This window comes from Platichthys flesus, chromosome 19, assembly GCF_949316205.1.
Source record: "Platichthys flesus chromosome 19, fPlaFle2.1, whole genome shotgun sequence".
NCBI lineage: Eukaryota > Metazoa > Chordata > Actinopteri > Pleuronectiformes > Pleuronectidae > Platichthys > Platichthys flesus.
Genome location: NC_084963.1, coordinates 12,814,504 through 12,936,399, shown reverse-complemented (window position 1 = coordinate 12,936,399; position 121,896 = coordinate 12,814,504). Strand labels below are relative to the sequence as shown.

Sequence of the window (121,896 nt, the reverse complement as noted above, 5' to 3'; positions counted from 1 at the left end):
TCCACTCCCTCATTGTCCTCCTTCTGTGAACTCCATATGTCCCTCTAGCGGCAGGTGTTGCGGTGTGACCTCTGACCCGACATGCAACTTTGGCGGGTGAGGGTGAAGTTGCATTGTTAACAGAGAGTCTCATAGTCTAGACTGTTTAGCCGCAGCATAAGAGAACACAATGAGATTTCTGATTAAGTTTTGAACCTATGATGGAAATTATTTTTACTCGTACAGACAGAAACACTTGTCTCATACCAGACACTTTTTAATAGACTGTCATTAGCATAATAGAAAATTTGAATTCCAGTGTTTTGTTTGCTAGAGTCATATTAAACATGTCAAAAATGTCAATTCAGTTGCAATTAGACGAGCTTTGACGGGTCGAACAATTCATTTATCAAAAAGATCCTCTCAGCTACATTTTCCTTCTCTGAGCTGGAAGCTGGCATTGGACATCCAAACAGTCACATGAGCAAAGACGACATTATCATCCCCGAAGCTATGAAACAAACAAAATAACTGTACACGAAAGTCATTAAATAATGCTCTATTTATTTAGTTTTAAAATAGTTTCTTTTGTTCTACAGACATATTTTCAAGGAAGTCAAGGACCTGCTGAAGCAACAAAATAAACAACCCTTTTTTGTTAATTTAAAATACTGAGCTTAAAACAAAAACAAAAAAACAACAGAAGAGCGAGGCTAAATTACTGGTAATGAGGGTAATATCAGACTTGAGGTTAAAATATGTGACCAAACATGCAATTTGCAACCCCAGTTGGGCATCACTGCCCTTTATTTTCTATACCAAACCTCTAAAGACATGGGCAACGTCTCACTAGCATCTCATAATAATCCTATAAGGAACAAGAGCAACATCGGTTTCGCAAGCAGAAGTGGTCTTTAAAAGAATCAACACTACAGTAGTAGCTGCATATAGTGGAAAAACAAAGCAACTGGCCAATGGAACAAACGGTATCTTGAATAAACTGCACCGACTTCAAAGTTAAAGTAAACTCAATTTAACCTGAATAAACTAGAGGCAATTTTCAGATTGGCAAACTGACAAAGTGAAAACATATTCCATTTAGACTTTGGTTTAGTTCCTTAGAATGAAGATTGTCCCTTTTCTGTGACAAGCGAACGTTAAAATAATGACTATAGTTCTCAAGCATCACTTATAAGAATGTAGATGTGCAATAAAATAAAATCAAGTGTTAAACAGTGTATGAAGTTGGATTTTTGATTAAAAAAAAAATTCTAATTAACCAGCATGGCTGCAGTACTGCATGAAGAGAAAAATAAGACCACAGGGAAAAGAGAGCAAGCAGGCCCTGAGCATTAGGGTAAGAACAGTTCATACACAAAAATGTCTCTTCTATAAACGCCGGACACACGTGGGCACAAACTCAACACCACCTCTACTGTTTTTTTTTTTATACGTGTGCTATATTCACATCTATTATTAAAATATTTATTGTTGAGATAGCAAAAAAATCCACTGCTTTATATTAGGTAAAAGAATAAGCTTTATACCATTCTAAAAAGAAAAATAGTGCACATTTCAAGGCATTCAGGCCATCTTGCTTTGCAGTATTCCATGGAAGATACATTTTCCTCAGTTGTTATAAAGGGGTCCCCAGAGGTTTAAAGGTGTTTGCATTCACTCAGAGTGGGCATGCAAACAGTGAAGTGCATCCAGTCAGCCCTGCAGTCATACAATCACTGAGAGCTAAACGTCGCTCTGTAGCAGAGACGTGGCGTCCAACGTAAAAATCTATCTCGGACCAGGAGATACAGACGTTCTATTGCCAAACACACACCATTGCCACATATTGTACTGCTGCAGTGGAAATGAGTCCTACCTTGTAGTGGGTCTGTGACAAATTTGCTTGTGTTGTGTCTCCCCATAGAGTGGGACCAGTGGTTTGATTTGTTATCACGAAGAAGGAAAGGGGAACTCTAACAGTAACGCAAATGAAAACTGTGAATTTAAAGCAAGAAACATTGAGTAATGTCATTATTAGCTTTTTGGTGGAGGTTTCACACTAGATGAGAAAATCTTCATAACTGCCCAGTCCATTAAAAATGAAGGTACAGCTAGCAGCGAGTTATCTTAGCTTAGCATAGACCTGTGAACCTCTGATGGTTGCTACCTACGGACGGAGCCGAGCTTTTCCCTGTGTTTCCAGTCTTAAGCTAAGCTAACCAGCTAGTGGCTGTATATTTCACAAAAAAAGATAGTTATTTAACTCATTTACATTCTTAGCAAGAAAATGAATGGAAATAATAATTTCCCAAAATGTCCAACCACTTCTTCAACACAAAGCAAAACCTAAACACTACTGGACTGATCATCAGAGTACAGGCTGTGCGATGCTGGGCACTATATAATAAAGCAAAGACATCAATGCAGATCTAAATATGAAACCAGTGGTGAGACTTTTGAAAACAAAAATGTACAACAGAAAGTGTACAAGCTGCCATTTTGTCTAGACCGCAGGTGACTGCAAATAAAAATGCAGAATCCATTCAGAAAAATATGCCGTTCAAGCGTCTGTCGGGAAACGGATCAACGGCAGCATCGTGATACCGACCTGCTTTCAAGCAGCAAGTTGAAGTTTTCTCTGTACAGCCTGCAAGCACACAACACAAAATTACTACCTACATCCGTTATAAAGGGGTAACTGAGGTATCAAATGAAGGGAGGATATTGCTATCATTAACAAATATATCACTCTTAACGTATGTTTCCACCTGCACTGAAAAAGCTGTGCCATTTATTAGAGCTAATTACATAGATGACAAGCCAGGGCCGGGGAATTACGTCAGCAGAATGGCTTTGATACAAATGATTGTTCAACATTAAGTTAAAAAACAAACAAACAGTGCTCTGGAGCTGATAGAGTTCACAAGCGGTTACAGGCGAGGCTGCAACTCTAGGAAGGATTTCAGCCGTAACATGGAGGCGAGGTGAGACGGGTGAGGATCGGGAGTGAGAGGGGGAAACAAGGAGTCTTCAGTGTACAAGTCGTCTAAAGAAGGTATTTGTGTCCGGTGTCCTCGTCGAGCGTGAGGTCCACCACTTCAGGAGGGGACACCCAGTTAGGCTGAGGGGAAACAGTAGTCCAGAGCTGGGGTTGATTTGTGCTGTTTAACTGCTCCACTGAACTCTCCTTCCAGGAGGACAGACTCTTAATCACACCTCCACACGGGTGGGCGCATCTGGAGTGATAAAAATGAATTATTTTTATAAACTGGCAGGGAAATATTGGATTTTCTACAACCGAGTATTAAGGCCATATGTCATAATTTTACAAGAATAAATTATAATTTTCATGCAGGCGACAGTTTGATCTTCTAATATTCCCCTGCAATATTTCACTTTGTTCTCAAAATCTCAAGATTTTTCCCAATGTAAGTGGCCCTAATACTCTGTTGTAATATTCAGTGTATAAAATGATAATACTTTCCCCCCTTCACGTCTTTACCTTGGTTTCTCTTGTACGCCGACTATTTCCACCTCGCTGTCAGAGGAAGCAATGTTAATCTGGCTCTTGCGTTGAGAACTCTTGTGCGACAGCCCTGCCTCCACGTGGCCTGAAACAAACAAAGAGGAACAGTCACACATTGTGGGGAGGGTTGGCAGCAGTAGGGAGCTTCAGGCCCTGCTGACACATGAAGACTGCAGCTGCTTTGACAGACCAGGATGAATCTGACACTTGTGTTTTGCGACGCTGACCGGATAGCATGGAGTGACTGACAAAACAGAAAATTGTGGACATTACATTCATGTTTCTAAAAAGCCAGCTAGCCGGCATTAAAAGGTCAATTCTTTTGGTCTTTTAATAGTCCCAAAATGCAAGCCATCAGTGTGGGATGCAGAGTGGCACGTTCAATGACGTCTTGTTGACATTAATAAGAAAGATTCCCCACTTCTGCGTGACACCTATGCCTCTAAAAGTCCTGTCTTCACTGAGAGGAGTGGAAAAGATCAGTGGAGATATACTGGGTTTGTAACTGACCTGAGATTGAGCTCAGAGCTCTTACACACCCAGAGTAAGCTGCCATACCCTGGCCTCTGTGTGTTTTTAGCTCATGCTTTATCACCGTAGGCCGGTCTGTCTCCACACTCATACTCTCCTGGTTAGAATCAGTGTCTGAAATATCATAGTGACCCACTACTGGAGGCCCGTCTGCGGGAAACAAAGAGAACACTTCATTATTCAAATCGTCCCCGGGACTAGTGGGACACTAAACGTCCATAGTCCCGCTAACTGCAGCATCGGATGTGTTTGTAAACAAGAAACAGCCTGTTCTACCAGATGCTAAGGTAAACCAGTAGAAGGATAACAGCACTCGATGGGCTGCAAAACACAAACAATTACATCTATGATAATTTCTTCAAGCCATGTGAGTGAGGCTTTTATAAGAGTGGATGTGTTTGCGGTGCATCATTAACCCCTTTGCAGCAGCACAGTCTTTTCTCTCCATTTATTGCTTTTAAAAGGAACAGCCATTCACATGAAACAACACCAGAATACAGTCATTACAAAACACTTTCAAAATAAATCTTACTCGGCGAGAGACACGTTGTGGGATAACAAAAGCCGACGAACAGAATAGAAGAACTGTGGAAGAGCAGGAACACAAATCTTTGTTCTACCCTGTCATAGGAGTCCCTGGGAGACACCCACACACAGCTACGCAGACTTGTGTGTGTGTGTGTGTGTGTGAGAGAGAGAGGCTATGAGAACACTGCCTATGAATAGCTGATTGGTAGCAGGGTTACCAGAGAAACCGAGCACATGGTAAAAGGTCATGTAATAAGGATAGAAAAAGGACTAATGTAAACCAGGATAGTCTCTTTGGTAAACAATGGACTGTCCTTAGTGTTGTTTATAATGCACACAGCTTGTGATGTATGCACGAGGCTCTCGTTACCGTGTTGATTTAAAGGTTATTTCAGTTGGGATAAATGCGAGACGGCAGTTGTTGGATCCATTTAAACGCAAAATGGCAAAAGTATGAAACAAAAAACACCAATATCCACACCATTTGAAACAAAACCATTCGGCCAAGAGAAAACAACTAAGTAGATAAAAATGTTCTGTCAGTAACAGTTTTATCAGCATAAGCACAGTTGCACACATGCTGCTGACGAAAACTAATTTGGCCTTGCACATTCTGTATACTAATATAGTCACATGCAAACAGGTGGGGATGCTGTAGGGTCTGTAAAATTGACAGTCAAGGGGCTACATATACACACATACAGAAAACACACTGTAACATCCTAACTATAAATATGATTAGGCCAAAGAGTCCATCAATGTCTGTGATGCTTCGATAGTGTTAGCTGTGTTAAGAACGCTATGGTCGTCAGCGAAAGTAGTTTGAGACGACTACTGAGAAGGAGTAACTCCGCCTCAAAGACCACAGGATCTGAACCGGAGAAGGCCACTTAATCACCCAGATCTTTTTTTTTTTTGTAAAACCAGTAAACATTGCCATGCACCACACTGCAGCTGTACTACTGCTGTGTATCTGTAAGTTTGATGCCTGGGCTTTTCGTTTTTAGGTTACAGTCCAGCTTCGGAACACGAGGTGCCTTGTGGAGACACAGGCCAAGCTGGCAGACCAGTGCAAATTAAAACAAAACAATTAACTTGGCAAATATAATACGTGAAAACTTGAGGCTCTTGTCATTGCAGCTAACAGCTACAACAAAAGGATTCCCATTCCTTGTCTGATGCCCATAAACTACACATAGGCTACTAAAAATAGCTGGGAATCATTCCTCCCTCACTAGTTTCCTGTTACTGCACACAGGCAGCGATAGCAGCAAATGTAACAGAAAGGCAAATATAAAAAAAATGTAAACAAGTCTAATCTAATTACATAATTTTAGAAAGCAAGAAATTGTGTGGGTAAGTATATTGCATTTATATTTATAGGCATATCTATGTGTAAATGTTTTGATGTTAATAAAGCTGTGCCACCAAAGTAAAGGGTGACATTAGATTTCTAAATTCCTGAAACATTTATGAGCAAAGTGCTTACATAATTCAGGAAAAACAATGCTAATGTAGGGTGCTGAACCTGATTTCTAAAGAAATTGTACTATGACGCTTAATCAATCTTTCCCAGCACAAGTTCAGAATGACAAGGCACATGCTATTAAGCAGCAGCACCCTAACTTGCACTGTCATGATGGCCGCCCCGGTGCTGTAATGCACAGTCCTGTATGGATGACGTATTCAGCGTGTGTGTTTATTTGTGTAGAGCTTTTAAACTAAAATCAAACAAGCTATACAATAAGCAATACAGTAAGAGCCCTGACTCGACAGTTCATCGAGATTTGCCCCGTGTCCATGTCACCGATGCTGCAGAAATCAAACAGGTGAGTTGAAGGATTGAATGAAAGTCAAATCTCACAGTGATTCAGTGCCGGCAGACACACTCAGGCCTCAGGTCTGCACAGTCATCTTCAAATAAGCAGCTCCAGCCGCTGATGATCATATATCTGTTGTTCGGTGACCTTGCATCATTTACCCATTGCCATGCTTTCTGTATGAACTAATTCTACACTTGGTAAGATCGTAGTGTGAAACTGCAAAGAGTGAAGAGGTGAAATCTAAATATTCAAGAGACCTGGGTCTGGAACAACTAGATTTCCATTCTGAGTGACCACTTCCGGTATGATGTTGTTGTTGTTTATAGGGGTGGGGGGGAGACTGTTGTCTCGCGCCGACATGTAGGCCGCCATAGTCTCTGCAGACTCAGATGATGGCAAAAAGGAACTGGGAGGGGACGGGCGTGCCCTCTGGGAGTGATGTTGCGGCCCCTCGTGGGCGTCACTTGAGCGTTTGGACGAGTCCGCGTCTGAGTCGAGGTGTGCAAGCTTTTCCATCCAGATGCGGAAGCGCTCCTCGGTCTGACGCTGCATCACGGCAAAGCGCGTCATGGCCTCCTCCAGCACGCTGCCGATGCCGTTCCTGTCCCACGAGCTGCTGTCCAGCAGCCCATGAATCTGGGCGCCCACTCTGGATCTCTCCGATGCACGTCTGAAGCCAGCTTTAAAGACATTGAGGCCAAGCCATAAGAAAATACAGTAGCACTTTCATGCTTCGGAGGTGGACTTTTGTATTAAAAAGAGAAAATGACAGTTTGTTTTTGGTTACGTGCAGATCGACTCTTTCATGCTGATGGACTACATCATGCAGTTGTAGCACTCAAATCTGTGTGCGGGATGTAAAAATGGTTGAAAACGTTTTATGTACAACGGATCCCTACAGTAAGGAACTGGATGTCTCAGGAGACATATTCAGGGACTGCAGTTTGAAAAGTGTGTTAACTGATGAGACTTTGAGGCAAACACACCCACTTAAGATTAATTCATTACAAGGACTATTATGTCAAAACAAGTGACCTAAATAATAATTCATTAAACAAACCGCTAACACTCACTTCAATCCTGAATTTAAAGTAACAGAAAAGCTGACAACTTGAACCAACCCAACAGGTTATGTTGTAAGGAACACAGGAAAAGATCAGCCTGAAGTTTGCATATTGACTTCTTCCACAACAGCAGCAATCATTAACCAAGCATCAGTTACTTACAGAATTCACGTCCGCAAGTGTCAGGAAACATTAGATTAACTGAGGGAACAATCACAGGACTGATGTGCGGGCAGACAATACTGTCAGCGTTTAATCCTATTACACACTTCTGTGACTGAGTTCAGTTTGCAGAACATCCATTTACTCTAACAGCTGTATATGCATTAATATGCTAGAGTCGCTGACAAAAGGGCTATACTAATTCTCAAAGGTGCTATGGAACTCTAAATAATGAGCCACCTGTTTACAAAAAGCTTTGTCGCCCCCTGTGAAGGCAGAGCGGAGAGTACGACAGACCTGAGGAATAGTTTAAAGCCACAGGCAGAGAGAGAGGGAGAAGCACAATAATACTAAATGCCAAGCAGCCTTGAGGTGACACAGACATTCACTGTACCTCTCTTAATAGAAACAATTATTAAAATCTTTTTAAATGGTCTATACACATGCTCTTAAAATGGCTGAGGTCTAAACTTTATGGTATGAGGTAACATTTTGAAAGCAAATAGAGTCTGAACAGTCGCTGCAGAGTCTTGCAACTCCGACCGACACAGTGAGATCATTCACCAGCGTCTATTGACAGCAAAGGCTGCGGATAAAAATGGCTCACTTGTTGAATAGCAGAACCCACAATACAGATTCGAGTAACACAGCTCTGTATTTATTATTCTATGGAGTTGAAAAATGACCACTAGTTTACCAAAGCATGCCAACGACAAGACAAAGTTCCAAACTAAATACATGTTGTACTACTACAAGTGACTGGGCATGGGCCCTTCTAGGGTGAATGAAGACAGATGATGAGTGAGAAAATAAGAAAAAAGACAATAAAACAAACAGACATAGCATTGCTAATACTGATCTGATATCATGAAGTATGAGCTATATGTGACTAGTCAGTTTGATTTGGGGTGCCAAATTTTAATTTGTTGGTTACGGTCTGTATTTGACTCTGATGGCAAATGATCTGTGATTTTTATACAGGGTTAGTCTGTGTCTTTTCATTACCATGTGAGAGTGTTTTAGGCAAGCTATCTAAGTAACTGCTGCTACTGCTATTCTAGACAATGATACTGTGATAATGTATTGTGTGTTGTGAACACTGGATGTTACCTGGAATATCTGTCTTGATTGTCTTGCTACCTCCTGAAGTGTCATCATCCTCATCGTCAGAGGTGCTGGTGCTGGAGTCACACGTGAGCTCGCTGTCACTTGTACTGCTGTCCTGCAGCAGGTTATACTTCTTCCGTGCTGCCGCCTCTCGTTTTTGCCTTAGCAAACGCATGCGCTCTTTGTGTTTCTGGCTCCGATGACCTTTCACTTTCCCTAGTTTGCCATTGGTTTGTTTTTCCTGTCCTCCTGCTGCTACCACATTGGACTGGCAACGATTCTTCTTTGCGGCCATGGCATTGGGAGGCATCTCGCTCTCGGAACGTGACCGCCGAGACTTCCTCCCCCCAGCCGTAGTGGCAGATGCTTGCTTTCTTCCTGCATGCCCAGAATCGTTTACAGCTTCCATGTTGCCCTCTTCATCTTCGCCTGCAGGAGGAGCAGCACCTTCTTCCCCTGAGGAGAGTGTATCTGAGTCAGCAAGGTGGCCGCTGGATGAGGGGGAGAGCATGCAGGGGTTTGAGGAGTCACTCTCATAGATATGATGGGAAACGGGCTTGTCGCTTTCTGTAGAGGCGTTCTGGGACTCCGGGGAGTCTCTGCGGAGCTCTTTCATCAGGCATGGCATGGAGAGGAGGCTCTGCTCACCCTCCGTATTCAAGGGGCTGTCTCCCTCTTTTTCCCCTGGTGGTGAGCTTGTACTGGTGGTGGTCTCCGTTTTCAGATGTTCGTCCTGGTCTTCCTGAACAGAAGCCGTGGCTGATTGTACTTCATCAAGGCACTCTGAGGGGCACTCAGCATCCACAAATTCCTCTGCCTTCTCTGTATCAGCCATCTTCATCCTAGTTGAGCCCAGAGCCCAAAGGTCCGACAAACATGGACCAATGTGCCTGGATAGGAGCTCACCTGCTGGAAGATAAAAATAATTCAGTGAAAATCAGTGCAACTTGATACATGTCAGGAAATGGAGGATAACTTACTGCATATTGTATTACAAGTCAGACTTTCAGTAAAGAATTGTTAGTCACACTGGACTGTCACCGTGGCTGTCTGCATTTGAGCGACTACTTCAAACATGTGTTGGATAAACCGCTGTAGACTAAAGGTCAAATATAGGATCTTTACCATTGCTTTGAATGTCAAAGTTTTGCTATATTTAGAGGGCAGTACTTACTAATGCATTGTTAAAATTATTAACTCATACATGTTCATATTCTCATCATCATAAACAATAAAAAGCCACAGAAATTAATATTTGGAACTAAATGATAAGATCTCCAATTCAACTATGTTGGCATCAGTGCACCGGTTTTCCTCGCCATTCAAATTCGTACATAACCACTGACTTTCACCATATTTGTACACTTTGTACTAAGTTGACATGTTGCAAAACTGTTGACTATTCCTAAGACCCATCAAATACTCACTTTAAATATGAGGTAACAATCTGGCCAGAAATTCCCATTTATCGATGTAGCTGGTGAACATTGACATTAGCTAATCTGAAGACTGGGTTTTGCTCTTACTTTAAATTTCAATCTTTTTTACGTCTCACTCAGTTAGAAAATGTTTTCACTAACATCTGTTAAACCTCCTCACGTGTGTGTCTACTGAGATGCATTTTAGTGCCTGGATGAATGTCTTTAGTTACTTGTGTCTGCGGCTAGCTGAGGCTAACACAGGCTCTGTTCTCCTACTTTAAGCTGCGTAGGGAAGCTAACCTCGGCCATAACCTTACACTCGCCAACTTGGCGAGGAGAAGACAAGTCATGGAAAAATATTCGGGTTGCGGGACAGCTGCCTTACCGGGTCCTATAAATGGAAGCGGTATCTATCCAGCCCGAGGTGTAACAGGCAGGATAATGTCAGCGGCTAACGATATCCGAAGCAACTTAGCATTTGACATCGGCTGCGCTAGTTGAAACTTACCGTGGCGTTACTTCTAATCTTCTTCTCCCCGCGTCAGACTTTTCCACATCTTTGGTAATTTGTGGCCTCTTGGATTTTCGCTGCATAAACGCCCCCGTGCAAAAATGCGATTCACTTCGGGGTAGCTTGGAAGAATTTGAAGGTGTTTTGGCGCAGTGCGCTCGCAGCTTTGCGAGCCCTGTTAGCGGCTAGCTGTGTGTTTATTTTAAAATGTCTCCATCGGCCGTTCACAAAGATACATGCGCCACTTCCGGCCTGCTGCTCGGGGCCGAGCGCCTCCTACGGTCAGAAAATGATAGTACAGACCGTGAAAATACTGCAGCACCAGTTTTGGTCAAACTTTGTACTTCACAAAAAATCCACAGGGATGGTCATATCAATGCGTTGGTACACTTTGATCAGGGATCAGAATACAAAATACCAAAACAGAAATGAAAGCTGAATACAAGCCGACTTATGTTAAGGGGTTTACTTATATATCAGAAATGTCTCCATTAATTTATAAAGACAGCCAATATAACACTTTTGAATGGATTTTATGCATCAGAGATAGAAATTCCACACCGGAGACAATTTCCTGGATAAGAGATTTGTTTTGTTGATGTTTAATGACAAGATACAATATGCACTGATGCTTTATAAAAGAGAATGCTCTGACCCAAAGGTAATTTTGGAAGAAATTAATCGATTTGATTATAAATAATTCCATTCATTAATTTAGTTGATGATCACTACCATTCCTTATAAAACAGAATACATGTGATTTTGAGGTTATTAAGATAGTTGGTACTGTGAGGTTCTATCTTGGATTTTTCTGACAGGTTACTTTCACCCACTGTCCTCTATTTCAACTTAACATGACAACAAACTATTTCATATTTTTAGGGCTGCCATCTACAGCTAAATTTCACTATCAATTTTCAATATAATGTCAAAAAGTATCGTGGGGGGGAAATAATCACTTCTTTCCAGAGCCTTTTAATATCCTATTTTGAATTTAAGTGCAAGAGCCGAAAACATATTCATTTATATTATATGAAAATTGAAAATAAGATAAAAATAAGTAGAGGTGCTTTATTTTTAGAAGTACTTCCGGGGCACTGTGACCTTTCTTTGGATCTACTTCCGTGTCCGCCATCCTTCTCTCTCGGCTCCGGGGGCAGCTCAGACTTCAGGATTCAGCCATGTTGTCAGTTCGCGTCGCAGCGGCTCTCGCCCGCGCTTTACCTCGACGGGCTGGATTTGTAAGCACCTCTAACTTCTTTATTCTTACATTTATGTTGACTTCATCCAGAAAAACGTCGCATTTATCTCCATTTAGCGTCATGGCGGTGCGGTGTCTTTGCACCGGAGGGCACCGGGCCCTTCAACACAGTGTTCAAGTTAGTAGATGACGGGCAGCAGCAGCAAAAAACCTCCTTACAGACAATGAAGAGCATCGTAAATAGAAACTAGACGTTGAAATGAATGTCTAGTCCTTGTATTGATCCTGTGAGACATTGTCAGTGAGTATGACGAGGCCCGAAGTACAGTAGTGAAGGTCAGGTTGAGCTCAGATCAGATGCCAGCTTCCACTGCTAATGCCTTTCACAGGCTAAATCTTGGCATCTACATATTTAACTTTAAGTAAGTTTTATAGACACTGTTAGCTAATATAGGTTTTATTTTCTACAATTAAACTACAATTCAATGTATTTGGAAGCTGCTCACCTCTACTCAATCAATGCGTGCCACTGTTCTGAAGTTGCGAAGTAATGAATTATTGAAAGGTCATAACAAAATGTATAAATCTACCTAATTTCAAACGCTGATTTTGTTACATATTGTATAAACTAGAATGGTACTCAATAGAGTGCATATCCTCTCCAAGGCCCACCAGTCTCCTTCAATTCAATCAAGCTGCTCCAAAGTTCTCTTACTGATAGTTATGTCTCTTAAATATGCCAGATTGTTTTCATCAATATCTCTATAATTTTTTTTAACGAAATTAACAAAAATGTCAAAACGTCCTATCCTGCAATGTTAAAGAAAGTGGGAGGGGGGAATATGCCATTCCATAATTGAATGGGTTCTTCTCTGAGCCAATATAAAATGCAAATTAAAACATACCATCCTTGGTAGAGGTAATGAAGCAAAGTATTGTTTGTTCTGGCCGCCATCTTTAGTTGTTTAGATGTATGCAACTTTAACAGCTTAACTGTTTTTTCACATTTCATACCCGTATTTTTACCAATACGATGTACCTAATAAATTGTACGTGTAGGAGTTGGATTCAGTTAGCTTAAAAATGTTGAAGTTATTTTACCTTAATAAAAATCTTTTCCTTTACTTCTTCCCATTGGCACACAGGTATCCAAGAACGTCGCTGCAGCATGTGTAGGTGCCAAGAGTCTACACACTACCCGCCCATGGCTGCAGAAAACAGGTATTTAAAAGAATCGTTTAATTACCTTGTTTAAAATGAATTTCATTTGATGATATATTAGCCATCAAGCGTTCTAAAAATATCAAGGGTAAGACTCATCTGTATCATGTGGAGTTTTCAAAGATAATGCTGAACATTCCTTATAGGCACTGCCGAGGTCTCATCCATTCTTGAGGAGAAGATACTGGGAGCTGACACCAGTTGTGATTTGGAAGAGACTGGTCGCGTGCTGTCCATCGGTGATGGTATTGCCAGAGTGTACGGTCTTAGGAATGTCCAGGCTGAGGAGATGGTGGAGTTCTCCTCTGGGCTCAAGGTAACATTGGTGTTATTCTTAGATACTGACCTCTGTATAGAATGGGCGGCTGCAGCTTCAATGTTTGGAAATATTTGATTCAAAAGCACCTGATTATATTCCCTTAACCTCCTTTTGTTCATAAAGTTTAAATTTACAGTACATGGCCACATCTGTTTAAATATACCTCCATAGAAGTATGTCACTATTCATCAAACTCTGTACATTTTGAGAATCAAATACAACCAACATGTTATCAGTAATTTAGCCATGTTAATGCAGGGGAGATTGATAACAACTGTTGTTTCCTCTGTTCCTCAGGGCATGTCTCTGAACTTGGAGCCCGACAACGTTGGTGTTGTGGTGTTCGGTAACGACAAACTGATCAAGGAGGGCGACGTTGTCAAGAGAACAGGCGCTATTGTAGACGTGCCCGTTGGTGTAGAGCTCCTGGGCCGTGTTGTCGACGCTCTGGGAAACGCCATCGATGGAAAGGTAACGACAGAATTCATTGTCAAGATGGGTCGTCTTTCGGTGTTCCTCACGTTCTTAAATTTCGAGTAATTATATTGGCATTCGGTAGACACACCCATTGCAGTTTAGCTATAAAATGTCAGAATTAGATGACAACCTCCGAGAAGGGAATTTTGCCACATATTAGAAATTTGTTGATCCCACTAAAACGCTGTCCCTCTTTTTCTTCACAGGGCCCCCTCGGCTCTAATGAACGTAGGCGTGTAGGTCTGAAGGCCCCTGGTATCATCCCCCGTATCTCTGTGAGGGAGCCCATGCAGACTGGTATCAAAGCAGTGGACAGTCTGGTGCCCATCGGCCGTGGACAGCGTGAACTCATCATTGGAGACAGGCAGACTGGGTATGATGATCTTTGCTCATAGTAAATAATGCAGCAATCTGAAAAACATAATAAAACGTAAACTTATTTCTTTCCACATCAAGAACCTACCTTTTTAAAGGAAATGCTGCATGACATTTAATGTGACTCAAAGCAGTTTAGCGTCATTCAGGGTTGCAGGGCAAGAATCAAGACACGATTCTTGATGCACTTATAGACTTAATGCTTTGAAATGGACAATATAATAGGTTTTTCAAGACAAAAGGCAAACATGGAGGCAAGTTTAAGTTAGTTTCAACTGAGGCCCATGTAACTTTTAGAGAATTTATACTAAGAATATCGGGCCCCTAAAGGATACACAATTAAAAAGCACCTGTGTACAACATGGATGTGTTTGTTCGGCGTTTCCACAGTGCTTAATCTCTTTATCTGTGCTGCAGAAAAACCGCCATCGCCATCGACACAATCATCAACCAGAAACGTTTCAACGATGGAACTGATGAGAAGAAGAAGCTGTATTGCATCTACGTCGCTATTGGCCAGAAGAGATCCACAGTGGCTCAGCTGGTGAAGAGGCTCACAGACGCCAAGGCCATGGAGTACACCATCGTGGTGTCTGCCACCGCCTCCGATGCCGCCCCACTGCAGTACCTGGCTCCCTACTCCGGCTGCTCCATGGGAGAGTACTTCAGGGACAACGGCAAGCACGCCCTGATCATCTATGATGATCTGTCCAAGCAGGTGATTGCTTGAAGGGTTTTTTTTGCAAATAAAATCATTTTCTGAAGGTTTAGGTTAGAGCTCAACTCAACCTTGTGCTATCTTCCTGCAGGCCGTCGCCTACCGTCAGATGTCTCTGCTGCTCCGTCGCCCCCCCGGTCGTGAGGCCTACCCAGGAGATGTCTTCTACCTGCATTCCCGTCTGCTGGAGAGAGCTGCCAAGATGAATGACAACTTCGGCGGCGGCTCCCTCACAGCCCTCCCTGTTATCGAGACACAGGCTGGCGACGTGTCAGCCTACATTCCAACCAATGTCATCTCCATCACAGACGGACAGGTGAGCGTGTGATTCACTGTCACACTTCATCACAAGAAGAAGCCTGAGCGGGTATTTAAACCATGTTTCTTCTCTCAGATCTTCTTGGAGACTGAGCTGTTCTATAAGGGTATCCGCCCAGCCATCAACGTCGGTCTGTCTGTGTCGCGTGTCGGGTCTGCTGCCCAGACCAAGGCCATGAAGCAGGTCAGACTCACTCGCACTCCCTCATCTCCCAGCTGAGATCAGTTATACTCTTTGATTCTGACTTGTTGATTCTGTCCGTCATCAGGTGGCCGGCACCATGAAGCTGGAGCTTGCCCAGTATCGTGAGGTGGCCGCCTTCGCTCAGTTTGGTTCTGACTTGGACGCTGCCACTCAGCAGCTTCTGAGCCGTGGTGTTCGTCTGACAGAGCTCCTGAAACAGGGGCAGTACTGTGAGTATTCGCTGTTCTTTTCAGGGCTTAAGATGAAGAATGAATACAGCCTAGAGTTGTCTTTAACTGTGTCGGTTTACCTTTTGTCTTTCAGGTCCCATGGCTATTGAAGAACAGGTCACGGTAATTTATGCTGGTGTGAGAGGATACCTGGATAAAATGGAGCCAAGCAAGATCACCAGGTTCGAGAGTACGTTCCTGCAGCACGTTCTGAGCCAGCACAAAGACCTGCTGGCAGCTATTAGGTAAGTTAAAGACCTTTTTGAAGGGGAAGCATGTGTGTGATTTTTGCCTTTTTGTAACTAATCTCTTCTTCGTTGCAGGACTGATGGCATGATCTCTGAGGCATCTGATACCAAGCTCAAGCAGATTGTCTTGACCTTCCTCTCCAGCTTTGAGTAAAGGGATGCTTTAATGGTCTGGTTGTTTTCATGTTTGCATAGTGCTGTCATTAATGGTTTCTGTGAACTTGAACTATAAAAAAAAAAAAGGCACTTGATCTTAAATGTACAGATATCTCCTAACAGAGAATAAAGTATTCCAACTAATTGACTTTATCGCCTCTTAATGATTGGTGGACTGTTGTTGGGTTACATATCTTCACTCCACAATTTGAAAGTCTCACTGATCATAAAATAACACAGTAAAGATACTGAACATAGCTGGGATACAGTGCACAGCTCCGTCTCTGAACTATGCTGCTTTTGAACAGAACAAATATAAAGCAGATGATGCACTGGTAGTTTACCGGCTGTCTTCCCCGGCAAACTTAAATACCAACACTGAAAACTTCCCACACGTCTTTCAAAAGCCAGCATGTTGACGCAGCACACTAGAACACTATTTTCATTATAAAATCTAAAGCTGCATAATTAACCAGTTTAAAACATGAGTCTCATTTCTTGAAATTTCACAAATGACACTATTCTCCTTCTGCCATTAAGTGGCAGTAATAATACTATCTCTAAATATCTCACAGTTCAGCACAACCCTGCTGTAGATTCTCAGCATCACCTTCACGAGTTATCTACTTGTGTTAGTTCATTCAGCGTTTAACCCACAAAAGCACAAACTAAATTACAGCGTCTCCCTCTGGTGATATCAGGAAATAATCCTCAAGTACTCTAAACATGTTTGAGAGATGAGGCAGTGAAACTGGGAATTATGGGCTGAACCTCATTTCCGTTTCCTGTAGTAGAAATTCTTTCTGCAAAGCTTATTATACAACAAACTTCATACACAGTAAAAAAATAAATCGGCCAACAAATTAGAATATAAATTTGTATTTATTAGAGTGAAAACATCAAACAATAGTGACTTTAAACATGTGAGTGATAATGAAATCTGGAGGTGACCGAACATTTGTCTTACAAAATAGTGACGATCTTTAACAATCGCTGAACTGAAAAGTGCACAGTAAACGTTTCACAGCAATTTAAGTAACAGTGCATAGTACATGATTCACAATTGATCAACTTTAGTGGCAGTGTGTTCAATAAATAAATAAATAAAATGTGAAGTGGTGTAACATCAGTGATAAGTGACAAACTAAATACAAATACATTAAATACAAATACATTAAATGTGTCTTTCCACAAAAATATGTAAATAAATTAAGTAAAATTAAATAAACTTTAAAACCATTGATGGTATCAGACCCAGTACTGTTTGGTGTGAACAGCCGGCCTGTGGTGCTTATGTTTGGGCACATTATTCTGCTTGACGTAGCAGGGGTCATAATAATCCCAATCCAAGGCTGAACCCAGCACACCGTTGGACAGGCCGTCACTGTCGGCTGACAAAATCCGCAGGGAGACACCTGAACGCAGATCATGAGTCACATAAAGCAGTTGTTTCATTAGAGCGGTCACAGGTACTGATTTAAAACCTGTGATTCCTCATGTGTCCCCTGTGGAGATCCTGTGCCGCTTCTCGTCAACATTCTACTCAACCACTGAAGATGGAATCACCTGCTGTACTTGCTTTGTCCAGTTGGACGCAGCATTAGTTACTGAGTCTTATTGAACAATGCCGGTGAACGTACCTGCACTTGCACCAAAGTCGCTGTCGAGTCCAGGACCCACAGCAGATGTGTTGAGGCAGGACGTCTCAGAGGGACGGCTGTTGTACTCGCACTCCATGTCTACTTTGTCAAACACGTACACTGCGGCCGCTGGATTCACATCAGTCAGCATCTCATAGGCACTGCTCCGATAAATAAAACCCACATGTTCTGTCTCCTGCTGTGAATGAAGCAGGAAAAATAACTAAGAAAGATGAATTCAAGAGCTGGAGCTTCAGTTTGATTAGACCACAGGGTTTAACATTTGTTGTCGAGTTTTTAGATCCTGTGGAAAGTCATTTTCTATTTGTTGGTAACCAGAAGTCTTATATAAAATGGTGACAATCCAAGCTTCATAATGGCTTATTGGACAAATTTGACAAAACACTAAGAGGATCTGTTGCACTAAAGAGAGGAGAGACTTAGAGTTTTAAAAATATTGGATCATTATTACTAGAAATCCATTGATTGTATCAAATATCGGACATTGAAAATTGGGACCTGTGCAAATAACATTTAACATTTATATCAAAACAAGCATGATCACCTGTCAGTTGTTTGACAAATGAAACGTAAATGTCAGACATGAGATATATACCGTAGAAAACATTTAAATGCATTATATTTTCCTATGTCTCACATCAACTGGTCTAGATATGTCTAATATGTGTGGACAACCAAATGAACACAAATCAATTTTGTGTTCATCTATAGCTCAGCTGGATAACTGTCCTGGGGCCCCAGATCTCCATCCTTAAGGGGCCCCCCGAAAACGTCCAACTGACAGGAATAGGGTCTAAAGAAGGGACTTCTTTTTTTATTATTGTCTTGAGGCCCTGAGGCAAAATCCAACACCTTCACTGTTTTGCCCATTTATATTTGCTAGGAGCAGATGTCTAAATTTGTGTTTAAACCAATCACAACTACAAGAGGTTACCAGGGGCCCTGCAGCTCATTTGTATTCATGCAGAAAAAGTAATGACGAAAATGTAAACCTGCCTGTGTCACATTGGGCCTTCACTGGTTCCCTTTAGATACTGACACTCACCATGGGAGAGTTTGGCGGAACAAGGTTGACTCTGGTTTCAGCCTCGGAGTCGCTGGACTGCGGTAGAAGCGGAGCGCTCCTGCACCAGCGGGCTTTGCCAACGCCGTGTGTCCGTGATCCGCAGGCCAGATCCAGTCTGGGGCAGAAACCTGCCGCGGGGGAAGTGGCCCTGATGGTGCTCGGCGCCCTCAGGGACCCCGAGCCGGTGGCGCCGTCCGGCCTCAGGAGCCGGATCCTCTGCTCCACCCCGGCCCTCTCCCTGGACGAGGCCCTGGACGAGGTGACAGGGTGCGGCAGGATGGGCTCCGACACGGACACGTAGACTCTCCTCCCGTCCTGCAGCGGGGGAAAGGGCGAGTCGGACGCCCTCCCGGCTCTGTGCAGGCCGGACTGCAGGAGCATCTCCTCCGCGTCCTCCCGCTTCTGTCTGCCGCCGCTGCCCTTCGACAGGATGAGGAACTTGTAGCCCAGGAAGAGGCAGTTGAGCAGCAGCAGGATGACCACGCAGGGGATGAGCAGAAGGACGACCAAAGTCAGGTTGGTCACTGGGTAACCTTCTGTCAGATTGGGTGGCGTGGTCGGACTTATGTGCGACATTTCATCCGAGGGGACATAGGGGGCTGGATTTTAGAGACACCCTGATCTCAGCTGAGGTTTCTGCTTGTCTCTCAATGCACAGGTGGATCGATGTGTCAATCAATGTGGACTTCTTTGACTTTGACACCAGCCGGGACTCTGTCTCCAGATGTGCCTTTGATCTTCTAGCCCCTTCCTCTTCATCATCATGGACTGATGCTGTCTGGGTTTTCAAAGCAGAGTCTCGATCTGACACTGTAGCAGCATGGGCTCAGATGGTAGCCACAGAAATTACACATCAACAGGTGTGTCCTATTATCGGCTGTTTGGTGTTGTGGTGGCACCGAGTGACCACTAGGTGGCAGCAGGGGCCCCAGCATCACTGCATCCGAGAGCTCTGCAGTGATGCCCGGCAGATCTCCATGCTCTGACTTGAGCTTTCTATGGGCTGCAACGTATAACAGTTGATTGTGGACTTGAAAGTGCAAAGGGGGCAGCTGTGGCTCAGGGGGTGGAGCGGGTTATCAACTATCCAGAGGGTTGATCCCAGTCTTCTTGGGCAACAGACTGAGTGATGATGGAATGAGCTCCCCATCGACATCCGGACAGCAGAACACTTACACATCTTCCTGCGCAAGCTAAAAGAATACCTCTTCCGACTATACCTTGAATACAAAAAAATACTAACATTTTTTTAAACTTGCAATTTAGTAGCACTTAAATGGCACTTACTTTTGTAGTTTTGCCTTATTTTTTGAAGAAATTGTACTTTCTTGATTCTTGTTGTTCTGGGTGTGTACCCTCGGGGTTGAATGCACTTATTGTAAGTCGCTTTGGATAAAAGCGTCAGCTAAATGAAATGTTGTGTAAATGTTATGTGATATGGGAGTGCTGCACTATAAAAATTAGGTTGAAAAAGAGCTTTGAGTGATCATCAATACCTTAAAATGCTGTATAAATTCAGAGCATTCCCCAAACTACAGAATTATCATTAAGTGAGAGTAGGAAACAGAAGTCAAATCCTTTTTTTTTTTTATTGATTTTTCATGCTTTCAACATATCTGGTAATAATACATCGTCAGCCGACTCCTTGCACAATATATACAAACATTTTCAAATAATTCAATAGAACATTTGACAGAGGAATCTCTCTTAGAGACAATGTATTTGCATTTTGCACACAAAGTAGATCTTTGCACACAAGTACATGTTGCTATTATAAGAAATCACTGCTAAAGATCAGTCATATGAACACCATATAACTATGATAAAAGTTGTTTTTTTCTTTTTCTCTGCACGTGTTTCTACCCCTCGGGTTTAAGGAAGTCTATACAGACTTGAATAGCACACTGATACCCTGCGATAGCTTTTGCAGGTATAACAGTAAAGAGAAGCTTTTCACTTCAAGAGAAAGGCTGTATTGAGTCAGTACGTCCTCAGATACCAAAGACCCCGTTCATCACTTGTGAACTCGCTGCTCATGTGGCCTCATATAGCTGTCGTGCATGAAGCCTAATACCTGCAGAGTCCTGTCTGAACTCACTTCATTGCCGCTTACCATGTCCAAACACAATAAGAGGTTGTGGTAGGTTGTGATACTTAGCACCTCGGGCAAGGCTGTGTTTGTGAATTGATAACAACATACACAAGCGGTGAAGCTGCGTCAACACCCCCCCCCCCCCGTGTTTGATGCCAAGCAGGCTAGCACTGGGCCAGGCTGTGCTTGATGATCTCGCGGGACTGCGGCGGGATCCGGTCGGGGAAGAGCACCTGGAACTCCACCACCAGGTCGCCGCGCTGGGACGGGCTCTTGGGCATTGGGAGACCCTCGCCCCTCAGCCGCCGGACGGCACCGGGTTTGATGACATCGCTGCACGGCAGAGGCATCATCCGCTTGTCCAGCGTGGGGACGTTGACTGTGCAGCCGCAGAGAGCCTGGACACACAACAGGAAGGAGTCGAAAAGTTAGCCATGTAGAGCAGGTAGATTTAGAGCAAGTTTCATAACGCTGTCTGAGTGGCCTCGCTATGACTGGAATGAAGTGGGCTGCACTCACACACACACAAAAAATCAATTAAATGCCTGATCTTTAAAGGTGTCAAGTTGCATAATGGATAAATATAGAGAGTCTGTCTTTGTGAAAGCCAACCATTTTTCGGTGTTACACAACAGACCGGTGCTACAGATGTTATAATCGCTGCTCTATTTACAGGCTGTGTGTGGGAGTTAAGTGCTTTGGTGACTGAGTGGAGCCACAGGAAGATGGAGGAGCTCTTTTGAAATGCCAGTCGAGGTGACTGCTACCCTGCTAATCTGTGTGTGGGTTGGAAGAAGTGAGAGCCAGAGAGGGAGCGAGCTAGTACAGGGAGAGGAGAGGAGTCTGCAGCACACACACACACAGTGGCTGAGAGTGTGAAGTGGGATTCGTGGGGGCAGTGAGCGCTGAGGCTAAATTTAGCTTTTTGCTCTCACTCTCTCCATAGGGGCTGATGAGGTAACGTAGGCGGTGGCAGCCTACTGCTGCTGTTCAGTTAGTGGGGGTCTGTAAGTCCCACTGCAGGCTCGGGGCTCGGATGCCCATAAGAGAATATATGTTATGTATTGAGTCTATATCTCAAAGTACCCGTATTTGGCAGAGATGGTCTGATTGACATTATTCAACAGTTACATAAAGACAAGAAGTGATGGATGGATTTGAGTTTATCTCTGAGTAGGTGTAAGTGGTGGACAAATTACTTTTCATATCTTCTTAATGTCTTTACCACTGTGGGTGTCAAACTCTAATCCCTGATGGACGAGAGCTGGATGTAAATGCAGGAAGCTCACCTCTTTGAGTGTGATCTTGGCCGTGTAGACTATGTTGGAGCCCTCCCTCTTGTACTGCGGGTGCTCCTTGTCCCTGAGAATGAAGGTGATGTCGGCAGGTGTGTTGTTTGGCGTCTCGTCCCCCTCCCTGGGGAAGGTGATCTTGGTCCCCGCCTTCCAGCCCTTCTTCACCACCACATTCAGCACCTTGTCCTCGGACCGCAAGCTGCGGCCGTCTGGGTTGAGGCGGCGGCGGGTGATCTTCACGTGCTTCGTGCAGCCTTGCATCACGTCGTCCAGGGTCACCTGCAGGTCGTGCACCACCGCGTCGCCCTGCAGGCGCCGCTGGCCCCTGCGCAGGCCGCCCTCGAAGCCACCGACGTGGCTGAAGGGGAACCGCCTGAACGGGTTGAAGAGGTCATCTTCGCCGTCCAAGTCTTTGCTGAAGAAGATGTCGAAGGATTCTGATCCGTGGAAGTTGGCGTGGGAATCGCCGTGGTAATTGCTACGGAAAACGTTGGTTTGGCCTGCCATGGACACTGACATTCCGTTTTTAAGACCTGGAAACACAGAGAAAACACAGTTAAATTTCTGTCTTTACATTTATCAGATTTTTAATTCGGATTATGCCAATTCTGACTGGATATTCAGGAAAACTCTTTGCTCCCTGAATAATTTACCAGCCCCTTAGCTGTTGATGCTGCACATGTTTAGCTGGTTTAATTGGGCTGGGAGTGTTTTAGCCATCCCACTGTATGTCACTATTCAGCCTTGATGATGGCAGCAGCATATGCTACAGTAATTAGCCAGATGGCGGCCATGCTTTAACCCATTTAACTCCAAACAGCGTCACATCTCACTCTCACCTTCTTCTCCAAACTGGTCATATATGCTCCTCTTCTTGGGGTCAGTCAGGATCTCGTAGGCCTCTGCGATCTCTTTGAACCTGTCCTCTGCGTCAGCCTCGCTGTTCTTGTCCGGGTGGAACTTGAGGGCCATCTTCCTGTAGGCCTTCCTGATCTCGTCGTCATTGGATTCAGGGGTGGCACCGAGGATCTTGTAGAAGTCCTTGCCCATGGGTTTGATGGACAGGCAGGGTGTGTCCTGCTCAGACTTGGTGCCTTCCTGCAGAAACAAGACCAGTCACACATGAGACAATGCCTAGAAGCTGGTCCGAGAATTGTGCACAAATTCTAAAATCTCACTTTTGGCAACCATGCATGGTCATCTCAAGTGAGCAACAATGAACATATAAATGAAAATATTTATGCCCTATAATACAGCACAGAAGGGCTGCACATCCTCCACATCACCTGCTGTGCAGCATTTATTAATATGCAGCGAAATCCTCTTCCCCTCTGCACAGACTCTTTCTGGGAGAACACCACCATATATGGGCTATATAAATATATATTCGCCTGTGATGCTTTATGCAAGTGCAGACAATCACATTCACTGGCTGGTGCAAAGCAAAACGTGACGAAAGGGGGTATAAGTCGCGTGAGGGGCAAAATACTTCCCCCAACGACAGAGATTCCCAGCAGCGATTGGCTGAGCTGGAATCAGCGACTGTTTGAATTTGAATGAACCCACACGGCAACAGAAAGATGCTGCTGGTCCAGCGAACCAACTAATGTAATATACCCAGAGTTAAGCTTAAATATCCTAAATGATATCTATAAAAGTTCAACAGGCTTTAAGAATGACGGAAAAAGTCGAATAAAAACTTAAAGAAATGTACTCACCGCTGAAGATGATGATCCTGAGCTGTCCCCCCTGTGCATGACTCGCACTTTGCACTTGACATTGACATTCTTGTTCTTCACGCCGAACTGAGTCCAGATGAGAACCATGATGTCTTTTAGTTTGGTTTGGTATGGATTGGTTAAGTTTGGCTGTGTGTCGCTGTCCACTGGCTCCGGTGCTGAAGTCTCTGCGCGCTCTTGCCTCTGCTCGGCTCTGTGATGAAGCTCGGCCGCGGCAGCTCCTTTTACTCTCCTCTCACACGCCCACGCACCGCGGACGAGCTTTCCCCGGGCCCGCCCATTTAGCACGAACGGCATGGGATGCCGGTGTCCTCACAGCCATTGGGCGCTGCCGGTGATGATCGAGCGGATGTTGCAGCCTCCTCGCTCCATGTGGAGAGTTAGCTTCCGGAGTTCTTGGAGGCAGAGAGCCAAGCCGACAGTCACGACTCAGACGGATGAGAACAGAACAACCAGACACGCAGAGGAAAAAAAAATCAACCATGCTGCTGCCCAGACAACCTCCAGACTGTCCCCTGCAGATAACTGATGGAGCCCCTGCTGCATATGTACTTTCCTGCTGGTGAGAGAACAGCCTGTCTCCTGTTGTAGTTATTTAAAGTCACTTATAATTTAAAAGTGACATATCTGTCTCAAGTAAACTCCACGTAAATAAGTCATGCACAAGTTGGATAAGATGAATATGTATGTTTTGATACAATACCATGAAGACTTGATGCTGTTCATTCAAACCCCTCCCCAATGGGTAGATCGAAAACGTAACTGTAAAACACTTTGAGTGGTCATCAAGACTAGAAAACTGCTAAACTCGCTCTGGGTCTCCCTCCCCAAACATATCAGAGACTGACTATTGGTTCAATGTTTTTCACCTATGTTAAGTGTCTTTGAGCTCTGTTAAAAGCACAATATAAATGCATATTTATCCATACATCCATTATCTAAAGCTTATCTTGTTAGGGTTGCAGGGAGATGTGGCCAATCCCAGATGACATTGGGCGAGAGGCAGGTACACTCTGGACAGGTTGCCAGCCAATCAAAGGACCGACAGACAAAGACAAGCAACCATTCAGGCTCACATTCGTACATAAGGTCAGTTTACAGTCTCCGTTTAACAAAACCCATGACAACATGCAACAGAAAAGCTGGGAACCTTCTTGCTCTGCGGCAATAGTCATAACCACTGAACCACCATGCCACCCATGTTTTCGTGAGTAGCAGTAGTATTTGCAGCAAAATGCACTTTAAGTATCAAAAGTACTCCTGCAGAAACAAAGTGTGACTTAGTCTGAGAATTTACCAGAAATATTGATATCTTGTGCAATTCATAATATTCCCCTATGAAATATAATTGAGTGGAAGTAGGAAGTAATTCAATTGTAAAGGCTGTTCTTTGCTGTTTCTATCAGTTCCCCATACATATAGAATCTGCCCTAAAGTTTCCCTCGATAACTATTTTAAATGTGTGCAGGTTTATTTCACATAGCTGAGATTAACAGTTCTGTTGTTTGAGTTTCCCTGAAAAGGTCAGAGTACTTTACAGAGACATTATTTACTGAACGGCTCTTGTAGCCATTAGATTGTGCAGGTGTTCGTATAAATGCCTCCACCCCCGTAGTTCTGCAGAAATAAAGAGCAACACACACACTGAATGCAAATCAATGCAAATGAGGCATCATAACAGACAGGCACGATAACAGCGGTGGAAGGAACAGGCTTCATGTTATGTAACTGGATGTGTTGTTCAAGTATCTTCTGCCTGTAAAAAAATCAAGATGTCAGGTCATAAACATTTTGATAATCTGCAGGATGATGAACGCTTCATCCCTCTAGTTTACTATGTGTATTTTATATGAGATCTTGATACATTTCGATTAATTCTGAAGATCCATATCAACTGTTTATCACCACATACACTAAGGTTCTACAAGCACAGTATAGTTAGGTTTGTTTTTCTCTTAATATGACAAAATACACCTTTATTTTCAACGTAAAAACAAAGTGGGACTATTCCGACCCTCCCCTGCTCTTCAAACAATCAAACACAGAAACATGATCTTGTTCTGACCCTGTGTGCAGTCCCTTACCAAGCCCATACTGAAGAAAATATGTGTGCCATGGCTTATGTTATATTCGAGTTAAATACAAACATTTAAAAGAAACTTCTTAAAATGTCCCACAGACCCACATTCTCCTGTCGACTTTAGAGCCATCATGAAAAAAAACAAAATGCAGCGATTCATCTACTTGAATGACAATCCCATTGAAGAAGAGTCTATTTTGAGATGACACTACATATACTACGAGATTACGACACAGATCCGACTGTGCAGCCGGCAGCGCAGCCATGGATATGGTGATCATTGTCACGGGGAGTGCACATACATGGCAGTGCTTCCTCCCGGTGATGCTCCGTGCATCCAATGGGGGATGGAGTTTCCAGAGGATTCTCCCTTCGTCTTACAGGAACTGGGAGACAAATTTGGTGTGAACATGTCGAGCCCGGAGCGTCATGCACCACAGAGCAGCTGCTGCATATACTATTCACAGATTGCACAGGACGGAGTGAATCAGAATCAGCCTCGTTCTTGGCGCTCATTCTTCTCCCTGCCCACGGCAACAGTCTGACTGTGTGTTCGGCCTGTTTCCTCCACACAGCCACACTCTCTCTCGCTCTCTCTCTCAGCGAAACCTGTCACTCTCACAGAGAATCGTGCTAATTAAAGCAGTAAACTGCACAGGCACTGTTCTCGTCAGGCGGTGCGAAGGAGGACAGCTCACATTCAGCCTCGTGTTATTATACTGTTGTTGGTTCAGGCTCCACTGGAAAACTACTTTCTGCTCTTTTGTTTGTCACCATGCCTGTTTATAAACGTCATGGTAACGTGCTTTATCTTTTTAACAATTAAATGTGTCATATAATCTCATTTATGGGTCGGGTGTTTGGTTGAATATGTTGTCTATCATAGTGATTGTGTATATGACTCATTACACATGATGGCCATTAATTCAACAGCGAGCGTGTCCCAGCTGTGTTCATCACCTTTTAGTGTCCCCTGGAAACACTTCTATTGTCATCTCTGCAATTTTAGAGTGTGTTTGTGCACTTGGTTGTGTCGGGAGAATTAGCCTGTGTTGTGAATATATGGTTGTGTTGTGAGTGTTAGCTTGTGTTTTGAGTATTGGTTGTGTTGTGTGAATTAGGTTGTGTTGTGAATATATGGTTGTGTTGTGCTTATTTGGTTGTATTGTGAGCTTTAGGTTGTGTTGTGAGTATTTGGTTGTGTTGTGAGTATTAGGTTGTGTTGTGAATATTTGGTTGTGTTGTGAGTATTTGGTTGTGTTGTGAATATATGGTTGTGTTGTGAGTGTTAGCTTGTGTTTTGAGTATTGGTTGTGTTGTGTGAATTAGGTTGTGTTGTGAATATATGGTTGTGTTGTGCTTATTTGGTTGTATTGTGAGCTTTAGGTTGTGTTGTGAGTATTTGGTTGTGTTGTGAGTATTAGGTTGTGTTGTGAATATTTGGTTGTGTTGTGAGTATTTGGTTGTGTTGTGAATATTTGGTTGTGTTGTGAATATTTGGTTGTGTTGTGAGTATTTGGTTGTGTTGTGAGTGTTTGGTTGTGTTGTGAGTATTTGGTTGTGTTGTAAGTGTTCTGTTGTGTAGTAACTGTTTGGATATGTACTGAGTGTTTGGTTGTGTTGTGAGTATTTGGTTGTGTTGTGAGTATTCGGTTGGGGTGTGTGTTTTGTTGTGTTGTGAGTATTAGGTTGTGCTGTGAATATTTGGTTGTGTTGTTAGTATTTGGTTGTGTCGTGAGTGTTTGGTTGTGTTGTGAATATTTTGTTGTGTTGTAAGTGTTCTGTTGTGTAGTAATTGTTTGGTTGTGTTGAGAGTGTTTGGTTGTGTTGTGAGAATTCAGTTGTGTTGTGGGTTTGGTTGTGTGGTGAGTATTAGGTTATGTTGTGAATATTTGGTTGTGTGGTCTGTATTTGGTTGTGTTGTGAGTATTTGGTTGTATTTTATTTTGTGAGTATTTATATTTGCAGCACATTTTCTATTTGCTGGGAAGTCGATTTCCACATTTGCATGTGTTTCCTTAGGTTGTAATATATAAAATAAATAAGTTCAGGTCTCATCATCTCTTCCCATTTTCCAAACGTGTGGATTTTTAGCCAAGTTAGCAGCTTGTCTCTGGATTAAAGTGTTACTCTGTTGGTTAGTTCATCCACTACAGAAATATCATTATAACACTGAATCCTATTTACTTTTATAGCTCCCCAACCTTTCATCTAATATCTCACCACACCACTGAAAATATCCCAGTGAGAACACACTGTAAGTTGTCAGAGTGATGAAGAGACAAGTTGGCAGGTTGTCTCAGAGACATCGAGGATACATGAGAGGAGGAGGCGTTGCTGTGGCTGAGACACTCGTGAAGATGCTGATAATTAACCTCAAAGTCCCTCGAGCTGGTCTCTAATATTTCAGACGCTTATAATACTTTGTTCCTGTAATTTAACATAATGTATGGTAGGCCAGGGTTAGGGGTCGGAACTCAAACCATTTTCTGATGCCTCCCTCCAAATAAATATATATATATGGTTAGACTAAAATCATTATTGTACGAGCCGACCAGTGACTTGAACTAACAACTGCTGGTTGACTACTGAAATCTTGGCTGAGGCTAAGAATCTCGAAGTGAATACCAAATTCACTAGATAGATACAGAGGACACTAGATGGGTGCTGAGAGTGAGCAAAACTCTATCAAGGCAAATGGTCTATCTCGCCATATAAAGAAATTGATAAAAAAACAGATCCACCTCAATCCACCCTTCGTGTTAAGCCCCAAACCTTCATAAAATGTCAGAAATAAGCAGCAAACTGTTAATATTACTGTTTTTAATAAATGCATTTTGTCACTGATAGAGGATTATTCACAGTATCATAAGATTTATCAGACAATATGTTTATAGACACTAGATCTACTTCACATGTTCTTGTCTCCTTGCTGCTGCCTTTACCTTCCTTCCCTTGAACCTCTTATTCCATAGTTATATAATTCTCTAGCCACTGTCTTATGAGATTAGCTGTTCCTTCCAACAGGCTCATGAATGGACATACAGAGGCACTGCTAAACCAATGTTTAGTTTTCTCTCTGTATTTATACCAGGGTGCAGGACTGTGTGTTGAGGTTTATCCCTCGCAGCTTCAGCCTCATCTCTCTCTCTCTCCTCTGTTGTGTTCAGCAGGAGCTGTGCTCGCTGCCTGCAGGGGACTCTGGAAGGTGACTCACACAGTTAAGAGCACTCAGCCCCGGCACAGGGGATATGACACCAACCTCATCTCACCCCGTCCCACTTCCAACACCTAACCGGTCCTTCCAAGGTCGCCGGCTGAGGCAGCGTTGTGTAAAAGGCCACGCTCACGGATGTCAGCTTAACCTACAGGCTGCAGTAGTTAAGAGGAAATAAATTGTGGCAGAGTTGAGGAAAGTTTCCCTCTGTAGCTGAATAGCAAATAGAAAAACTGTTGGATATGAGTAGGTGCTGGGCTGAAATGAAGGGCAGGAAGAAATGCACATTAGATGTTTAAGAAAAAAGAAAACCCTGTCATAACAAGTCATATTTTATCGCCCGAGAAGAACATTTGTTGTTCGCGGCCCCTTGTCTAGCGCCCTCCCCTCCGATGTACCAAATCTCCCACACATGTCTGGGAGTGTGACTGTCTCTTATCTGTTATATTGGCTAGACTTGTGTCGTGGTGGGCCAGATACACAGACAGGCAGATGGCACTAGAGACATGGAGATGTACTCATAAATGTAAATATACGGTAGGTCTAGACACAGACTATAGACAGACCTCAGTGTGTTTAATCAGCTGGCATCTCAGGAGTTTTGGAGAGCTTAGAAAATCTCCTTGTGTGAGGGGTTTAGGGACAAAGGGTGTCCTTAAAAACTAGAGAATGAGAGGAAAGGTAGATGACCTCAAAGGAATTAAAATAAAACGATTAATTGAGCAAGAGAGACAGCGAGAATGTAAAAGAGCCATGAAGATGAGCGATGGGAGGAAAACAGCAGGACAGATTGGAGTACAGAAAGCAGAGGTGTGTGATGCCAGGCAGAGAAGAGGGTGTTATTTTGCTAAGGGGAGCACATTATTAAATCTCCCCCCCCAGCTCACTGTCGGCACTGATGAAGAGCCCTGCTGCATTTTAAATCATTTCCCAGCAATCACCACAATCCTTCTGTGGAGGAAGGAAACACCGTTTACAGCTTTTACCGACTAATGTTTGCGCTATAGCTGCCGTTATAGCTTCACATTTAACATTATATATTTTATTTCTAACAAAGCTAATAATACATGCATTTGGTTTAAACTGCTCAGTGCTTTCTGGCAGGTTAGGAGTAGATTTTCTCTGTATGCACTGTGGTTTCTGGCTTTTCCTTGGAAAATGCTGCCCTCTGCTGGGTAGAAAAGATAAAAATGCATGCTAGAAAACAAATCATCAGCCATTTCATATAACCACTGTTGTGTAAGAGACGAAATGCCAAATATGAACATCAACATAATACCCCAACAATTACATCTTCATAGAGGAGCATTTCAGGACAAAAGAGCGCCTCCTCCAATCACACAGATCCTCTCTCCTCTACCGACTGGAAATCTGTCCCTGTGTTCTCCTTCGGCGGGGCCTTCTCCTCCTCTTCTTCTTGGCCGCTGCCCTGCTCACTGCGCCGAACTCCCTCTGAGGCTTTAAGTCGTCTCCGGTTGCGCCGATTCTCCTCCGGGTAGGAGACCACAGACAGAGGCAGCCTGCAGATGGCCGGGATCTCGGAGGAAACGAGGAGGAAGATGAGGGTGGACAGGCAGAAAGGCCACGTGCAGGCGGGTAATGCGAGCTGAGAGGGTAGAACGTCGAGGGAGAGCAGAGTGTGACACATGATATGAGAGACATCTGGATTTTCAGATGATGCTTATAGACTTATGGGAACAAAGATTGATTCGTACCACAGACATCAGTCTTGAGCTCGCCGAGGTCATGTATGCCGAGAAAAGTGCTGGAAAGAACAATTTCACAGTTTTTATGGAAAACATTTTGTGTGAGACATATGAAGACAGTGATCGTTTTGTTAATCTCACCGCATACTACAGCCAGTAAATGGGTTTGCCACGTTATAACATAGAAGACGCCTCCAACAGCGATACAGGACAGAGCGCTGTTATATCCCCACAGCCCTGAGTAAATATCCCGGAGAGGAGCAGCCAGAGCAAGGCCTGCACCACACATCAGAGGAGAACAGTATCAACAGCAAACAACTGCTCAAAACAAACAATTGTGTCAACACACACAAAGTATGAAGCATTGTTCGTTAAAACATGGCATGGTTCATTCACCATAATTCAATGGTGCCCTTTGAGGAGCCACAGCTCCCAGTGCAGCCTCAGAAGACATGATGCATATTTATATGCAAATGAGTCTTTTTACCCGTCAACACGCCAGCAGCCGAGCCCAACATGGCATGAAGACAGATAGTCGGTGAGGAGAGCAGCAGGCCCAGAAGGATAACGCCTCCTGTCCAGGGACCGTCGCAGCCGTACACCTGGCCAACGCCAACTGGCACCGACAGGAATAGCTGCGAATGAAAAGCTTCAGTTTTCTGACATTGCAAACAATTAGAACCGGTTGGTAATTGAGATGTCATATGCGGGGGAAATAGACACGGCAGTCATTTAGATTTGAAGAGCTAGAGGTGTGATTCCTGTTAAACCTGAATGATGTCGAGGCTTTCAGTGGAGCCATTACGGGGCTGCTGAGGGTTATGTGGCTGGATATCCACCTAGAATAAAAGGAAAGAAGTTTTAATTTGCATCCAAACAATGTAAATGTACATTCTTGTGTGTAGCAGGGCTTGGAAATACCTGTGGAAAGTAGGGATGATTGGCTCCTGTAGCTGCCATATGTAGACACACCAAAATATTAAAGGGCAGGGTGAATATTGGGAGGTCCCATTTGCTGGCAACTGTGGACAAGGCACTGGACACCACTGGGCTATGGACAGAGACCAGTAGATATGTTATTTGTGGGAGGAGAGTGTTATTCTTCAGATTTACATTAAGGGCAGAGTTCTATGGAACATTTTTAACTGAAATGGCAGCCGGACAGAACTTACCTCCGGCCCAACATTCTCCTCAGGAAACCACATTTGAATTCATTAGAACCAATTTTTTATTTTGGTGTGCACCAAATGGCACCCACCCAGAAAGATCTGCTCCCTAAACATGGGGGTGAAGTGGGGGTCATAGTGGTGAGTAGATGTTTAGTGAATTATCATTTTGGGGTGAACTATCCCTTTAAGGGGATTGTTGGGCCTCAATGGAGAAATTGTCAGTCTTGTTTCAAAAATAATTCCAAGTGGTAAGTCTGCCCCTGGTTATCCAAGTCAACTTCACATGTGCCATGTGGAATCATAAAGACTCATAGGTCAGTCAGGGATTTGAATCAGACTCCTGGCCCTCAGCAAGCCGCTGCTTTTGTGTCTTTCCTGTTTAGTGTGTGCAAATGTCAAATGTGTGCAATCAGAAGAATCAGATCATCGTCTGAAGAGAAGTCTCACCACAGCATGGACATGAACATGTTTGGCAGTAGAAGCCACCAGTACCAGTTTCCTCTGGCAGAGAAAACAGCCATCAGCATGCCGACCAGAGCTCCGTTGTAGCCGTACAAACCTGCTGATATGGCCTCCCTGGGGAGAGAGCGACAGATGTACCCGACACAAGCGCAAGACACACTTTAATTAGAAACACACTGTGAAAGCTAAAGAAAGCGTAGCCTCGGGGAGAGAGGTGTCATGCTGGGAAGGAAATTATCTTTTTTTTTGCCCTGGGATTAAGTCAAATAAGGATAAGGAGATGACACCTGTTCTGTCCCAGAAAGATGGCAGACGCGGTGGAGACGAGGGTCCCCAGCAGACTGTTCAGAGCCCACCAGGGGGTCTGCAGGAAGAGGCCGGCCGTGATGAGGAGACCGCTCAGAGGGTTGTTGACGAACATGACCTGGGCCATGCCTCGTAACATCCAGTCCAGTAGCTGGATCATCACATTCTGTCCTGTAGTAGATGATAGTGATGTCATTTTAATTAAGTTTCGAGCTCAAATGTCAAATTTTAGGTTGCTTAAACTTCGGAGCAGGGCAATGCATCAACAACATCTCTAACCACCTGTTAAGCCTATATTGGTCAACCCATTATGTTCCGCATGTGTCAAATTCTGCGACTCATCCTTTTCCCTTCCCTTCATCCATTCACCCTTCTGCCTCACCCGTCTCTCTGCTCATCCTTATCCACATCCCTTCATCCTTTTTCCTACTTCCCTCATCCTCGTTAACCCACATCACTTCGTCTTGTTTTCCCCCCAGGTCCCTTTATCATTTCCCTCCCTCTCTTATCCTAGCTCAAATCCTTTCACCCATTTTTACCTCCCTCCCTCCCTCCCTCAATCGTTCTGTGTTCAATTTGGTGTATGCCTGTCATTTTCATCTTCTAGGTACAGGTTGTGGATGCCCCTAATAAGCTGAGGTGGATTGATCCCTGAGACAGAGCCCCTACACTGAGTCTCCAGTGTGTCATCTGTCACATCAACCCTTCCCTCAACATCAAATTTAAAAAGTTTAAATTGCATAATGCTGTGGTTAGGTCCCTGCTACTGAAATGAAGTATAAAAGATACGTTGAGAAGATTTGACACCTACTTGACACCCATTTTCTGCACCGGCGCATGTCCCCTGTGAAAAGTCCCACAGTTCTGCAGAGGTAGAAGTTTCCTGGAGCTTCTTCACTTGACGGCTGGTTGCTGTCGTCCATTAACCTGCTGTTATGACAGTTGATTGCAGTTGTCATTCTGCGATATGAAGTATGAGGTTTCAGAAAAACGATTGACTTACAAGCATTTCAGTTTCAGTTGAAACTAAAGTGCATATTTGGCTGTGGAAATGGACGCAGCCACGTGGGTCTCCCCACAGCTGTCAGAGATGAAACACTCAACAGATCTCAACTGCACTGATTACTCCCTGGTTCAGGTGGAGGTTCTCTCTGAGCCGTGCCCACGTTGGCCTTTTCATTTTGAGCCACTGTGGCTCAAGAAGTGTAAATATAATTTTTTGCGTCCAGTACTTTGGCTCAAACTGGAATGTCTCAACTATTAGATGGAAGAAATTGTAATTTGAACACAAATTACAATTTTCTACCTGACACTTTTTACCTGACACTTTCAGGTAAAAAAAACTGTTGAATGATTTAATTTTTAAATATAGAAATAAACGTGTCTTGCCGCACTTATGCTGTAATGTTCTGCTCTGCTTCTATTTACATTTGCTACAGGTCGGGCTGTTTCTGTTACCCTTGCTTGTCTCATCTCGTAATGAGCGCAGTGCATGATGGTACATATTGCTTGGTTGTGCACTGCTTTTCACAATGCATTGTGGGAAACAATGAGTGCACTATATAGTGTATACAAACTCAGTATAGCAATTTCAGACACAGCCACAGTCCCAGTAACACTAGTTATTGTTGGATGCTTAACAAAGTTACAAATCTTCATCTGTGTGATATTAATCCACATTTGTCCACATGTTCATTAACTATGTTTCTCTGATCTCCATAAGTCAGACCCAGATATTATCAGATTTTCTCTTCCTCTGCCGCTAGCAAATTCCGCAAGTTGATTTGCTCCATGCACCCAAACTAAATCAGCATGAACATGAACGTCTTTGTTCCCTTAGGAGGGAACAGCTTCAACAGAGAAGCGCGAGTTCAAATCCAAACCTTGCTGCCAATTTGCCCCATAGTTTTTTTCAATGCATTATATTTTTAACATTTTCTGAAGAAGTGATCAAAGCAGATTTGCAGAAAAGCTCCCCGCCGCTACCGTCAACATCCTCAGTCGCAGTGCTCTGCACGAAAGTCTGAGTGTGTTTATGTTGTTCATTGAGCAGAGGAGCTCTTGATCTTCCTGCTCGGCTGGTGGCTTCTTTTCTTCTGCGTTACAATGCTTCTTATGAGTCAACAAATATGGAAGCAACAGAAACTTTTTCAGATAAAGTTAAGATACCAAATGATCAGTTCCATCTCTTGTAAACTGTGATCCTTGTGTTGTTACTTTGCAAATCTTCATTTCTTCAGGATTGATTTGTGTTGTGTGGATTACTTTCCTTTTGTGTGAGTGTTTTGATGATGCCAGGGCAAGTTCCCTTTTTTCCTCACAGCTCTGCAGATTACTGCTTTTGTTTAAAAAAATTAGGTCACACACATTCACTTTTGCATTCCAGGTCCATGCTCGTGCATTCATGTTAGCACCAGGGTGGCTTGTTGAGTCATATGCAAATTAAATTCACCCAATCTCTTTGTTCAACAGTGAAAACAGCAATCAAGCAGTTCACTCTGATACAATTGATCAATAAATCAGTCAACAGATATATAGGTTCTTAAAGGGACTCTGCATCCAGACTGCTATTTCAAATAATTTAAGTCTAAGAAATCTGCTCATTTACTATTTGTGAATAATTAAGTAACACAGACTGGGAGAATATATAATATTAACGCATAATATATATAGTAATTTCATTTACAAATTCCACGTTATTATTTCTGACTAATATAAAAGCACTTTAACCTAAATGAAGGCACACTGCGTCTCTCTGCCTATTTAGATTCATGTAACTTATATCATTTAATAACAATTGAAGACTGAAGTTTTTCTTACCTCTTTGAGATGAAAACAATTCACAGATGTTATCCACCAGCTACTTGTTAAGTTAAAGACAGCATCGACACGTTCTTCATTTAAAAAAAAAAAAATCCACTGCATGACCTTACGTAGTCTATTCTTCCCGATATTAAAGACATAAAAAGGTCTTTCCTTCCTTCCTGGAGCGAAGTCCGAACCCGCTCTCCTCCTCTCGGCAGCTAATCAGGAGAAAGAATGTTCCAATGGGGTCTAATGGGTACGGAGAATTTGTTGCTGCAGCAGAACAGAGGCCTTTGTTTTAAGAAGATCACAGTGAAAAGAGGAGTGCTCCAGTTTCGAGTGTGGGAGGATTTACTTGTATGCATGTCCCTTGGTCTATTGAAGTAGACCGTGGATTCATTAATATAAATGAAAAAGATACAAAAAATCACACAAATACTGATAATACCCCCCTTAAAATGACTAGAATTCAACATGTATTGAAATATATTAAACAGCCCTTTATTGTGACCAGGTTTCATGACTATACAGATCTGAAATGACCAAGACCTTGACAACCCAATGATCGAGACAAAACCAGGTCACACAGAACTTTAAGTTAGTCACGCAGTTAGAAGGACGAGGCAGAATCTGGAATCTGACTGATACAAAACTTGGTCTGTTCCTCCTCATGACAGAAAGAGTAAAGCACCATGCTGATAGTTCATGAGCTAAAATATTCCCAGTAACAACAGTGTAGATGCAAACAATTTTTTTAATGACGCCCAATTAAGTATGCGAAAAACATAAAAGGTAAAGCTAATTAAGGGAATCTGGGGGCCATGAGGGGCCTGGTGTGCTTTTACAATGTGCAGTGATGGTTCTGAAAGTCAGAACAACCTGTTCAGATTTATTATAACTTAGAATATTTACCATAAGTCTTGAAGAGATGATTAAACAGAAGGATTGGGAACAGACGGGATAAAATGCACATACAGTACAAAGATTGTGGTCGTAAATGCACAGAAACTGTACACATCAATACACAGAGAGACAGACACACACCCACACACACTCCCACGCACTCTCACCCACGCGCACACACTTTCCATTGGAGTTCTGGTGTCATATGTTCGTGATGACTTTAGAGTGCGTCAGTGCCGTGCTGAGTGCTGAACTCCTGGAAGTCCTCTGGGATGGTGTCTGTGGAAAATGAGACGTCGGGTATCATGAGACGAGCTCAATATCTAACAGCACAGAGAGGCCAAACTAATTTCACTTCACAGTTTCAGGCGTGCTCATGCAACAACGTGATAATATATAATACAGACACTTCCCAGACACAAGTCATAGAGGTCAATTTGGGAAATAATATTATGCTTTATTGTCAAGACTACTGCAGCTCGGCTAGACGCTCCGTGAGGGTCTATATTTACATGGTGCCTGGAACTGAATGCTAATATCAGCAGGATAATATGCTCGAAAGCAATGCTAGCATTCTGCTGTTTAGCACAGAGGTTCACCTAATTAGTTTACCATATTAGAATGCTTACATATATCTGACTAGCACAGCAGTGGCTGAGGGAACTCTTATTCATTTTGTGGGTGATCTTTTTACACATTTAAAGTTTGACCAGATGATAGCGCTGGATGAAAAATTAAAGGATCACCACAATAATTACAACACATCCTGTGAGGAAGATGAATGTTTAAGACAAACCATCTACAAGTTGAGATGTTTAAGTCAGGATGAAAGTTATGGACTGGCCAACATTACTACTCCTGTAGTGACGCCTCAAAAGAGAACAGAAACCTGCCTTGAAAGAGAACGCGAGAGACATAACGACAGATATGATGTTGGGTTTGATGAAGCGTTCTCACCATTGCAGCGGTATTTCAGATTGGACCAGATGATGTTTTCTTGAGAGAAGCAGAACACGCCAAGTCGTCCTCCTCTCATGGTCGTGTCAATCGTCACTCCAGAGTCTGCGACCAGCTCAGTTCCCTCATAAAACCGAGCTCTGAACAAAAGAAACAGAGGATTTTAAATTTTTATGTCTGTTGTTTACTTATTAAAAGCTTTTACACATGTTATGTCAACCATCAAGGGCCAGGACTCAAAAGGGGAGCAACTGTATTGACCATTGACTGTTAATAAAGATGACAGAACGAAAGCTCCCTCAAAAGTGAAGCCAAATAATTTCCCCCTGGTGGCTGGATGCAGTAAAGGTCATAAATCCTGCCTCCTGCCACCAAATTAATACGATATAGAAACAAGGGGTATACAAAAAAAGGTTTCTCATACTCCAAATAAAAGTAGCTCTATGTTCAGAGGGAGGAGTACGGTCTAGAACCGAAAGGGATCAAAGACATGCAAGGTTTATGCCATGAGCACAAGTCAACAGAGTTTGTGTTATTACCCTCACTGCCACAAGGGGGAGGCAAAAGCTTCATACTGCAGGTTGCACCAACTTCATAAAGTGAGTTAATTTGAGCTTCGCATATGATGGTATTGTCTTCACATTAAATGAAGCGTTGTTTCCAGTCTTCATGCAAAGCTTCAAACTGAGCAGACAGATGTGAGAGCGCTGTTCGTCCTACCTGATGTATCCAACCTGGGGGCGGTGCTGCAGGTACCAGCGGTAGGACACCTTGTCCTTCCAGCCGACATTTCTAGGGTCCTTCCACAGTAGACGCACCTGGTCATTTGTGTCTCCCGTGTGCCAGAGCGAGTTCCTTAAGTGCTCCCCGGGGCCCGATCTAGACTTCACCGCCTGGTGAACAGACACATAGAGGTGAGGAGGGATGCGGAGGCAGACAGATGAGACAGAAAAGCAGGAGTGGAGAAAATATGGATATAAATAGTTGGAGCTGGGGGAGTTGTGTCTTTTTTTTGGCTGTGTGCTTTCACCTTGAGTTGGATGCCGGGCTCGGCTACAGCCCTGAAAGGTGTCGCCTGCCAGTAGGTTTGTTCGGTCTGCTTCCACATCACCACGTAGAAGGAGGAGGAATCCTGGTAGCCAAAGATGAAGCCGGCGTAGTCATCGTCAGTCACTGTGTTCACGTGGAACGTCCCCTCAAAGTCCACTCCACTGAAAGCAGTGTAACCTGATAACAGAGAGAAGGATTATCACATTATATATGTTCGGACTGGGATATGTTTTGGAAACATTATGTAATTTTAATGATTGATATTCAACTCAGAGAGGTAATACATCTTACCAACAGCAAGTCCTGGATCACTATTCATGGTCTGAACTATTTCCATTCCCTGGGGGACAGAGACGGACGCTGTTAAGAAGGAATCTTGCACTTTGATGCCATATCATACTGAAATAATTATAAATTATATACGAGATCTATCAAAATGAGATGCATATGTGCTTAACATTTCGTTTTTAGCACAGGGTTTTGGCCACTGGGGGGCAGAATGCTCGAGCAATCCTCAGTCAGTCTCGGCCATCAATCATGATGCGTCTCCCCCGTTTTTATGACATCAAATTTAATAACCCATTAAATAGCTATTCATGTTGCCCATCTTTACATAGAGTCTATGTGATGACTCAGTAAACAGTCACTTATTTACACATCGATCAGTTTTATATCAACATTATAATTACCCTCTTTTGTTTTTTATTCTCCACTCACATCCTGAGATCAATATTTGTCTCTTTAGCAGCTAAATGCTCCACTACGTTCACCAGGTAGACAGCAACTGTGTCGTTCTGCTGTTTGGTGCCGAGCAGGTAGTCTAACAATAGCTCCTTTAAGTTTAAGATAATGCAAGATGTGATTTCGCCTTATACGACCGATAAATTCATTTTAAACAAAGTTTTAACACTGAGTAATCTCACCTGGTTCAAAACTACCCAGTTGGGATCGATCTGGGCGTCACCCTCAGGGTCCAGCACCACTGTCTGATAGGCCCTGAAGTCAGTCAAGGTGACCTCAGCGTTCTCTGGGCAGTTGTCAATCCTGTCGATCACTTTGTCCTGGTCAAAGTCGGACTCACATATGTCTCCAACTCCGTCATCTGAGGCACAAGACGGGGACATTAAACCTCTGAAGCTCTGAGGAAAATGAGATAGTCATTATTTCATGATTGAGGCACAAGAACAGATAGTGCCTTCCATTCAATTTCAAGCAGGATCCCTTTCCATATTGTCACGATGAACAGATTTCAGACAAACTTGACCAAAAATGTCACGGCGGCCTGCTCCAGGGGAACTCGATGTCCTTGCCCAGAAGCTGCAGAGCTACAAGGGCTGAATATAAAACGTCCCAGATAAAAGTTCTGAAGGTCTTTTTCTAAAAGGAATAGTTAAAATGTAACTAAAGACGTTTTTGCAACTGTGCCAGTTTTGATGAACTTTGCATTGAAGCTCGCTCTGGTCCGTACCCTGCTGTGAGTGTGTGTTCAGAATTAGAAACTGCTCTAGTGCATTCGCCATGGAGGAATGTGCAGTGATAGAGTCTCTCCGGCACATAAGGTGGTGCTATGCCAACCTGTTTTTATCTTGTACTATATTAATAGACTGTAGTTGATGGAGTGGATTAGTAAATAGCGGGATTGCAGTCATGATGGACTTTTAAGACACAATGTTCTATTGCTATATCCCTGCACATGAAAAAAGCAAACAAATGAATGCGGGAGTCTGAATACATTATTTCTAAGCTCCAAAACATGAAAACAAATATCTTATATTTTTGACAAATAACACATCTTACAATCTCTTCATCATGTTTAGAGGTACAGAGTGAGAGGAACTGTACATCCTTAGGACACAGCTGGTCATACAGACCTCCTCTTCTTCCTCTCCACATCACAGAGCTCCCTGATAACCAACCAGACATCCCCCTGCAACACTTGATTTCAGTGGGCACTTCTCTATCGCTGGCTTCACAGCCCATTTTTCCCAACATTAAATGTCACAGAATAGACAGGTGGGTGCTGGGGCAAAAAATAAGTGCAATTTTTTCCACAGCAAAATTGCCACTTGATCTGCCCCTAAGGTTGTTTTTGCTTGGGTGTGAAATTGGGGGCCACAGACTGCATGTGTGGGACCTTCAGGGAGAATATGGATGCTGAGATGAAAAGATGAACATTACCTCTGAGCAATCAAAGCTGCGTTTCAGTGGATCTGAATGTTGTGTCACTTCGAGGCGTTTGGACGTGCTGTGTGTTTGAGACTCACTGTTGTCGTCAGTCTGGTCAGGGTTTGGTACCAGCCGACAGTTGTCCGGTCCCGGTGGAATCATGTCCGGGATGCCGTCGTTGTCATCGTCGTCGTCACACTCGTCGCCCAGCCCGTCTTTGTCTGTGTCCAGCTGAGAGCTATTGATCACGAACGGGCAGTTGTCCTTGGTGTCCTGGTGACCGTCGCCATCACTACAGGGGCAGGGACATGATCACAGAATGTGAATGAAAGCTGGAGTATCAGAAGATATCTGATATATGTAAGTTAATAATGTAGAGACTGTGTGTGTGCGTGTGTGTGTGTGTGTGTGTGTACCTGTCTTGGTTTGTGTCGCAGGAGTCTCCGACCAGGTCATTATCAACATCAGACTGAAACAAGAGCAGAGAGTTCATCCAACCATCCAACCTTCATCTATCTATCTATCTATCTATCTATCTATCTATCTATCTATCTATCTATCTATCTATCTATCTATCTATCTATCTATCTATCTATCTATCTATCTATCTATCTATCTATCTATCTATCTATCTATCTATCTATCTATCTATCTATCTATCTACCTACCTATCTATCCATCTATCCATCCATCCATCCATCCATCTATATCAATCTGTCTATATCAATCCGTCCGTCCATTTGACCTGGTTCAGGTTGTATCTATCTGTCTGTCTGTCTGTCTGTCTATCTATCTATCTATCTATCTATCTATCTACCTATCTATCTATCTATCTATCTATCTATCTATCTATCTATCTATCTATCTATCTATCTATCTATCTATCTATCTATCTATCTATCTCAATCTGTCTATCAATCCGTCCGTCCATCTGACCTGGTTTGGGTTGAAGATGTCAGGGCAGCTGTCGCAGGCGTCCCCCACTCCGTCTCCGTCTCGGTCCCGCTGGTCTCTGTTCTGGAGTCTCTGGCAGTTGTCCAGCATGTTTTTCAGGCCTGATTGAAACAGTTAGCGTCATTTTGCATCAAGTCACGTCCGGTCCCTTTTACAGCAGTGGATAAAGATTGTTGTCATGCTACTGTAGCATAAAACCAAGTGACATTATCGTAATTTATTCTGTAGCTCTCGCAACGGGAAAAGGGCGAATGCTTACAAAGTGTTTTCTTTACAACCCATGATAATTTATTGAAGGACATAATATTAATCATTTTTGATAGTTAATCATTTGAGTAAATGTTCCCACCGAAATGCCAAGCATTTGCTTATTTACATTTGCCAGCTGTGGATTTCTTTCTCTTATTTCCCCGTCAACTGAATATAAGAAGCAGCTTGAAGGAAATTAAAGATGCCACTTGGGCTGTTGGAAATTGTGATGGCATTTATTACATCCAAAAATAATGGGAGTGTTTGCCGCTGATCCAAATAAAAATCTGGATCTCGTGAATTTAAGTCTGGTCTCATTAGGGGACGTTGGGCCTTGACTGATGTTTGTGCTCTATTAAATGTCGTTGTTCACTATCTTTTGCTTCTTTATAGACAAATAATCAATTAATAAGGAAAATAATTGACATATTAAATGACAATGCAAAAAATCCTTAGGGACAGCCTAACAAACAAACCATATGTTTAGGTGTTACCAAATATAAAACTGTTCACACTGATACGGTCATGGAATGTTTACTTAATTAATTAAGTCTGATCATTAAAATCAATCTGTCGATGTATTAATGTTGATGTTCTGGGTGATTTTTAGTCAAGTAACTTATAAATATTCATCAGTTCAGTGATTAAATCTATATTTGATCAGTGAACGCATGGAACAACTCGAGACATTATACTCCCATACTAAGCCCGGATACCCGAGTCAATTCACAGCATGTTGTTTGTAAATCCACCACTAGGCCGCGCTGTTGCACCTGCTATGCGGCTGAGCACCCGTTTGAGTTAAGCAGCAGTTTTCTGTTGATCGCAGGGAGGCAGCAGCAGCACCACGTATGCGTAAAGGTCAGGCTGGAGCGATTGGACAGAGGAGAACCTATCTTCTCTCCTGGGGAGGTTTTTCAGGTGTAATCATACTGGTGAATGATCAAAGCTTGTGTTCCCTCTGGGGTCACACTGGGCCTGGCTTTGATTTTTTTTTTTTTTTCATTTTTTTTTCCCACTGCTGTTTCTCAAGGCTCAGATGGCTTACCAGAGCATCCACACCACCACACAGTGATGTATTTATACAATAGGATTTAGGAAGATGGGAATTTCTCTGTCTGCATCAGTGCCTTTAACCAAGGAGCAGTGTTTAGATGAGAAGGCGAGAACAGAGTAATACATTGTAACACTGAGGGCCTTCAGAGATACTTGTTATATAACTGGAGCGTCAGCATTGGTGATGCAATTTCTCCACATACCATCTCCGTCCATGTCTTCATCGCAGGCGTCCCCTTTGCCGTCGCTGTCTGTGTCCCTCTGATCGGGGTTCTCCATCATGCGGCAGTTGTCACATGCGTCACCATGGCTGTCCTTATCGCTGTTTCTCTGGTCCACGTTGGGCTTCAACCAGCAGTTGTCCTGAGACGGACAGGGACACACAACTGTGTGATTCTCACCATCACAGAATGTGTCAGTGAATAATGTTTGTGCACATTTGTGTCCCCGGAAAAATAATGGTTCCACTTGCGTTTTGGGGCAGTTTGTGATTTATGGTGTAAAGTATGTGCCTTGACCGGATGGAAATAGTATTTACTAATGGTCAGACAAAGCAAGCAGTTTGAATGACCGTGGGATTTGCATTTGCCGTATAATAGACAACAATATTGATCAGTTATTAGAGAAATAAATATCAATAGCTGCAGGCAATGTGTGCTACAGTGGCCGTAAAGGGGCCACAATTTACACAGAGGGGCCAATTATCCGTCCAACATCTATGCAGAACTGCTGATACAGTTAGGTGCATGTTTAAGTAAATCAATGTTTACTGTTAGCGCTATACCTTTAATTCAAAACCACACATCATTAAATATGATTTGAAATTTCTTGCTTTTTCAAGAACATTGTGTACTTCAGAATATATAAGATCTTGCCAATTTGCCATTTGTATTGCTAGAAAGTGACTGAAAAAAAACACTAGTGACAGGAAAGAGGCACTTCAGGGGCCAATCGGATTTCAGCTGAGGCCAGAGCCCCCCTGGCTCCCCCCTGATGTGCTCCCATGAGCGTGACATTTCCACCAACCTGTTCGTTTGGAATACCATCACCATCTGCATCATCATCACAGGCGTCTCCATGGCTGTCCCGGTCAGCGTCTTCTTGACCAGAGTTAGGGATGTACATACAGTTATCCTGTGGAGAGACGTTACAGGGAGAGAATGAAATGAAGAGCCCTCAGTCGTGACTAAGATGCATTTGCTGAAAATCTGCTCTGCATGTACCTTTCTGCAGCTTGAATCCTTGCATTTGAGTTTCTCATCTGGGTATCCATCAATGTCAGTGTCCTTCCCGCACAGGTACCCGTTACCTGCCCAGCCAATTCCACACTGACAAGACAAATTAAACTCCTCAGGAAATCAGGCAGCAGCACATGTATATATCGAGTGTGGGTGTGTACAGGAAGCACATCAGAGTGTGTTAGCGGGTGTGAAATCCTACCAGACAGGAGACAGACCCGTCCCTTTCTACGCTGCACTGGGCATTGACATCGCAGGGGTTGGTCAGGCTGTTGCCGCAGCTGACCTCCGGCTTGCAGCCTTTCTGCTGGTCTCCGGTGAAGCCCGTCTTGCAGGTGCCGCACTGATAGGAGCCCTGTGTGGGGATGAGCACAGTGACGTACGAGCTCCTTTCAGAAAAGTCACACAATTGAAATAATCGTCCCAGCGTTTTGCAGAATCCTTACCACGGAGTTGTGACAGATTGAGTTTGAGGTGCAGCCTCCGTTGTTCGGCCCTTTGCATTCATCAATGTCGTCACACACCTGAATTATGCAATATGAGAAAGATGTCACATCCAAAGGTCTGTTTACATGACAATTTATGTAATAATTACAGCATAAAATACACAAAAGCGTCCATACTGCCCACAAGCTTTATTAGCAGACCTCAGACCTTTTATATATTTTGGACATACGGGGCATTATAAACATAGATTTAAGATCCACCTAGAAATACATTGCACTTTGTTTTTTAAACTACCTGGCTCATAATACTTAATTAGCCAACACATTACAGCCCCCATACCTACTTTGCAGTTACTTTAACAAGGAATCACTTTATTTAACATCCCATAAACCCCAGATTTACATTGTGATGAGGTTCCCCCCACGTTGTCAGTGCTTTGATCTGATGGTGGTGCACTGTTACTATGTAGGGCATGTCTTCAGAGGGAAAGCTTTGAAAGAAAAGTTGGTAAAACATCTAGAAAGCTGACATGACACCTCATTGGGTTAATGCATTGCTCACAACACTACTTTTTATATAATTTGTTCAAAAATCGAATATGAAACATGTATTTTGCAATAATAGTTTATTATCTGAGGAAAGAAGCAGTCCGATAACACTAGATTTCATTGTCTGATGGGTCATCACATGATCCAAAATAATACACTATTTTATTTTATTTTACAAAAAAAACACAGTATTAAATATTTGAAAGCTTTACATTTATAACAGTGTTCTAGGCTTAACGTGATCGTTTCTTCCTCAGAAGCAATGCAATATATTTTAGTCCCCTATCCACATAAAAATACGATTTGCTCATTGTCACTTCATTTGGATGTTTGACCTTCACTGTAGGATAATGTATGTGCACTGTTTGACGCCAGACGCCAGTTCTCACATTCATCTGCTGAGAGGAGAAGATTCTCTGTGAACAACTACTTTGAATCCTCCACTGCACAAACACTGACATTGGACTTTTCAGTAACATTGGAAAGTGTTTATGGAAATGTAAGAAGTATTTGCATTTGTCACAGATTCTTGATTTTTCAATGAGGGAGCAGGAGAAGATATAATAATACGATTTTAACAAGTAAATGGATTTTTTTTTCTGTGAAATTCGTATTTTTTCATATTTTAAATATATGTCTGGAAGGTGTCTTTACTATTAATGTACTGGAGGGTGTCTTTACTAATAAGAGTCTACTCATGACAAGATCATACTTTAGAAACACGGTAAATTATACCATAACTAATATAATCTTAATATCATCATTCCCTTGCTTTTGCCATTTTACCTGCTCGGTTTCCCAGTAACAATTTATTACACCCCATCATTTTTTTAACAGCTACTTGTTAATAAAAAAAGCAAAAACTAATGTGGTGTATAACTCACTTAAACACAAGTGTTACTACACTCACAAATGTATCCTGATAAACCTGGAATACAGTATTTAGTTGATATTACATATGTTCTTATTAATCATATTAAATAATTACACAATAACCCTAACCCTGTATTCTCTCTACAATAAGCCTTGGTTTTCTATGTTATCTTTGATGAATACTGTAATTTGCATACATCTTTTTTTCATTCTGTTCTGATTGTGTGTGTGTGTGTGTGTGTGTGTGTGTGTTTGTCCTCATAACTCTATTCACTCCTTTACCTGTTTGTTGGTCTGAGCGTACACAACCCCCACACCCTCCACAGGCAGGCCAGTGAAGCCCAGCGGACAGGCGTCGCAGCGGAAGCCCGGGGCGGTGTTGACGCACTTCACGCCGGGATAGCAGGGGTTAAACTGGCACTGTGGGAAGGAGGACATGAGCTCTGTTCAAGCTGAAAAATGTATGTGGCTCTCACAGGACGTCCCCCCCTCCCAAAAGCTTTTAAGTCTGATGACACTTTTGCACATGCAAAAAAGGGATACTGAAAAGGCCGTTCCCTAGAAAAGAGGTCAGTGAAAAGACAGACAGGCAAACTATCACATCCTTATGAGGACCTCTGTCTGCAGGAGTAAAGCCTGAAACATGCTTCTGCGTTTTCACGGGCCCGTAAGCGCAAAAGCCCTTCCGGGTCCCTAACGTGCTTATGTATCCCTCCTTACGTGCTGACGGGTGTCGACCCCCTTTTCTAAAATTTACGGCAAACCTCCGCAAGCTCACTCAGCCCGCAAGGCTGTGATTGGTCTGCTCTACATCCCTTCTGGAGCTGCATTTCCGGTTTCATGCCCCATAATACCGGCAGAAATCACGGAAGATTTAGAAGAACGAATATTGACCAAATAGAAGAGCACTTGGCAGAAGATATCCGATAGTATGATCACTTGTATAACCTGTCACTGACTGGCGGATTTGTCCGCCAGAAAAAGGCTACGAGGAGCCGCAGTGGCTATGTAAATAAACAATCGACGAAGAAGAAAGAAGGCGTCTCTAAGGTCGTCTTCGACAAAAAGCATTACTCCGCCTAGTGTTCTGGCGCGGAATTGCTTTGTAAGACGCGCAACGGTTGGGGAAGCATGAATGAAAACGAGTCTTGCGCCACAGCGGCGTGAAAAGACGCAGACGCAGTCGCAGAAGCATGTTTCAGGCTTAATACTTAACTTTCACAAAGTTACCAAACTTTTACCTTCACCTGCAGCTGAGGTCTACAAACCCCATGACACCGTTTTGCATCTCATGATCTCATTGCCACATTCTTTGTCTAACTCCCCCAAAAAGTAGCAAAGTTACTTTGTAAACTTCTTCTACTTCTACTTCTACTTCTTGAAACCTCGAAATCTCAGTTCTGAATTATTCTAATCGTCCAGACCCTAGACCCCAATTTGGAGGCTCATAGTTCCATGGAGTATCACCAGATAATGCTCTGGAGTGTACACTAAGACCATCTATTATGGGGCAACATGTTGACCTGCAGAGGCATGTTACCATATATTGGGATTGCAGTTCCCAGATCAAATCCTGTATTGAATGTTATTCCAACTCTCTACTGTCTCATTTACTATCGCCTCTCTCGTAGGACTTTTTTGGATAGGAAGTCTGAAAAATACTAACATGTGCTGAAGGCCCAGTTTCTTGCTTTGTTTCTTGAGTTTATGCGTCATCATTTTGTCAACACTGCAATATCTCATAGCTCACAGCCGCCTCAGGGGAGTCGATGCTGAATTTTACAGTTAAGGAGAAGAAACACACAATGAGCTTTACCTCGTTCACATCGTCACAGTTGTAACCGTCCCCGGTGTACCCATCGGGACAGGGTCCGCACTCCACACCTTCCGCTGTCTCTATACACATATCGTCTCGGAAACAGACACCTGGGGCACACTTTGGTTTCACCACCTCAGTTCCACCCAAGCCTTTAAATCAACAGAGGACATTTTTCTGTATTATTGTCTGCAGTTCTAGTTTGTTGACTCTCCAGAAGTAGCCATGAAGCATCATATTTACTGGTGAGAGACATGGCAGGTTTTTGGAGATGAACTTACCGCAGGCCTGACACTCTGAGATGGTGTTTCTGAGAAATGAGGTTTCCTTGACCTACAAAAGTTCAGCCATAAACAGATGTTTATATTCAGCTGGCAGAGAGATCAGAGGTGAGGTAGCAGGAATTACGTGGGACCCATAGGAACTGTAAAAGGATATTTACCTGCTGAATGAGGACGTCTTTCAGCTCACTTACCACCTTGGTCAGCTCCAGCATTTGATTTGACAGCTGCTTGGTGTTGACCCCTAAAAGACAGGGACTGTTATTTTGTCTGACTGGAGCAGAGGAGCCTGTTCTCAACTGGCTGTCGTGGTCCTACCACTGTGATCGTTTTCCGGGGATCATTTGTCCCTTTGGAAGTTTACCTCCACACATGGACTCTTACCCAGAGTTTGAACAGAGTCCCTTTGTTGGAAATGGCAGTCTTGTAATGAAGCGACATTCTCAAAAGTGTCTCCAACCACCAGCTTGAGCTCATCTACGCTCTCCTGTTCAAATAAAACAAGTAAAAGTTGACAGTTCAGCCATTTGAAAACCTGCAGATTCAATACTGAAACGTTGTTGAATGGAAATGCTGAATGTGATGCGTCACCTGGTCTCGGGTTTGCATGGTCTTTAGCTCCACCGTGCCATAGCCTGCTGGCAAACCCTGGAAGGCAGCGGGTAGATCCCTGATTGTCTCCACCAGCCTGCAGTCCAGATGCAGCTCCAGCCCTCCTGGCCCTTGCTGCTGCATCCCTTTCAGGTGGAACAACAGTCGGTGTTGTTGGCCGTCCGCCAGCACCAGGTTGTTGAAGGTGACTGAGCTCATCCTTTTGTCGGTCCGCAGGTAGCGTAACACAGCTGTGATGGGGACAAAGCAGGGGGCGTGGAGAAGAGATAGAAAGGAGAACGAGTTTAGGCTGCATTTAAATCGTAATTCCTTTAAATTACAACAAGTTTCAAATGTTAACAGCTTTACTTCCTAGGTGATCTGGTGGAAAGTCAGGAGTTTAAAAAAAAACTTTTTAACATGGTTTAATTGTTGCTGTCAAATGTGGCCACCAAAAAATAAAATCAAAGAATGACATTCTCTTCCCTTTTATCTCTATTTTGGTCTCCTCCCTATAATGAGGGAAATATTATTTTGTCTCTTGGGAATTTTTTTTTTAAACAAGGCTGATGATCCCGGTGAGACTGAACCAAAACAGAAACGTTGAAACACCCTGCAGAGCTATGGGGGAACTGCGGAACCTTCTTCTTATATTCTCTGTGGGTTCATCACTACATGACCCCATTCACATAAGCCAACCCCCAGCGCAGCTTTAAAAGTTTTAGTTGCAGCTTCTTGAAGCCTCTTTGATTCTCTCCTACCTCTGTTGAGCTTCCCCATCACGGTGAACTCAAAGTACTTGCTGTTGTCCCTTGGGTTGTACAGGCCGAACACGGTGGTGCCGGTCTTGGGTTGCAGCTTGAAGGTGGCCAGGATGAAAGCCTCGTTCACACCTTGCTCGGCCAGACCCCCCTGCAGCAGGTCTGGCAGGCAATCAGGCGAGGTGAGCAGATCATAGACTGTTGATGGGGATGGGGAAGGAGACAAGCGGTAAAGCACATGAGTAATGGATGATGAGATATGAATATTTACATCCTGCATCCGCAGAGTAAACACATCCTGAGTCAACAAGAAGATGATGATGTTGATCCAGTTCTTGTTGCTCTTATGAGACGCAGTGGCAATCAGTCAGAGCAAACTTGGCAGACGGAGTTAGCTCAAAGAAATCAGAGGGAGGAGGACTTCAGAGTAAATCTAAGCTATGTAGTATGACTTTTAGTTGTATAGTTTCTTTACTTCTCTTGTATGTTCATGGTCATAAAAACAAATGTGAATCTTCAGCCACTATTCATTCATTGTGCTCACTGAAAGAGTCCTGATGGATTTTAGACATATCCACTGGCTACTTAGCAGGAGTGAAATGCCAGAAAAACGCTGTACACTTGCGCTCATGTTTATAGGCCTCCTTTAATAAAGTAGCTTGGGAGCTGGGCAGGCCATGAGAGGATGGGCAGTGAATCGTTAGTCCCACCATCTGCACACATCATGAATACACAAGTACCCGGAAAAGCAGTCTGAGAGGCCCTCTGTCGCGAGGGAACAAAATTGCTCCCAAATGCTCCCGCAGATTGGCCGTTGTCAGCCAAGAGCGTGAAGCATGATCTGCAGATGAGAGCCCTTCCTCCTTCTTCTACCTCCTTTTCTCTCTCTCTCTTTACCCGAGGTCCCTTGTGTGTTTCGGTGTATTTCACCACAACACGGGGGTTTTAAAAATGCGCGCAGTAAAATGTGACTAAGCTGGCGAAAATGTCCTCTCGGCCGGCGCTGTCAACATCGCTTTCGCCAAAAACTGGATGAGTGTTTTTTGCATTCACAAGAGCCAAGATCACCTGGTAAGTACTGCACAAACAGATGGATCTGTTTTTCACACAATGTGACTTATTGCTCCATTGAATTGGCTTCGGTCCAAAAATGAACAAAACAAGGGAACAAATGAAAATCATTCCACTCGTCACATTTTAAAGAGTAAAGCCTGGTTCATACTCCTGTGTGGGATTGACAAAGAGGCTGCACTATTGCTAATCAGCATGGGGGGATTGGAGTTGATGTCTTTATCACCACTGCCGATAAAAATCAATCTGACGTGTCCCAGGTCATACGTTTTATTCACGTTAGGCCGCAAACAGCAATGAATAATCCTGATATATTACGAGCAACCAATACAAACAGTGGAAAGGAAATAACTGCCGACTGGCAAACAGACTAGCAGTGTGTTTTTCCCTTCTTGTGCATTGTTTGTGGACAAAACCATGAGTAAAGTATTTCATGCTATTAAAAGCCGAACAAAATGGGACGTCCTTCACCTTGAACAAAATTGGCGATTTTTCTTGGTTTGAACATTTTGGATAGTGTTAGTTCCACAAGTCAACAAAATATATAACACAGCCCTTGTCGTGTTTATACATTTTAATGAAGAACTGCTACATATTTAACTTCTGATCTAGTTCAGCAACTATCTCTGCGGGCTTCGGATAAATGCTGGCTTTGTTAACTATTATTGCAAGCTCGCTCCAATCCCCAAAGTTTCCATAAAAGCATTTGATGGTGTTAAGAGTCAACGCCAAGCCATTAGTCTGCGGTGGAGCTTCCATGTCACTGTGTGTGTGTACTTCAAAATGTGGTGAATGAGTGGATCCTGTTGGAGCTGGACCTAATAAATGATGAACAACAGTAACTTTTATCAAAAACTTGTATGTGACGCAACGAACTAAGCCAGAGATGGATGACTCTTCTGTGCTTGTCTGGCCACTGGACGAAACGTGCTGCCAAGCCGACCAATCACAGTTGTTGCAGTATGTGTTGCCATGACGTGTAGTACAGTGTAGTGTGTAGGGTTGTGTCAAGCTAGGGCATAGTGTAAACCAGCTACACCCTCCACACAGTTAATTCCTTAGATTGTATATGACAAGATAGCTTTCTAAAAGTGAGAACAATGTATCTTGATCGCACCCTAGTGGCTGGTTTCAGTACAGGTCATGAATCCTGCGTTCTCCATATCAGCAGATCATCATTGTCTTTTCATTTAGTTCTTATCGCTATTTTGTATATGGGATATGTGGCTTCATTTCTATAGTGGGGAGGAAGTGGAGACATGTGGTCCGTCCTTAAATACAGTCTATGGTAAATCAATGACAATTTTATCAATTCACCTACTCTAACATTGGCTCAGGAGGAGTAGCGGGTGGTTCGAGCCCAGATCCTCTAGTCTTCATATCCAAAGTGTGTGAACCATAGACTGTATGGTCTGAACCCCAAATTGCCCCTGATGTTGCCCCTGTCCCATGGGTGTTTGCATGAGGGTGTGTAAGAATTTAGTGTAGTCAATGACATTACATAGACACACACACTTTGATATAAAACACACAGTCCTGCTGTTCATAAGTCTTCTGGACAGAGGCCTTTGTGGGAGTCGGGTTGTTTTACACCACAGATCCTGAGAGAGTGCCTCATTTTCACCCCCTGATTAACCTCCGATTTCAAGCTTCATAAAACTAACTGCTGGAAGCCATAAAGTAATCCAGTCTTGCCCTCTCCTTAACACCAGCAGTATAAATCAGTTACGGTTATAGATTACTCCAAAGTGTGCAAATGGTTGGAATTTTTCAGCGTTTCATCCTATAACAGAGGGTTTGTATGTGGAACACTCTGATTTATCGCAGGTTCCTGTTTGGAGAGATACCGTGTCGGCCATTACCGGTGTTGAGGGAATGACATCATCAACATCAGCAAGTTGTTAACATAAACAGTGAAGTCACATTTTTTGCAATAGCCATTAGTAACGTAGCTAAAAGGAACAGGGGATCCAATTTGTTTCTTGATGAGAAATAATGTAATAATAATCATGTTGTGCTCTCAGATGCATTCTTTGTGTCATGTCTTTGGAAGACTGGAAGTTCAATATTAACTCTTGAGCTGCCTAGTGCCTCAAAATGAAATCTGCTGCAGCCGATAAACAACACTGTGCGTGCTCTCAGAGCAAGAGTGAAGTTGCAGCTAAAGAACAAGATACAACTCGCTGTAAAGCCAAAGAGAGCTCTGGATTCAGGTGATAATCCTCTGTTGCTCCACCAAGTGATCCCTCTCGTATTGTCACATTGTGTTTACGCTGTTATTTGATATCGTGAAAACATCAATTATGGCCTCTTTAAAGATACACTCTGTCCCTGTCTCTGTGCCCGGCTTCCCCCGCAGCTCTAAATTGGCTTCACTCCGCGGTGAATTCCAGTCATGCAGACAAGAAGTAATTTCCCAGCGAAATTGATAGATGATGAACGCCATTAATCCGGACCTGCTTCTCGCAAAACATCAGGTAGCTATTGCCGAAAAGATCGTAGGGATTAATGGTGCACGAGAGGCATGCCAATTGTCAACCGGGGGGGTTAGAGAGCAGCTGATAACCTATAAACACCAATATTTCTACATGCCTGCTGCAGCTCCACTCTGTTTGTGTGTGTGTGACCTTGAACAAGTTTCTGTGCAGATGCGGGTGTGGGTGTTTGTGTGAGAGAGAGAGAGAGAGAGAGAGAGAGAGAGAGAGAGAGAGAGAGACTATGTGACTTGAAGTTCAATATTGCACCCAGATCATCTCTGATTATTCCCATGTGTGTGACCCAGCTGAGGACTTTGAATTGGATTAATACAAAGCAGAGAGCCGAACCTCCTGAGCTGCAGGAATCAAGCAGCTGCATATAGAAATAAAAAAGCAGGGTGACTTTCCTTCAGCAGAATGACGGTGGCTTTAAAAGTCTTTAGTCTTGTAAAAGAAAAGGAAAAACTAACCGACAGAGATATTTAGCATTTTATTTGTACCCTAGAGACTGTCCCGCACCGGGGCTAATCCTTTGTGTTTTTTGGATCTGCGTTTCATATTCTCTTTCACAGTGTCTGCTTTATCCATTATGCATTTCGAGTGGTAAAATACACAGTGCTGCTGCCATTAAATCTCTTTTGACACACACTGAAAATGAAGGATTGCATCACAGACAGGATTGAAAAAAAATCCTGAGAGTAAAAGAAAAAGGGATTTGTATATCTTCCTCTGCATCACTTCACCACAATCAATCTGACACAATTTGTAAAAGTTGTCATCATATTTACACAACTTCTATAAAAAGCTAATTAAAGCACTTTAAACATCACTTACCTAGAGCCTGGGCTTCCACATGTGAGCCCAGTTGGAGCAACAGCTGCGAGGCCAGAACCAGGGCCGCCAACAAACCCATTTTGTCCCTTCAACTGGTCCCAGATCCGCAGCTTCCCTCCAGTGACTTATCTGAACGTGACACAGTGACAGTTTCCTGTATGTCTGCGTCTGCCCTGAGTGGTGCGCCTGTGTCCCTTCTTTTTGATTTAGCAGCAAGGCGAGACCGTCATGTTAAGCTTAGAGGCTTCTGACAGTTTGTGTGTGTGTGTTGTGTGTGCATATGTGTCTGAATTGAGTGTGTGGATGTGGAGAGAAGACTGCAGGAGTCTTACTGAGGGAGGAGCATCGGGGCCAGAACCTGCTTTTAAAACCTTCCTCAGATGGCCCCATGTGGAGAAGGAGTGACCTGGGGGAAACTCTACTGCATTGGCTCCTACCGGCTGCTGCCAGTTCCCACAGGCTCTTACACAAATGTGCTGCACATGAGCAGCTTCACATCCATGGAAGAAACCCACGTCTGGCCGATGAAATCATGTTTCGACCCAAACTGGAAACATTTTTGTCTCATGAGTTCAGGCTTCGGGGGCTGCATTTCTGGACATGTCTCACTCACCTCCAGCAATTACACCGCTTGTATTTTCTTTTTCACACTGTGCGAGACACTTGCACTTTCCTTCGAGGCATCAAAAGCAACACCTTTCCCATATGCCCTTGCTTTCCTCCCTCCTTCCCAGGGCAAAGTCAGGAAATGAGCCTACGCCTTAACAAGCGGCGTTAACCGGCCAGCCGAGCCTCAGACAGGCGGCTGGCTCGCACGGCCTCAAGGTCGTCAGCATGTCTGGCTCCACTCACCTCGCCACATTTGGTTGGGTTTGCCTAGGTCTTAATGATGTTTGTTTTTCCCTCTTTCTTTGCCTGTTGCATCTTACTTTCGGAGCCAAGCGGGCTATTTTCTGTGGGCGAGTAACTTTGATGAGCACAAAGAAAAACATCGGTATTAAAGATGTTTCCTGGTTAGAAAAGTAAACAAAGCTGTATAGAAACAAGAAGCACATGAGTCATAGTTTCCAAACAGCTACCACAGGTGTTCCTTGCGGTTAGTCTGTACAACACTGCTCCGTTCATTCGCCGTGCACTGATACGGTCTCCCAGAGTTTTATCTGCCATCTGATTGGTTTTCAGACTGATCCTTCGCAGGCGTTTTTTTCTGGTCCTGGAGCACGACGAGTCCCACAGACCTCCGTGCGTGGTCAGCAGCTGCGGCAGAGAGCTCAGTACCACCACATCAGCCGGCTGGATCGTGGACCTAGGCTGAATCACATCACAGTGCGGTCGATGAGGTCAGACAGTGAGCGCTGCAGCTGGCTCTGAGATAAAAACCAAATCCCCAAATGTGTCTGACACCATCTCCTGACTATTTTTATTCAGCGATACTGATATGACCGAATCCTGTGACTCTGATACTCACATGGTTAGCCGAGAGCAGACAACAACGATTATGGCATTGCTGTTGCCCCAACAACAACCAAATGTACTGTGTTACCATGCTACACACAGCCGACCCGACAATCAGGCTTTATGCTTCAAATAACATCAGAACGTAGAGGTTAATGCTTTTCAAAACCATTGTGCCGAAAATGAAAACAAGGCCTACTGAAGGATCAGAGGTGCATAATAGGAAACATGTGGCGCATTAATAACAACACAAAGATTATTGTAATCCAAGAAAGAAAAAAACATACCCACAAATATTTTATAAATGGTGTTTATTCTCAAGGAATCCGCCTACAGAGGAAATTCATTCTTTAAATGTGTTTGGCTTTTTTTGTCAATCCACCTCCTTCAACTAAACTCTACATTTGAAATTGATTTGAAACACATTGGCGGGTTCTTGTGAGATCATTTTTCGTGTTCATTGGATTTGTCTGTCAGTGACGTGGTGTGGAGTGCAGAAATGTTTGCACGCTTTGCCGTAAAAAGTATGTAATAGTTTGGAGCTGGCTTGTTCCCACAGTAAATGCTGAATGGTCTGTAGAGCTTCTGTAGTCTTGATGACCTCTCACTCACACGTCCATACAGTGGATCCATGTGCAGTAGTTTCTCATAATTCCTCAGGAGAAATTTGGGATTCTTGCCCCAGGACACTTCGGCATGCAGAATGGGGAGACTGAGATTTAACGGAACCTTCTGCTTAGTGCACGACCCGCTCTATCTCCAAATTCCCAAAACATGCAGATTGGGGTTACTCTAGGTTCATTTGGAAATGGGTGTGAGTGTGAATGGTTGTTTGTTTCTGTATGTAGGTCTTGGGACACCTTGGTGACCTCCTTCCGCTCAATGTCAACTGGGATTGGCTCCTCTCCTCAAGGGATAAGCGATGCCTGAATAATAGTGTTACTCAATAGTTTAATTCATTATGATAAAAATATGATATATATTCATTATGTTATGTCAATCATGCTCATTTTAGACCACTTTTGTCTCTTGGTACACAAATAGTACACATTTTTTCATCCATTTAATATTTTCTGGCATAATTTAAAGAAATGTTTTACCGGATAATGAATGTGTGGGTAAATGTTTCATGTCAAACAAACTGCAGCTTCTCCGGATCAAAGAAGGTTACAGTTGATAAGATGTTCTTTCATAAAACGACTTACATCAGACGCATAGTATTTGAGGAATGGACACAGACTTATAAAACCGCAGCTGGAGGTGAGCATACGTCTCTCCGCTCCTGCCCTGATCGCCTCATTACTCCGTGGGATGCGATGTGTTACAAGCTCTGCGCCATCTTACCTGATAAAGTTACATAACAGCATCCAGTCAGCAAGTCAGAGGGGTCTAACCCAACACCTCGTAAAATCTGCGGCATCTATCAAATACATCGCCCCGGTCTGGCAGTGAGAAGTCACTCCAAAGCCCAAATTACACTATTAAATGGCCTGAATTTCTGGTGTTAGACAGACTGTATAACTTTGAACTCGAGGCAGGCGCTTAATAAATGGACCCAAATCCTGCAGCATATTCAGACTGAAAACTCTCCTGCCAAATTGGGGTGTCATGGTGGATAAAGCTGTCGACTTCCCTGGAAATGACACAGCGTAGAAGGCTTGAATACAAACGAAACATTAAATGTTATCGATACAAAATGAATTCGAACTTTTACTCTGCAGTTAATGCAATGCAATATAGAAATGCAATATAGAAATGCAAATTTGAGTTGAATGTCATTAGTCTGGGCCTTTGTGTTTTTCTAATCCTTTGAAACCACCTTTGGAAAATTACATTTTTCAGTTTCATTTACCATACTGAATTACTTACCTTCATATCTCTCTGTAAAATCACTCAGTCTCAGTTGTGGGAGCAGTTATATGAACCTGAGCTCCCTTCTTGGAATAACACGACCATTACACGAGAAGATTGATGAAAGGTGCATAGAGGCATTCCCAGAATAGCTTCGATGCGATGGGACGTATCATTTCTAAAAACAACAAAGTGGTTTGAGGCTGACTCAATTTCACAGTAGTTTGCAAGGTTACGTAATACAGGCCCCCGTTCGAAGCCAGGCCTGATGGTTTAGTCATGTATAAACCGTAAGTTCACAGTCGGACCATTTGAATCTGTCCAGCTGTTCCTTGAGTCACTCACACCAGCGCTTTCCTAATGCATGTTTCACCAACACCTCATACTGATGACGGTAAACCATCACTTTGGCTGGACATCGCGTTTTTCAGTTTTTCACACCAACACCCCCGACGCAACCTTTCCCATTATGTGACTTTTCTCTCTTTCCTCTTACTTTGTTTAAGCCAGCAGCCGGCTTTAGTTTCAGGCCACCACATTAGTCCTGATTGAAATATCTCAACACCTACGCAATGGACTGCTGTGAAATTTATCTGGATTCATGATCTGTAGAGGATGATCCCCAATGGCTTCAGTTTGGGTATTCCTTGAGCACAAACATTATGTTTCATGTAAATGTTCCTTCAACGACTGGCTGGATTTCGACTAAATTTGAACTAGTATTTAAACCAAACCCGACTCAGTCTTAGCTGTCAACCTTTTTGTCATAGCATCAAATAACTAAAATAAAATCGCACTTAACGGAAAAAATATACATCTGCCCATATGAAAACAAACCTAAAAACCTTACAAATTTAGTGTGTGACTTTTTAGATTTCAAAATGTCCCACCTGCTAACATGGAGGGGGACGCATTTTTGACTGGTACTTCAACCAGCCACCAGGGGGGCAATTCAGGTATTTTGGATTTCCTATACCTGCGAAACTAACTTCCCATCAGCTTCAACTGCATTGTGCCAATTAGCAAATGTTAGCCTGTTAAAATGCTAAACTGGCTAACTTTACCTGTTACTCAGGCACGTTAGCATTGCAGCCTGACAGAGCTACTAGCATGGCTTTAGACACATCGCCCTGTTTTGTACAATGTGCTCTCCAACCACTGCGGAACAAAATGTGCTCATAGTTTTTTTCCGAAGGACCAAGTTTTAAGCTGGGGTGAAAAGCTGGCTGACTCACCCACTGACGGGGGAAGGCAGTTGATGATCGTCAAATGTCGGATAATGTGCGTTTATTTTTAGAAAATGTGTGATGAGTGAATTAACGCGGCTTGAGCAAGAAATTCAACCTCCGGCTTCTTTCTCACCTCTGTGCCCTGAATCAAACACAGCTGAAGTTGGTTTGAAAAATTGTGGGAAAGCTGCAGTGTAATGTCCTGTCATTTTAGTTTGTTAATTTCAGTCTCTTTGTATTTTCTGATTCCTGTTTTATTTTGTAGTCCCGCTTTCCTTGTGTGTTGTTTCGTTCTTAACTTCCTGTCTTTGATTGTCATCTCCAGTCCTCATGTGTTTCACCTGTGTGTAATTGCCCCTGCCTTCCTTCTGTGTATTTAAGCCTCTGTTTCCCTTTGTCTCGTGTCGGTTCGTTACTAGTTGTTTCTCTTATTCGTTGCCACACGTCGTGAGATATGGTTTGTCTGTTCCTGCTGTCTCGACCAGCTTCTCCTGCTTTCTTGTTCTCCGTGCGCCTTGTCACCAGTGTTATTTCTTAGTGTTCCTGCTTTGTTTTTGTCTTGCCTAAAGCCTTTTTTTTCATATTAAATACCTTTTTGTTTGTAACCTCTGCATCCTGGGTCCATCTCCTCCCTCCACCCGTAACAACAGTGATTATTGGACACAATCAGCCACTGAACTTCAGAAAGGTAGGGAGGGAGGAGGCTTCTGACGCTATTCAACATCCCCACAAGCTTGAGATCTGTTCCTCTGCTCAGCAACTATTATAAAAACCCACCCATTTCTCCCGAAGTTGAATATATCCCAATTCTTTCATTTGTACAACTTGTTCGTGAAGAGTTCTTTGTAGCAAAACATGAGTCCGACAATCTTCGGCAAGTGTGGACAGAGCTCGCCTACACAATGGTGAGCGGCCTGTGCGGGAGGAACAGAGCTGCATTGTGCTTCTTTGAGTCGTATTCCAGGTGCTCTCATTAATCCTTCATACTTCTGGCACTTTGAGACCGCGAGCACGTCTGGGCCGGAGAGGTCCGACGCATGCGGTGGGAAACGGCACATGCAGTGGGAGGGCAAACTGGGTCATTTGTTCAGACGCGGTGCAATCCACATCCGCGTCTGCGCTCCGCTCCGCCAGCATGACTGGCTGCACCGAGAGGAGGAGAGAGAGAGGACGGCACATGGAAGCAATTAATGCCTCTTCCTGGTTCTGTAATTTGGCCCAGCAGATACAAGATGACAAGCACGTGTTTGAGCGCATAACAAGAAAACAAAGACTCCCCACTCTCACACACACGGGAGGTAGTTTCTCTCCGTCTCAGCACCGCACCTTGTCAGATATGAGGCTCATTATGGAATTTGCCACGGCGTTCTCAAGAGTGACAGAGTATGAAAGATGCAAGGATCTGCCGGGAAAGTGTTTCCGGTGGGGCGTTCGTCGTGTAGCGAGTGTCAAATCACATCAAAGGAGACACCGTGGTCTCCCCCTGCAAACTCTATTTATTGAAGCTGATTTAAATATTTACCATCAATCATCCTAAGATGCAATAAGTTCATACATGCGATTGCTTCCACACTCAATTACGCAACATTATTCTTTGAGTGTCACACGAATTGTGAAATCATTGCCTTCTGTCGTAATGATAGGTGGTTCGGGGGGGGGGGGGGGGGGGGCACATGTGGTAAAGTGAGGTTACTTGAGACGGAGGCCCAAAGAAGTGACCCTGTTTCTGAGTGTTACGCCGCAGACAACGTGCCAGGTTCACTGAATTCCTTTGTTACATTCAACCCTCTTTGAAACTGGACTCTCTCTTTCCTGTCTCGCACTATAGGAGTCGGGAGATAATGCATTTCCCAGAGCGGCAGATGTCCGATCTCCAAAGTGCAGGCCAGAAAATGAATAGATTTCTTCCACAGTCGGTCTTTGCCTTCGACTGTTACAAGGGACGAGGCATGAGGATTTTCTTTTTCCTTTTTCTTTTCTTTCGTTACAACAAATACCAAGAATCAGGCTTATCACCCTGTTTCCAGCCGTATCTGAAAGGTCTGTGGAAAATCACATCTGGCGTTAAAGACTGTAACTGTCCTTCTTTCGGGGAGGATATAACAGATGAGAGGATCTTCACACAGTCCGCTGCTATGAAGAATTTACCAAGGTTCACAGCAGCGGGGGATAACACTCTGTGAGAGCGTGGTGATTTACAACAGCCTCTCCCACCTGTGACCTGTGTTTGCCCCAAGCTGAGGGTTAATGGCTGGTAGGGGCACGTGAGGAATGGGGGTTGAATCGGGATAAAGCCAAAATGCAATGTTTGTAAGATAATCCAAGTTATTGAAAACTTAGATTTTCTATTGATCATGGTTTAAATTTAACTCACTTACAATTAACAGATGTGGTAAAAGCGATAATGCACCAAGCTCATCCAACAAGGTGAGCAACAGCTAGAGACATAAAGTTACTGAAATATAAGACAATGGAAGTTGGTGAACATGTCAAGCAGCCTAATCCACTTTTGAAAGACATTTTTGTTGGATGAGGACAATCAGGATCATATCACAGGATTCTATTGGTGAATGTAGGTTGTTCAATAAAACAGCATTTACACTTTAACTTGCTAATTTCCTTCTGTCGTACCGATTAGCGTTTTATCAAAGTCTTTGTTTTCAAATGTTTCCTTACCTCTGCCAAAGAGCTTATGTTTTTTGTTTAATAAACAAACCAAACCACAAATATAAAAGCACGGTAGGTCTAAGCGGAACCAGTGAAGCCATGTGTCAACCTTGATTGGTGTTTAAACACGACAGCTTGGTTCATCCATTGCTCATCTATATCTTGCTTAAACATTTTGCTGAGCTAAATGTTGATATCACCAAAATAGCGGTCAAAAGTCTAAAAACAAATGATATGTTGGAAGTCAACCATTTCAGCGAGACTTAAACTGCAACGTTGCGAAACGAAAATAGATCAAACCTCGTTCAAAGATGATGAACGCACATTTCCTAATCACGTGAAATCATTTGTCATTACATCGTCTGAAAGACTGTTGCCAAAATATGTACGAGCCATATGGTTGCACGCATGTGAGCATGGAACATGTGGTCGTCTGTGAATGGAAACCAGGTGGTTTTGTGCTGTGCCAAGGCGGCCTTGTTGTTGCATCGTCAGCTCGGTGTTGTCTAGGAGTAGCTTAACAAGCTCAGCAGGACCCCTCACATCAAACACCCCGCTAATGGCTGATAAACTCATTGGGCTCGGCCAGGCCGGACGACAAATGGGACACGCTTACATCCGAAGCAGCAAAGCATGAAAGGAACACCAAAAAACTCGGTGTGCTTCTCATACCCGCCGCTCCAAATGCCGGCCAGCTATTTTCATGAGATGTTAAGAGGAAACGGGTTTTCTGGTTTTACGGGAAAGCCATAAAATGTCAAAATCCTTGAGTGGTCTAGGCAGCAGCTAGTTTAAAAAAAAGAGAGAAAAGGAAGACTTGTGTGAGGTGGGGAATGACAAAGACAGATGGGTAGAGACAGGGTGCTGTGATGTCATAGCATGTCTGCAAGACCTCAGTCAGACAAGAGGGCGCGTCGTCCCTGGTGGAGGTAAAAAAACACACACCACAGAAAGACCTTTATTATTATTCGCGTCATCTGGAAAGGGTATTAATTCTAAACCGATGCTGTGTTTCACGTGTATGTTGTTAACAACACGTTAGGTTGTAAACATATTTCCCTTTTCTGTTTCCTATGACTACCTGCAAACCATGCCCAGACAACCAGAGCCCGAAAGCGATATATACAGTCCACATACAGTCTGGATTACTGGGCCGAGCTTACTTCAGCAGATCTTTGTGCTTTGCTGGCTGAAAACGCTTCACTTTCCCTGCATTTATCAAGCGAGGTGAACATGTGTGCGACAAACACTGCCAGGAGGAGAGAGAATAAAAGACCCCGAGAGGCACAATAAGGTTTTGAGGAGTGAAGTTTAATGGGATCATGATTGTCTTTGTCGGAGGTCAAATATTTAATTGGTTTATGGGACGGAAAGCACAACCGGAGCTTCTCCTACTGTACAATCACTCGGCCAACTAAAACTCTCTACATTAGATAAACCATCGCGGCGCAGAACCACTCGCAGCGGCTCAGTCTCACAGAGGGTCATTACTTTTGACAAATTACAGACATTTTGCTCTTTCAAAGGTTGAGAGAAAAGGCTACCACATGTTATCTTTCTCATTTTGTCGGCACACATTGCACACTGCTCCCGACCAACTGTTTTCATCTCCGCCTATCAAAGGGATTTATTGATCTAGCCGGATGAAACTCTCCTTCTCTTTTCTTGTATCGGGGCAATCTCTTCTCTGTGATGACACTTTAGCTAGTTGAGATCAGCGTTACTCTGTGGGAGGGTAAAAGTGACCTCAGACTGACACTTTGGTGGACATCCATCCGCTCCTCGGGCCCTACGACACGCTTATACTGACAGAAAGGCCGACAGAACGACAGACCGGCAGAGTGCTGCTGGGAAGACACAGGTGCATTTGAACAGAGACAGAGGTACAGACAGACAGGGTCCTATGGTTGCCCCTTGACGAAGAAGGAAGGAGGCAAATTAGTGCGGTAGAGAGGGCGGACTGTGACCTTATTGACCAGACTGTTATAGGTGACATCACAGCGTGCTTGTTGTGGAAGCAGCCAGTCGCTTTCCTATGTAGATCCTAAAAAGAGGAAAGAAAAATCTTTTGTTACATTTTGACCTTTCACTAAACCTCTCCTAAGAAATACAATTGTACATAGGCACAGCACTCAGAGGTGCTAGACTGTACTGTATGTAAAGATAGATGACAAAAGCGAGGCCAAAGCACGTGCATCGCCATCTGGTGGGTGGCTGCAGAACAGGTCATTAGGCCCTCTATTGTGAGCAGGTCGGGACTAAAGAACATGTCGAATAAATCCTTCTCACAGATGCTTTTTGTCTTTTTATAAAGTTCCTATCATACTCATGTATTTTCTTGTGTTCCTTTTTCTGGCAATGATGGTATAAAAACTAAGTGAAACGTCGTGATTGTTTCCAAATGATGTCACCGGTGCAGGATGGCAGCTTTCCTACGCTGGATATTTTGGCTTAACTTCTGGATAGCGTAAGTGGAGACATTTAATCAACCTTAATATATATTCAGGATATGATGTAAGCGCTATAGGCTGAGCAGAAACATGCATGTTGGGGGCAACATTAACGTGCTTGTGGAGTGAGACTCCCAATGCAGAAGAAAAACCTGGAAGCTACAATCATTTCTTAAACAACATGCCAGGTGAGTCCATTATCCGCTTCCTGTGAGACATCCATGGTAACAGAGAAGTACTTCCAAGGCCAGGAAACACCTCATTAATCGTTAACTAACTTCATTATATATGTTCCGTTTACGACTAATACATCCACTGGTTCTCGGTGTGTGGGAGATGGTCAGGGACGCAATTAGAGCTTAAACTAATTTTAGCACCGCTGTAGGTTACCCTCCAGCAAAGACAGCAAATACATCGGCCAAGATTCAGGTACGTTAAAACAAAACAAACAAGTAGTAAAGCAGACAATTTTTATTATAGGACCACCTAGCTCCGCTGTATACTGCAATACAAGAACATCTGCTCCACATCTGACCATAAACTGGTGATGCTGCCTGGGTGTTTTGAACTTTTTGCCTCTAAAATGTAGCTTTAGTGTCAGTTCCATTTTTGTTAGACTGTCTTTTCTCATGAGTGTTGTAAATTATCTTATCTTGCCGATGAACGTTACAGATGGCATCTATCACACTGTCTATCCTGGGAAAGGGTTAAGGGCAGAGGATGCTGCACCTTAATAAGCCCCATGAGGCAAATTGGGATTTGTGAATATGAGCTAATATACAATTCCATTGATTGCTTGACTCACATTTAAAGTAATTCAAATAGAGCAAACTCTACCAGCTGTAATGAATTTGCTTCGGGTAATGTATTAATAAACGCAACACGAGTCTATCTTTGTGTTAACATGTCTCACCCGACTCCAAGTGTGAGCAGGTGTGAAGCCAGCAGCGAGGGAACGAGGATGAGGAGAACATCCGAGGAGAAGAGTCCTCTCTTCATCACCTCTGTCTTCCTAACACTGAGGGAGCTCGGCTGCTTCGGGTGCTGAAACACAAACTCTCTGAAGAGAGAGCGAGAGAGAGAGAGGGAGAGGAGAGGAGAGAGAGGACGACAAGGAGCCACAGATAAGAGGTGTGGGGAAAGGGAAGATAGAAAGAGGAGAAAAAAATAAACAGAGATAATGAGAACACAAGAGAGAGGAGTAGGAATGTGAGCGAGGGAGCAGAGTTCTCGGAGCCGGGGATCATTAAGAAGCACTACCTGTCAAAGAGATTAAAAGATCTAGTGTGGCAGAGTAAATAAAAAGGAGGATGATTCATGTGTTTCTCAAAAATCAAAGGTAAAAAGAAACCTCATTGGAATGTGCTGTCAAACTGATCAATGAATTCACAGTTTTTAATGTTTTGCAAATAAAACAGAGCGGATTTTTCAACTAACTTTTTAACAAATGATACATACTATCACAACATGTTTATTTGTGAGTTCCAGAGGTGCTATGTGGATTTTGAACCCTGGACAGAGCCATTCTAAACCCCTTCCCTCTTCTTTTCAGTCTTTATGCGAAGCTAAGCAACTTCTTTCTGGCTCAAAACCACCAGAGTAGTATTGATCTTCTCGTCTATCTCTTGGCAAGAGAGACATTTTCATTTTAAACCATTACACATCTTTGGGAGCACTCTTACAATGCATGGGACATCGTGAATACAAGACAAAATGTAATTATTGACTTTGACGGAGCTGGTCTTACTTTGGTGGCATATTTTCAGGTCTACTGGACCAATCCCACACCCAGTCTGTGTCCACCCGCCGCTCAACGTCCTCCTGCAACACACGTAAAGGATGAGTGGATGTGCATGAGACGAAATAGAGTGATATATGGAAGATGGAGACTGTGATGTGACTGGTCGAGCATGTGTATCAATCTTTATATAGAGTCTGTTTGTTGAGTACCGGAGTAAATGTGCATGGCTGATGCTTTCATTTACTTTCATCTTGAGTTTGAATATATTTCTCAGAAACCTTTAGGGGAAATCTCTAAATACCATTTAGCAAGAAGCATCTGCACAAACACAGTTACGACACAATAATAAGAAAAAAACACACTTGTTGGACCGTCCCTAAGATGTGAGTGGACACTTGAACGCATCAACTATGAGTCTTTCATTTTCTGTTGAATAAATACATCCCTTCATGAATTCAAATAAATGTTCCATAATATAGATTATAGATTTCCAGACAGCCTCATGTCTCATGAGAAGGTTGATTTTAAACGGTGCTGGAATAAATAGTACGAATTGGTTGGGTGTGCAGCAGGTAATCGGAATAAACACATTCAGTAATACTGTGCAGGAATAATTTGTAGATTACAAAAAGGAGGGTGGTGTTGGGATGACGTGTGAGAAGAAGAATACCTGTATGGTGACACAGTCACTGTCCTGATCACTGCTGGGTCTCGGGGAACCAGTGGACCGTGGAGATCCCACCTGCGGAGGACTGTGGAACAAACAGGCCTTTACAATCTGGACACACACTGCAACCGAATGAATCCACATTACTATCACAGCAAACAATAACAGGGAAAATAAACACACATTGTGAAAACAAAACTCCACTGAGTACAGCCCCCCCCCCCCCCCCCCCAAACCAAACCCAAAGCATCCACACCGACCTGTCTTTGCTCCTCTCACACTCCAGCTGCGCCTCCAGAAGGATCCTCTCCAGCTCCCCATGCAGGGCGGAGGAGATGCTGTCCTGCGGCCCTGTCAGACTCTCCCTGCTGCTCACGGCTGCGATCAGCTCCTCCAGCTCGACCCAGGAGCCTGACGAGCAAACGACACGAGCAGCAGAGTCTGTGATGACACAACAAGCAGGGGAGGCAGGAGCCAGCGGGACTCCGTACACATACATTCAACTGACGAGCGAGCTGTGATTGTGCGAGGGAAGCAAACACATTTATGCATTTTAAACAAGTGTATTTACATTTTGATTGAGCGTGCGATATTTGTTTTTGTTCTAATCACAGGACACACTGCTGAGAGTAGATCTGTCACTGCAATCAAACTATCACAAAATGCTTTAAATGCTTTAAAATCCAATCTGCTGAAGAAATAAAACATTAGTATCTGAGAAAATGCTAATAATCCCTTCCAGATTGTAATAACATTTTATGAACTTTTCAAGTGTGATAAACCTAGCATAGTTTTTTATATGAAAAATATTCTTTTTGATGATTCGACCTGCAATAAATTGTCTGTGCATGAATGATTGTTGTATCCTGTATTTTGAGTTCCTATTCATTAAAAAAAAGAAGAATAAGCAGAACTATTTAAAAAAATGCAGTTTCCATTGCCAAATTAAGAAATAAGCCTTCTTATAAATGTTGTATCTTCGTTGTGGAGTAGACAGGTTTGTGTTGTGCGCTGGCATATGGTGAGTCATAGGTCAAGCAGCACCACCAGCGATGTCCTGACATGACACCAGACCGGGGACATGTTGAATTCCTGGATGGAAATGCAGCTGGACAGTGACATCACACACACACACAAACACACATGTATAAAAACATGTGTATGTACCATACAGAGAAGAGACAGAGACCAAGTGTCTGTTCCCTCTCTTATCGATGACTCCTGAAAACACAGACCGCAAATGAATGAATGGACACATGAATGGAGGGTCATTGGGTGCATGGGCAGGAAGAGATTTACACATGCACACACATGCATGCTGGTGTGTATGGCGTGCCCACACTCAGCAGCCAAACAGTGGAGCAGGGCTAACTCGGGCTGACAGCATGCCTGCTTATGTAAGATGTTATTTCTGTTAAGAGATTAGCCATTCACCCTCTGCTCTGCTCCCCTTGTTTCTCCCTCGTCACGCCGCCTGTATCCCTATCTGACACATTTACAAAACATCAACACCTCATCTGTATATCCTTCCCCTCTCGTCTGATCTCTCTAATCTTCATGTCATAACTGGGTTTAGGACACCGTGCGAGCGTCACCAGCAGTTTGCAGAAAGAGGTGGAATCAGTGGGGACGGGGATGGAGAGAAGAGGGGACAAAGGGTGAGGAGGGGAGGTTGGATGAGGCAGATTTGGGGGGGGGGGGACTCTGCCATTGCCCTAGTTGTGTTCCCACAGAGGGGAGGTATGACATAACAACTGCCTCGCCGCCTGACTTATCTGGCTGGCAACGCTCTGCGGCGCTAAATCAGTTTCTGTGCGATGCAATCCCCCGTACGCACATTCATCTGTGCCACTCTGCCAAATCAGCTTTATATAATGTGGACAAGAGCTGGATGTTAAAAGACTCAATGAGCTGTTGCGCTACAGATTAATGTTTGTTATGAATGCCCGTTCCCACTTTAGGGACTGCACACAAGTGATCAGGCTGTGAGGTTATTGTGTGTTTTCTCTATGTTGAAGGGAGGGAAGAGACGACAGGAGGGCCTTTAGATTTTAACTACCTCATATTTTTATATATTCTTTTTCGTTGTCTCTCAAGATGTAACATTAAAAAAAAATTTCAACCACATCAAAAGAGAAATGTCTTTTGTGTGCACCATGTACCATAAAGATGAGTTTATTCTGCACGTGGTCAAGTTAAATGTATCCTAAACAATTTAAGTACGGCATGATATATATGTTATAAATCGTACCTCCAATATATATGATAAAGTGCATGGTCATCACAAACCAACATGTTCTGCTGTTTGAAGCAATAATATGACGGTGCCTTGATCCGTTTTAATGCACATTTTACATTTTACACTTTTAAAAACCTGAGGTGGAAAAGATGCGCGTGGACCAAAAATAAAATGTGACCAAACAACAGAGAGACAAACGACAAAGGTTTTCCATATTCTTTTCCTGGAATTCGATTAAAATTTGAACTTAATTCCGATGGAAACCTGAGTTTTGGTAATAAGGTCATTCAGAGGCCTGCTGGAAAACTGTGGAAATGACCCACATTTGCCAATTTTCCCAGTAATGTGCAGTTTGGGCTGTTCAGAAAATTATGTTCCATTAATATATTAAGCCTGAAACTGGGATTAGGAACCTATAGGGACAGGTTTTTATATATTAAAATAGTCCAGTATTGATAGAACTGGAATAGATAACCCTGTGCTGATTTGTAAAACTCTAAATTTGAAGTCTAACTCCCTTGGTTATCCTCACACAGTTCCTCAGTGAGTGTCCCCCCCCTCACATTGCTCCACATGTTAGGCCCAGCATCCTCTGTGCACACACATGCACGGTGGAGCTATAAGCTTCAGGAAATCTCCACAGCCTAATTGGTTTATAGAGATACAAACAGGTGAGTCAGGGAATCCGTTTACACAATGACGGTGTCAGTGGCAACAACAATGGCAAAAAGGAAACTGCCTCTTCCCTCTTCTTCTTCTTCTTCTTCCTCATCTTTCTCTCTGTAACATCCTGTCACACTTTCCTCTCAGCCCTGAAACTGAAACTGGGAGAGGCGTGCGTGCAGCTGTGGGTGAACACCTTCCCATCACACCTGGAAACACACTGATCCATAGGGTCAAAGCTGCCGTTGTTTGTTGACATTTGCACTCTGAAATTAGACTTTGAATCTGTGTGCGCGCACACAACCAGGCAGCTTTAACCACCCTCCCTGTTCACTACACGTGAGGATGCCCTGCGTCCTAAAGAGACCTAATAACTGACTGAATAAACAGCAAAACAAAGAGCCGGTCCGTGTACCAGCACCACCACCACTCACCGTAGAGTCCGTCCTCGGGTGTCTGTGAGCCGGACAGAGACATGTTGGATGGCCGGGGGCTGTGCGGGGCTGGAGGCGGAGCGCGCAGAGATGCTGACACTGACCGAGGAGGACGAGCAGGTGCTGGACGAGCTCACTGTGCCAGTGAGGAGCTTTTTCTCTCAATCACTCACTGGGTTTGTTGTGAAGCCTAAAAACGGACACCGACGCTGCGTTAATCCCCCCCCCCCCCTCCTCTCCTCTCATCCATCCATTCATTCCTCCTCCCCTCCCGCCCCTCTCCCGCGTGTCGGCAGCAGGGAAGAGGTAAACAACACGAGCTCAGCAGGTGAGACCGAGACAAACTTGTTTCCCAAAAAGTTTCCCCTGTTTTTCACAAATAGAATTCTGAAATATTAATTAAGAACTTAAAAAATGTATTTTGTACATCATTATTATTGTAAAAAATAACGATAGTGTACAATGTTGTAACTGTACAATTTGTAATGTTTATTTACAATACGGTGATTTCAAATCTTTACATATTGCAATGAAGTCTTTGCACAGTATTGTAATTTACAACATTTACATATTGTGAATCACAATATCTATGGCGTCCTAAAGAGACCTAATAACTGACTGAATAAACAGCAAAACAAAGAGCCGGTCCGTGTACCAGCACCACCACCACTCACCGTAGAGTCCGTCCTCGGGTGTCTGTGAGCCGGACAGAGACATGTTGGATGGCCGGGGGCTGTGCGGGGCTGGAGGCGGAGCGCGCAGAGATGCTGACACTGACCGAGGAGGACGAGCAGGTGCTGGACGAGCTCACTGTGCCAGTGAGGAGCTTTTTCTCTCAATCACTCACTGGGTTTGTTGTGAAGCCTAAAAACGGACACCGACGCTGCGTTAATCCCCCCCCCCCCCTCCTCTCCTCTCATCCATCCATTCATTCCTCCTCCCCTCCCGCCCCTCTCCCGCGTGTCGGCAGCAGGGAAGAGGTAAACAACACGAGCTCAGCAGGTGAGACCGAGACAAACTTGTTTCCCAAAAAGTTTCCCCTGTTTTTCACAAATAGAATTCTGAAATATTAATTAAGAACTTAAAAAATGTATTTTGTACATCATTATTATTGTAAAAAATAACGATAGTGTACAATGTTGTAACTGTACAATTTGTAATGTTTATTTACAATACGGTGATTTCAAATCTTTACATATTGCAATGAAGTCTTTGCACAGTATTGTAATTTACAACATTTACATATTGTGAATCACAATATCTATGGCGTTTACGTATAACTTTTAGCTAATCAGTAGTGTTTTATTACAATTTTTAGAACAGTCTTACAACATGCATTATACAAGAAGTCACACAATCACCACTGTACATAAGACAACATCTTCGCACCTCACTGTTGATGTCACATTATTTATTTGAGAGGTTAAGTTAGTTAGTTACAAAAGACGTGCCGTGATACAAACAGACCAACACCTATCCCAGTACACATCATTAAACAATAAGAACCGCAACAGTCACAATTAAGGACATGTCATGAACATGAAACACTGACTGACAGTAGAGAGCTGGATTAGTGGTGGCATGTCTTACATAGTGCTGCTTTGGCTGCAGGTACCAGGCTATTTCTGATGGGGGCAGCTGTTGCACCTTACTGACCTGTATCAGTGTCCTGATGGCATTATGTTTAAGTGAGTGAGGGATGTCTTGGGCCATTTGAGGTTCTAATGCGGGTAATGGCCTTGGAATTGAGTTCATAGAGGTTGGCTGGGGGGAGACTTATTAGCTTGGCAGCGGTACAAGTTATGCGTGTTTGTTTTTGTCCGGTTTGTGAGATCGTGTTGAAGAAACAGGCGGAGTGGAAAGACAGGACGGGCTGGATGATAATGTGATAGATCCGTTGTGTGTGCAGATGACGGTCAGAGACGTTGGCTCGTTGTTATCGTGTGGGGCTCATGGTCTGCTGGAGGACGACAGAAACACCACTCAGAAGCTATTAGCCTCCGAAGACACAAATCAAATAACTTCCCTTTCCTCGTTTACAACACTGCCCCTGAACATATCAAACTGTTGATGTGTTATAATATATCATGCAATTGCTGATCACATGTTCAAATATGGACTTTTTTTAGCGGGATACTTTTATCATATGTTTAGATGGCGTTTACCATCACAGTCTCAACATTTAAAAAGTTCTGAATAACATTTTATATCAAATTGTATGGTGTGTAAAAAACGACTTATTTTGTAAGTTTACTATTGGAAAAGCAAACATTGGTGTAGCACAGAACAGCCAGTTTCCATACAAGAACGTTTTTAAAGATCATACCATAAATGTCTGAGCTTTAATGTATGTATATTGGCAATATTACTAAAATATATGATTTTCCATCTTTAAATTATTATTATTATTGTTATTAATTACATTTATCTTTAATGAGAGATTCCATTAACAAATGTGATAAATTACCTAAAAAGTCAAAAACCCTGACAGCCTCGAGCTTTGCTTCAGTTTTCATAACAGCAGTTGATAGAATCCAAAAATAATAATTATATTGTAATTATATTTATCTCCTCTGATCCTACACACAGTCAGTGTGATAATTAAATTTCATAACAACCTGCCAGTTAGATTAAAGTTTTCTTCTGGAATATTCTGAACGGCTGAACTAAAGGAGAGGTTGGATTAATCGCTTCGCTGTGTACCTATGACCACAGCTAATTTCACAGGGGACCATTTATCTTTTAACTTGAAGAATCATATCTCAAATTGTTTGTCAAGGCTAATTTTGACCTGATAGTGTTTTCTCAGGAAAGGTCAAGTGTCAAAAACACCCCCACAAAATGTATCCAGATAATGAATGTCCACATAATAGTAAACATATTATAAACTGCTCAACCGGTGGTGAATGGAAAGACCAAACCACACTGGGTATCCTTTGTTGTCTGCAGCAGTTTTAACACTGTGATTTTATGGGTGAAAGTACCATGAGAACGATAGATAGTCAGAAAGGTTAAATGATGTGTCGTTATACATGTACACATATTTCATGCCTCGACATATCAGGTTGCATAGTAACCTATAATGATAGGGTTAGTGTCAACAGGAAATATTGTTTTGCTTGTACAAAGGAGGGCAGTGACAGGTTCCTTGGCTCAGGAAACAAGTGGGACAAATACCAGAGCTATAGACTCAGCGCACACATTTATTTGATCAGATTGAGGGATTATGAGTCGATGGCAGAGATCATTTAAAGGCCACTCCTTTCTTCCCACACACACTTTGTGCAGCTGTTTCATGTCACGTTCAGCAACATCATGCAGAAGAAGTGTTTGAAAAGTCAACTTGAATGTCAGCGGTGTGTTACAGTGATGATGATAAGAACAAATTCAGTCTCATTTCGACAAAAAAGAAAAAACATCCTCTTTGCTTTTGATAGAGCTCTTTGACTTTCAAACGACTGATGTTCGTAATCTGAACTTGAGCAACTTAAATGTTTGTTTATCGCTGAAGAAGTCCCCATTGTTTTTAGATGTGGGAGATGTGTGGTGATTTTTAAAGCTGTTTTTCACCTTGATTGCTTTCAACTGATTTTGAGGCTTAGAGAAGATCAACACAACTCAAAAGTTCAATCCGTTTACTATGAGATTCGTCTTCGAGGCTGGTAAGCTTAGCTTCACAAATAGAAAGTGAAGAGCAAAACAACTTACATGGCTCCATCAAAAGCTTATAATAACCTATGAAGCACCTCTATGTGAATCTGTAATCATTTAGTGTCTTATTTACAGATATGTAAGTCATTTTCTCATGTTATCCACTAAGACAGTAAAAAGATGTATTTCAGGATAAAGCTCTGAATCAATTGATTGACAGAAAACACCCGATTTCATTTCATTTCAATTCCAGCAGAAGAAGGTCACCTTGGTATTATTTTCTGCACTTGACACATCCATTCCTTCGTGTGCATTATCATTATCAGCAAATTCTTCATGGCACCAGTCAGTCATTTTGAATGACTTCATGACCATTAGGTTTTAATCATCACTATAATCAATCAGATAAACATGTCTACTAAAACGGTTGCCCTTAAATCAAATCATCTTCATGATGTTTCTGCAAACAGAAATTGTCATCACACGGGATTACAAACAGACTATACGTTAATGATTTCAATCTTTCCTCATAGATAAGAAATAATTTGTGACCACCGTTACACATATAACACTGTAACCTCTTTTGAAAAATATGAAATAAATGAAAAATATCTAATGTGTTTAGGATTTCACATGTGTAGTCCAGAGATGGACATGCAGAACATCAGCGCTTAGCTTTTTTTGGCGACCAGCTGTTTGTGTGTGTGCCTGTTCCAAAGCCAAATAATTAAGCGTCCATCTGTTATATCATTACCAACCATGTTTACAATATGGATATTAGAGCTGTATATTGTAATCAGGGTATGCTTAGGTTGGGGTTTAGCTCAGTTAACTCTGGAGAATATCAGCAAGGCTCTACCTTTTTAATCTGTGCCAGGCTGGATATAGGCTGCAGAGCCCCGTTTGATGTTTGCCTTAAAAACATCAAATGAAATGGACCAGAGCAGATCAGGATTTGACATGGTTGCTTCGTCATCACCTTATCGGCAGCATATACCTGCAGAACATGGGAGACCTCAGTGTTATCATTTAACACTTTTTTTTAATTAAAACTACAGTGAGCGTGTGTTTTAGAATTCAGTGTTTGCATCTGTATTGGATGAGCCCTGTGGCCGATGATTCATACATTTCTGTGGCTTCACTTGAAGACATCAGTGCACGGACTCGGTGCTGCATTTCACTCATGCAGCCAAGAGCAAAGGGAGACTCTGGAGGATGCACACGCTACACTCTCATGCAAACACAGTGCTCTCCATGAGGCGTATACACCTAATTGACCCTGAAACTTATCAGTAATTATCAATGCAGTGCACCTTAAATCACTCAGGGACAAATGAGCTTAACATTTTAAGTGGAAACAGATTCTCTTGTCTTTGCTGAATCGTTTTTGGAGGGTTTTGTCATGCAACACTTCAAGCACAACATCGCCACCTAGTGGAGAGAGCTTCCACAATGCCGCATGTCCAGAGGCAGGTTTACTTACAGGCGACAGAATTAGATCTGTCACATCTTCATGCTGATTAAAATACAACTGGTTTAGAGGCTCTAACCTTTTTCTGTAAATCACTTTGTCAAACTTACTTGAAGCAGACAAGCAGATCAAGCATTAAGGATTGATGCAAAGCACTGTGAGTGCCTTCTGGTGCACGGCAGCGGCCACAAACCTCTCTACCTTCACAGCCCATCTTCTCAGCCATTTATTACGTTGCCAGGCAGCGTTTCTCTCATGACCCCCGGCCTTGTTTTCAGACAAGAGGGCAGACACCGAAAGTCACCGCTTGGTCGAGAAACAAAGCGGCAAAAGTTCCCTCATCCATCAGAGCAACTTATAATCTTTGACAATGTCCCGGGCCCGGCTCAGATCAGAGAGGGAGATGCCAGCTACGCTCAGGTCTGGCAAATGACTGCCCACCTCGTTCATCCATCATGGATGAACGAAAGAATGCCTTTTCAGGTAATGACCACGGTATACCTCAGCATTAGACACGGCCACTCTCCTACAACCTTGTTTCCGGCTATGATTGATCACTTGATCGGAGTGTACATTAAAGGATCTGCTTAAAATTCACCAGCCCGGTCCGACATGGAGGCTGATTAATGAGAGCCGGTGAAACTCTGTGGTGTTCTCCCGGTTACTGTGCGGCCACATGATCTGATGGGCTGTATGCAGGGAGCCTTCAGATTACAGTTGTGATCACAGATTGTGAGAGGAAGGGGAAAGAGTTACAGTATGTGGACAACACCAAGCCAGAAACAGAGAAAAAGGGATTGAAGGAAACGGATTAAATACTGATGATCCCTCGGATACTTATTGCAGAGCCATGCTATCAGCTTGGGGTGACTCTACTTGGAACAGTGGTGCCAACATGTTAACATTGACTATGACAGCATGTCAATGGTTCATTTATTACTTTAGGTTAGTTTAGGTAAAATTAGTTGGTTACTAACCTACTTTAGATAGTTATTACATTTGTTTTGCATTATTATTTATCTTAGATTAATTCATTTATGTAATTTTTTTGTTGACTTTTTGTTATCCATGTCTTCTCCGCTATATGCATTAGTCTCTAAATTGGAAATCCTTGTGTTCATTCTTAATAAATTGATCCTATATTGTCAATCACCTGTAAAGCACTTTGAGTTTATTATTTTGAAAGGTGTTATATAAAGTGAAGTTTGTTTGACTGGTCACCATATTAGTTTAACACTTGCTAATTCGTAATTAGCAATTACAACTGAGGCTGATAGAAGTGCGTCAGTTTTGCAAATCTTCCTGTGGGGCACATGAGTGTGTTTACCAATTTACCAGTTTCAATAGCTGCCAAAACATTTCCATCAAAACCCCTATTATCAGCCTCATGGAGGCACTAGAGAAATTGTCAGGTGATCGCAGACATCCTCTGGAGACTAGGAATGTCTGCACATTTCAGGGTGATCAATCTAATAATGGTTTGGTGATTAAATATAGACTTAAAGTAGTGGACTGATGAACTGGAATTTGCATCCCTACACCCATGTGGCTAGCATGGTTACATATTAACACATATTATCCATGTAAGCATCTTCTCGAGCCCAAATGTACACAAACAGTGACGCCAGTGATGTTGCAGTTTCAATGATAATGCCATCAGCGACGTATTCAGTGTATTCATTATATCAGTAAATACAGCGGATTTATTTCCAACGCTGTCATAATAAAACTAATATTCTTTAAAGGGTCATTACAGTAAGCAGTTTTTTAATTCTGCGTGGCAAATACATCAGCATCAGCAGTGTATGTCGCTCCACAAAGCGGTGAGCGCACAGCTGCTGTGGCTGTGCCTGTGAGTCTCTAAACTAAAAAGGACTGCTTTTCAGCTCTCTCAAGACACCTTGACCCTCACATAACTCCCCTGTAATCACCGGAGGGACGCTTTAGAGGGTGATGAGCTTGGCACGTTGTCATAGTATATTGTGCAATAAACTAAACGCCACCTGTAAACACAGACAGCAGACGCTCTTTGTCGTCAGTAAACTCAAGGTCCTCTCTGAAGCCTGTAGACTGAGCTGCCTGTTTGGAGTCTGTCCTCCTTTCATTTTCCCTCCACTGCTCCATCTGCCGCAGCGCCGCGCTGACAGGCTCCAACAGACACAAACACGCACTGAATCCAACAGGGCTGGTCTCGCAACTCGTCAACGTCGCTGCAGTCGTGTACAGCGAAGCGCTCAGTGCAGCGCATGGACCCTGAACGTCCCTGTAGCCGCAGCGTCACTGCATCAATGCGACTGCCGATGGAGAACCTGGGGCCTGTCTCCGAGTTAGACGGAATGAAACTATAATAATGTAAGTTTCAAAGTAGTTCACTTTAAGAATAAAACATATTATTCTTTGATGTGATTTCTGCTGGTTTTTGCACATTTCGCACCAAAACCGCAATGTTCTTTCATTCATTGAAAACGTTGCGAGCACACCATTGGAGTGCAACCTTTTAATTTGATATTGTGAACTTAATTATCAAACAATTACTTACTCATCGTTCATTTGTAGTCTTGCCATCTGATGACTATAAATCCAAGTTTCACTCTTCTTTTTGCTTTGGTTTTGGTCTCTACCAACTCCTGAGAGACAAAATGGGCCCCTGAGCTGTTTAATGCTCCACAACTTTCACCAGCTAGCTGCTCACTTTGCATGTCTGCTTTCTGGAGCTGAGCAGACAGGAGACAAGCTGGTGAACGTTCAACAAGATGAACTTTCAGTCCCCTGAGGTAATTACAGTACAGATCCAGCAACATTGCACAAAACTGTGAATGGATATGAAGGAAATGTGTATCTGTGCACATGTGGGGGCAGTGAATGAGATTTTTTGCTGATTAAACGATACATCTTAAATATTGTTGATTGATAGATAATTATTATTGCAATCCTGAATCTTATACCATGGTTCTTATATCAAATCTACCTTTATCATGCCTATTATGTCAATTTTTTTCTTTCTTTTAACTTTTTCATAAAGGTCTTGTATCAGACTTTTATTAAGCTGCCTCTGTTGCAAATGAATACGTAAGACAAAACAATTGAAACGAATCTCGATATAATGTATAACATAATTTAACTATCATCTCAATTATGAAATATAATTGATTTAACATTAACAACAATGTTAACAAAATATTCACTTTGTAAATGAAGAATTTATGGCAAAGCTATTGAAGTGAGTTGCAGTAGATTTAAAAAAAAGTGTCTACAGAGTGTTAATACAAAGTTGTGCATGTACTGGAATACATATTAATAGCTTAAAGGCTTGACTCCATGTTCAAATGGATATTCCATCCCTTCCATGACTACATTGTATTCCATTAGGGCAGCTGAGGACCTGTCTCATTCAGCTCCTATCCTGCCGAGGTAGTTGTGCTCTTTCCATGAAACTGTATTTGAAATCCACTGAAACGAAGCTACCTAGAATCTGGGTCTAAGGGTGTATAGGATCTGAGAGATGTAAGAAAAACAGATTCAGTGAGATTTTAATATAGGTCTTATAGAGAGAGAGAGAGAGAGAGAGAGAGAGAGAGACAGACAGACAGAGAGAGAGAGAGAGAGAAAGAGGGGCGATAGGACAAGATAACTGATCAGAGCTGATAAAATGGAATGAGATGTCTCGGCCCTGAAGGCATCTCGGTGTAGACTTTATCTCTCCATCTCCGCTGTATTGTGGATTTTCTACTATTCAGCCTCAGGTGACAGCAGCCAGTGCAATGATGACGGGGGAGGTGTGCAACTACAATAATACCCCGAAAAGGAAAACATTTCAATTTATTTTTTGTCATCATCCATATAAAACATAATTCAGATGATTTGTTCGGCCATTCATTTGCATGCACAACACTCACTCATGTTAATCAAGAGAGGCTTGAAAACACTGGAGTGGTTTAACCTTCGCTGGCTGTGGATCCGCCTCTGCTTCAGAGGGCCATTGTCCATGTGTCTCTATTATGGTGCTGGTCACGGTTACCCGGCTCGGCCCCCCCGCTCGTATGGGAGATATCTGAAGAATAATTCCACCTGTCTGTTCCTATCTCCTTCTCCCTCCTTCTTCCTCCCCTCTCTTCCTCCCTCTCTCCATGCATGACCTTTCTGCATTCCTCTCTAGCTGACCTTGGTGTCCTTTCCTTTTTTCCCACCTCACACTACTAGCAGGCTCTAACACCCCCCTTAAACCACCTCGTGCCCCCTCATTTCCAGTCCCACCCCCCCAAGTCGCTACTCTCTCTCGGTTCCGCCCCCTGGATCTTTCTGCTCCCCTCTCTCCTCCCCTCTCCTCCTCTCGCCTTCTCCCTCTTTGCTCTCTGCAGCTGTACATACTCTGCTTTTTAATTAGACCGACTCATTGGCTCCTCCTCCCTCTGCCTCCTACTCTCCATCTCACACCCCCTCTTCCCCCAATCCCCCCGTTCCATCCCTCCCACCCTTTGCTTACAAGGATACAGGGGGCTTGCATGGCGACACGGAGGGGAGGTCATGATGGAGAGACGCAGCGTGAGAGGAGGAGAGAGGGACGAGGAACAGGACAGGGAGAACTGAGAGGAGCATCTGAGTCGATAACTGCCTGTTTGCTCACTCTTGTCTCCTTGCTCCCCCTCCTGTCCATTCACTTCCACTCACAGCACAAACGCTCAGACAGCTATAGGTAGGCACAGTGGAGCGCAGCGCTCTGAGGGATGGATAAAAAGGTTCCCACGTGAAAGGCATGAATCCACGGAAGAGGAGGAGGGCGAGATAGGAGAGAGAGAAAAAAAAAAAACAGACACAACCAGAGAGGAGAAGAGGAAGGGGTGAGGAGGAGAGGAAGGGGGAGACCAGAGAGGACCAGATGGACTCCACACAGAGGAGAGGAAGCGGTGCAAAGCTCACCGAGCGGCAGTGACAGAGAGGTGGGAATAAGAGAGCACGTGAACGTCACAGAGGGATGGAATAATGGGAGGAGGAGATGTGAAAGAGCAGCGAAGAAGAGGAGCGAGCGTTTGTGGGAGAAAGAGACAACACAGAGAGGAAACAGGAAGAGAGAGAGACGTGGTATGTGTGACTCAGTTCTGTGTCCTGATGGAAGATAGTACAGCAATCTCCCAATCAGTCTCCTCTCAGCATCACCATAGAGATAACCAAGTGAGAGAGCTCAGAGCTGATTTGAAAGCATCTAACAAGTATGTGTTTTGATTTTGTGCAGTTCAGCAGCTTCTACTTAATGTTTTGTTTGGGCTGCTTTTTACATTTTGCTGAATCGCACAACGAGGAGAGGGGCAGTGTGTGCCCTTGCATGCGTGCACACTCGTGCATGCATACATTTTGTTTACGTTCATTGGCAGCTGTCTGTGTGTGTTTGTGCACATATTTATCAATAGAGATGTGTTGATGTGCTCAAAGTGGGTCTGTGTTTGTGAAATGGGACTGTACAGATGTAAAAATAAGTGTGTGTGCGTGTGTGTGTGTCTATGTGTGTATGTGCGTGTGTGTGTTTGGGACCTGGGATTTGCTTTACTGCAGGTGTGGGAGTTATTTTCCAAGATTGAGCAGCTTTATGAGAAGCTTTTAAGAGTGAGGAGCTTAGAATCGTCTGTCAGTGATGTAGCTTTGCAGATTCCAGCAGCGTGCTTTCAATGCATATTTGTCACGAGCATGTGTGCGTGTGTGTGTGCTTGCGTGTGGTGAGGTGGGGGGTATACACCGAAAGTTTGTGGAGGAGGAGGTGGAGGCACTGAGTGAGGGAATTCCATTTGTATGGATCTTTGTGTGTGTGCCTGCGTGCGTGCGTGTGTGCGTGTGTCCCTGCAAGAAAGGTCCATTGCATACGATTCCTGCTACATGACCGTTTAACTTTGCAGTGGTGCATGAAATCGTTATTGTGTTTCACTTTCATAAACTATAATAATATTATGTACGAATATGCTTTTATGCAATTGTAACACATTTAGGAGCAATACAACTGTTGTGGTCTGCACATTCCTAATGTTTCTCAGTTAACTCATCTCCAACTAAGTGTGTAACCGACAGGCATGATACAAATGTAATCGCACATGCACTCTCCCATGCATGCACGTCATCACACACACATGCATGCACAGGTGCACATTAGTGCACTCACATTTGCTGTGTGAAGAAACCCCTGCGCTGTTAATCCTGTCTGTCTCTGCACAAACTCTTTTCACTTGTTCTCTCACTCCCTCTGCTCTGTGCTTCAGTATCATTCCCTTTTATCTTATCTTATCAGCGTGTCTTTCAAGGGGTCAGCTATCTCCGTCTCCCAGCTTCCTCTTAATCGTTTTCTCACGTTACTTATAAGTCTGTCGTCTGTCTCCACCACTTAATTTTCTGTCTTCACCTCGCGGGAAGTGAATAAACTCCTGTCTTATTCCTTTACTTTAATTTCCGTTTTTCCACGCTCTGATAATCTGTCTTTCCGTGGGCCAGGTGTCGCCGGACTGACTGTGATTTGGCATCATGGGTAAAACGCAATTAGCTTTTTACACCAGCATTAGCACATATTTGCAGTTTTCTTTTTAAATATGCGTAAACCCGCTTCAAAAGAACTTACACATTGCTTGGAGAGGACTTTCTGCTAGCTGCCTTGCACAGTGACAATATAGATCCATCACATCTCATTGGTGCTTCTGTCTTTGTAGGAGCCTCACTTTTAGGCACTTTATTTGGGGTAATCTGTAAAACTTATTTCAGAGTTACACCCAAAGCACAACACTCTCTCAGTGTCCCTGTGAAGCCAAAGCCTGTTGATCGCCACCTGGTGGCTGGCTGCATTATAGTAGTAGTTTCGGTGTCCTCCATGTTGGTGGATAGGACATGGACCAGACTAAGTCAAAGTACAGTCAAATATATCTCTCCCAAAGATATTTTGTCATTTTAGCTAGTTCTCATCACACTGATGCTCGATTAGGTGGTTCTACTTAGTAACTTGAAGTCATCAAATGAGGTGAAATGTCATGATACTCAACAACTGTATGGGGGGGGGGGGGGGGGGGGCATCGCTACTGCGCAGACTCTGGCTCCAAATGATATCTGGAATATTTTTACTTCCTTTCTGGATAGTGGGAAAAAGTGGAAATGTGTCATCTACCTTCATATAATGTCTATGTTTTAGACAAGAATTGTGCAGCATGACGGCCTGACAGAAAGCAACCTCCAGGGCAGGAGCCAGGCACTATGTAAATACTGGACATGTAGCGTGCTCATTACTTGACATGTCAGTCATGCCACCTGTTCGGTTTGGTGGCTGATAATTCCCACAGAGCAGTTTGGAGCATTTACCCTCTGTGGCAGAAAGAAGAGGAGAGCTGGAATACAAAAGAACCAACCAGCCACAGAAACAAGACAATTATAGCTGCAGAACAAGTGCTGGGAAGAAAACAACGTTTACTTTGGCTTTCTTTCACAGATAGCCAAACATCCTGGAATTTGCTCACAGTTGGCTAAGTATGCTTATTGCAATCCATTGGCCTGCATATAGGGATTTCATATTAGGCAGAGGGTTTTGGTCAAAAGAGGACAGATGGAACAAATCACTTCTGGCACTCTCACTCCAAAAGTTAGAAGCAATCCGGCCATCCTTCAAGGACACAGGAGCAAGTCGGGGGGCTGCACTGTCCTCTTTAGTAATGAGCTATCCAGTGACTCGACAAGCTAATGTTTGTGTACTTGTGTACTTGTGTGACAGTGAAAGTGATGTTTAACCTTGAATTATTTGCATCCTGTGCTGTTACATAAGCGAGAGAGCCTTAGTATCTCTTGAAAGTTCTGCAGCAAAATATTCATGCTGATAAAACATTGAATTGTCGGATAAAAACTTTAGGCCAATTCATACTTCAGCCGTGCCGTAGCAGACTCAACACCATCTTGGAATTGAGTGGAAAGAACGAACACGGATGACTTCTTTCTTTTCTTCATGGCTGTTCTTTTTTCGGCGGTGTAATTTCCGTGTGACTCACACAGAAACGCACCTAACACAACTATGAATGCTCTGCCCTGTGCATAAGCTGCATCGTACCTAGGGGTACCTGGGGGTCCTTTTAGGGCGGGGGTAGATTTGCAAGTGAGGAGAAAGAGCCACGACTGAAAGTCTTAGCTTCGCTGTTAGCTTTTCTTGAAGCGATGTCCCCTGCATACGTTTATTTTGTCCCATGTAAAGGCTGCTTCATAGCTCTTCCATATTTCATATGCTTCGTTGCTCAGTGATGGTGGTTACCTCTTGGGTGATGGCTTTATTTTGATGACAAGAAAAAAAATCCCCAGAGACTTGTGTGAGCATTCCTTTTGTGGAGGTTGATTTTGTAAAACGTATGCTGCAGCCAGTGCCTGGTGAAATATGGCACTGGCTGCTGTGACGGCTGACTGTAACTGGCCAAATTGGATGCCTGTACATAGTCATAAACAAACAAACGAGCATTTGCATCCTGCCGCTATTACACAAGCATCTGACATGAATAACAATGGTTGCGTTCCCCCTGCATTGCTTAGGAAGTGTAATGAATTAAGAATCATAATTTAATTTGTGTTTGTTTGTGTAATTTCATTTGCTGTTAAGCATGATCAGGCTTAAGTTTTCATTAGCCAGAGGCGGCAACATCAGTAACAAGCTCTTACAATGGAGATTTTTCCTTTCTCCTCAAGATCAAATCCCAGACCAAAGAAGATGATACTTACTTTAGGCACTTCTCTGACAATTAGCATCATTCTAGATTGTATTAGGCTTCTGCTTGGCTTTGCCTGTGTACGCATGTGGATGTGTTTACATACAAATATATGTTCCCATAAAGTCATTTATGGGCTAACATCTGGATTTTTTTGAGTGTGCTTGTTAATTTTATTGTGCCAAATAAAAACAAACAGCCCCCTTGTTTGAGACGTTGCTTTGTTGCACATGGTGCTTACCTAGCAAGGTTTTCATCTACAGGCAACCCTCACTTGAATTCAAGATCTCTTTGGACACGACAGGAAACACCACAAAGGCGTATGCACTTTGCATCTGTTCTGTTAGATGACTCAATTCCTCTGACAACATGCAGGTATAACTCTTACCTTCCGTTGTGCTCACAGGACCAATAACTGATCATATAGCTTTGCTTAGTTCCTCTCCAGTTCCCCCTTAAATGCCCTGACACGCTGATGCTCCTGATTTACCACTTCACTGAACCCTAACCGTGACATTTCCTCTGCTGCCAGGGGTTGTTCCCTCCTGCTTTGCTCCCCGTCCCCCTACCTCTGCCTGTCTGTCGCCAACCGCCTCGTCTCCCTCCTACTTATTCAGATTCCTACTCCTCTCAGTTTGCTATGTGTCTCATAGCATCTCTAAATATAACCGAGTATGTCTGCCTCCTCTTCCTCCCTGTGCCTCCTCTTCATCTCAGCCCTGTCTGACAAATTTCAGCGTGCCTAGACGATGCGATCTGACATGCCTTTACATAACAATTCAATCCTCTGCACCTTCCACCTCCTCAGCACTGTGAGACCCAAAGGTGTGTTATTGGCATGGATGCAATTTTCAACATCCCTGAAAGACTCAAGCACAGAATATTATTAGATCTGTGCAACCGGGGCCTTGGCTTCTTGAATTTTGAATGCATCAGATATGTTTCTCGGAGTCAGCACGGCTTAGTCCATGGAGATCAGATGTGACCTTAGTATTATCATGACACACACACATACACAGCCATAAAAGATACACACACACAGGAAGGAGGAAAGAAGCCTATATTCACAGTAAAGCTTCTCGGAGAGGTAGGCAGTTAGCAAGGAGTCAGTAGTAAATCTTAAATAATAACCGTAAAGAGTTATGACCCTTGCTGACATTATGCCGTGGCACACCTTCGTCCTCCTGCCCGGTGATTTATCTGTGCTCAGCCAATAAAGCTCAACATGAAAATGTCACATGTAGGAAAGGGCTGGCCTCACCCACAAGAGTGAGCCCATGCAGCATTAAGAGGGACCGGATTCATTAAACTGTCAGCGTAAATTTTGATGCGAGGGTAGTTTGAAGATCGAGAGGGAGGAAGGGGGATGGGAGACAACAAGACCAGGTCAAAACTTAGTATATAGCAGGACAGTGCTCAGTCAATGTGCGGCATTGAGGACGTAGTTAAAAAACTTTTTCGGAGCAGCTATTATACTGAGCATCTTTCTAGTACTGTTTCCGTTCTCAAACAACAGAAGAAGTATGAATTAGCCACTGCTGCTGCTCTGCACGGCAGATTTTATAACCACAACTCTGTCTGCCAAAATCATTGTAGACATAAGTTAAAGCACAACGGCTGTGCTGTGATCCCGGCCATATTAACCTGTAAAAATGATCACTCATAGAGAAAAAAGTAAGAAGCTCAACCAAGTCTACGTCAGCCACTGTGCATGCGGCCAATTGAATGAGAGGCATAGAGAGTGGAGTGGTGTGCTTGCAGGGGGAATTAAAGCCCAGCCACGTACTCATTGTGCAGTACTGGCGAAACCTCTTCAATGGAAAGTAGCGAAAGGTTTGTCTCAAAACTGGCTAGACATAGCCTGTAAATGCCACTTGATGATGAAATATAAACTAATTCAAATAATAGCATCCAATTAGGAAACTCAAATACTCAGCTGACCACTATCACTAAAGTCAGTCCGCCACGGACATTTGAATTCTTCCCGGGGCTTGCCTCGCGTTTCCGTTCAGAAAGAGGCAGCGACGGAGATAGGAGTAGTGGTAGTTGAGGAGGGAAGGAAGAGAGAAATGAGGGATGGAAAGAAAACGGCACAGGGACCAGATGGAAGAAGGATTGAAAGAAGGCAGGATCAGGATGACACCCCCGAGGATGAGTAAGGGCTATGGTGCTGCAGCGGGTAGATGAAACTCAGAGGGAAATCTATCCAAGAGTGTTTCATGAAGTGCTTTTTGAAGAAAAAATCAGGAGCGCAAACGTGATTGCACACAGGGACAATTAGGAAGGATAATCACCATCTAGGTCAAATGGACAATGTAGCTCGAAGCAGGTCAATAATGTCCTATAGATTAGCCTCTGCTTTGGTTTGCTTGCCTGTGTAGCTTGAGTGAATGTGCACCTACAACTAGCCACATTGATTCGGTCGCCTGCATGAATCATAGTTTAAAAGCTTGTCTGTATTACTTTTGCAGTAAGTAAAACAAGAAGGAATCCTGTGGTCCGTTTCTAAATCCATTAATATAGTATAAGGTCTGTATAGTTGATATTTATCCCCAAGGCTCTGTCTGCTGTGACTTTGATTGTTATTAATCCTAATAATTTTGAAAGGGAGGGGGGGTTGACGGTGGGGGTGCGGTGGTGACAAAGATCCTCCTCCTCAGAGCTGGAGAGAGAAACAGAGAAAACAGTGGACGTAAATAAAAGTGGCAGCCCCTCGGGTTTCTCTCTCCCTAAATAACCTGGGAGCTGGGAAGGAGTCACTAATTTCCCCTCCCACTGAATAGGGGGGGGGGGGGGGGCAACAGAGTAACAGAGTAATGGCCAGTCACACTCCCGCATAGAATAAGCCCGAGCCTGTCGGTGTCAGAGGCTATCACAAGGAGATAACAAGGCACAGATCCATAGATCGTGTAAGGCAAATGACTGCATCATGCCTGACTGCCAGACTGACTGTCCATGCCAGACAGGAAATGGAAGTGATATATGTACGTATTAAGGCCATAGTTTGTCAAAAACAGGGCGCAGAATCGGAGTGACAAGAACATACTACTAACTACAGCATGGCGGACAGACTGTCACACATTGACCAGATGAATCTGAATGGATGTCATCATGGCAGATCATCAAGGACTGATAACAGGGCCGCAGACTGTTAAACATGGAGGAAAAGGAAATTCAGTGAGACAAACACATATGAGGGATAAAGTACGAGTCACACTGTGTGTCCATGAGTGGGAATAAAACCGGTGCTGCTGCTTCTGCTGCTACTACAGTACAGCTACTTTTAATAATAGTGTTGGTAATACCCACTTGAAAAGAACTTGAGTATCGCCTTCAACCAGAGTGAATGGGTCTTAATTACAATCTCCTTGCTTTTGTTTTGGATGGATATTTCTGTGTCGCTGATGATATACTTACTCTTTTTCTTATTCACTGTTTTTTTCACCACCGTCTTCCTTTCATTAATCTTTCGCAATTGGATGTCTTCATTTTCAGGCCTGTGTTGACCCCTCTCTCTTGCAGCTACTTATCTCATATCTTCTTCATTATAAATAAATTATATATATATTATTGTGTCTTACTCCTCTTTCTTTCTTTCAGCCATCTTCAGGAGCTCACTGTGTCTTCAGTCATGATAGAATGAGTCACTGACAGAAGACTTCAGAAAGAAAGAAACAGAAGGAAAGTGATAAAATCTAAAGGAACGGAAGGAGGACAAAAAAAGGTACAAGAGACAGGCCATATGGGGAATCAGGCAGCCCCATCACAAACTTTGGCCATCCAATCTCCTGAGGGCCCAAGAGACCAAGCAAGAAGACAAGGAAGTGCAACCAATTAGACAAGCTGATGTGATGGACACAGAAAGGATGGACAGGTTGCGTTCCTTGTCTCCATGCTTATTTGCAAGTAACTTCTTTGGCCTAGTCAAGGGTTCACCTCCCTGCAAAGTTAAAGAAAAATGGGAATAAGAAGTGCACAGCTTCAGAGGACATGGAACACTATGGACACTTCTAATGTGCTGATTTGAATGAATATTTGATGCTGCATATATTTATTTTTGGATGAGTTGAAGAGCAAAGGCCTATACAGGTCTTTGTATTATCATTTATCACAGAGATCTATACTCATTTTTTACTTGATATTACTACAATGTGAACTGTGAATAAGGATATCCATCCTTTCTCGAGGACAATCTGAGTTGCAAAATAATGTATGGTGTAAGGATCGGAGATAACCTGAGCAGCTGCATACAGGCCTATTAAGAGACATGGAACTGAAACTCAGTCAATCAATTGCACAGATCTCTCAATGTTATAATAAACATATATTAAAGGAGAGGTCACTTTCCTTGTTGATGCACTACCACAGCTAGGTTTCCACAAAATCAAACAACCTGCAGAGCCTGTGGATGTTGAGAAATGGTGAGCAAAGAGCCAAACCACCTGCTTAGAGCCCAAACCAACGGCAAGAGCACCTTGGCCGACAAGCTGCCTGGGACGATGACTGTGCGCTCTGTTCTGCTCAATCGAGATTCCCCGGATATTGAGAGCCGCCTAAAGCGGCGTCGCAGCCGTACCCACCAGGTCCGCTTCAAAGACCTGGAGGATGGCAGCAGCAGCAGCGGCAACAGTGGAACAGGTGAAAACAATAGCCATCCGAAACCTGCCGCAGACTGTGCGAGCCCACATCCTCTTCGTAAACACAGCAGCAGATCCCCGCAGCCATGGAGCGACAGGGACGGGCCACGGACCGGTGGCCTACTTGGCCAGACCTCTGTGGTTGGGGCCGTGCGTGGGGACATGGCAAGTACTATAGAAGTAGTGGCGGCTTTTTTAGCCAGGGCCCCTCCTCATCCACTGACACCGGGTCCTACACGTCGATGTTGGGCTCCACCACAGACTAACTCATTAACCTTGCCAATGACTCGCAAGCCCAGTACGAGCACCAGCACAGCCATCCAGACCTCCCCATGCCTGAAAAAGCCACAGTCCCTCTCTTCCACCACCACACGTAGCCACAGTCTCGGGGACTCGGTTGGCGTAGATGGGGATGACGAACATGACTCTCAAGATGAGTATCTTTCGCACAACCATGTGCCTGGGTCCAGGGACCTGAATGGTCCTCCTGGGCCTGGTGATCGAACTGTTGTGGAACGGAGGTCGAAAGCCTCCAGGATCGACATTAAATCAGCTGTTAGTGTGGTTAAAAACTCAAGGCACAGCTGTCCCCCTTCAGTTCTACACAGCATTGAGCCATGTCACTGTTCCTCTGTGTCCCTCCGCGATGGCCCCAAGCGGCAAGGAAGCAGCACTCCGTCAGTGGTCAGGAGGAGAAAGCGGCTCAGTAGGACAACAAGTGATCCTGGAAAGGAGGTGCACTACTGCACCATTCCTACTCAAACTGAAAGCCCTAGACGATCTCCGTCCCTTTCCAATACCAAACTCTGCACCACTCAAGTTCAAACTGAGAGCCCTCCCTCACCTCAAAAATCTAAGTATTCCACCGCCCAAAGTCAAACTGAGAGTCAGCATAAGTCTCCACCTTTGAGTGACAAACAATGCACAAACCAAAATCAAATTAGCAACACTTGTCTGGCCCTACCTCCCAATGTGGAGTTGTGTACCACTCAAATACAAACAGACTCTCCCTGTCACTCTCCTGCAAATAATCAGCCCTCCGCCACCCAGACACAAACTCGCAGCTTTTGTGCTTCCCCTCCTCCGACAGTATCACCCAGCTCGGTGCAAATTCAATCTGTGAGTCCTGTATCCCCAACTGTAACTCAAGACCCTCCCAAAACCCAAATAACTACTGTGCCTTACTCTACCTCTCCCCTACCTACAAGTGCACCAACACAGACTCCTGAACACCAGGCCATGGCACCATGCTCCTCTCCAGCCAAGCCAGTTTGCACGACCCCATCTCTGCCAATAGCACTTTCCATTCCAAGTTTCAATTCCGACCCGACTATTATCCTAAACCCAATCCCTTATCATACATTCGATTCAACACCAACAACCCCTAGCACTGCTAATGTAAGCTCCAGTCCTTCTTGGACTGCTCCACCATGCCTCACTCAAAAGTGCACCTCTCCTGTCCCAATAGTTTCAGATTCTCCCTTAACCACTCCTCCATACGTAACACATCAAGCACCACTCAAGTCATCAACCACAACAACCCCTACTAATCTAACACCCTGTACGTTTGTAACCCAAACTGCTTTGTCTTGCACCTCCATATCATATTACACTACCACACATCCAGGTGGTCCCCACGCCCCTCGCCCAAATTCTACATCCCCTTCTTATGCGACTCTCATACAAACTGTATCTCATTGCAATATACCATGTCAAGCTCTGCAAAATGCCTCCTCCATCAACATAGGCATAACCCCTTACTCCTCTCCTGTCCCCAACCTTAAATCATGCACTTCTCCGCCTTCACTTGTAAAAACGTATGCGTCCACTCTTCCAAATGCGCAACCAGGTGCAACACCAACTAAAACTGTTCCTCTGTACTCTTCCACTTTTCGTGCTGCACCACCGTACACCCCCCCCTCTCAGGCCCCCAACAATGCTCAGGATAAAAGGGGCATTCGACTTCCCCCTCCTCCCCCACCACCTCCACCCTACACGCCTCGTAAGAAGGGAAATGATCCGCCAGGTCCTGGAATCCGAACACCCATGCTCAGGGCAGACAGCAAGGCCAATGTGAAAGATAAAGACGGTGGGAAGGAGAAAAAGGAGGAGAAAAAATGTACAGACTCACCCAAGCTCTGCGAGCGAGCCAGCTCTCTGAAGCATAGAGCTCAAACCCCGCCAGTTGCTGCGATGAAGGGAGAGAAGCAGTCCTCCTCATCCTCTCCTGCCAAGGCCTGTTTTAAGCCCAGCTGTCTCAGCTCAGCCCAGGCTCAGCTTGGGGTCCTACACAAAATGCTCTGCTCAGGAGCCAACGTAAGGCCCAGCACTCCCAACAGCCAGCACCCTCTCCCTCCAAACCAGCAGGGTTGCTCGGGAGCCAGGGGCTGCTGTGCTTCTGGGGAGCAGTCTACAGCGGGGCCCCTGACTGCCACCCAAGCTGACACACTAAGACAGGTCCAGGAAATTCTGGGAGGGTTGGTGTCTGGGGCTAGGTGCAAACTGGACCCGTCCAGAGTGGCAGAAAAGCTCCTGGGTCCCAATGGACCCCTGCATGATATTCGTAACTTGCAGACCCAGCTCCAAAGCTTGGAGGGGGTCCTGGAGACCAGCCAGAACACCATCAAGGTCCTGCTGGATGTAATTCAAGACCTTGAGAAGAAGGAAGCGGAGAGAGATGGGTGAGGCAATATTTAATTTCAGTACGACAGTTAACATACACATCACAGATCTGTTTTAGTAAACATTGATTTGAGTTTTGATTGGAAGGTTAAACATGTGACTCATAATTCTTTTTACACTTGATTTTTATTAAACCTGGGCTGCCTAAACTCTCTAACACTCTAGAAATACTAGCTTAGTTTGTATCACATTAAGGTCATGTTTCTACATACAACAATACTGCATGGAAAACTCATTCATCTGAATGAGGTCACTCTGCTGACACAGTTGAGACACAGACAGCTCCAGCTAAAAAAAATTGTCATATCTTGGAAAGTGCTTAAGAATACTTACAACCACTACTGTTTAACTAACACTGTGTTACTAACTAACACCTTCTGCAAAATAGTGCATCTTAGTATTCTAAAACATTCGGTATATTGTTTCTGATGTGTTTTCAAAGTCACTGCTCTACTAATAAAACGCATCAGTAGATGAAAAATAAGCCAAAGCAGGCTGTCGGGTTGTTGAATGCGGGGAAGCTTTCACAGCAGTTAAGCAGCGACACTAAAAAAATCACAGCCCAAAGTTTGTGTCTTGGAGGGCTCACCGCGCACAATTCAGATTCAAAGTAACCATGTGACACCATTTTGATTGGACAATGAAAGAGCTTTCCTCACTGACATGATGTGAGGACCATTAACCTCAATCTGCACAAAATTAATTGTGTCCTTCTGGTTCTAATTGGAAATTTCCGGACTAACCCTGCTCTGGAATGCGTTGCAAAAGTTGTAACATTTGTTTTGACTATTCCAGGGGCTAATTTAACTCTACTTTACTTCTGAAAAGTTAGAAGTTTACCCCAAGTGTGCAGTTTTAGATTTTCACATCGAAGATGACCCAGGATCACATTATTGTTCTTTGCACCGCACGTGTCTAAGGTGTTGCTCAAAGGTAGTGTTAACAGCAGTGTGAAATATTGCACAGCCTTGGGTTGAATCAGGGGTTTGCCTGAGTTTAAAGGTAGTGTGAAAGCCCTCGGCCCAAAAAGTAGCAATCCCATATTTGAGGTTGCAAATGTGAAATGACTGGAAGCCTTAGGCGAATGGACATGTAAACCCAGGACTAACAGAGGCCTCTGAGAACAGGGTAATGAAAACCATCTGGTAATAGGTTGGTCTGCTGGATGGAAGGATGGATGGATGGATAGATGGATAGATAAAACCAAACAGTGGGAGTACGTAAATAATGAGCGCCTGGTATTTCCAGTCCCGGAAAGTAAATGTCAGCGTGTAGTCCTATAAGCCTGCTGTTTTATTACCAGACAGTTAATTTCTTGAGTAAGATTCAGACTCTCCCCACACAAAAACAAATTAGGGGCAGACATGTTAATGCAGCCATAGCTTTGCATTAGAAGACTGTCTCTTTCCTGGAACAGAGTAGACAAGTGGGTCGATGTTTAGTCAAATTATTGTTCCCCCAAAAAAGGGAATATCCACAACCCACAAGGTTGTTGTGATGCAGCTTCTCTATTTATAGCCTATCCCAGCATTGTAAGCATTGTAAATACTGTGGGGACAAAGCCGTGTGGACAGGACACAATTTGGTCAAAACAAAACCAAACGAGAAGGGAGAAGAGATGGAAGTGGCCGAAACAGCCGGGAGAAAGAGCCAAAGAAACTGAAAGTGAGACAGATGGCATGCGGTAGTTATTTTTTATGAAGTCTCATGTCAGTCATGCGTGTCCCAACTTTCGATATGATAAAGAATTTATGTCTTGTCAGACCACTGGGAGACTTTTGAGAGGCTGCCTGCACCTACTTTGCAGCAGGTCTCCTCTCGTGCACCGTGCACGTACACGCAGCAGCAGGGCGGGTGTAGATGGGAATCGGCGTTTGGCTGTCACCGTGTTGGTGGATTCAGATGCTCCACGCCTCTTAGTGTAAACCCTTTACCATTCTCATCAAGTCTTTAATCAATCTGCTTCCTTAGTTGTAAGCTGCTTAGTAATTTCTCCCGCCTCATCATACCAAAATAGTACCTGATGTGGGGGACAAGAAAAAACTCATGGATGGAAAAAAAGAGACACACTTGGATAGATGTGTTTCTATGAATCCATGGAAAGGGCTTGGCTGAAATTTGAGCAGCTTAATCCAAATCACACTAACGCTAATACCAACACTATACCTCTTCGACATTTGAACATGTCACTCCACAGTCTTGTGTCTCTCTAAATTTACATCTTGCATGTTCCGGTGGAAGAAAACAGCGCACAACGTGTAACGCGTGCCGACTCAAACCTTTACCTCATAAGCATTTATTTTATCCCTGAAGTGATGTGGTGACTCATGTCTTTTACGTAACAGCCGAGCCTGTTGGAAGGGGGTATCGTTCATTAAAAAATTATCAGGGGTGATTTCAGAGAGAAGATTGGTTTATTTGCCGCGGATGAGTGCATGTGTGTGTGTGCATGTGCTAGTGTGTGTGTGCCAGGAATTCTGGTTCAACGAGGGAGAGGATAACCTAAATATGTCTCTGTGGGCTCACACCCAACACACACACACACACACACACACACACACACACACACACACGCACAACATCACTCCTTTACCCCTGATATGTCATCTCTGTGCTTTTCAACAGAAGACATTCCTACAGGACCGGACAGGACATTGAGAACTGTGGGACCTGCAGGGACTGTGCCTGCATCATCTACAGGTACTTGGGGATGGATGCATTGTGTGAACTGTTTGCATATTTATTGCTTGTTTTACATGAGAGCAGTGAGAGTGCAGTGCGTGTCTCGCTGCAGAATTATGTGCATCGCGCTGTCATTTTGCATCACGTCAGTTTGGGGAGTTCAGTTTTATGGCTTGGTAGGATTGTCATTCTGCTCCGTGTGACAGCACAGCCAGATGCAGCAACTTTGGAGTGTATGGCCACGCAATGCGCAAACACACACCAGTGCAGGCCTGATCACTGAACACAGTTATGAGAGATTTATTGAGACTTATCGCACACACACACACCCTCATGCTGTCTCTCTAAAATTTTAACGAGGTGAACAGTAACACATACTTAAATCGTGCACCCGTGTGTGTGTTCCCCTCCTAGATTCTTCTCATTTTTCTACACTCCATATCTCTCCTTTTACACACAGATGCACAGATGACACAGTGTCACACACACACACACACTCACACACACACACACACACACGCACAGTTACTGCATAATCATTCCGCTCTGATATTTGAATTGAAATCAGTCAATTAACAAACAGGATTTCACACTTTACAGGAGGGTGAAGCAAAGCAAAAAAGAAAAAGTGTGGCTTGCTATGAAATAGAAATTCCTGTCTCTCAGTTATAAATGTCAAAACTGCAACAACAACAAAAAAAGTGGGGATATTAGAAGAAGGCAAATCTTGTAGAGGGAGAGGTGGAAGCAAACGGTGTTTCGGAGTGCTCACATGCACAAATGTAATTTGATTATAGCAGGATTATGGGAGTACCGTGATTATTAAAACTTGCATGTAAACACCTTACAGGGGTTATGTTCATCAAATTATTTTGTAAATCTGAGACGGTATAACCCAATTACCAGACCGAGCTTCATCATCAGTCTTTTTAATTGTAGACTGGAGGTGTGAGACGTGGCGTGTGTGTGTGTGTGTGTGTGTGTAGACCGCCGACTCATTACCTTCAGTGATTTGATTCTGCACACTCACCTACTCACTCATTTATTATTTATTATATTCGCAGCGCTAATAAGGTGTTTCCTGTAGCCACGCAACACATCCTCTATGCTAAACCTGATCATCAAACAAATCCTATTATCGCTGAAGTCGAGTTACTGTAAACCGCATAAATGATTGAATCAAACTGTTATCCCTAACCTGGTTATTTCTCCGCGTTTTATTTATTTATACTGTGTACGCAAAGCTCCCCCAATAAGGGACCAGAAGAAGAAGTCAGACGGTTGGGGGGGAGGCCGAGAAGAAAGACAGTGGAGGATAAGAGAGTGGAAAGCATAAAGAAAAAAAAATAGATCTGAGAGAAAAGATCTGAGATTTAGAAATGGAACAAGAGAGAAGAAGAGAGAGTGGAGGGAGAAGAGGCCCGTAAAGAAAATGATTCATTCAGAAACTAAATACAGCTTCATCTTGAAAGAGAAGAATATTACGGTGAGGGTTCCCCGCTCAGGATTGTCAGCACAAAGCGGCCATACTTCCTCAACTTGAAGACAGAGAATAATAAATAGAGGCGACTGCTCTGAGAGAGGGGGAAGAGACAGTAGATACTTTATCTTCCTGGTATGCTGTACCGTATCATTGTGTGTTCATCACGGAGGTGGCTGGAAATCCCAAGCCACTGTTTTATGGTCAGATGAGGACTTATCACTCAATCGCCTGTCAGGTCGACATGCTTTCTCCCATGTGTGACAAGAGGATTTTCCTGCTTTGAAAGGGGAGGAGATTTCCCTCTTCTTTGAGGCTCAAGTTGAGCCCGGTCTAAAAAGAGAATTTGGCAGCGACAGTGAAAAAAAAAAGGTGTTTTGGGGGCGAAGAGAAAAGATAAAGTGAAGCCTGAAAAGGAGTGAGTGATGGAAAAGCCATACAATCTGACAGGACAGATTCCATCAATTAAAAAGCTTCTTGAGGAAGTCTTAGCCCTCAAAGAAAAAAGCACAGCTCAGCGCACCACACACTATCAATCTACTTGAAATGATTAGACAGGAATTTGTTTAGAAGAATGGAAATAATAGCAGATTGGACGGCAAGAACATTTGTTCTCGCACAATAAGCTGCTGATACATTTGACCTGGGTGAACCTAAAGCTATGGAGTTTTTTATTTTAATCAGTATATTAACAATAAATGATGAGAGTGTGAAAGGGATCGTCTGTGGGGATGAGCTCACAGTGAAATATTACTGCACTTGAACATTTACCCTCAGCTCCACGCAGCGCTTTAGCATATTTCAGCAAATCTTTTTGGTTTAATGATCAGTCTCGCCATTTTCATTGCCTAGATTTTGGCAAGAGCAACTCGCAGACTGTATATAAAGATGGACGACATGTCTTTACTTCCTCCCACCATAAAGAAATGAGGGTGAAATATACCGAATACAAATCTAGAAGGATGGAGCAACAGTGGTGACCACAAGTTAGTCTCGCCTGTCCATAATGACGAGAGTTAACAAAAAAAGGGAGAACTTTAAATCCTACATAAGTGTAACAAGAAGTACCTCAAATTACAAAAGCTGTATATAAAATGTGTATCTGACATTGTAGTTTGACTTTTTAGTTTGACCCATGTCCCATCCACTAACATGACAACCATCAAGATGCCTAGGCGTCACAGTTAGACAGCTGTCTGTCAATGATTTAAACAGATAAAAGATATGCAAATCATTCAAATATAAATAGCAATATTTGTATTTTTATTCTGAGCTTTTTTCCATGTCTTCTAAAAAGAAAATCAAGCAGCAGTTCTAAAAAAGAAAATCAAGCAGCAGTTCTAATGAATAATTTACCTTTTGAATACCTCCTTCTCTATTACCACACTGTTAGTTCAGCAGAATTAATTGTAAACGTGCAGTATAAGCCACAATTGACTTTGAATGAAGATATGAATGTACATATAAGTGCAAGATAAACATGTAGTCAGTTAAAACCTCTTGAAACCCACTACATGCGTCAAATGACCAACAGACACGTGAAGCAGTGAGCAGCTGAAGAGCCTGAATATTTAACTTACATTCCTTGGGTCACTATAATCACGCTTAATATTGCTTCTTATCTGCTTGGTATGGGCAATGGTTAATAATAAATTCCTCACTGACTTTATTAGGTTCTGTCAAAGTGGTTTAGTATCAGTTAAGTTAAATTTGTATTAAATTATGCACAATGAATACGCACTGGGAATATTTCCATTAGTTGTAAAAGACTGGCAGTGAAGAAACAAAGCAAACCCAGTATGAGTGTGTGTGAACATTATGAATCCAACTGAAATACACATGAACTTTTATATCATACTTTCTAACATTGTGGATTTTCTTTTTTTCTATGAAAAAAATCATAGATGTTTACTCTTAAGGAGTTAAAAGTAAAAAGCAGTGAAATTGTGAACATTTCTTAATTAGAAAAAGAAAATTGTCACGGGGACAAACTGTGTGTGTGTGTGTCTGTGTGTGTGTGCGTTTGTGTTTGTGTGTGTGTGTTTGTTGGACACTTACTCAGGAGATCTTTCAGGGCAAAGCTTATATAAGAATGCTAATGACACTTAAAGTATGCAAATACGGTTACAGACTTTAACATTTGAACATTTTGTACGGCAGACATGCACGTCTCATAATGTGCACTTCATTTGTTCTGCTTTTAAAGGGTATTGTATTATGGAAAGGAATAATGCATGATGTATATGTGATGTTATTTATCCAGCAGCAGTGGCACATTATTAACTGCTATTTTAATACTTGAACAGGATTGTGTGGCTGTGCAAGAGTGTTAATTAGTGAGAGGAGTTAAGATATATAAATTTTTCGATTGTTTTGCCTCTTTGCTAATGGCAAGTGTGCTTTACGGAACAAAGTAGGGAGGTCTAACAAGGAAGTGTTGTGCTTAATCCCCGTGGAGTGCGCGGAGACGTCGGCCTAATCAGATCTGTGCTCTGCTGCTTTATCTCTGCCGCTCCTCAGTCTATTGCTCGATCACGCATTTCACTGGAGGAGCTCGATGGCCTGCTTCTCTGAGACGGATTAATGACTCTCTGGACCATACGATTTCAGCTAAACTATGAGCCCACAAAAGAGTTTTTTCCTTTTTTTTCTCCAAACACAATCCGTCATCTCCTTCGCTCAACAGCAGATAATTGAGAAAAAGGGGGCTGCTGAGAAAGTGTTTCCTGTTCTCTCTCTCTCTCCTCCCTGCTGACTGCTTATCTGAGGTGATACCACTGATATGATGGCTTCACATCACTTGTGTTGTTGTTCCTCTATTTCTCTCATTTAGGCAACTTTAACACTGGACTAATCAGTTTATTGTCTGCTATGGGGCCAGATACAATGAGCATTCACTCCCGTGTTAAACGACTCCACATGTATTGAATGAACCATTTCTACATTTACATAAAGTGTATATATAGCTATGCACACTGTATGTGCAGGATATACATTGACTCTCTGATGGTTTTATAATTCACAACCATGACAAACAATGTTGAGGCTTTCAAGTACTATACCTGTCGGACACCAAAGAAGCCAGGTCAGGGGCGCATAGCATTGATGCCCATCCGCAGGGTGCTCAGTTCCAATGCATAAATTGTTGTAATGTGTCAGGCATTACGAGTTTTTAATCAAGAATTGATGCCATCGTTGGTCCTATTAAAAGAATTAGATGTGTATCTGTGCACGCTCTTACTTCACCAATTAGGAACAACCTTCGGCATGTTTGTGACATTATACATGAATCAACAAGGAAATAATCCGAAAGGCTAACTCCTCAACCGGCAATGGAAAAGAAGTCAATTGCTTTTTTATTATCAGGTTTACCCACTAAAAAATAAATAAACGTATACTCGCTAATTTATGTTAAAGAGGTATTAGATCTGGGCTGAAGCATCCTGTTTGTCAGTGAAGGCCTCGTCACATCAGTGATGCGTACATTCGTGTGAGGCGCTGTGGAGGTGATGGCTGAGTTGAGGATTCCTCCACCTTTGTCCTACTCTTCAGAATGAGACCATGAACCGATCCTTTGGGAGGGTTGGGGAAGAACAGTGTGTGACAGCGCCTACAGTGACAACTCATGACTCGCAATTCTCACCACACACACACACACATCGTGAATCAGCGCTTCCATGACGCACATTTCCACCGACACAACTTTGCATGACAGACTGGATACTGGCACGCTGTCCTTCGATTGCGATGAACCAGAGAGCAGCCTGGCGGAGCTTAGGAGATTCCGGAGAAGAGAAGCGGGATGACTCTTCATGCATCTCTCAATATCTCCAAATCTCCAACTTTTTTTTAAAGTACTTCTTCCGATTACCCACCCCCCCGCCTTACCACCACCACTTTCGTTCTTTTTTCCATCACAAATGCCTCCTGTTCAATGAAATATTCATCCGCATAAAAACTTAATCACAGCCGCTTTAAAAAGATTTTAAAAAGTAATAATAGTGTTAAAGAGAGACCTGGAGACATGTCCCTGTTGGCTTGGTGTGGGTGAGGTCAGGCTCCCAGATGCCAAAAGATCCCTATGACGGAGCAGTGCTGAATGTTTCATATGGATAAAAAACAGGCTGTAAAATGTTGGCAGATAAGTTACAGACAAACTGAATTGACTGCATTCGGAAATAAAAATAGTAAAAATCAGCATGAGGAGAAATAACGTGCATCCTCGCCCGAGGACTATGGAGAACTCGTACTCGAAAGTGACGAATGTAGTAAGAACAGAGTATAATGTCTCTGCTGTCGCTCAAGGCGGTGTTAAGAGCTGTGGGCTGCGGTGCATGGAGCCCTCCTTCACACTCCTCCTGCCCTCTATGATGTGCTTCTGTCGACTGCCCCGTCTCCAGAGTGCTGCTCCTCAGCTTGGACTCGAGTCTCCTTTTACCGACTTTGATTCACTCTCTCATATGGCCCTGAAAGGCATAGGCGTCCATTTCCCATTCTCCACATGGTCCCAACACTGGCCCGTAGCTACTGACAGCTTGTCATTGTCCTGGTTTTATCCATAGGAATATGCTATTTTACAGACATCAGAAAGAGGCTTCCTTCTGCCGCAGATCGCTTGTGTCGCTTCCTCCGCTCCCTCCCCCCCCCTTCACTTCTCCGTTTTCCTGCGCTTTGAATAAAAATACATTTCACACCTAAATGGGGATGAGGAGAAGTGGTGCAAGCTCGCAGCTCTGGGTTGGGTATAGGAGCAGCAGGAGAGAGGGGTGAGAGGAGCGTCAGAGAGGAGGCGAGGAGGAAAGATTGCCCAGGCATCTACATAGGATTTTTTTTTTTTTTGCTTTCTCTGCCACAGCCAAGTGAACCAGAACCTGGAATGTTCCTCTGCACAGTTTATTCAGGCAAACCAGCATCTGCACTATATACACACAGGATGCAAATGAGGAGCAACCTGTGATAAATCTGTGCCTCATTGTGTGCACGTTCAGCCGAGCGTTTTTCAAAAAAACGCTATGTGCGAGAGTATCATAGATGAACTTCACGTGTTTGCGGGTACAAGGATATTTCTGAACCTGTATCCAAGCCTACAGCCATTCATTAAACATTGACTGTTCTGTGCCATTATCATAACAGGGAGTGGAAAGACCTGACTGAATAGAATATCAAATGAGATTCCAGGAAAATACCGGGGTTAGAAAAGAGGAGAGGAAAAGTGCATCAGTGTTTGAAGAGGCAACCAAGCAAAAGCGACAGAAAGAAAAAACAGAAGAGCAACAGAAGACGAACCTGTGTGTGTGTGAGAGAGTGAGTGAGAGAGAGAGAGTTGGGAATATTCTAGGCTTTGCATCGTACACCCAGGATTGATGATCAGAGTCAGAGTAGGAAGCAAAACTGTCCTGTAAAAACATGCAAGATCTGGAGGTCAGGGCCATTAATGGACTCATAAGCAGGGTCTCAATTCAGGAGCTGCGTTCTTCGGAGGACCTAATTCTACAAAGGAGGCAGTCTTCTTGGGCCACCGAGACCATGAAGGTCGAACCGAGACAAAGGCTGACGGCTGGGATCGCCATCACAAGCTCGTGGTGTCCTTATTGCTATCGCCTAGCAACAGAGTTGATGTTGGACACAACGAAAAAGTTTGAATGGCCCCATGTGCAGGTAAGCTGTTCGGTGGAGTTGATGCCTGATACTTAAGCATTTCAGCTAAACTCAGAACAACCAGCACCAGGTTGGGCCAGGAAGAATTCATCTATTGGAGCTTTTGTTTTTCAGGGATATAAGGATGCATTTGTCAGCCACATTTGAAGGACCTTTAGAAATGAAACAGTGTAGTCACGCCTCTGTGATGCAACTGCTCTTTAAACGCAGCCTCTGAAGGACGCAGCCCCTGAATTGGGAGACAGTCCAAATGTCATTCAGAATACAGTTATAATTAATTGTGTGCATGATCTTTCCTAAATGTTAAAATATCTATAATCCATATTTCCATATGAACAATGTATCAGCGGACATGATGAATTATCACCTTCATCATCGTCGACTCCCCTCAAGTGTTCCGGTTCCTTCTCATGACTCTCACAGATTTGAGTTGAGTCATAGCATGCAGCTATTCTTAGTTTTAAAAAAAGCTATAAAACCTGATGTATATAATACCTCTGAGGGCGGTGGAGACCAAAACTGCAGCTAAACGAAAGTTATCGTTGCCAGTTAAAGTTAACGGCCCTGGATTCATCAGTTGAGAAAAGTGCACTAAAATACACAGAGGCAATTTAAGAATACAATTAATGGCTATAGTGAAAATGTAATCAAATATGACCCAGTTTACCAATTTGTTAATAATACATCTATAGACATTAAGTCTCTGCAGCACAGCATTGGTTTATTCTTCTCATTGCAGAGCCCGGATTTGTGCTTTTCTTTATCCAGATCTTTCAAATCCCTACGATGTCCTTATTTGATAAGATATTGATCAGATAACAAACAGATTTCTTGCTCACATCGTATATTTACCCAACAACAGAGAGAGAAAGAGAAACAGAGAGAGATGAATGGAAAACTGATGGAAAGGCAACAAGAGAGGAAAAAATAGGCCCTGGTGCTCCTTCAGTTTAACTGGATGTGAGAGGCTTTCGTTGCTTTAAAAAAAAAAGATTTGTCAGATTCTTGACTTTGACCTTTTGCTAACAACCCTGTCAGAGCTTTCAGACCTGTGTGCGTGTGTGTCTGTGTGTGTGTGTGTGTGCGCAGACATGAGCTGCATTTCCCCATGGATGAGACTGATAATGGAGTAGTGGTGTGTGTGTGTGCGTGTGTGTGTGTGTGTGTGTGTGTGTGTTTGTGTGTGTGAAATGTGTAAAGGGCAGGGCAGGCAGTTCTTCTGCAGTAATCCATCTTTTCTTCAGGGCTGAGCCGAGGAGCAACAGGCATCTCACAGGGAGGGGGAGGGAGAAAATACACTGGAGGCATCACTCTCATTCACGTGAAACTGCACAGAGGAAACGTTCCGCCGGCAGGAGCGTGAGAGTCTCACAGCGAGAAAACAAGAAAGAAGACGAGTATTATTTGTTTCATATCCTCAGCTTTTCTCTTGCACAGCACTACAGTTAAAGAAAACCCCCCAAAAACCCACACAGGCATAGTTGAAATCGGCATGTTAGCGATGCATACATCTACACGCAACATTCGTCTACACGGAAATGTGTGTCTGTCCACTCGTGAGTTTGTTTGTGTGAAGAAATGACAGATACAGGGCTGGGTGTGAAAACAGGGGGAGAGCGGGAGCGGCTTGAGAGGCACCGAGAGGCGAGGGAGAGCGAGAACCCTCGTTCACGCTGTTTGGCAATAATGACAGAGCCGAGGCCTTGCCAATGTGAGTGCCAGATGGTGCCCATCACGGTTGTGCCATGTCTTCGAAATGGGGAGGCGAGAGGAAGATCAAGAGTGGCATGTGGAACTGGGAAGCGCTGCCTAATGTGGATGATGTGTCATATAAATACTAATCACGTTAGAATCACACCCACAGCTAAATTAGATCCCTGAAGCTCTTCCACCAGCACCCACTCTCCTCGTTTTAGCACTGAGTCATTATCAGACATGATCAATAGATGAGATATAAATGCTCACGGTTAATTGTAAGAAATATTTCCCCATAAACAAGTCTAAGAGTATTAAGTGGTTCCATTAGTGGTTATTATTTGCTCTAGTAATGGGAGGTACATCATTTACTAATGGGTTATAGATCAGTTATAAGCATTGTTTTGGGGTTGCCAGGTTGTAAGAAATTACTTTGGCTCCTCCAGGATGGACAAGTGCGCTTGAAATGAATCAGTGTGCACAACGTGTCCTCCTCCTCTGTCTGCAGGCAAGTGTTAGTTGTTTACGACAGCCACAGAGGCTAAATGAAAACGCTGCTGTAGACATGATTATTGTTCAGACGAGGAAAATGGCACACAGTTTCAGGCGGACCTGTTTTGAATAAACAGCGTCACAGCGTGACACTCAGGCGCCATAAAGGTGTGAGGGTAAGATGTGTTCAGATGCGTACTCAAACAATGTTGCAATCTTTCCTTTGGGATCTCATATATCGCCTCCTCCATGTTAGTAATTCAGACGTGGTCCAAACTGAAAAGTCAAAGTTCACGTTAAACCACTTTAACGTGTAAGAGGTTTAAGAGTTAAATTGCATCAGTGACTGTTCTTCTTTCACTTAAACAGTACTTTTTGTCACTTTTACGTTTTTATTAACAATATTTATGACATTAGTTTCCATTTATCATCCCTTTATTTGGGGTTTTATTACAGAGTTGTACTGAATGTTTATACAGCAGAACTAGTATTTAGCCAATGATCTGTGACCCTCTTTAATACAACATAAACACAGCTAAACTAAAGATGATCTTCTGACACTAAATCTATACCGTCTTGGCAGCAGTTGAAAAAACAAATCTAAACAAAACACTGTTACGCTGCAAAGTATGTCTTTATATATTTTTCGCTCTTCAGTCATCCGGAAAAACAACCCCCCCCCCCCCCCCCCCCCCACCCAAACAAAACAATTGAGATAAACATTGGTGTTAATCGGTTTCCTATTTCCTGCATCTATGCACAGCCGTCCTCCCTGCAGCTCACCTTAGCCTTTTATCTTCATTACCCCTGGAGACTGCTTCATCCGTCCCACCACCAAATGCTACGGAGTAACAACAAGACACACCCCTCAACGGAAACTAGGAAGCCGGCCTCAATACATTAGTGTGTGTTTATGAATGGCTACGATGGAGATAAAGATGGATTGTTTTTTTTTTTAAATGGCAAACAGCCACCCTGCTGTCACACCTCCCTCTCTGTCTCTCTGATCTACTCAATAGCCACTCATCCGTCAGAGCCTTCCGCTCCAGCAGCTATCACTCAATACCTCTGTGGTGCGGAGGACAAACACTATATGCGGGCAGCCGTCACCTCATGCCTTTTAATTCTCCTTAGCTGACTCACTATCCAGTTCATTTATCAGGATGATGTGTAAGATGGTCAATTGATGACTTTCCCAGAGAGAGGAAAACTGTCCAGCGCTTTTGTGTCTATGCCCATTCATCGCTGAGCCTTGGATAAATATCAATGGTGGGTGGATGATGAGGAAAGAAAACCTGGCTCGAGTGTTAGCACAGGCTGGGTGAGCACACCTCATCACATATGTTGCACTAAATCTGCTCCACAACAGCCTCAGGAGGATGAACAGTCAATTTTGGTCCAGTTTCCTTCCATACCAGCGCTCAGCTATATTTTGACACGGTGAGTTGTGTTTAACTACACTTTAACACTAAAGCTTGTGTTTATGCTCACACTCACACCTTGACTGAAATGTAAAGACATGTTCAGCACAATTACAGGGAAGGTTAACCATGCCGTACCTCAAACTGCCGACCGCAGACATACTGTAAGAGAAGTTCAACATTAAAGCTGTGAGCAGTTTTAGGAATATACCCACCAAGACACCTATCTGAAATCTAAGGTTTAGTTTGCTGCTTTGTGCTTCATCCTTCATTTAGGACCCTGTCAATCTGGACTGGACCTTTGGACCTTTCAGTTTAGTCTCAGGTGGGAGTGGTTCCTCGGACCAGGATCTGAACCGATGGTAGAAAACTTCGTCAGATCAAAAGAAATGGTCTTGGAGCGGAATTGACTGAACCATGCTTCACTTTGTTTGCAGTATGGAAACAACTTTTTGGAGGGTTTGGACTTTCGGCAGCTGAGTCAACATTAAATCATAAAAGAAGAAAACGAAGCTGAAGCTTGCTTGCAGTCTTCTCCTCAAATAATATCACCTCCTCCGACAGGTGATGAAGACAGGACATACTCAGGTCCTACAAAACTCGTTATTACCCTAAATTTCAACGTGAAACCGAAACTGACCAGGTCAAATGTGTAACACAGACATGAACCTTGATAACCTTGAAAGTTGATTTGTAATTCACGTGTGAAATCAGCCTTCGCAGCAATTCATCTGGAGTCACTTTAATCAGTCATTGGATCAATTGTTATCATGTGTGTGTAAAGAAGAATTGCTCAAGGTGATAAACCTGCTGCATTATCACCTGACTCTGCAGTTTCCCTCATGCAGTCAAACAACGTTGTTATGAACATAGGGGAACATTTTAGCCACAGGCTGAATTTCCCTCAGAAGAGGTGGTGGAGATCAAAAACAGGGTTAAAAGAGACTAAATATTGAAATTAGATATGACTCTAGTTAATGATCATGTTGCTCTCTACTGCATGTGTAAATAAGCAACTCTTGATAAGTCAGCGTCCAATTTGTTTACATTGCCCAAAATGGCCAAAAATGTAATTTTCTCATTTACTTATTTTAGATGAACACACTGTTGGACCAACAGCCAAACATGACGTATTCATGTCGTCAGAGGTCTACGTCTCACCTACCACCACCTCTGTTATGCTAGGTGTTATTTACTAATCTGGTTGCAGAATGTGTCTATGACAGACACGAATATTTGATACAAGCATGCAGGCCCACTGAACTCCCAAAGTAAACCAGTAATGAGTGTGAATTCACAGTGAGCAGCTTTTTTCTCAGCAAGCAGATCCTGGGTGCTCAACACTGCCAGCATTGCTTTTGGCTGCTGCTTCAGTGTATGTTAGCTTGTCTCATTTATACACTTTGTACAGCATCTTCCTATGGTGCAATGAGCCCCACTGAGTAAACAAAGCACCCAGTGATAGACCACAGTAGCGGCTCAGGTCTTGAGCTGATGTGGACAATCTCTGATGGGACTGTGTGCTCCTGGTCCACATCTGCTTTTATATCTTAACCTCACTTGATCTTTATTATAACACAATTTGATGCAGAGGATTTTCTCTGATGTTAAGCCTTCCAGGTTCCTCGTCTCTCCACCAAAGAGAACTTGGTGTTATTTATTCATCCGCAAGGAGAGAAAGACAAACAAGGTGAGGGTCGGCGTTTTCTCTCAATTTGCTGTAGGTTTTTGAAAACAAAGTATTGTGCAAAGCTCCAGAGGTCACTAATAAGGTCACATTTGTAAAATCTATGGGAGTAATTCCTATAAAAATGTAAATATTAGGAATTCATTATCCCACAATGGCAAAAACGGATGCGAGCAAAAGGACAGGGATGGAGGGAGCAAGGTAACATTAGGGCAACGCAAGGTTAAAATCAACCACAACAGGTGTCCTGCTGTTTATTCTGAACTGCTGCCAAGAAGTTCAGCTCTTGGTTATGGAGCCAAAAGTACTGACCTTGAAAAATGCCAGATTTGTATCTGAGCACACATAGTTTCAATACAATTTATTGTTGACTTATGCTAAGAGGTGTTGTGGCATAATGTGATCGGACTGCTGATGATGTGCAGTTAGGCTTTTAGCATCCTATGATTATCATAAATTACATTGCAGAGTCGAACCCTACCGTGGATAGCATAAATCAAATGATGATGAGTCCCTGAGGTATAAATCATGTGTACAGTGTCAGTAGCAGTTTTTTTTCTTGCTTAGTCGATCTCCTCCCAGCGATACAGACTCAAATCTCCTCGTTCTCGGCTCGTTGCAGACATCAATTTCAACTGGTTGTAGCCGGAGTCCACTATCTTGTCAGTGAAGCCCTCTGTATATCTTGAGGTAGTGATGAGATTTCTTGCAGACCTCTGTGAGATGGATGAATTGAGGTCTGGATATGCAGGATTACCGATTTCACTGTTTTTCCTCCACAATAAAACTTCCTCTGGCAGCTCCACGGCTACACAGGGACCCGCCCTCTGTCAATCAGAATCACTTTAAACCATCAGACAGAGCAAAGCAAGATGACTCAGCCATCTGTCAATAAAATGAACCTGACTACAACAAAGACTGGGCGACTGGGCGTCCAGCTTGAAATCATGCCCTAATAATCTCATTATATGTAGATCTAAAGCTTTTTGTAAGGGTTGCAGCTCAACTGTCTGGAGCTAGGATTTTGTTTCCCTAACATACTGTGAGATTTCATAATTTGTGATGTTCTCCCCAGGGGATAGATGATAATGACGTTAACTGTAGTGCCACCATGGGGTGAATATTTCTGTTAAGTAAAATGCCTCAACAGATGTTAGATAGTCATATAACTGATAGACATTAATGTCCCCGATAAATTGTATTATTAATAGCAATCCCTTGAACTTCCAGTTCCAGCGACATCACAAGGTCAAATATTTAATATGTTTTTACCTTGTTTGGTCAGTACCTCGGTGTTAAAATCAGTGGGAAAACATCTTTATACTTTGATTTATGATCAAATACCTGGAATATTTGAGCTAATGGCAGCATACTAAAATCTTAACCTAAAAAAAAGCTACAAACCTGCTCAACCTCAACATGCTGCCATTGTTTCTGTGAGCCTGTTAGTATGCAGACGTTAGCCTCAGCCTATTGAGCTGCTATCATGGCTGTCGACTCTGGGCCATGTTGGATTTTGTGTTGCTCTAAACTCTTCGGTCGAGGCTTCTGATTTCACTTTAGTGCTGTAATTGTCTTAAAATCACGTCTTTTCTCCATTTCGTTGCTTGGCTATATTCTCGGCTGGTCAATCGCACATACTGTCCGTTCCTTAAGGGATTCTCACAGGGAAACGCTGACTTCACCTGCTGTAAAGGACTTCACAAGTATTGATCACTGCTTTTCTTCTTTCTGCTTCTTTCTGCCGCACTATGGCTACACCCACGGCTAACTGACGGTGTAAACATCAATACAACACAGAGCGAATGAACGTGTCTTTGTGGGGCATCGCTTATTCATTTTTCATTCTATAGCGTTCAATATCACACTGGTGCAAAATCGGACGTGCACGGCTCAATGAATTACGAGAATTGTTAGATACAATACGATCTGCTTGCATCACGTGGCTTCTCACATCAGTGCAATCTGAATGTTAATGCAGGTATCAGAGGGGGATTTGTTAATCCACTCCACAGTTTGGGACATCACCTCAGAATAATAGGCTGAGGAGAGTGTCTCACCTGAGGGTACGGCTTGTTCTCCTGAGAAGTAATAGAGATTACTGTGTGCATGTGTGTGTGCATGTCGAGGGGGTGGGGGGGAAGTGTCTATGTATGTGTGTGCAGACATGCAGGTTCATCTCTCGCATTGTGTGTTGTCACAGGCAAGCATTCGCGGAGGTGTGGTACCTCATCACAGACGAACTGCTCGGGCAATCAAATGACACGTTCGCTTTTTTTCTTTGAGGATATTCGGCCCATAGGACGGGAAAATTGCATAGATATATCGAGTTGATTGCCTCTGCGCTGCTATACTTCTTCTTAAGGTCTCTCCTCCGCCACACAGGACAAGAGATGGGGGAGAAATCCCGATCTTGGGGGGTGGTATGAATGTTTTATAGATGGAGGGAGGTTGAAAAGGAGATGAAAACCTGCTCAAACTCTGTGCCTATGTTATTAGAAGAGAAAAAAAAAAGAAGCTTGTATCCAATCCTCGCCTCTCACCCTCATTTGAGAAGCAGAAGGCGAGTATCCAGCTGACCAGCATGCTATTGTGTGCAAATGCATCTGACTGCAGCTAAAGCCACAGCACTACAGAAGGACACAAGGATTTCTAGCGCTAATTTCACTGTTTAAATATCAGCGTTAATTGTTTCCAGTGGCAGTTCAATCATTTTTAATTCCAGGCAAGTGGTGACCACAGACTGCCGAGGTCACCGTGTCCCGCACTCAACGATTAAAAAGAGATTCACACTGTAAATCTCGGAGGACGGAAGAGCGGGTGCAGGGTGAGGTGACGAGTCTTGCAGCAAGAAATATCAACTCCTCTGACTGATGTGTTGTTGATTTTTGAGGGCACTTTGATCCTCCCACTGAAACCCTGACATTATACAGCAACTGCAGGACTTAGAGGGATCGTATAATTAGAAATGTGTGAGGGGCAAAATATGTTTGAAGACTCGTAGAATCATTCAGAGTATATTTACTCCTTCTCCCCCGTTGAAGAATTCGGGATCTGTGCAAATATGTGTTCTTTTTAAAAGTTGAACTGCTTCACGCACAATGTCTCCTCCTTCACTAAGGGGTCCAGTCTCTCAGTCTATGTGAGGCGGAGGATGAAAGTTTCATATCACACTCCAGTGGGTTGCATATCGGAGAGAAGGCGACCGCGCACTGAGCTTCGGTGATTCGATTTTATTACACCTGGAGTTTGCTGCCACAGTCAATACTAGTGTCAGATGCACATTTACAGATATACGCACTCTGTGTTACAAAGGGAAATCTGAGTTCATCCTGAGTTTTTTTTATATTACAATTTGTTTCCCATTTCTTTAGCTTAGACTCTTGACTTTACCGTCTTTGTAATGGCTCAATGAATACAGGTCAGATTTGGGGACATGAACCGAAATATATAGTTAGTGACAAACTCAGGTACATTTTTGTAAATTGTTAATGCTTTAGATTCGGTTAGTTTAGTGTGAGGTCATCTTCTCATAAATATACATTATTGACGAGAGGTTTCAGGCACTGAAAGTAAAGCCAAGATGCCTTGAGTTAGTTTTAGTTTTGGATTCGTTTTAGGAATCTGGAAAGTCGCACATTATAAATCCATGTTTAAACTAAACTACATTACAGAGACTTCCCCCCTTCTCTCCTGCCCGTCAAAGCGCCTTAGCCCCGCCTCCAGGTGCATACTAAATGCATTTTTTCATTTCTAGGAAGAAGCACTCCAACCAAAATATAGATAGATGGACTTTAGATCCGAACAGTTCTTGGTGCAACGACCTGATGCCTTCAAACCTTGTTAAATTTGCTTTTTTTTTTTTTCAGACATCTTGTAACTGGATTTACAGAAATTGAATTATTTGCAGAATATAAATAATTATTGATAGATCATTTACAAAGAAATTCATATGGGGTCTCTAACGATTTCAGATGTACACACCACCGTGATGGAGAGAACTCAGCTAATCAAGTTTTACTTTCCTATAATGAAATTAGGGACTAGGGACTATACACATTTTTGATATCAGGGGACTGCATGTTATTGTTGTAACAGAATATTAAGTTATCAGAATCAGGTTTATTACAAAGTACCTCTTACACATACAAGAAATTTGCTGTGGTGTGTTTTGATCGAGACTACCTATAAAAAATATAATAAGCACTAGAAAAAGGATTGTGCAACTTGTTGTAAAGACTAGAAAAGGGTTGTGCAAAATGAACGATTAGATATTTAAAGTTAAAAGTATGTAGAGTATGACAGTTACTGGCTACAGGAAGTCCCAGTGTCACAGTCACAGGTGGAAACAAATCACCACAGGGAAACAACTTATTCTGCAACTATTGTAAAAAAAAAAAAAATGGTTACAGGTCCACACACTACCGCGACCATCCCATTCTCCAGTTTTGAAATCCATATTTTGCAGCACATCTCTGACCCTCACGGTCTGCACCAACTATAAAACACACCTAATTTGCCCACAGGCTTGGCCTGAGGTGGGCAGTAGCCTACAGCCAAACAGGCGGGGAAAATTTGAGCAGAGGACAGAAGAGGAGCAGCGAGGTAAACTGTGTTAGGTTCACAGCTTCCTGCCTGCCACAGTTTGTGGGCTCCGAGTGCAGATAATTAAGGTTGAGAGTGGACAGCTCCCTGCAGCGCCAGTGTGCCTTGATCCTGCCGCGCCGTGGACCAGGGCGATACATTTTCACAAACAGGGAACAGAGCAGCTGGAGCCACTGGGGAGCTCTATAGGAGCTGAGCTGTATGGTGAACATGGGGGAATGGAGCACTTTATTTACTCTGTCCATGTTTGGGCGGTAGAGACTCCGTCAAACGACTTCGTTCCTGACTAGTGGCTCATTTTGCGCAGCTCTGGAGGTTTGTTTCCAGCTGTGAAGCAGTCCCCGCTGCCACAAAGAGGTTTAGTTGAAGTGGCTTTTTTCCTACCTGCTTTAAATATTGCGGAGTAGAAGAGAAGAAATCCTCTCCACTGCTCTTTGTACCCACTCACTGCTTCACTGTTTACTCTGTCCGCACCCCTTGCCTGCACCGTGCTCCTGTCTGAAGTTCGCTGTTTCATTTGTTTTTGTGTGCATTAGAATACCAGTGGGCATCCACAGTGAAGTGGTTGACTGACTGAGGGAGTGGGAGTTATGAGGCCAGGTGGATGTGAATGTGAGAGTCCTCACTGTTCTCTCCTAAAAAACTCTGGGCCCTGCCGCGGCCACCGCCGCCGCTGCTGCTGAGCTCAGTCCTCCTTGCTTCCTCTGCAGCACTTCTCCCCTCAAATCGTCAACCGAGGGAGTCCTCTTTATTTCCAGCATCTGCGCTATGAGGAGCAACACCAGCAAACTAGGCCACTGCATAATAAGCAAGAATAGCAGCAAAGTGAAATGAATCAAAAAAAAGAGAGAGATAGAAGCATCAGTTTGTGGGGAGAAAGCTTACATGCAAATGCAAGTAATGCAGCAGGCAAATATTGTCCTGATTATTATTATTGATTAACTTTACCTACAGCATCTGCTGAGGTGCTTCAGAGTTCGCATCTCATTTAAAGCCCTCAGCTATATTGTCACATGACTGACGATGACCCTTAACCCAACACAGAAAGACCCCGGGTGAACAGGGATTTGAACCGGGAATCTTTTTTTCTGGGTGGCAACAGACCACTCACTCTTAACTTTGTAATGTAACTCCACGTTTAAAAACTTACTAAAGCAAAACCATAAAAGCCTTTTCAGCAAAGTATTAAAAGTGTTTGTTCTGCAGAAAAATGGACCTTATATATTATATTATTCGATTGTCACTGATGCAACAAGCAGCTGTTTGCCGTGCAGGAGCTTATCCGACGTGCAACTGCTGACAAAAGTGAATCAGCGAGCCAATATTATCCTTATTCCTTTTTCTTTTCTTTTTTTTTTTGCAGATGCGACCGTTTATTATTGGTCGCCTTTACCTATAGATTCTGCAGAGGTGCATCAGAGGTCACATCTCATTTCAGCGGCCGAGCCCCTTCAGCTATGCTCTCATGTGACTGACGATGTACCTTGCTGACTTTTGGTTTGGTGTGAGTGTCAGCTGCGGTCCTGGGATCCCTCCTGGTGCTGCACGATTTCTGTGATACTCAGCATTTTTGCACATGCTCGCGTGCTCACTGCTTCTCCTTTAATGATAATGTATTTTGTGTCTCGTCTATATTTCTGTAACAATCCAGCGTCTGAGATACATTTTTTATTATTTCCGGGGGGGTACCCCACCTCGAGCTCAATGTCAGGGCTCTGCAAACACACTTAAACACATTCGAGCAACACTTCACCGCATTGTTTTTTTCTCTCTCTTCATTCTCTACCCAGTGTGGAGCACGACTTTCGCCTGCAGGAAGGGCAGGTCGTACGCACATGGAAGGTGGGCGACCCTCCGGAAGGCTCACCGGAGCCCTCCACCCCCCAGGCCTCCACACCCAGCCAACAAGACTCCCCGCAGCCGGTGCGACCCCCGGCCACCACCAAGAAGAACAGGAAGAAATGCTTCTGGTTCCTCTGAGTGCTGGAGGACGAAGATTTTTTTGATACTGTAATGCACTGCGTACTTTTCTTCAAAAAGAACTAAAACATTTTTTTTACAAAGAATTAACTATGGTGATACAGAATGAACTGGAGACTTCAGATGGAAACATAACACTGTGGGTGGAGAAAGCAAATGACAAAGGTTATGTTTTGAGCTGTTGGAGTTGATGGAAATGGTTCAATTGGAGCGCACATGTTGTTACTGCTCTTAAAATGCCTCTTCAGCACTCGCAGGTTTGATATGGTGCAGGGAAGTGAAAGTGCTGAAGTCAAATAAGAGCGAAGGTTCAGTCCACAATATGGAGGAAGCAATTAGGAGACATAAAGAGAATGTATAGCAGGAGAATCGGGGGGGAAGGGGCAAAGTGCAACAGGCAATACAGCCGAGACGACAGAGCATATTTATAAAAGACGATATTATTAGAGTTTATAGGCAAAGAGGGAAAAAGACAAAGAGGAAAAGATGAATCTTCATTAATGGACTTCATCAATCGGTCAGGACACCAGCTTTTATATCCACTGACATTTAAAAAGAATTACTATGAACTGTATTTAAAACTTTTAATATATTGTAATTGAATACACATGTCTTCATGCACATGCATTAACACATACATAAAATAGCTGATGAACATTTACATTCAAAGCAAATATAAAAGGAGATAATGGGGGAATTGAGTTCTGTACATACCAGAGCTGTTCTGCTTGGATGCTATATTTCAGATATGGATAACTGCTCTATAAAAGTATTTTACCACAGCTGGCTTGTGTGTGTGTGTGTGTGTGTGTGTGTGTGTGTGTGTGTGTGTGTGTGTGTGTGTGTGTTTCTGGACACTCAAATTCTTTACTTTAGCATGCAAATACATATAGTGTACTTAAAAACATTATCCTTATCCAGTTTTAAAAGTAAAGGTATTTGACTGTGTTTAAATGGACACCAATATATCGACTATTGACCTTATTCAGAATTCAGGTGTTATTTAGATTATGATGTTTACAGTTGCTAGTAAAAGTAAATCCCTTCACATTCCAGTTTACATTTCGAAGCATAAACTGATAATGACTCGTGATTACGTCCACTGCTAAACTATTACATCCCACTTTATTCCACCAGTACTAAACAGTTTAATGTAGGATTCCACTGTTTACACTTTTGGATGTTTCCTGTTGAATTTTTTTTATTTTTTGGACATCATCATTAGACCTTAGTCACTGCAGTAAACTGGGATTAGGCAAATGACTGTCAATCTTTAACAAAAACACAAAAAAATATATATATCACAGCTGAAATTGAGTCAGGGAAGCGGCTCAGTCCTCAGATGGCGGCTCAGACAGCCCACTTTCCTGGACACTCCAGTGCAAGTCTCAGGAAATCAAGCCTCAGCTGTTTGATGGCGGAGAGGAGCCCCAAATATTACTACTTAGTAATTCATGACACACATAAGCTGCTTCTGTGAGGCTCTGAGGTGGCATGAGATTGTGGCCTAATTTATTCCCAACTTCGGAAAGTGTTAGCTCTCGGTTTGTTTGCCTGCTTGTTTGCATTTGTGCGGCCCGCTGCCAGCTTCCACTTTACCACAAACAGAGCGGTTGGAATCCATTTCGTTTTGGTTGGGGAGCATTATTGGAAGCGATGGGATAGTTTCAGGCATCTGTGTCAGGCAGTGTATGAGTCCACAGCCCCCTTATGTCTCGGACTGGTAACTGCCACTTTGTCAAGCTGTGAACACACAAGCATGCGTATGTACACACGAGCCGACGCACACAAACACGCCAACCTGAGCTCTCAGTCCTGCTGTGCTGCACTGAGGTGAAGAAGCCCGAAAAGCCCTCCCTGCACATACCATCGCTTCACAAGCAACACATTTACACACAAACTCCTTGATACACACTCACCATCTCGCAACCACACAATTCCACTTCACAAACACACACACAATCGCACAGCTAACATATTGTTCTCAGAACAACATAATGCATTATCTCCCCCGCAGTTGTTCCTCTCTCTCTCTCTCTCTCTCTCTCTCTCTCTCTCTCTGTCTCTCACAACCAGGCACATGCTCGCTCCTAGTAGCTCTGTGTGTGCCGCACAACGCTGAGAGGAGTGTAGAGTTGTCAGTCATTAATCTGCTACAGCACAGCCTGTAATCCTGATGACAGAGCGGAGCGGGCTTACAGAGAGCAGAGAGGATCTGAGCTCAGCCTGGAGTGGGGAACAAAGGAGCCAGAGAAGACTGGCTTTGAATCCATAAAGAGAAAGGGAGTGTGCACGACTCTGTGTGTGTGTGTGTGTGTGTGTGTGTGTGTGCGCGTGTGTGTGTGTGTTTGTGCGTGCGTGCGTGCGTGTGGTCGTCTGGATTCTGGGGTGAGGTAGGTAACTATTCTGTCAGCAATGCTGCAGTGCTATTCAAGAATGAATGTCGGCAAACACAAAAGGGGAGAAAAGCTTGAACAGGGAAAGCAACCCTTCCTGCCGGTGTGTCACAGCGACACGCTGGCTAAATGGGCTCGTGTCCAGACTGGTCATTAAAGCGGCTCCGGAGAAGCGGCGGCTCGCGGAGAAGGAGAGTGAACAAGCGTTATTTCGAGGCCTCTTCAAAGAAACATCAAGGGTCAAAGTTGGCTCACGCAATTCAGCGCAACATCAGTCGCGGCTCGCCTGAAAATGAAGGGGAGAAAAAAAATAACCATGTCTCCAGGCATCAACAAGCATGTATAATGGGCATGTGAAAACAACTACAACTGGCCCCGCATGCTGAGAGAGGAAGCGGCAAAGCTAATACTGCATGAGTCATTGGGCTCCGGCTGCTATAGAGATATTATGTTTCACTTTAGCACATTATAACTAAAGAGGTCATTTCACAGTCAATCAGACCGAGAAGTCATAGGTGCGGGTGGCAGAACCTGCACGCCGGTCCAGCAGCGGAATGATATTATTTGAAGGCTAATGCAGTAAAATGATGCAACGTAAACTGTGTCTTTTCTCAATGACTTAATAATAATGCTGATAAACAAGCCCCAAAGTTGCAATGATACTTGAAAGAAATTGCTTTCCTTTGATCCGTGATAGGAGCCTCATTAGTGGCCGAATAAAGGGAGAAAAAAAATGGATTGAATGTGGACCAGGGGATTCAAATTAAAAATTCACCCACATGCGTGTGCACGAAAACACGTGCGCACTCATACAGATAGCCTTGCAAAATGCCTGTGAACATTCCTCTGGACGGCGCTTTAGATTTCAGGTGCATCACACAGACTCAGTATCCCGGTCAAATACAGACACATTTTTTAGGAACTCCCAGAAAAGACAGGATAACAATGCCCTCATCCACAGGGCACAACTGGTGAAGTTTTTAAGACCATAATAAATAAAACATTTCCAGTACGACAGATATGTGGGAATATTGAAGACTTACTCTTCCCCATAACTGAAGAGAAGGTGTACTAGCCTTGGAGAGAATAGCCCCGAAACGCAATATCATCTCTTAAAACTACAGGCAGAGACAGTAGATATCCATAGACTTTACCACAGTCAAGGTAAGTGTCCATTATACTGATGGAACTAGTGTAAAATGAATGTAAACATCTAGTTTAAGACTATGTTCATAGTGGTTGAATATATGAATGATTTGTTAGGGACTAAAATTCCGATGATTCAAGTTTAGATACAGAAACCCTGATAAAAAGGATGCGGTGCAGTCCCCAAATCCCAAATTGAGGGTCTGAAGTGCAGGCCCTCCATTGTGTACATATGTACTTACTCTTATATTGTGGTGGTGACAGTGATCTGTGTCCAGACTAATCCATGGGGACAAGACCTGAAGTCCCCTCAGGAAGACAGCTGTTATTTTGAGGGTTAAGATTTGGTTTGAAGATCCAGGTTAGTTGCCTTGGCTAAGATCATGAAAAGGGGCTAAGAAAAGCATTATATCAATGAGTGTCCCCACAGGGATAGTGGAACAGGACTCTCTCTCTCTCTCTAAGTGTGTGTTTTTGTGTGTGTGTGTTTGTGTGTGTGTGTGTATGTGTGTCACTGGGAAATTGTTAATAATAAATTAAAAGGTACCCATTTCCAGAAGACCCGCCAAGTTTCTGAGTCGAGCGGTTTAATAAAATATGAGCTAAATTCTCCCCTGCCACTGCTGTCACTGATGCAAAAAGGGGCAATGAAATGTAAATACATTGTGCCTGCGCTGAGAAACATTCAGAAACACTGTGGACCTGAGACTCCAGCTGAGGAGCGGATGAACCCATGTGGAGGCAACAGGAAAGGTTGAAAAGTCTGCGGGATTTGTCAATACGCTGCATAGATTTTAATTAGCTCTGGACATTTCGCCTTCACTGGAAACTTTGTGAGTATAGGCGGCAGAGTTTTTAAGAAAGAGTGGGATGCTTTGAAACAAGGGCCCAGAACCGAATTCACGCTGGAGGAGGTTCACAAGCTTCAGACGAACTTCCCAAATGTGCGTAATTGGAGCTTGGAGGAACAGCAACATAAGGTTTGGCCGAATGAGTGAGGTTTTTAATCTGTTCTCATTCCTCGTATGTATTTTTTATAGGATATTTGAGCCGTCTGCATTTATTCCCCAAATGTAGTCGTACAGAAGTTGAACTAAAAGGGATACTTCACCCAAAAATGAAAAGTCACTCATTGTCGGCTCACCACTGTCGATGGAGGTAGTGTTTGAAGTGTTTGATTCCAACACTTTTGGAGTTTCGGGGTAAACAGCGTTGCAGCCAAATTCAATACAATTGAAGGAACTGGTGACTCCTTCTTCAGGCGTAATAAAACAGGAAAAGAAAAACACAACCATACTGCTCCTGTGGTGTTATCTCTATGCTCTTGCCCAAGAGAAACGTGACGACATCAGCGATACACTCAACAATTTATGTTTGTTCTTCATTTGTTTTTTTTTACATTTGAAGAAGTGGTCTTCCAGTCACAACTTGGAATGTATTGGATTTGGCTGCAACGCTGTTTACCCCTGAAACCTATTTCTCTTTGATGGTCAAAGGCAAATCTACTCATCATTTGACCTTTTTCATGTGGCTTTTTCTTTTAAACTTGAAATCCTGGAGCTTTTTTCTTCTTCTCTTCATTACTTTTTTGCAAACTCGTCTCCCAACAGGAGGATCAATCAGTGAGTGTTCTTGAACTTGGAATTAGGTCTTGTTCAGAACAAAACAAAAAAAACACAGCTCTGGGTAAAAAACTCATATTCTTCTTTTATCCGAAGGTGGCCACTCCTTCAACACAGCAGATGTGCTGATGTAGAGTGCACCAGCGGAAAAAAACTGTTTGTTCGGGGGAAAAAAATTGAACTGGACAAAACTTTTGCTGCAACGCAATGCAGCACCATCCAGCAAGGTGCTGCGGTGGCCAATCAAATCCACATAATCCTGGTGCTTTTGATTATTTCCACTTTGCTAACTTTCCAGAGTTGTAAAATCCAGTGTCAGGGTTTTTCTAAACCCCTGTCCAGAGTCCAGAATCTTATAAGTCTCCACACTCATGGATGTCCCAAACTGACCTTGTGGAGTCTCAATTCATTGTCTCTCTGGTGTTTGAAACACAGCCCCACAACGCAGACCCTCACATTATTGTAGCATAGGGATTATTTCTATTTAAATTATAGACTGTATATAACAATATGTCTCAAATGCTCAAACTATCCAGAATGAAGCCCAAATACTGCAGATATAAACGTCGCCATCTTGCTCATTTAGAGCCAGAGTCTGTGTGGATGGAACCATTGTAGAGCGGTCCTGACAAACATGCGGTCAGCGGACATTCACCCTGTTTTTTTTAGTATCTTCAAATAACAAATTAAAACCAAAATGACCATCCAAATAAACATTTGAACAACCATCCATGTTCGACATGTACTGGCAGCAACAGCTTCTCCTGGTTATTCACTTGCCCAGATCCACTGTTGCTGATGTATCACCCATCGCCCAGATGTCCCCAATGGTCTTGGATTCATCGACTATGCTCCCTCCCTAGGGGGGTCTCGACACACGATGCCCCTGCACCTGCCTCCCAGAAGTGTGGAGCAGCTGAGGAGAAGGAGCTTAAGGCAGGTGCATCAGTCTCCATCACTACAGAGGTTTGAACCGGAACAAAGGCTCAGATGTTCAGCTCCACAGCGAATCCAGCATTTTAGCCTAAAGTTGACCTTTTGTTTAGGTCACCTACACGGACTGAACCTCACCATCTGTGTTTACCCCTGAGCTTCCCAAGCTGCAGTAGTAGGCTGTAATCCATTACCTGTTGTTGGTCTGGCTGATTCAGAAAACAATCCTGACTTACCGATCCACTTCTTATTAGAACCCTAGAGAAAGCCCTGAAAAAGGGGATGTAAAACTACATTGTAATTGTTTCTGATGCTGAAAACTACAAAAGTATCTTCTCACAAGTGTCAAAACTTTTAATAAAACACCAAACAAGTGCAAAATGTGCAACCTTTAAGTAAACACATCAGTTTATCACTGCCTCCATACACAAGGTCTGACAGTTCACAATAAACAAAGCAACTAAATACAGACTATGGATGACAGCGTTCAGAGCTTCAAAATATGAACGCCCTACCACGACATGTCATGCGGCAAAATTTGCGAGGCTGAACACGGAGTTTATAGAACAGTAAGACATTTTGATCTAAAAATAAATAGAAGTTCATGCCTGTGCCGCCCGCAGGGCAGTCGGTGTGCTCCGCCTCACGTTTGACAATCCTTTTCGAGGGGTTGTGTCACTGTTTGAGAGGAGCTTTCTCAACATGAAAGTCAGTCTCTCTGAAGACACCTTAGAGCACTTCAAAGTCCTGTGACTGCTTTGCCGAGAGGTGCTCTTCCTTTGTTTTGCTCAGCCGGTTTGTTGTCTCCTCCATTGAGGATTAGATGATAGAGTGTGAGGACATATTTCATCACGGGCTGTTCTTTTTAATTTATGATTAAAAGGGTAGCCGTGGACAGTGAACAGGACTTTAAATGCCAAAATACTTGGAAACTTGGAGAAAGCTGTTACAATGGGATTTCTTCAGTTCTTTAGCAAACTTTAGAAAACAATTTAATTCAATTTGTACAGCGCCAAATCATATCATACATTATCCCAAGGCACTTTGCAAAGTGAGGTCCAGACTTCAATAGTTGTTGAGCAGCCCAACAGTTCCCACAAACAGAACTTCTTTTATGTCAATAAAAAAAATGTGATTTATTCAGATTTTCTTCTGACTGAAGTTCATACTTATCCTTCTAATTAGATGTTCTATACGCGAGTGGCTCGTGGCAGCCTCCTCCATGTTAGTGGATGGGACATAGACAAATCCAGACAAAACTACAAAGAGTACAAGTGTTGTTATGTGTAGTTTTACAGGAGGTTATGCGGAGGACTATTACCTTGGTGGTGGTAAGTTACAGGGAGTCATTACTGTGAGGTTGTCCCTAGCCACTAGTTACGCTACTATCATAGTTAGTGTCATCCTCAAAACACTTCACCACTGGAAATGTTAACAGAAAATAAAAAAAACGCAAGGTTGTGCTTTAATTGTTGGTTGGATTTGATTATCTGGTCATTGTCTGTTAGCTGTAAATATACATTTGGTCTATAGATTAGATATCTCAATAAGAAAGTGCCTTTTCCAATGAATCGTGAGCTTTCCTTTTCTTTAATTATATTCCTTACAGTCATGAATATTTGACGTGAAAGGGAAATATTTATAGTGCGCTTTGAAACCAAATCTCTGTTCGGGAGCTTAAGTTGAAAAAATCTCATAGAAAACAACAGCTGCTGCCTTATCAGAAATGATCAGTGTTGTGCTGACTTTTATTTCCCACAGCATTAAATCCGCAACAAGAGGCTGAGGCGTGTAACTCCTCCTAATTAGCATCAGATCCTCCGACAACATGCAATATACATCACATTATGAACCTCGTCTAGCTGCCACACATACAGCATAGTGGGTCTCCAGTGGCATTATCCCTTAACTAATGATGTGGCATTTATTGAAATTACTGTCCATGAAGATCAGTGTCGGTATCTATCCACCTACCAAGTGTTGGGCTGGAGCCCATATTGACATCTTAGCACAATACATCTAAGTAAGATATAGAGGTTTTTATTTAAAGGTACCATTTTGAAGAAAGAAGGATTTCCATGTCTTTGTTTGATCATAAAGCAAGTATAGGTGATACAAATATACACATAATAATGAATATATACTAATACATAGATAGATAGATAGATAGATAGATAGATAGATAGATAGATAGATAGATAGATAGATAGATAGATAGATAGATAGATAGATAGATAGATAGATAGATAGATAGATAGATAGATAGATAGATAGATAGATTCAGTACCATGACTGTCCTTTCCCCCTGGGTTTGGTCTTATGTAATGAGATACAGGCAAACTTCTTCTGATGTAATGAAGATTTAACTAAAATTAACATGTTGCATCACATTTCCTGCCAATCCTCCTCCAATTCCCTTTATTTCCTCCTATAACTAGTATCGTGGTGTCTTTAACATGCGTTAACAAGCGACGCTGACTCTGGATGTCAAGTTGAGATTGACTTCCTCTGCACTGTGATACAATATAAGAAGATGAATAGAGCTCCGCAGCTTTGTAGATCGCACAAAGGATTTCACTTTGTTCATCTCCTCCCCCAGTTTCTCCTCCGGTTTTCTTAGCAAACGCTCTTCACTAATAACCGCATGTAAAACAAGTTGCAGTCTAACATGCACTCAAGTAAACTGTGCAGTTTCTAGTTTGCGTGCCCCCTCACACACACACACACACACACACTCACAGCTCAAGTTTGATACATTCACTTCCAGACCACAGTGTCCTCTTCCGAATCCACATAGGAGAAAATCAAAATGTTAAAATACTCACCTGTGTGTCGCCCTCAGTTATTTCCCCAGGCTCAGCGATTTAAGATTTTCAAACAGTATAGGGAGCGAAATTGTTTGCCCTGTAGTTACTTCTCAGACAACCAATAAGCAGGCTTTAGTAGCCAAGCCATATCGAGTTAATCAATCCTCCTACATGGGCATTGGGCTTAAACTTTGCTTTAGGTGTTTTAATATATAGTTAAAATGTATCATTAATCAACGATAGTGCGGTGCTCTTTCTAAACAAAGATATAACTACATCATCATTGAGTTCAAAAGTTTATTGATGAGTTTTTTGTCAAACATTATAATACAATATAACCACTAGAGATTAAAATCAAATCTCAATAAAGCCAGGCTAGCGATTAAAGTATTGATACTAAGCTAAGGTAAGCAAGTGAAGGTTGTACCATCATATTGCTTTCATATTTGGATATGTAAGTTAAATGCTGCAGATGATTTCTCACTTCACTGACTGCAATTCATCACCACTCACTCACCATTCCTGTGTTTCCCATCTGTGTAGAATAGCTACATTAAAATTTAAGAATATCGTGATGGTCTTTTAAAAACACCCCGAAGCATTTTCATTTTCATGATTGCTTCAAACTGACCTAGTTAAAGCAGTACATTTTTATATGCAGGGATATCGCTTCACAATACACTGACTGCTGTGGTGCCAAGGCGCAAGGCATCCGGCCAAAACAATAACAATGAATTGCCTTAAGGCAAATATTATTTTACCACCCAAAATGCCTAATACATCC

General features: G+C 43.2%; 8 protein-coding genes across 13 annotated transcripts; 2 read left to right on the top strand and 6 right to left on the bottom strand.

Moving 5' to 3' along the window:
- Window positions 1-523: 523 nt before the first annotated feature.
- ark2n (arkadia (rnf111) N-terminal like PKA signaling regulator 2n) lies at window positions 524-10,860 on the bottom strand. Of its 4 annotated transcripts, none has more exons than XM_062412681.1 (5): window positions 10,650-10,860; window positions 8,724-9,629; window positions 4,016-4,186; window positions 3,482-3,590; window positions 524-3,215 (listed from the first exon to the last, which is right to left on the bottom strand). In XM_062412681.1, exons 2-5 carry the CDS (start codon window positions 9,559-9,561, stop codon window positions 3,026-3,028), a joined length of 1,308 nt encoding a protein of 435 aa, XP_062268665.1. In that variant the 5' UTR covers window positions 9,562-9,629; window positions 10,650-10,860; the 3' UTR covers window positions 524-3,025. The 4 variants fall into 4 exon arrangements, with proteins under 4 accessions (XP_062268665.1, XP_062268666.1, XP_062268668.1 ...); XM_062412682.1 differs by having other exon boundaries at window positions 8,724-9,626; XM_062412684.1 differs by lacking the exon at window positions 4,016-4,186.
- A 901-nt stretch (window positions 10,861-11,761) lies between these two features.
- On the top strand, window positions 11,762-16,247 carry atp5fa1 (ATP synthase F1 subunit alpha). Its single transcript, XM_062412831.1, has 11 exons — window positions 11,762-11,893; window positions 12,999-13,074; window positions 13,221-13,390; window positions 13,691-13,864; window positions 14,077-14,243; window positions 14,663-14,963; window positions 15,055-15,279; window positions 15,358-15,465; window positions 15,551-15,695; window positions 15,790-15,940; window positions 16,019-16,247. The coding sequence occupies exons 1-11, from the start codon at window positions 11,834-11,836 to the stop codon at window positions 16,095-16,097; spliced, it is 1,656 nt and encodes a 551-aa protein (XP_062268815.1). The 5' UTR covers window positions 11,762-11,833; the 3' UTR covers window positions 16,098-16,247.
- A 748-nt stretch (window positions 16,248-16,995) lies between these two features.
- Window positions 16,996-19,668, bottom strand: hwa (huluwa). 2 transcript variants are annotated; one of them, XM_062413219.1, is made up of 3 exons: window positions 18,806-19,668; window positions 17,740-17,935; window positions 16,996-17,514 (listed from the first exon to the last, which is right to left on the bottom strand). In XM_062413219.1, the coding sequence occupies exons 1-3, from the start codon at window positions 19,400-19,402 to the stop codon at window positions 17,348-17,350; spliced, it is 960 nt and encodes a 319-aa protein (XP_062269203.1). In that variant the 5' UTR covers window positions 19,403-19,668; the 3' UTR covers window positions 16,996-17,347. The 2 variants fall into 2 exon arrangements, with proteins under 2 accessions (XP_062269203.1, XP_062269202.1); XM_062413218.1 differs by having other exon boundaries at window positions 17,740-17,938; window positions 18,806-19,666.
- Window positions 19,669-20,415: 747 nt separating this feature from the next.
- zgc:122979 (uncharacterized protein LOC641576 homolog) lies at window positions 20,416-24,132 on the bottom strand. The gene is made up of 4 exons (XM_062412310.1): window positions 23,932-24,132; window positions 23,053-23,311; window positions 22,208-22,746; window positions 20,416-21,316 (listed from the first exon to the last, which is right to left on the bottom strand). Exons 1-4 carry the CDS (start codon window positions 24,037-24,039, stop codon window positions 21,083-21,085), a joined length of 1,140 nt encoding a protein of 379 aa, XP_062268294.1. The 5' UTR covers window positions 24,040-24,132; the 3' UTR covers window positions 20,416-21,082.
- A 4,725-nt stretch (window positions 24,133-28,857) lies between these two features.
- On the bottom strand, window positions 28,858-33,984 carry LOC133975338 (urea transporter 2-like). The gene is made up of 9 exons (XM_062413269.1): window positions 33,704-33,984; window positions 32,874-33,063; window positions 32,572-32,700; window positions 31,877-32,006; window positions 31,726-31,794; window positions 31,443-31,590; window positions 31,097-31,231; window positions 30,965-31,014; window positions 28,858-30,855 (listed from the first exon to the last, which is right to left on the bottom strand). The coding sequence occupies exons 1-9, from the start codon at window positions 33,849-33,851 to the stop codon at window positions 30,586-30,588; spliced, it is 1,269 nt and encodes a 422-aa protein (XP_062269253.1). The 5' UTR covers window positions 33,852-33,984; the 3' UTR covers window positions 28,858-30,585.
- A 2,192-nt stretch (window positions 33,985-36,176) lies between these two features.
- Window positions 36,177-54,291, bottom strand: thbs4b (thrombospondin 4b). Its single transcript, XM_062413268.1, has 22 exons — window positions 53,970-54,291; window positions 49,588-49,785; window positions 48,827-49,077; window positions 48,620-48,722; window positions 48,397-48,479; window positions 48,236-48,287; window positions 47,955-48,106; window positions 46,421-46,558; window positions 44,717-44,794; window positions 44,473-44,625; window positions 44,256-44,360; window positions 44,059-44,166; window positions 43,236-43,395; window positions 41,710-41,828; window positions 41,190-41,242; window positions 40,872-41,065; window positions 39,531-39,709; window positions 38,899-38,947; window positions 38,588-38,784; window positions 38,278-38,450; window positions 37,558-37,697; window positions 36,177-36,879 (listed from the first exon to the last, which is right to left on the bottom strand). Exons 1-22 carry the CDS (start codon window positions 54,046-54,048, stop codon window positions 36,821-36,823), a joined length of 2,823 nt encoding a protein of 940 aa, XP_062269252.1. The 5' UTR covers window positions 54,049-54,291; the 3' UTR covers window positions 36,177-36,820.
- An 8,170-nt stretch (window positions 54,292-62,461) lies between these two features.
- On the bottom strand, window positions 62,462-69,552 carry zgc:73226 (uncharacterized protein LOC402792 homolog). The gene is made up of 6 exons (XM_062412331.1): window positions 69,366-69,552; window positions 66,290-66,440; window positions 66,033-66,114; window positions 65,369-65,442; window positions 64,535-64,681; window positions 62,462-63,215 (listed from the first exon to the last, which is right to left on the bottom strand). The coding sequence occupies exons 1-6, from the start codon at window positions 69,406-69,408 to the stop codon at window positions 63,167-63,169; spliced, it is 546 nt and encodes a 181-aa protein (XP_062268315.1). The 5' UTR covers window positions 69,409-69,552; the 3' UTR covers window positions 62,462-63,166.
- Window positions 69,553-79,171: 9,619 nt separating this feature from the next.
- LOC133974609 (mucin-2) lies at window positions 79,172-112,982 on the top strand. Of its 2 annotated transcripts, none has more exons than XM_062412241.1 (4): window positions 79,172-79,566; window positions 86,790-90,507; window positions 93,137-93,208; window positions 112,019-112,982. In XM_062412241.1, the coding sequence occupies exons 2-4, from the start codon at window positions 87,608-87,610 to the stop codon at window positions 112,206-112,208; spliced, it is 3,162 nt and encodes a 1,053-aa protein (XP_062268225.1). In that variant the 5' UTR covers window positions 79,172-79,566; window positions 86,790-87,607; the 3' UTR covers window positions 112,209-112,982. The 2 variants fall into 2 exon arrangements, with proteins under 2 accessions (XP_062268225.1, XP_062268224.1); XM_062412240.1 differs by having other exon boundaries at window positions 93,134-93,208.
- Window positions 112,983-121,896: the final 8,914 nt, after the last annotated feature.

What these genes read in the sequence shown, in the direction of transcription:
- ark2n (XM_062412681.1), bottom strand. Translation starts at nt 9,561, where the DNA reads ATGAAGATGGCTGATACAGAGAAGGCAGAGGAATTTGTGGATGCTGAG. An exon ending in AGCTCTGAGCTCAATCTCAG is followed by an intron (nt 3,591 to 4,015) that starts GTCAGTTACAAA and finishes TGTTTGTTTCAG; the next exon opens with GCCACGTGGAGGCAGGGCTG. An exon ending in GGCGTACAAGAGAAACCAAG is followed by an intron (nt 3,216 to 3,481) that starts GTAAAGACGTGA and finishes TTATCACTCCAG; the next exon opens with ATGCGCCCACCCGTGTGGAG.
- atp5fa1 (XM_062412831.1), top strand. Translation starts at nt 11,834, where the DNA reads ATGTTGTCAGTTCGCGTCGCAGCGGCTCTCGCCCGCGCTTTACCTCGA. An exon ending in CCCATGGCTGCAGAAAACAG is followed by an intron (nt 13,075 to 13,220) that starts GTATTTAAAAGA and finishes CATTCCTTATAG; the next exon opens with GCACTGCCGAGGTCTCATCC. An exon ending in CCTGAAACAGGGGCAGTACT is followed by an intron (nt 15,696 to 15,789) that starts GTGAGTATTCGC and finishes TTTGTCTTTCAG; the next exon opens with GTCCCATGGCTATTGAAGAA.
- hwa (XM_062413218.1), bottom strand. Translation starts at nt 19,402, where the DNA reads ATGTCGCACATAAGTCCGACCACGCCACCCAATCTGACAGAAGGTTAC. An exon ending in TTCCGCCAAACTCTCCCATG is followed by an intron (nt 17,939 to 18,805) that starts GTGAGTGTCAGT and finishes CTTCATTCACAG; the next exon opens with CAGGAGACAGAACATGTGGG. An exon ending in CGACTTTGGTGCAAGTGCAG is followed by an intron (nt 17,515 to 17,739) that starts GTACGTTCACCG and finishes ATCTGCGTTCAG; the next exon opens with GTGTCTCCCTGCGGATTTTG.
- zgc:122979 (XM_062412310.1), bottom strand. Translation starts at nt 24,039, where the DNA reads ATGGTTCTCATCTGGACTCAGTTCGGCGTGAAGAACAAGAATGTCAAT. An exon ending in CAGGATCATCATCTTCAGCG is followed by an intron (nt 23,312 to 23,931) that starts GTGAGTACATTT and finishes TTGTTTCTGCAG; the next exon opens with GAAGGCACCAAGTCTGAGCA. An exon ending in TGACCAGTTTGGAGAAGAAG is followed by an intron (nt 22,747 to 23,052) that starts GTGAGAGTGAGA and finishes CTGTGTTTCCAG; the next exon opens with GTCTTAAAAACGGAATGTCA.
- LOC133975338 (XM_062413269.1), bottom strand. Translation starts at nt 33,851, where the DNA reads ATGACAACTGCAATCAACTGTCATAACAGCAGGTTAATGGACGACAGC. An exon ending in ATCTTTCTGGGACAGAACAG is followed by an intron (nt 32,701 to 32,873) that starts GTGTCATCTCCT and finishes CTCTCTCCCCAG; the next exon opens with GGAGGCCATATCAGCAGGTT. An exon ending in ATGTTCATGTCCATGCTGTG is followed by an intron (nt 32,007 to 32,571) that starts GTGAGACTTCTC and finishes CTCTGTCCATAG; the next exon opens with CCCAGTGGTGTCCAGTGCCT.
- thbs4b (XM_062413268.1), bottom strand. Translation starts at nt 54,048, where the DNA reads ATGGGTTTGTTGGCGGCCCTGGTTCTGGCCTCGCAGCTGTTGCTCCAA. An exon ending in TGTGGAAGCCCAGGCTCTAG is followed by an intron (nt 49,786 to 53,969) that starts GTAAGTGATGTT and finishes CCCCATCAACAG; the next exon opens with TCTATGATCTGCTCACCTCG. An exon ending in TCTGAAATACCGCTGCAATG is followed by an intron (nt 36,880 to 37,557) that starts GTGAGAACGCTT and finishes CATTTTCCACAG; the next exon opens with ACACCATCCCAGAGGACTTC.
- zgc:73226 (XM_062412331.1), bottom strand. Translation starts at nt 69,408, where the DNA reads ATGTCTCTGTCCGGCTCACAGACACCCGAGGACGGACTCTACG. An exon ending in ACCCGAGGACGGACTCTACG is followed by an intron (nt 66,441 to 69,365) that starts GTGAGTGGTGGT and finishes TTTGCTCGTCAG; the next exon opens with GCTCCTGGGTCGAGCTGGAG. An exon ending in TGTGAGAGGAGCAAAGACAG is followed by an intron (nt 66,115 to 66,289) that starts GTCGGTGTGGAT and finishes TTTGTTCCACAG; the next exon opens with TCCTCCGCAGGTGGGATCTC.
- LOC133974609 (XM_062412240.1), top strand. Translation starts at nt 87,608, where the DNA reads ATGGTGAGCAAAGAGCCAAACCACCTGCTTAGAGCCCAAACCAACGGC. An exon ending in AAGGAAGCGGAGAGAGATGG is followed by an intron (nt 90,508 to 93,133) that starts GTGAGGCAATAT and finishes GCTTTTCAACAG; the next exon opens with AAGACATTCCTACAGGACCG. An exon ending in TGTGCCTGCATCATCTACAG is followed by an intron (nt 93,209 to 112,018) that starts GTACTTGGGGAT and finishes TTCTCTACCCAG; the next exon opens with TGTGGAGCACGACTTTCGCC.